The sequence below is a fragment of the Diceros bicornis genome, chromosome 8 (assembly GCF_020826845.1).
Source record: "Diceros bicornis minor isolate mBicDic1 chromosome 8, mDicBic1.mat.cur, whole genome shotgun sequence".
NCBI lineage: Eukaryota > Metazoa > Chordata > Mammalia > Perissodactyla > Rhinocerotidae > Diceros > Diceros bicornis.
This window is the reverse complement of record NC_080747.1, coordinates 58230067-58359237: the sequence shown is the minus strand read 5'-3', so window position 1 is coordinate 58359237 and position 129171 is coordinate 58230067. Positions and strand designations below refer to the sequence as shown.

The 129171-nt window shown below is 37.4% G+C and overlaps 1 protein-coding gene across 1 annotated transcript; it reads right to left on the bottom strand.

Moving 5' to 3' along the window:
• Positions 1-7526: 7526 nt before the first annotated feature.
• Positions 7527-86051, bottom strand: NPFFR2 (neuropeptide FF receptor 2). The gene is made up of 4 exons (XM_058547243.1): positions 85906-86051; positions 19306-19640; positions 14234-14333; positions 7527-8862 (listed from the first exon to the last, which is right to left on the bottom strand). The coding sequence occupies exons 1-4, from the start codon at positions 86013-86015 to the stop codon at positions 8028-8030; spliced, it is 1380 nt and encodes a 459-aa protein (XP_058403226.1). The 5' UTR covers positions 86016-86051; the 3' UTR covers positions 7527-8027.
• Between the last annotated feature and the right edge of the window lie 43120 nt (positions 86052-129171).

The following is a 129171-nucleotide window of genomic DNA, read 5'->3' as shown; positions in this document are numbered from 1 at the left end:
AAATGTTATTATCAAAACTGATCTACACATGAGACAACTGAGGCTCAGAGAGGTAACCTCCCCAGAAGTGTCCATTTAATACGTGGGAATTTGAATTCTGGTCTTTTGACTCCAAAGTTTGACTCCTTTTTTGCAATAATTGTTTTAATAATTATACAAAGGTTATGAATTGAGAATAAAAACAACTAAAATGTGTAATGTCATTTGGTATTTTGGATATTATTTTAAAAATTATCTTAATATATACTTCACTTTTACTTTTACATGGTTGTATTCATTCAGCATTTTGTTATTCGGCCGCACCATTTTCATTATTTTCCTATTGTGTCTGAAGATGTAAACTTGAGAACTCTCAGTTCAAAAACTGGAGCTCTTCAGAATAAGAGACTCCATAAGTCTCACAATCCGTACTCACCATGGAAAATCTGTGGCAGAAATAGATGTAAGATTTTTCTTTCTGTAATGAAGTAAATATTCTTCTGAAAAAGGTACTACTTGGAAAAGTAGCTAGAAACATAAAAGCAATGAAGTAGAAGAGTGTCATGATGCATATTTTCACTCCTTTCTTTCAGAGAGGCCATCGTAAGGTATCTAAGGCAAGCCACACAATAGATTAAGCTGTAAACTAAGCAAGGCCCCAGTTTCTTTCTCTATGAGGGAACCACACAACTGTCTGTCACTTGTCATACTGTGGCGGCTGTCACTGTGACGCTGAAAGCTATGTCATTGGTATTTCAAATACCAGCAGGGTCACCCATGGTGGACAGGTTTCAGCAGAGCTTCCAGGCTAAGACAGACTAGGAAGAAGGAACTGGCCACCCACTTCCGAAAAAATTGGCCGTGAAAACCCCATGAACAGCAGCAGAGCATTGTCTGATACAGCACCGGAAGGTGAGAGGATGATGCAAAAAGACCAGGCAGGGTTCTGCTCTGCTGTCCACAGGAGTCAGAATCCACTAGATGGCACTAACAGCAAAATAGAATTCCTGGCAAAGTTCTTTATCTGAAATTTTACTCATTATCATAATACTTTGGATTTCACAGTAAAAACAAAAGTACCATTGTGAGTCCTTCAGTAACATATTTGTTTATAAGAAGTATTTTATAGAAAAACAAGAATTTCTATTGGAGAATGTTTCATTTATTTTATTCCAATTCGCAGTCACAGATCATAATGTTTTATCCAAGAGGTAATGAAGATGTTACAGTAACAAATTCATAAGTAAGAATGCTTGTTCTTATATTCAATTTACTTAAAATCAATTATTCTTCACCTATATGTTCAGAGCAACATGCTGAGCCTTAGAAATACAAAGATTAAAAAGCCACATGCTTACTCTATGAATACTCTAATCCTTTATTTTTTCTGAAGTATTAGCAAAAGATTGCCCAGCCATATCATTGGTTTTTTTCCACAGGGTAGACTTTCCTGATAGTGAATCTCCTAAATTTCAGCATTTTTTGCAACCCGGATATGCTAAGAACTTTCTGAATTACCAAGACCTGGTTTCTTATTTTTTTTCAACAGTTCTTCCCTCCATTTCTCTCTTTCCTCTTGAATTTTACTATGAGCAGCAAGAAGCAACCACACGTACAACACCAGGCCACACCTACAACAGTCTGCTCAGAAACCGCTCAGTGAAATGTCCAGGTTCATGTTTTATAAGTTGTACTTTCCGCATACCTGCCAGATCCAATCCTGCTAACTTTTTGCCACTATATAGCAAGAATCCATCCCCTTTCCTCCAGGTTCCAATAACATGTTACTCGTTTCCTTCTAAGCTTTCACAAGCAGTGTCTTTCACATCTGTATTTCTACCAAGTCTGTATATAACAATTAAGCATTCACTAAGGTGATCTATGTTTTTCTCTACCATGCTTCTCATTTTCTTCTGAGTCCTCACTAGCAGAGATGCTAACATCCATATTTTTGCTAACAGCCTGTTCAAGACAATCAAGGCTTTTTCTATCATGCTCCTCAAAATCTTCCAATCTCTCCCCATTGCCATATTCCAAATTCAATTCCTCATTAAGCATCTGTCACAGCATCTTCTCACTTCCAGGTACCAGGATCTGTGTTCGTTTTCTATTGTGACCATAAGAAACATAGAGTCTTAAAACAACATAAATGTAGGATCTCACAGTTCTGTAGGTTAGCAGTCTGTCACGGGTTTCACCAAGCTAAAATCAAGGCATTGGCAAGGCTATGTTCTTTTTTGGAGGTTCTAGGGAAATATCCATTTCCTTGTCTTTTCTAGCTTCTAGAGGCCGCTCACATTCCTTAATTCACCACCCCTTCCTCCATCTTCAAGGAGAGGATCCTTCTCACATTGCATTACTCTGATCTCCTCTTCTATAGTCAGATCTCCCTCTGCCTCCCCATTTTGTATCTTTCTTCTACTTATAAGGACCCTTGTGATTATGTTGGGCCCACCTGGATAATCCAGGATGATCTCTCCATCTCTAGATTCTTAACTTAATCACAACTGTAAAGTTCCTTTTGCTAAGAAGGTAATATATGCAGGTCCCAGGGATTCAGACATAGAGATCTTTGGAGGGCTATTGTTCTGCTTACCACAGAAGGCCAATACCTTGTCTAAAGACTTGAAAGTACTTTCCAACAACATAAGAAAAGACAACTTCAAAAATGGAAAAATTAGCAGGTTTGATCATGCAAAAATTAAAAATAATCTGTTCTCTCTTTTGTCCATAATAGTAGAATTTAGCCTGGGCATATGGCTGCTCAACTAAAGACTACATTTCCCAGCTTCATTTGAAGCTTGGTATGGTTATGTGAGTACACTTAGCCGATTGGACGTGAGTGGAAGTGACTTATGAACCTTCTAGGATACCCCTAATATAAAGACAAGCTGCTGCTCTGGAGCCCCTCCTTTCGCCTTTCATGTTCTGATGTATGAATGTGCCTGTTGGTCAGCTTTGACTGTGGAGAAAGGAAAACACTCTAAGGCAGCCGTTGGCAAACTTTCCAGAACTGGCCAGAAAGCAAATATTTTAGGCTTTGTGGGCTATCTGGTCTTTGATTCAACTACTCAACACTTCCATTATAGTGCACAAGTACACACAGACAATACGTAAAAAGTGAGCAGAGCTGCGTACCATAAAATTTTATTTACCAAAACAGTTGGCAGGCTGGATTTGGTAGTGGTTTGCTGACTCCTGCTCTAGGAGGGTAAAGGATCAATCAGAAAGAAGGAATATGGATTCTTAAAAGAGGTCCCTGCTAAACTGGTCCACTGACATTAGGTACAATTTTATGAGAGAGAAATTAACATCTATCTACTTTAAGCCAGTGTATTTCTGGACCCTATCATAGTAACTTAACCTCTATCCTCATATCTACACATATACATAGACACACGAAGTCGCACATCAAATAGGGTAAATGTTTGAAACCTGTCTGATAGTCAAGGATAATTATCCTGAATTAGAGAGTGGTTTTACAAATCACTGAGAAAAAAAATCAAATAATCTAAAGGAAAGTGGGCAAAGGACATGAAGAGGGAATAGACTAAGAAGGAAATGCAAATGAATACAAATAAATCAATTCGAATAAAGATTATTTTAATATTCAGCTGTATAACAATGAAATGAAATTAAACATGGGGATACAAGTTTTCTCTTATCAAACGGGCAAGAAAAATTCATTTTATGGTATATGCAATATTTGAGTGTGTGAGTGAACAAACTCTTTTATACCACTAAGGGAAGTATAGAATGTTGAAATCTGTTTAAGAAATATTTGACAATATGTATTAAAACATTAAGAAATGTACATGCATTTTGGCTACGCAATTGCATTTCTTGTAAATCTATTCTAAGATAATCATAAATATGCCCAGTATTATACAAGATGTACATAACTGCATCATTTTACAGATTTAGGAAATAACATATTTTCAGCCACAAAGAAGACCTTTAATAAATTATGGAATGGCATTAATATGAATAAAATATTTTGAAGACATAGAAATATGTTCTTGATACACTACATGAATAAAAAGTTATAAAATATATACCCTAGAATCATAACTTTTTAAAAGAAAATGTACACATGCCCCAAAATGGCAGCAAGGATGGTTATCACTAAGTGACTAGATAAGAAACATTTTACTTCATCTACTTTTTTATATTATCCAATATTTCTATTATATTCTGAATTATCTTTAATATCAGAAAATAGAATATGACTCAATCATGAATAAGTTAGAATGCAAATTAAAAACTGGAAAATATTTGCAGCCTACTAATTAATTTGTTCAACAAACATTTATTGTGTTTCCATTATGTGCCAAGCACTCTTTTAGGCAATGGAGATGCAATAATAAAGAAGACAAAAGTCCCTGCACTTATGGAGTTTACTTTCTGGTAGGGCATATGGATAGTAAACAAGTAAATAAATGAGTTCTGAGGATAATTACAGATAATGAGAATTTCTATGAAGGAAATAGACAAGTCTCTGGTGAGTTTTAGGTTGAGTCCTGAAAGATGAGAGAGAGCCAGGCTGTGAAGGGCAATGGGGAGAACATTGCTTGCAGGAAGAAAACAAGTGCAAAACTCAGAAGCAAAGGAAGAAATACAAATTAGTAGGAAACACAGAACAATGTTCAGCTACACTAGTTATCAAAGCAAATTTAAAAGAATTTTCATAATTAAAGTAGCAAAGTTGAAGAAAGAAATTTAATGTGTATTAAGGATACTGTGAGATGGGCAATGACAAAATAATCACTCTTAAATAATCACTCTTGGCAAAGACATATGTACAGGGTGCTGATCCAAGTGTTGTTTAGACTAAGTGTTTTAGCGGTTTTTTTTCTTGTAGAAGAATTATGTGTAATTTTGTATTATTCATATTTCTTGAAAACTCTACAAGTAACAGGTGGTATTTTTGTAACAACTGTTTTTATATTTATATAATATAATTTTTATCACTTTTATCATCATAAAAATGGTTATTGAAGAAGTCTAAAACAACTTCATCATAACACATAGATGATATGATGTAGAAGAAATAATAAAGTTAAAAAAAGGTTTTGGAATTATATACATATATCTGAGTCATAGTCTTCTTTTGCTACTTTCAAGCTTCATGACTTTGGACAAACCAATTTCTCTTAGACTCAGTGCCCTCATCTGCAAAGTGGGGATAATAATGCATATTTCAGAGTGCTCTTGTGAGGATTATAAATCATGTAAGATAAACATGTATTGTGAACATGTATTGTGAAATATCGTAATCACTACTAAATACTGTTACTGCTTCTACATATAATCAAAACAGCAACAACGATTTAGCTCTTACTGTGTGCCAGTCACTCTGCTTTTTACTTTACAAGCTTTTTTCCCCTATCATTTTTCACTCACAGCAAACCAAAAGAAAGAAACTGTTGTCACTCTCATCTTACAATGAGAAAATGGAGGCATAGACAATTTGTCCATAGCGCTAAGCTAGTAGGTGGCAAGTTCTGTATGATTCCAGAATCCAAATTCTTAGTGACTATCCATATTCAAGACATTTTAGCTCTCTTCATCTTTTGCCTTTGTTATTCCAATTTACAGAAAACCTGGGCAAACAGCTCTCTTTTGTATGTAGAAAAGCTCTCTTTTGTATGTAATGTGTGCTAGACTCTTTATGCAGAAATCTACTCATTCAGCACTAGACATTTCCCTAAAGTCAACTGACAGATGGCCTTTGCCTGTGATAATTAACCAGCATATACGTAGGACTATCTATTATGGTAATCTACATTGTAGGGCATCTGAAGATGAGTAAGGCCTGATTCAGCATGCCCCTGAGGGTCTCTATTCTAGCTGCAAAGACAAGAGAGAACAATTACTATACAAGTTAGGTTGTCATACAAGAGGTACACAATGCTTAGGGGAGAGAGTAAACACTTCTGCTGTAAGAATTCACAGACTTTATGAGAGGTACCTTTTTAATAGACCTTAGACAAAGAATGGAGAGGCAGACAGAGGTACAAAGCAGAGAATAAGTCATAAATGAAAAAACACAATTATCTAGTCTGACCATCTCTGTTTGACCATCTTTGTTGGAAGTTTAGAAAACAATTTGTGTCAGATATGCTATCAGGAGACAAGAGCCAGGCTGTGGTGAGCTTTGAGTGTTTCAAAGTGTTTTAATAGGCAGAGAGCTTCTGATGGTATTTTTACAAAGGAGAGCTAGTTACTCCTCTACTTCAGGAAGATGACTCGGCTGACTATAGAAAGAATTGAAAGACTGAAGACTGAAAGTCAGGATGGGATTCAGTGAGGAGAGTTTTGCAACCATTAGGGAAGAGGTAATGAGGGGTTCAAGGTGATAAAGGGTAGAGATGACAGGTAAGGGTATGGGATTTAGTTATGATGAGTTTCAGGTGGTGGTAGAATGTGGCGATGCCCACCAGAAAGTGATAGTTTCTAACAAAATAATCTTCAACGTCTAAGTACACCAACTGTAAATAGTACTTCACCAAATCAAATCAAGGCAGAGGAATACAAGATCAATTCTATACCTACACCTCCAAAAAGTTACCCTCTCTGATTACAGGAAATAACACTTGCAGGTTTAAATACCACAAAGCTGAATTCAATCAAAAAAACTCAACAATTATTTTCTCAAGGGCCTACAACATTGAAAAGCTTTTAGCTTGAACTACATAAATGACTGGAAAAACATAATAGTTCCAAGCCCTGAGATTGATTTTTATTTGCCAAACTATTTGTTATTTTATAATTCCCAATTTTCTAGGGATTTATCTCACTCTAGAATAAAAGCTAGCATTTGCAACTATTGTTATTACATAATTGTAACAGCAGAATTCAATTCTCTTTTTAACAGTAGTACTAACTGACTAACCTAGTAGGAGTGCTGGATTTAAATGTTGTGCCCAGTAGTAAATCTGGAATAACTGGTCTTGCTCTGTACAAACTTTATGGGAGTCTTATGAAAATTGCTGAACATCTCTGATTAAGCACTTCCAAAGAGAGCTGCTATTCTTCTGCCAACTGCTGTATTATTAAGTTTGCTTCTTGGGGCTGGCCCGGTGGCACAAGCGGTTAAGTGCGCGTGCTCCACTGCAGCGGCCCGGGGTTCCCTGGTTCGGACCCCGGGCACGCACCTAGGCACCGCTTGTTAAGCCATGCTGTGGCAACATCCCATATAAAGTAGAGGAAGATGGGCACAGATGTTAGCCCAGGGCCAGTCTTCCTCAGCAAAAAAGAGGAGGATTGGCATAGGATGTTAGCTCAGGGCTTGTCTTCCTCACCAAAAAAAAAAAAAAAAAAGAAGAAAGATTTGCTTCTTTTTATTAGAGATTCTATTTAAAAATGGGGGTCAAGATGGGGTCCTGAATCACCTCTGTAAGAAACATGGGTTCAGCTAAGGCATAAACTTAATTTCTTAAAATAGTAAAAAACTAACAATAACTCCTATGGAACCATGTTACAATTTTACCAACTTTAAAGGAAAAAAAACCAACCTTTAAATACAAAGAAATACAATGTTTATTTTCTATTGCAGTTCTTATTTCTAAGAAAACTAAGTACATTTTACAAGCACAGATAAATAATTCTGTAATCTAAATTTCAAATCCAAAAGCAAAGAAAGAATTGACAAAATGTACTCTCATGCAAAGAACTGCCCATTTATCACCATTCGGGGAAAATAGGTGTGTGTGTGTGTGTGTGTGTACGCATGTGTATCTATACACATAGTACGTGTGCTTGACTCATACACAAATGGCTAAGTTGGAAAAGGTCAGTCTTTGAAAACTGTTCCTAGAAAATGGATTTATTCAGGCAAATTTTTATATGAGTTACTGTACATATTTTTATATACCATAAGATTGGTTATGAACATAAGACCATTTTGTTTATTTTTTTTCCAGAAAGAGCTTTCAGTACATATTTGTTTAGAATATTCTTAGAAAGAATTGAAGCGCAAAGCCACAGAAAGCAACAGTAGTTCAATATACAACACAGTAGAGTGAAAATCATCACACTAGCTCTTGTCAAATCTCTTTGCTATTGGTAGCTTCTCCTAATTCCTCTATCATTAATTCCTGCTTGGGTTTTTCAGCACTTTTCCTGCAAAGCCAATTTTTCTCATGTGGGTTTTGAATTGTGGGTTCCTGGGCTAACTGACAAGATGTATTTATGACTACATTGTTTTTAGCTCTTAGGGCGTAGGCTTCCTTGGGTGTTGCTCTTTTTTGGCAGAGCTGGAGGTGAAAAGCATCTTGGAAACCACGGCGAAAATTCTCATTGAAAAAACCATAAACGATGGGGTTGATGCTGCTGTTGCAAAAGGCCAGCCAGTGTGCAAAAGGGTAGACATAGCCATGGATGACCTGCAGTTCATTTGGAGACAGGTCAGCATAGTCTGAGAGCATCATCAGAGTCCACAGGGGCAGCCAGGAGAGAATGAAAAGCAAGGCCACAATCAGGAGCATCTTAATGACCTTCTGCTTCTTCTTGGACACCAGGTGCCACTGTTCCTGGTTTTCCTTCCCTGTGTGGGGCACTGACACCTTGAAGAGTGAAATTCCAATCCTTCCATACATGATGACGATGAGAGACAGGGGAGCCAAGTAGATGTTGGCAAACAGCACAGTGGTGTAGATCTTCCTCATTTCTTGTTTTGGCCAGTCTTCTCGGCACCAGTAGACTGGGCTGGTTTTATTCTGGTAGTCGAGTTTCACTCGGAAATATTTATCTTCTTGAATATGTAACGTTATTGCAGATGGAGACATAATGGCGATGGCCAGGACCCAGATGATCACAATAATGACAAATGCAGTTTTGATAGTGAGCTTTGGTTTAAAAGGGTAAACAACACAGCGGAACCTGCAATTAAAGGCAAATATCAGTGAGGCATTGATTATGACCGAGTTGTGAATAAAATTTATTTAAGTAATTACAGTCTCCCACCCACATTCCCCTCAAAAACATAGAAAGTTACCGTTAGTAGTAGAAAGGCATACATTGCCATTTTCTGTAATTGATATTTGAGATAAATTTCAATTAAAAATATGACTAAGTGGAGTATATCAGACACTACTAATAGTAAAAGTAATAGTGGTAACTAGCATATATGGAACACGAATATTTAACATTCTGTTCCAGGCTCTTTCCCATTGGTTTGCATCAACTGTCTCTTTAACCTTCCCCATTTAAAAGATGGGAAAATGCGCTTAGAAACGGTAAAAAATCTTGCCCATTATTACACATGATTTTTACACAGGTAATTTGGCTCCAGAGCCCATATTCTTAAACTATCCTTCATGCCCTTCTGCGGTCCCCTCCACCATTATCTGGCAACTTGCTTTGGCCAATTGAACGTAAGCGGAAGCACGAGTGGTTTCAGGTACAACACAGGAGCAGGAGACCCACGCAGAGGCACCTAGCCAATCCACAGCATTGTGAGAAATATTACAGCATTATTGTTTTAAGCCAAACAGTGTTTTGGTGATTTGTTTCACAGCTGTAAGAGTCTGCGAGTTTCCACTATGAGTTCTGATTCTGTGCCTTCCCGATGTTCTACGTTCTCTGGTGAGCATGGAAATTCAACATCAGCATGTAGTGTAAGTCTGATTCATTTTACTGCTATTTTGTTATTGTGATTCTTGACGTTGTTATTATTGGTACTCATTATGTTAATCGTGAGATAATCATACGGTGTTTATAATCACGGTATAATCACAGGATAATAATGTGTTTAATCTTCTTTCATTTTGTGACGACACTATAAACCTGAAATGTTATGAAAATTAGTATGTTCCAGATCTGCAGATATGGGAAGTTAGAGTTTTTAAGTAGCCCAGCAGTAACTCCAAATTAATTTATCTGACATATCTTCATATAATGACTAGTTAGCTTGAGCTTTCACTGCTCTGTTTTCCTCCTTAGGAACTCCTTCATTACATGTGTAAGTCTTCTGTCTTAGCATCCAAGTTTTACTCTAGTCTTCTAATTAGTGAATCCTCCATTAAATTATGGGTAACTTCATAGGCACAGTGCTAGGTATTCTGCTTTTTTTATAAACCAACTATTGGGGCTTCAAATATTACTTTTTCACTTATTCATTCGACAAATACATATGTATTCAGAGAGGCAAAGATGAACAAGATAGAAAATGATCCCTGCCAGGAAATAGTCAATGGAAGTATTGTGTAATTGTGCTAAAATCATGCTAGACTTTTGGACTTCACCAGTGCCTTAGTCTGGGTTCTCCCAGGAAACAGAACCAACAGGGTGTATAAATATATAGAAAGAAATTTATTATAAGAAATTGGCTCATGTGATTACAGAGGTTGAGAAGCCTCAAGAGCTGCAGTTGGTAAAGTGAAGACCCAGGGGAGTCAATGGTGTAGTTCCAGCTCAAGTCTGAAGGCCTGAGAACCAGGAGAGCCACTGACACCAGTTCCAGTCTGAAAGCCAGCAGGCTCGAGACTCCAGAAGAGCTGATGTTTCAGTTGAAGTCTGAAGGCAGGAGAAGACTGATGTTCCAGCTCAAAAAGTCAGGCAGGAGGAGTTCTTGCCTACTTGCAGGAGGATTAGCCTTTTTTGTTCTATTTGGGCCTTCAACTGATTGGATAAGGCCCACCCACAGCAAGGAGGGCAATATGTTTTACTCAGTCTACTGATTCAAATGTCAGTCTCATCAAAAACACCCTCACAGACACACTCAGAATAAAGTTTGATCAAATATCTGGGGACCCTGTGGCTCAGTTAAGTTCACACATAAAATTAATTATCACAGCCAGTTAGAAAAAAATCTCAGTATCCTATCTGAAGCAACAAAGGATAGTGGCCTGGTTCAGGACCAGTTAGTACCCAAAACTGATGGGACTTGAAGAGTGGCTACATAGAAGTTGAAGAGAGAAGGAAGTTTCAGGCATAAATCTCAAGATTTTCATTTGAACTGGATGAGTGATCCAGCCATTCACTGATTGGGGAAAATGAGAAAATGAGCTGATTTTTTTGTTTAGTTTTTTTGGGGGAATGGTAGTGAAGACAAATTCAGTTCTGGGCATGTTGAGTTTGAGATGCTTGTTGGATGTAGAGGTGAAGTTACCCAGTAGGTATTTTGAACATAAGTATAAAATTCTGGAGAAATAGATTTTAAAGTTTTTTCTTTGTAATTTGGCTGCATCCCAGAGCTGACTCTGAGAAAAGCATTCAGTTCAAGTAGTTTAGATAGAGATAAAAGTGTGGTGGTTTTAAAATATGTCCAAATTTTTGACAGTCCTTCCAAATTCTATTCCTTTCTCCTTGAATATGGGCTGTGCTGCAGAGCCCAGGGGGAGAAACCAGACAGAGTGCCTGAGAAGCCCCAGCTCTATCTTCTAGCTGTCCAAGTCTTCCAGTCTAGGCCCAAAGAAGAGAGTGAGAGGCCCTTCCGCCCTGGCCTTGGAGCTCCCCACCTGATGCCAAGTGGAGTAGAGACAAGCTATATGCGCTGAGCCTGCTGTCATTTTAAGCCACTAAGTGGTTTGTTTTGGGAGGTGACTCATTATATAACAATAGATAACTGAAACTATAGAGAAGTGATACATGGATGGGAAGGCAGATAGTAAAGAGTATAATTTAAACCATCAGTAACAGCAGGTGACTATATTTTCATCACTTTTTAAGACATAAAACATTACAGATACAGTTGAAATTCTCTTGGTAGATCTTCTCAATCCTATTCCTCTTCCTCTTTCCCTAGAAATCCTGAGGTTGCTATGTACCCTTCCTGTCAATGTGTTTCTATAGCATGAGTCTGCATCTATAACATTTTGAATTTTATATGATGGCACCATATTCTATGTATCATTATGTAACTTCTTTTTTGAGATTATATGCTTTTGAGATTTATGTATTTTTATATATGTTGACCTACTTCATTAATTTTAACCACTCTACAGTTATCCATCAAATAAATATAGCATGACATTTATTATTCTAACCTCACTTACTGTTTAGAATGAATAGCAATGTTTCTGTATAGGAGGCATGCTAGAAACAGTGAAAAAGGAATTTAGGGATATTTAATACTAAATATAATGTGGAAGCAAACTTGATAAGCTCAGGATGCAAGTAGAAAACGCAAAGGATATTATAGTTTTTTATTCACTGTCAAGATGACATATATAATTATATAATTAAGGTATAGAATTTATTATAAACATTCACATCAAAATAACTTTAACAGTAGTAGTACTACTTACTAGTATAAAATGAGTATAAGTATTAGTATAAATAAGTAGCATGTAAAAAATAATTTAGTATAATAATAGTAACAGGATATAGTAAATTTGGAAATAATTAGCTCCCAAATTTTAATGTAAAAAGATATCTTTGGCATATAGTGGTTAGCATATGTTTAAATTCTATTCCCTTTATCTGTAAACCAGATAAACTAGATCTACATGATAGGTTCTTGGAAATAGATTAAAACATTGTAAATAATGATGCAAATAATAGATTAATATTAAAAATAGAATCTACCAAGTTGTTTTTGATGTCAGCAATTCTATTGCATTTCATGTTTTTTTAAACACACTCTCTCTCTATTATACGTGTTATTGATTGATTGTTTTGTTTTGTTTTGTTTTGTTTTTTGCTGAGGAAGATTCACCCTGAGCTAACATCTGTGCCAATCTTCCTCTATTTTGCATGTGGGTCACCATCACAGCATGCCCACCAACAAGTGATGTAGGTCCGCGCCAGGGAACTGAACCTGGAGAAGTGGAGAGCGCCCAACTTAACCACTAGGCCACAGGGTTGGCTCCTGGTTGTTTTCTTCTTTGGACCAATTTCTCCACTTAGGGAAACATCTTCCAGGTCAGTTTCCCTCTCAAATATCTCTGAAATGCCATTGCCGCTGTCTTAGTAGATGTGTGCATCCTCTCCCATCTGAGTTGTTAACAAAAGTTTTTTAGCTGCTCTCCCTTTCTCTAATCTTACACAACTCTAAACCCTTTCTACCTGTTTTTCTAAAATGGAAATGTAGTCACTTTCCCCCTGTTTAAAAGACTTCAGTAGTTCCCTATTGACTTCAGGACAAAATTTAAACTTTTTAAAATGGAAGATAGGCCCATAGAAAATCTACTTCTTGCCCCTTTCTATGGCCTAATGTCCCACTCCAGCCTCCCATGTTCCAGCTGAACTGCCTCTCTGCACATCTTTGGACAAAAGCCCTCCTATTTCAAGTGACCTATACATATCCCTGTCTTCAGAGATGTCCTTTCCCCCATTCTTCCCATGGTAAATTTCTAATCCCTCAAGATTTAGACAGATATCACCTCTTCTGGGAGCCCACCACTCCCGTCCTGACTGGTAACTTGATCACGCTCTTCTTTGCACAGCTGTTGTCTACTGGACCCACATTAGGAACGTTATCTGCAAGTATTTGTTAATGTGTCTGTCTGTCTCTACCAGACTGTGGATTTCTTGAAGAGCACTTTGTCTGATTTGTTTTAGATGCTACACAACCCAGCCCAAGATCTGGCACAACCGACAATATGTGTAAATGAATGTATTAATGAATTTTATCTTATAAGATGGATAAAATTTCAGATTATTTCAGCACATTTACATTTTTACCATTAGAAAATTCAAGATTCTAGTTTGAAAAATAGTAATATTATACTATTATGGACTGCATATTTGTGTCCCTTCAAAATTCATGTTGAAACCCTAACCCTCAATGAGATGGTATTAGGATGTGGGACCTTCGGGAGGTAATTAGATTTAGATAGGGTCAAGAGGGTGGAGTCCTCCTGATGAGATTAGTGCCCTTTTAAGAAGAGAAAGAGACTAGAGCTACTGCTGTCTACCACGTGAGGATACAACGAAAAGATGGCTTTCTACAAACCAGGAAGAGATCTCTCACCAGACACTGAATCTACCGGCCTCCTGATCTTGGACTTCAGAACTGTGAGAAATCAATTTCTGTTGTTCAAGCCACACAGTCTATGGTATCTCATTATAGCAGCCTGAATTAAGACATGTATCATCCCATATTATTTAATTTTAAGATATAGAAATTTCAGTAGCTTTATTTTCTTATTACTGAATCTTTGTTAGACATAAGCCTTGCTTTTAAAGGGGTGAATATTATGGACACAATTTTGGGCAGATATACCCAAGTTTATCACTTTTCTCTGGTTTAGTGGATTAGATGCAGACATGCCTGTTTTTCTGGACTCAGGTTTTGGTGCCGACCTACCTGTCCACTGCGATTGCAACTAAAGTAAAGACGGAAGTCGCAACCGATACTCCCTGGACGAATCCACTAATCTTGCACATTGTGCTTCCAAATGGCCATCCTGAAAAGGAAATGGAACAGTTAGTCTTTGAAAAGATCATACATGTTTTTTAATTTCACTGAAAATATGAACAGAAAGGCATGAAATCAAGACTGAAGCAACTGTTTCCCAAATGATATCCAGGGAACAATCAATGTTTCCCATTATTTTCATTAATGTCATCTCCACAGCCCGGTTTTTCAGTATACTAATAATAATGTCAAAACTTATATAGTAGTTACAACATTCTAGGCACTGTAATAAGTGCTTTGCATCTATTAATATGTCTAATCCCCACAGCAAGCTTTTGAACCCTTTATTTTTCTCCTCATGATATAGACTAGGTAACAAACCCACAAATATCACATATCTTGCCACACAGCTAGTTGGCAGCATATTAAGGATTTGAACCCTAGCAGTATGGTTCTAGAGTCCAAACCATTAACTCTTATGCAATAACGCCCTTTAAATAATAAAACAGGAAGAATATTGGTTTCTAACTTGGAAATGTACCCTATAAATTATGAGGAGTCAGGAGTTATATGCAGAATAAATAAAGTTAATACTCATTTGTATATAATGTAATGAGACAATTTACCTCAGAGATACTGTGTTATGGAGTGAATGTTTGTGTCCCTCCTCCCTAAATTCATATATTGAAGTCTTAACCCCCAATGTGATGGTATTTGGAGATGGGGCCTTTGGAAAATAATTAGGTTTAGATGAGGTCGTGAGAGTGGTGCCCAAATGATGGGATTACTGCCCTTATAAGAAGAGGAAGAGAGAGACAGAGAGATGTCTCTCTCCACACGCATGAACTGAGGAAAGGCCACATGAGCACAGAGCAAGAAGGTGGCTGTCTACAAACCAGGAAAATGACCCTCACCAAAACCTGACCCTGCTGGCACCCTGATCTCTAGCTTCTAGACTCCAGAATGGTAAGAAAATAAATGTCTGTTGTTTAAACCACCCAGTCTATGGTATTTTGTTATAGTAGCTAAGCTGACTAAAACATTCTTTGAGAATAAAGAGCACTTTGCATGAACAAAAGCAGTCTGTTTGAATTATTTCATAACTGAGCCTCAGCTACCAGGCTGTTTATAAAATGAATGAGTAAAATTATTATAGCAGTTTAATATTTTAAACACCCATCTGCTATTACAGGAAAGTAATAATATTCTTCCACTAACAAATATTCTAGTTTCCCAAAAGATAAATGCTGCATATTTCCCAGATCTTAAAAATTTATGTCTTAAAAAATATTCTACAATTTATTTTTAAAAATATTCTTATCTAGTTTAAAATATTCCCAATAACCTAAATAATCCAAGTATATCTGAATAAAACATTTTATTATCTATGCAGACCTTCTTAAAATAGGTGCTTGCCTGACTCTACGGAATAGAAATCAAAAGAGAGCATGTCTTTCCGGTCCTAAAATTTGTTTGGTTGCTATAGTATTATTTTTCCACAAAAATGCAAAAAGGAGTGTGTACAGCCATTGGTTGAAAATGGAAGAATAAGCACATGATTGATCTCATCTCTCTCACTAACCTCCACTGAAATGACAGCGCTAGGGCCAAAAGAACATAAATCCAGAGGAACTGAGGTGCTGCATACTACTGAATGTAAAGTTGGGAAAACAACACAAGCGACTGAATTCTGTATAAATGCAATCAGATGCCACTGGCTTTTCCCCAGGTAGGCAGAAGAAAGGAAGTTCCTCTCTAAGGAGGTGGAAGCACAGGGGCTCTAGACTGAGTCACCAGGTGCAGGTGGAGGAGGTGCCACAAAGACGTAGAAGGAATAAGTGAAAATACATGCTCTGCATGCAAGACCACTGGCCCAGAGACCCACTCAGCAACGTCATGCAGCAGCCAGCCTGCTATTCCTTTGGCAGTAGATCAGAGAATTTCCTTCTGGGGCAAGTGAGCCTTCCAAGAACACTGACATGCAGATTTTGACAGTTGTGGCCAATAAATGGCCCAGACTAATGAAACTGAGAGTGGGCCTACCCTCAAACCCCAGGTATGCAGAGGTTTAAAGCATCCACACAGTGCCTCACTCTGAACACAAGCAGCTATAGCAATTGACATTAGGGAAACCTCAAGCATAAAAGAAAGCAACTAAAACAAATAGGAAGAAAGAAACTTAGGAGAAAAACCAATATGAATCAGATAGATGAAAAATGAAAAACCCAAAAAAATTATTACTAATAACCTCAGAGATACAACACATTTTATCTATGAAACGTGCATGATAGTATAAGGAACATGCAGAAAATAAAAATAGCTCAAAGAATTTAAAATATGATAACAGAAACGAACAACTCAAAGTCTGGAAGAGAAAGTTGAGAAAATCTTTTAAAGTAAAACAATAAGAAGCAGTAAACAGAAGAAAAAGATAAAAAAAGAGTAACTAGAACTTCCAATATCTGGTTAATATGAGTTGAAGAAAGGAAAATGGAAAAGAACTCTACAAGGATATTCCCCAGAATTGAAGAGCATTCTATTTTTTGGTTGAAAGGACCTAATGTGTGCCTAGCGCAATAAATGAAAAATAAAAAGACTTGTCCAAGGCATCAATGCCTGAAATTCAGAACACTGGGGATAAAGAGAAGCCCTAAGAGTTCTCAGGAAGACAAACAAAATACAAATCATGAGTAAAGAGGCAAGAGTCAAACGGCATTAGACGTTTCAGCAGTAACACCAAGTTTCTCAGCAGTAACCACAGAGTAATCTCTTTAAAAATTTTGAGGGGAAAAAACGTCCAGCCTGGGATACTTTATACAGCTAACTCTAATCAAGCGTGAGGGCAGAATAAAGATATTTGCAGACATGCAAGATTTCAAACATTTTACCTCAATGCACCCTTTCTCAGGAAGCTGACAGAGGAATAAACCAAGAAAGAAGAAGAAATGGCTCAGAAAACAGCAGATTGAGCACAAAGAGAAGTGAAGAGAATTGTTAGGGTCTCAGAGCAGTAGCTGAGCTCCTGGAGGATAACAGGAGGCGTGGAGAGCAACAGGAGGATAGAGAGCTCCAGGAGTGTATCTCCAGGAAAAAGACGCAAGTTAAGGTTACCTGATATGTTTGAAGATATTAACAAGAAATTGACACTCCTGGAAGAGAACTTGAGGATACATTGCAGATAGGTACACACCAAAAACTAAACAAATCAAAATATGATGCCCTTAGCAAATCCAGGAAAACAAAAAAAAACATTTTACAAAAGCGAAATTGATATAGCTTTCTACATGGCTCAGTAGGGGTAATTTACATAAATAATAGGAATGTATACTCTGAATATTGATTTAAGCAAAAACTATAATATAATTATATTGAGATAATGAGAGGAGGTAAAGAGTGTGAAAAACACATTTGTGTTTGTATGATAGAAAAGGATTATGAGAACTAAATTGCATCTTCTACAGTTTGAACATAACACATTAAAATGAAAGCATGCTATTTAGAAATATGGTAGTAATTACCAAAAATAAAGGCAAATAATGCTGAAAGTGGCTGCTTTCTGGGAATGGGAATCAGGGTAATGCACATGGAAAAATTTTAAAGTAATTTAATTTAATTATAAATGTTTATGGGGAAATGTTGGGAGTATTTCTTATTGGTGAAATAAGTTTCTTGAGAGCAATAATAGTAATTTTTTATCAATTCTTTCACTTTCTTTTTGTCTAACACAGTATCTTAAAAATGTACATCCTGAATATATATTGTTTTCAATGATAAGCATCACAAAAACACAGAATGCAGTATATGATGATAGAATAGGCACTCTATAAATTCTCCCTCACTCCCACTCCAGAGAAAGGAAGGAAACAGATAAACTCTAAACAGAAACCTCCTGTTCTTCAGTGAACTGATGCTGAATGCTGTGAAGGGATAAGAAGTAGGATATGGCTCATGCTCCTCTAAATATTTTTGACATGATACTATTGTTTCTTTTTTTTTTCTGTGAGGAGATCAGCCCTGTGCTAACATCTGTCAATCCTCCTCTTTTTTTTTGCTGAGGAAGACTGGCCCTGGGCTAACATCCGTGCCCATCTTCCTCCACTTTATATGAGATGCTGCTACAGCATGGCTTGCCAAGCAGTGCGTGGGTGCGCACCTGGGATCCGAACCAGTGAACCCTGGGCCTCCGCAGCGGAGCGTCTGCACGTAACCACTTGCGCCACCGGGCCAGCCCCTATTGTTTCATTTTTTTATACAGATTTGGAATATGAATATCTTGAGTATTGTTCATTAATTAATACCAAAATATTTATTACACAAGTACTATGTGCCAAAACTATACTCGGAGCTGTAGATACACTGTTCCTGTACTTCTGGAGTGTATAAGGTAGTGCGAAAGAAGTAGTGGTAATGTGGGCCCAGAAGTACTTGAGGGTGGTACCCTAGCCATTATTTCTGTTGCACATGCAAATTACCACTGATGAAACTACCACTTTTTAAGAAATCATTGGGACTGCTGCTCCATGTTGGAAATCTCCCCAGATAACCACAAGAGGGCCTAAATATCTATCTATGTTAGATTGAAGACATTGCATCAATTGAAAACAGACTTACCAGTTCCTTGAACTTTACAGTCCGTAATATTCTCAGTAACATTTCTACCATATTATATATGCCCTAAACTGTGTTAAGAAAATTCAAAGTCTTCAGCAAGAAGTGCCAGATCACATTTTCTGATGACCTTCAATCAACGCTCTATAAAAATAACAGCTTCCACTCTTCATACCTGTCACTTGCTTTATTTTTCTCCATAAATCTTATTATTCTCTGACTGCTTATATATCTATTGTTTATTTTCTTTCTCCTCCTTTGGGGTGTAGACTTCATGAGGGCAGGTACCTGGAGCGGTTCTTGGAACTCCATAAATACTTGTGAATGAGTGGGTGACCCTGCCATGGCTGCAGGGATATGGGACAAACATTATCTCATATCATCTTGGCACCACTGCACGCAAGTCAACATACCTGCAATAATATTGTCCAGCAGCGTGACAGGCATACAGAATATGCCAACTAGTAAATCACTTATTGCCAGGTTCAAGATGAAGAGATTAGTGACTGTATGCATATGTTTGTTCCTAATGACAATAAAGCAAACCACTGTATTTCCCACCATGCACAGGAAGAAGATCAGAGAGTAGGAAATAATGAAGATTGCTGCCACTTGAGGCTCGTAAAGATAGTAGTTCACATAGAAAATATTAATTTCTGAGTTCAGATGGTGCTTTGTGTCATTGACACTCCAAATGTGATGCGAGTTTTCTGAAGAGTTTGAGTCCCACTTCTCCGTCATGATGAACCTGAACAAAGGACAGGCAGGAAAAAAAGCATAATTAGAAACCAGTAGAATATAAGTTCTGTGCCTGAGTTTAAGATGGACACTTTTAAAATGCTATGGAATTTTGATAGGCCTTGTATAATAATCCTTAAGTTTTGCGTGGAACTAAGTTATAAACAAGGCATTTGAATTATTAGGATTTTAATGAAGAGCATTTGAAAATTCCACATTGTGCTGTAACAATCGTTATTATATTTTATTTTCTCAGTGTACTTTATATTTCACTTCTTTATCATACTGTCTATTCATTGCAAAGTTTCGAGGGAAACTTTCCACAACTCCCCTTCATCCTGCCTCCAGATATCATAACCTGTCAAAACCTACTTGTTCTTTTAGGGCTAATTTACATGCCTCTAGCTTTCCTGATAATTGGAACAAGATGAGGTGTCTACATCGTCACAACTCCCATTGAGGTAAGCTTCTTGTATTTTCCTTATTCTGTTTTGACTCAGTTAATTGAATATTCTTTTTATACACTTCTATATGCAGACATGGCCACCAGACTGTGAATTTCTTAAAAGAAGTCTAGGCTTCTTGCCTTGGTTTCACTTAGCATAATTCCATTCACATAGCATGTAGACAATAAATATTTTTATTTAGAATCTATATATCTTAATGTAGACATTTCAATAGACTCTTGTGTGTTGTAGGTCCCCAAGAACACTCTCAGGTTTGGTGATTTACTAGAAGGGCTATAGGACTCAGCATATAGTGTATTCATAGCTAATATTTATTATAGCAAAAGGATACGAAGTAAAATCAGCAAATAAAAAGGCACATGGGGTAAAATCTGCAGGAAACCAGGCACAAGAGTCCTCTCTCAGTAGAGTCACACAGGACACACTTAATTCTTCCAGCAATGAGTTTGACAACATGTGAGAAGTGTTGTCCACCAGGGAAGCTCATTAGAGACTCAATGCCCAAGATTTTTAATTGGAGAGTGGTCATATGGCACCTTCTTCCTAGCATGTATCAAAATTCCAGACTCCTGGATAGAAAGTAGGTGTGCAGCATGAACTATATTGTTTATACAAACAGATTATGCATAGTGAGCCACTCTTGTCATTTAAGGGAATTTTATATCAGTATAGGGAACTGTTCATGATTTAAGTTCCCAGACTCTGGCCAAGGGCCAACCTTGCATGCAGGCCTTCCTAAAGATAGCAGTCCCAGGCCTGCTTGTTAACTCTTTTTTGTGTACCTTATAAATTATTTGGACAGAAGGCTATACGTACCTTTAAATGAAAATGGATTTGACAGTGGACTTATACAATTGAGCTCCCATATTCACTTTTTTGGAGTAGTTTCAAGGACTGTCAATCAGTGAGGATAAATTCAAATGGTTCTCTACAGGTAGATAATCAGATCCCAGTTTGCAGAAGATTGAGGCATTTAGTGGCCTCATTATCACTTTGCATTTTCCAGTCTTTCACCAAGTACATATTTCTATCATTTTAAGAGAGCGTGTTTATTCTTGTAAAATAAGGATTGAGATGTGTCTTATTCACTTGTGATACCACTTTGGATAGTTTTATCTTTGTATTTTAGGTACAGGGAAGAGTAAACAAGATAGGTTACTAATATAAAATAAGGTGATAAAAGAGGATTCTTTTTTCCAATAGCTCCCATTATTCTGTCATTTTATTTCTTCCCTTTCCTCTAATCTTTAAAACTCATCTTTGCTTCTCTGTATTTCATATCCCTATCCCCAAATAAAAACAAAAATGAAAAATGAAAAGCAAAGGGAGTGTGGGATGGGGTGGGGGCTTGGAGAGGAGTAGAAGAAAGGAATTTGAGTGGGACTAGATGTATTCTGCTATTCAGAGTCAAACTGAGAATGTCTCTGGGGTCCAGACCCTGGCATCGAGAATACCTGCCAGCTTGATAAAAATCATTTCAGTCAAGTCTCCGAAAGAAAAGCATTTACACATATATTGAGAGATATTTGTACCTGAGGCAAGGAAACATTATAAATACAAATGAGAACTAGGTAGCCAAAAGTTACTGATAGGAAACATCCATCCATGGATTCAGTTAGAGCTGGAAAACATATGGGTAGAATATATCATAGGACATAATGCTGTATAGTTCCATTTTCTTTTTTCTTATACCCTAGCTTAAAGCAACCACATTTCCAAAGCAGATACGCATCCATGGTGTATCTGTTGAGATAACGGTGTTAGGAAGATTGAGATGAAGCAAGGTTTCAAAACCTTCCTGTGCATTAGCTTAAAGACCCTGTCAGTTGTTTGAGAAAGAAGTGTCTCTTTTTCTCTTCTTCCTGATTAAAAAAGCTTTAAATGATGTCGACCCCTGGTTGAATATCTTTTAAGACCAGAATTATTTAAAGTGTGCTCTGTGAATCACATTAATGTTATAGATGAAATAATATAAAGACTAAGAAAATTGTCTATACTAGTTTCAGGAAGGCAAATTTACACTCTGCCCATACTGATGATTCAAAAGTTTTGGAATATTTCATTAAAAATGTGTAATGTCTTTTTAATAACAGAAAGTCTGAACTTTACGAGTTAGTACTTTACATGTTGAATAAATGAATTGTAAGCATAAACCATTTTACCACTAGTTAGTCTTATATTCTTTGCTAGGAGAATGAGCCTTGTCTATTTAGAGTTTTTAACAGGATATTCCTGTGTAAGTATTGCTTATAGTAAATAAACCCAGAATCTATGAATTTATGAGGTATGACTCCCTAGAGAATGTCATTTGAGTTGGGATATAAAATGGAGATATTTCATGGACTGAACACTCACTGTGCTGTGTTAGGTAATATCACAAAACCTTACTCAGAGACCTCATCTATTATTCTTGGCCAGAGACTGACCATCTAATGCAGGAAGAGGGGTCCTAAGGAGCCACCCTCAATGTCCCAGACCCTCTTTGAATAAGCCCCTTGATTGCCTATGTCCTTGAAATTATTAGTAGGGCATGAAAATGCCCTACTAAAATCAGAGTAAGATCTCTGATTTTAAAAAAAGTAATTCAGGGGCCGGCCCAGTGGCGCAAGCGGTTAAGTGCACGCGCTCTGCTGCGGCGGCCCGGGGTTCGCTGGTTCGGATCCTGGGCGCGCACCAACGCACTGCTTGGCAAGCCATGCTGTGGCAGCGGCCCATATAAAGTGGAGGAAGATGGGAACAGATGTTAGCCCAGGGCCAGTCTTCCTCAGCAAAAAAAGAGGAGGATTGGCAGATGTTAGCACGGTGCTGATCTTCCTCACAAAAAAAAAAAAAAAAAGTAATTCAGGTGTTAACTATAAAATACAATATGCACAGAGAATTAAATAACCTTTGATATCCTTATATCCCTACAATCTAATATTTAAGTCTATCTCCTACCAATCTTTTTACTTTATATTTTTACATAAATGTCCTGGAGAGAAAAATATTATTTTCAAGGAGGTAACACATTCTATTGGGGTGTGGACTGTTTCACTAAGGAAAATGCTTTGAGGAGGTCTCTTCATATGAGAAAGAGACTACCCCCATACAACCTTACCCTCTAGGGCATAATGACAATGAGTAGAAAAACCAAAGAGACAGATGAGTACTTTATTACCCTTAAATTCTTTATTACTTAGTACTTTATTATCTTTGAGTATTTTAATGTCTACTCTGTGCTAGGCACTATGCTAATTGCTTTATAGGTGTCAACCCAGTTAATCTTCCCCCTATGAGGTAGCTCCTAATGGTATCCCAATTTAATATTTAAGGAAAGTAAGAAGGGAAGATGTTAAGTAACCTGACCCAGGCTCTACAGCTAATAACTGGAAGAGTTGGGAAACCTATAAAAACAGTCTTCTAAGAGTGTGACAGTCGGCAACATAGTTGGAGGGGTGAGGGGTAGGGGTGGGCAACTTTAGAGTTAGAAATTGACCAGAATGAAGTGCCATGAGATGGATATGGGCAAAAAACTTCTAGAATCTGTCATGTCTAATATTTAATTATTTTAAACTAACTTCTATACTGCACAGAAAACTACTCCCTGCCTATAACCCCAAATTGTCAGCAAGAGTCTATTGAACATAACTTCCTTTGTGGGAGATATTTTTAAAATATCAAGGGAAATGTTCTAATGTTTGAGTTAGTGTAGGGCAGAGAGAAAAGAGCAGCTATAAAGGATAAGACAAGAACAGGAATGCATCATATATATCCAGAGAATTCCTGGAGATACTCTGCGTGTGGGGGGAGGAGTAGGGGGGTGAAGAGGGGAATTCTGGACTCGCCGAAGCACATGGGATGGAGACAATTTTATTTGTATATCACAGCTACATTGAAGAAACACGGCTTGTGGGATGCAATGTAAAAGCAACTAAATATGTAACCTGCTGACTTTTTAATTTTATCATTTGAGGCTAATTTCTCCCTTACCCCTGGGTGAAATTTGGAAGAAGTCTTATTACTTTTGAAATCACTTTCTGATAATAAAAAACTGCATAGTAATTAATATGTCCAGTCTAGTATAATAAACATTTTAAATTTCCACTAAGGATGTCTCCTTGTCTCCTTTTCTCTTTGCTGACTTGCTCTACAATGTCTCCACCCCATCTTGCCAATCTCAGTTCCCATCCTTGCCAGAGCTGTAGGTGGACAAGATTAGGGAGGGGGAAAGGGGCAGGAAAAGTCCTACTTTTCTTTCTAGGGTTGTCATGAGGTGTTCCTTGGGCTGGACAGAGTCTTAAAGCTGACCCTTACTTTTGGGGTACTTTCCCCTTCAGAGACACTAAACTGTTACTGTGGACTTCTCATCTACAGTCTCTCTTCGTGTGAGGAAATTCATCTCTGGCTACTGCTGGCTCTTTCCTCAGCCTCAAGAAACCCTACAGTTCACTCTGCTGTAGAGCATGAGAGTTAACCATCATCCAGGTGTGTCATCACCCCTGGCCCACAGTAAACACTCAAGTATCTTTTGTCCAGAAAGACTCTAGGAGCATAAGTTGGCCAACGCCACCAACTCTGTTGCTCTGCTATCAGAGAAACAAATCAGCCAGCCAGGTCCTGGCACTTTAGATGTGTGAGGCAGACACAAGTCACTGTGTTCTCCAAAACATTAGGTACACATGTTAAACTCTCTGTATGTCTCCTTTAGTCCCTTTGCTAAGCATGAGCTGAGGGGCAAGACCCCCGTCCTCCATCTTGCAAGTAGGTGACTCACCACACCCCAACAAACCTCTCTCTCAATCTTTTTCTAATCGCTGGGTCTTTTTATCTACTCAGCCCCAGGATAAATGTTCCTTGTTACCTTCTTTACAAATCTGCACGGTGGTCCCGTATAATTGTCCTAGGCTTTTGGCTGAAACACAAACCAGAATAGTTCATTTTAACATTCTGTTATATAATTATATAGGATAAACCCCAAAGGCATCTTTTTGTTACTTAAGGGTATACTGTAAGTATTTGCTCATATCAAACAGTACTCTTTCCAAGAATGATTTTTCATTGGTGACTGCTGATCTGTTACCAGAACATCTGTTACCAGATGTACTATAATTTATTTAATTTACCACCTGTGTTGGACAATTAGAAAATTTCCAACTTTTCTGGTATTAAAGTAATATTTTGATATTTCATCTTTCCTTCCATTTATTAGCATTTTCTAGAATACTCCTAGGACAAGAATTAGTAGATCAAAAGATATGATCATTTTTCTGCTCTTGACAGATTTTAATAATTGTCTACTAGAAAGTTGGTCTTAATTCACGTTTATTCCAGTGGTGCTTAAAAATGCTTGTTCCTTCTGTCTTGCCAATGTTAGGCACTAAAATTCCCACCACTTCTTTTTAATCTTTGCCAGTTTACTATTCTTTTAAATGAATAACTTATTTAAATGTACATTTCTTTAAATATTAATGAAGTTGAACTTTAGTTCCAGATTTTTGGAATTTGTGTTTTCTTAGATGAATTGTTTTTTTCTGATAAAAGGAAATTTTCATTCTTTTCTTGTTCATTTCTTTTCTTTTTTCATATAGAGGTTTTCATTTTTTGGTTGTTGTTAGTTTCATAATATCTTTCTTATTAGGGATTTTACCCTTTGTTACATATGTTTCATCTATTATTTCCAGCTAGCATTTGCCATTTTACAGTGTTTTTAGGTTAAAAATACTCATATGTTTATGTAGTAAAATCTATCATATTATTTCTTTATATTTCCTCTAAAATATTTCTTCTGGAAGCATGTAAGTATTCACATATAATTTATGCTATTTAAAATATTTTTAATATTTTATCATTTTAATTATATATCTCTTCTATATTATTCATTTGTAAAAGCCCTTTAAAAAGTGAAAGTGGTGTTATCTCACATCTAAGTTTTAACTAAATTTCTTTCATGTTCTGATTTAGCATTACTCAAATGCATGTGCTTCGTTGCAGCCAGCAGAAATTTGGCTGCATTTTGTTTACTTTCTGAATACCTAAATTTGCTTGTCAAAGTATATATATTATGCTGAAAATTAAGTGGAAGTTTTTCAGATATGTCAACTATACATCCCCTGAAAATAACAAATACAAATCGTACCACTTATATTGTCAGTACTACATACACTTCTAAAACCTGACAGAAAATTTGCAGTTGTACTACAGTTGTTTACAATTCTTATGCTATACATGTTTCCATAGTTGATCCTTAAAATTTGGACTACAAAAAGAGAACAGGTTTCCCAATTTCCTGTGGCACCTAACAGTACCATGTATACATGTATACATTGCATATAAAACGTTCTTTAACTTGCGTATCCCTTTGATACTATTACCACACTTCTGGTTTTATGCCTGCAACCATTTTGAAGGAAGAACTGATTTCCAGGGTCCAGATATTGATATCCATATCTTCTTGAAAGACCATATTAAGAGAAGCACAAGGAAAGCACCAAGGGGAGAAACTAGTTGGAGTCCTACCTAACATGGAACATGCCAGTTGGTCCTAGGCATCACCAACCCACTTTATTCCACTCCCAGCTATATATTCTTTGAGTGTTATGAGGTTTGAATCTTGGATGATCTTAGTGGAAAGTGAGCACAAGAATATTTAAACTAGGTAGTTTACCACTCTCCAAAAATGTATAAAAACATTTCACATTTTCAACTGGGGATTTCATCATACATCATGTTCTAAGGATTTATGAAAAAGAGATGGCCAGAATATGGTTGTCCTGGCAGCTCTAAGAAATCGAGGTCCTCCTACTTACTATGAAACAAGATTTCATGCCCAAAAGAAGATGAATAAAAGCCAAAAATAACAGATTTATCATCAAGGGGAGCTTAGGCCTGATGGGGCACCCTAAGAGCTTTTATTCTCGTGATTGCTTCTCTACTTCCTGTGAAAGAATGTTTTACCATCTGCAGAAATGGAAAGAATTAGACAGGGCTGAAGGCGCATGTGGCTATAGCAGAAATCCAGCTGGGTGGAAACATGACTGCCATTTACCTCCTCATAGTTTTTACCATTCAAAGACCACTTCATTCTACTAAGGAACCACAACTAAACTGCTCGTTAAATATTCCACCAAGAATGCTAATCCTCAAAAACGTCACCACTGTTTGAGATAACCACTAATTTTTCAAGAACAATTTCAAAACTTTGCCTGACATTTTTCTTAGCAGACAGATGATCAGATCAATATTTGCTATTTAGGGTAGCCTGTGATTGGGTCTGCTTTAATTTCTCATATAAAATGAAATATATTTCTTGATGACTTCTGATAAGACATGTCTGGAAGGTACATTTTTTTTTCTGATAAAGATAATTCAGCACAGATTATTAATGGGTAATATTTTCCATTAGTCCAGTTTAGAAATGATATGGGACTATGACTAATTTAGTGTTTCTGTATTTCCTTAAAGGCAAGGCTATTGTGTTCATAGTATTTCTCTTTGATTGCAAACAATTCTTAGATTTTAAATTAGTAATTGTGGGGGCCAATGAAATGAGCTCTTAATATTCAAGAAATAGTCAAGGAGAAAGGACCCTAAATAGTTTCTATGACTCAGATCTAAAACTGGCTCTCAAAGCAATGCAACTTCGCCTTGAGCTAACATCTGTTGCCAATCTTGCTCTTTTTGCTTGAGGAAGATTTGCCCTGAGCTAACATCTGTTGCCAATCTTCCTCTATTTTGTATGTGGGTCACTGCCATAGCATGGCTGCTGATGAGCAGTGTAGGTCCATGCCCGGGTAGGGAACTTGGGCCACTGAAGCGGAGCATGCCGAACTCAACCAATAGGCCACCGGGCCAGCCCCACAATGTAATTTTCTTAATAAATCATTTGTGTTGGCATCTTCTAAGCTGGTCTCAGTCTATAATCTCTCCTCATTCATCCATTCTGTATATTAAATTGCTATAGTAATTTCCTAAAATATTGTATTTTTCATGTTTCCCCGTTTAGCATTTTTCAAAGCCTTCTCACTCCTACCAAGTGAAATTCAAACTCACTGATCTGACGTTCAAATTCCTCCACAAACTCAATCCAATGGATCTCATCAGCTTCGTCTCCTTCAACTCTCAACACTCAGGCTTTTCCACGAAAGGACTCAAAAGGCTAAGGAGAATGAACCCATACTCACAAATTTTGAGGGAGTACTGAAACTCCTAAAATGACTTATAAGATTCCATTTCATAAATATCTGAGTTTTTAAAAACACAAATCTTTTTGTGACAACACGGATGGACATTGAGGGTACTATGCAAAGTGAAATAAGTCAGAGGGAGAAGGTCAAATACGGTATGATCTCACTCATGAAGTAGTAAATAATAACAACAAACAAACACATAGAGACAGAGATTGGATTGGTGGTTACCAGAGGGGAAGGGGGGAGGGAGGAGGGTGAAAGGGATAATTAGGCACATGTGTGTGGTGATGGATTGTAATTAGTAATTGGGTGGTGCACATGAGAACATGATGTAATCCATGCAGAAATAGAAGTATAATGATGTACACCTGAAATTTATACAAAGTTATAAACCAATGTTACCACAATAAACAAACAAAAAACAAAAATCTTTTTTTCAATTAATTATTCTTGTATAAATGCAATATTTCAGGCAACTATGTTACATATCCTGTGGCTTTGTGGAACTCCTGGCTAACAATTTTACTCATGAATATTCTCATATTCATGCAATATAGAATATATTGCAGCTCTTCTCAAGAAGAACAATTCACTCCAGTTCTTTTTTTTTTTCCACACATTGTTCCTTGAGGATGACGTAGTTTTCCACTTTGCGTTTGTTCACATTTTTACCCCTTCCTTCATCTTTACCCAGCAACATTTCCTTTTTTCCTCTCAGACTTCTCTAAACTCCCAACATAAACCTTATCTCATCCAGGAAATTTTCATTGACTAACCTAGTGTGAAATATGTATTCTTCCCCAAAATTCCTAAATCACTTTTATTTTATGCCATGTTTTTGATTGTCATTGACTATCTTTTAATATCTCTTCTATTATATGTAATATTATGTTTTACTATTTTATTTAAATATCTTATTTATATATTTATGTCCAATTCCTCTAATTTGAATTTTAATGCCCTGAGGGAAAAAAATATATTGTAAGTATTTGTCTGTCCCTGAGCACCAGTCTATTCTACTCTAGTCCTTTTTATAGATTTGTTTATTTTATTTTATTTTTTACAAAATATGTTTATTTTGATTTTATCTTTGGAATCTTAGGTTGCATGGGCTGAGGTATATCTTGTATAAGAAGTAATGTGCAGAAATCAGTGAAATGCATGGCATGTGAATTATCTCAATACATTTGTCAAAACAAAATGAAGTAATGTACAGAACAAAGACAGATTTTTGCGACCAAGTATTTGTTTTATTTTTCTTAATGAAACTTTATTATTTAATGTTTAAGTGGAAATAGCGTAGATGTTTCTTTTTGCTCTAAAGTGAAATCTAGTTCTTGAAAATTGTTTTCAAGTATTTATATTTTAGCAACTGGATACTATCATTGACAAGAAAATAGAACCATTTCTCTCAATATAAAGCTATGAGAATGAAAAATGCATAGAAAGATACTTTCCACACGTCTGAGTTCTGCCTAGATGATTTAAAATGATAATAGCCCTGAAATAAGCCAATCCTCTTGCCAACAGTTTTCTAACAAAAATTAGGAAATTTCTGACGTCTACATCACTTTCAATTATCTGCTTTTTCATGTATTCGATTGTAACATAATCATCTCTGTGTTAGGATGACATTTTATTATACTGGTCAAACAAATTCAAGAAATTATATTAATAGGAAAACTATTTGACAAAATTCAATCTCCTAAGAATGGTCTGCAAAGGAAAAAAATCCAAGTAAATCTGCTTATACTATCTTAATTTCAAGATGATTTGCTAAGTCTTCAAATTGAAAAAAAAATGATAATATTAATATTAATTATTGTAGCATTCCTCCTTCTCCTCCTCCTTTTCTTCTTCTTATAATCGTTATCATCATTATTATTAGAGACAGGAATTTGCTACTACTAACTAGAATTTTATTGCACCACATATTAGCTGCTTTATATTTATTATTTCATTTAATCATCACAGCAACTCTGAAATCTATGTATTATTATCCCTATTTTAAAAATGAAAAGACTGAAAGTTAAGAAGATTAACTGTCACACAGAAATTAAGCAAAAGAGCAAAAATTTGAATTCAAGTGTCTTTGAATTCAAAGCCGATACAATTTTCTTTACAATTCTTAAGTTATTGACTCAATTCTTGAGTTACTGACTCATCTTAGTCAGTAATAAGCAGTTTCTTCATTTGTAAAATATGGAAATCAAATCCTATGTGCTTTTATTCTACAATGTTTTCCTCGTACTTCTTACAGTTATATTTGGAATGAAAAATTATTAATTTTTTGAAGCACAGCATGTTGAATGTTGAAAATACATTATCTGCAGTAGAAAATTATTAAATATTGTTAGACATCAAATTTATATATTAATATGAAGTTAGAATTTAAGCATAACTGAGGTAAAATTACTTTTAGGGATCAAAATATTTAATATTTCTGAAGGTAAAAATTCAGACATTAGGTCTGTGCTAAGATTGGTAACATTTATTTGTGTGTGTAGGCATGTGTCAATTGTATGTTTCTGTGTGTGTGTCTCATATATACACAGCACACATGTCTGTTCTGTAGGAATAGTAGCATAAAGAGTTATTCCAATAAACCTTAGTAAAGTAATGAAGTGTTGAGTTTTTTAAAAAAGGAATGCTTCTATTGGTGTTTCCTAAAAGGTGAAATAATGGAAAGGTAAACTCCACCCTATATCTCTCAGTTAAATCAATTTTTAACAGATACATCGTGCTGGTGTCAACAGCCACTGATAGAACATTTACAAACAGCAATTTATCAGAAAGTGAATGGAATAAGAGCTCAGCAGTGCTAAGACGCATGCAACTGTTATGACATGTTTTCATGCCGGGAGAGAGCTTTTTGTATTTGTAATTTCATGAAGAAAACATTTTGGAGGGTAGTGATAAGGATAAAATTGAAGAACTTACAAGTGAACTGTACTTTTTTAAATTGCCTGTACAAATTGACTTAATACTTATTATACTTGACAATACTGTATGTTAATAACTACATTTTTGTTTTCCTCCAAGGCAGACAGGAAGACATTTCTGAGCTTCCTGCATCTAGACAGAGTAATAAGACGAGTTTTGGCCAAATGAACATGACAAGATAAGTCAAATGTCTCCCCCAAACCATGTCCTGAAAAGGGTGTTTGTAATATTCCATGCTTTCTCTCTCCCTCTTTCACCCACTAGTGTGGGCAAGGACACTGAGTTGGCTGAAACACGAGGTGGAGGAAGCCCAGATCCCTGGGTCATGGTTTGCAGAAGAGTCACCCAGTAAAGCTACCAGACCAACATCAGACTTGGATGAATGAGAAACAAAATTCTATTGCATTAAGTCACTGAGATTTGAGGATTTACTTGTTACCAGAGCACATCCTACTATCAGAATTAATAAAGTAGCACAGTTATTTGTTTACCATCGTAACTCTTTTTTAAATATAGTTAGCTTCTTGACAGTAACGTCTACATCTTACTCATCTTTGTATGCCCTTCAGCACAAAACACAGTGCCTTACATGTTATTTGTTTAAATTAATTCCATAGAATTCCCAAAACCTCATGTAATTTCCATAATTGTTAAAGGGAATACTCATCTATTTAATACACATTCATTGAGCTTCTACTCTATGTTAATTAATGCTGTGCTTGGCATAGAGATTCATAGATACACAAATTACTCTATTTCATCAGGAAATTTACAATCTAAAAAGCAAGATACATATGTAAACAAATATATGCAACATAAGTCTTAGAGATAAATTCAAGGTGCAGGGTAATGGAAGAAATTGTCAGGTCTATCTAAAAGATGAGAAACAGCTTCCAAGAAGATAAGTTGTTTGAGCCTAATCTTAAGGCTATACTGGAGTTCATTAAATGACATCAAAGATCAAAAATGTGGTGGATTTCAAAAAACATTACCCACTTGGAGATTGTATATTATTCACAATTCTCTAAAGCTCAAAGTCCAATAGATGTATCTCAGGGGTGTTTTGGTCTTCTTCAGACCTAAGCTATCACCTTGTGCTTGGATATGGTTTATATATGTGATTTTTCTTCTAGATACGACAGTGCTGTTTCAATGTAAAATGTCAAGGAAAAATTTCAATTCAAGAAACCAGAAGCAGGACGAAAAAGAAGAAAAGTCCCTAACAGTTAAAAAGGCTACAGTAAAGCCTTTATTATAAAATCCATGTTTTAAGCCACTACTTAGAGACTAAATTAGAAGATTCATTATATTAATTAGGTTGGTTACGTTATGAGCTGATCCCCAATGGATCAGAAGCAGGAGGAATTTAGCTGATGAAGACAGAATCACTACAGAAGTGGAAAGGGCCACATGAAAGAGTAAAGGAAGAGAGAGAAAAAATATGAACATTGATGTATTTATAAAGCACAGAAGGTTGGGAAAATTCAATAATATGCAGTTCTCAAAACTGTACATTAATTCAACAATATTTATTGATCTTTTATCTACTAAACACTATGCTTGATGATGAATGTACATTATGAATAGGGTATGCACCATTGTTGCCCTAACAGAACTAAAGGCTTGTCCACTCTGTGAACACTAAATAGGAAAGCAGTAGGAGCATTACAACGTTAGCTTTAGGTTTGAAAAGGACGAATACAGATACTCTGGCCTAAGCCAAAACCAGAACATATGCATATCACAAACTTACAAATCATCTCTCTTAAAATTACTAATACTTAGTTGGCACCTTTCGTTTTATCAAGGCTTCTCCATTTGATATTTAATATTTCAATTAGCTGTTTTAAAAGTAGATTATTATCAGAAGTAATGCTAAACCATCCACAGTATCAACACAATTTGAAAAAAATCTTATATTTGCATAAGTATCAAGTTGGAACTTCTGCTTCTAGCCAAGATGGAATAACAGGGGCTGGATTTACTCTCCCACCTGAAACAATGAAAAGTGGACAAAATATGTTGAAACAGTCGCTTCAAAGACACTGGACGTCAGGCAATACGGACAGTCATCACTGAGAGATGGGGAAAATGAGGGGAGCCCTATGATTGCCTGCCCCAGCTTACTGCGTTGAGAGAGTTTTGAGGCTGCAGAGCAAGGAATGGAAACCCAGGCAGAACCCTATGGACTCCCTGAGTTAAGGAGATGTAGTTGGAAATCCAGACAGACCAAGGTGTCTAGAATCTTCAGGATAAACTACTGGAAGGAGAACTCTCTCTCCTCATCCTCTCCAAAGGCTGAGTTTCCTGGGGCTTACATAGGGTCTGTGACAGCGCTTCTTCCCACCAACAGGAAAATCTCAATAGGCTTTAGCAATTCCTATAGTTTCACTTCCATTTCTTTTCCTTCAAAAATTTAAGAATAATTTTAAATTGAATACATTTTATTTTAAAATATTATATATACCATGATGTAATTTTTGTCTGCTTCTGTATGGAAATGTCTGTCTTTCCATATCTGTTCATACGACATATTAGTGGTGTGAGTGTTTGTGAGTGTTTAATAACTGCCTTTCAAAACACCAAAACACAACAAAAGCTCTGGTATGTAGCCTCTATCCATGGTGTAAATACTCCCACCGTGGTTGATTTCAATCTACCAAGGTAACATCCCTGAATGCAGAGCTGGGAAGAGATGTGCAGAGGTAGTTCTCACAGGCCAGTACAAGGCAGATCCAGATACATGGGCTGTATCTAAGTTATGTCCACCAAATGTTAACAGTGGCTGCTTCTCAGTGTTGGGATTTGGGATTTATTTTCTTCTTAGTACCTTTTTGAAAATTGATTTTACGGTTAACATGGTTTCATTTATTTGTTTTCATTATTTATGTAGTAAAAGACAAAAAGAAAAAGAAAGACATGCCTCTAGAAGAAGAAAGATGTAGAAATATAATCTTTAACAATTATAATTGTTTTATTTATTTTGGCATACAAGATAAGAAGCAGATGAATAAAAGAGTAGATAAATATATATCTTCGAATATAGACGAACACACACACATATATAAGTGTATGTCTCCTCAAATTTCCTTAAAATTCATCTTCCCTTAAATATCAAAATGAAATATGAAATATGAAAATGAAATATAGTTTTCATTAATATGTTAGAAACACTCAGATAAGAAAATAAAAATAGGATGTCATAGACATAAAGAGTTAAGTAAATATGCAATTCAGTTCATAAATTAGGCAGGCAGCCCAAGAATTTCACCACCAACTACCTGACTGACTAATAATTGCTCCCCCAAAAAAGCGTGCTTTATTTCCACCTGTACTTCTGAGATAAGCCTTTACGTGAATGTCTATTTTAAATGGCTAGAGCCCTGGCCTGTGGACTGTGAAAAATGCAGGTCCCTCTCTTGAGGGATGTTAAAAAACAAGAAAACAGGCCCCAAATGGAGTCATTTATGCTAAGCCCCACGTCACCAAACCAAGATTTAACCTGATTACAGTTTCCACTCTCCCAGGAATGGAATCTTATACCAGTCAATCAGGAATCGCCTGATCAGCGCTGGTTAGGAATCTGCGTGATAGACCCCTGCCATCCCCTAAAGAAAAGTAACCTTGCAATAATCGGTCCGCTTTTTGCCCAGTGTAACTTCCTTGTTCCTGCTGCCTTCTGCCTGTAATATCTCTTGCCTTCTATAGCTCTTCGGAGCTCCTTTCTTTCTGCCAGATTGGATGCTGCCTGATTCATGAATCATTGAGTAAAGCCAACAAGATCTTTAAAATTTACTCTGTTGAATTTTGTTTTTTAACAGAGGGTGAAATGGTGTATGGGGCATCTGGTTCCTTCTTATCCTAGATTCCGGCTCTCACTAAATTCTCCATTCCTTTTGCCTTCTTGGCCTCTCCCCTCTCATTTTTCCAAGTACATTTATGTCAGGCTATTTGATCAGGGATGATGCCAGGAAACTGCAGCAGAGCCAGAAATGGAAACAACCCTAAATTGAACTTTAGACAGTGTTTTTCTTAAAGTCTCTCAGCCATGCCTACCCCTTTTCCTCAGGGGAAAATTTCTTCTCTTTAGCTTCAACTGGTAGGAACTGCTCTTACTTTCCCCATTCAGTCTCTTCAATTTTCTCTCTTCTACCAATCCTAGCCACAGGCTTCCAGAAAGCAAGCAAATTCCCCTTTTATCCTCAGCCTAGAGAAAATTCTCAAATTCCTGCTAATCTGTTATTCAGAAAGTTAGCTTCTTTCTCTGAATCTTCTCCTTCTAGATCCTTTAGAGGGCCTTCACTCGTCACAAACTAAAAATGTTTATGCAAACAAAAAAATCATTTATTAATGCTTAAATTCTACCAACCCAAATAACCAGAAACATTTCAAGTTTTGGTTTAACTTTTCCTAGATTATATTTTTATCCAAGTCTGTCTGCCCCTGCAACAATTTCTGTAAGTAGAAAGCAGTAGAAAATCGTATTATCCGTCTTCCCAGGGGAAACACTAGGGGTCATGGAAATTTCTTTTTGCGTGTTATTTTGTTTTGATATTCTTCCCAGTGCATTAGCAACAGTGGCGAACAACAAGGCTTTTAGTAAAGCAATTCACAGAATCTCTAGTGGGTCTTACACCATATTTATAGCAAGCTGCTGTGTGGACCATAACTCAGATCTTTCAGTGCTCAGAGTTGAGTGTTAAAAATTGAACTCCTACAAGCTGTCAAGTACCTTCAGGGCACAATCCGCACATCAGAATACTCATGTACATCGCTGAAATAACGTTAGCACGAGAAAGCCTCTCAACTCCCGTAGGTATTTCTGATGGAATTTAACACTCTTCTAATACTAAATTAATTTTTTTTAATTTTGTTTCCTTTTTCTCTCCCAATTTTTTGAAGAATGTTTATGAGGAAATTACAGACTTCTAAAAATATTTACTAATTTTCTTGTCATTCAATCTCCATTTCAAAGTTTATCAACAGTTCAGTCATCTAAAAGATGTATTTTTGCGTTCCCACAGGATGTATAACTCTTTCTCAAGCCCTTTGTCATCTTACACTGTTTATCATCAACTCAATCTCTACCAACAATCATTTTGCTGTTTGTTCTGCATTAGCAATAAACTATTAACACTCTTCCAAAATATCTTTTTTTTAAGAGGATCCATTATTGAAGAATAGCACACAACATGAGTAATGTGATTTTAAAGTATTCTGAATACTAAATAGAACTAATGCAATCTATCAATTTCAAATTTTTTCTCTAACCAATTTAAAATGTTCAAGTAAATAGACATCAGGTTATTTCCTTATAATCAGTAAGAAAATCAGAAAAAAACATGTACATTACTTCTCTGTATCTGAATTTCCAGAATGTCCTTACTTAATTAAGACCTAATTTTTAATGATCAGTTTATCAACTTATGTGCTAAGAGGCCTAAATAGAACATTACAGGTGGCAAGAATAGCTTAAGATAATGTAGCCTTCCTACAGTTAGACAGAAATACAGAGTTGTTAATGACGTCATATTCTGGACCATCAGAGCACTACTTACTTAGAAGCGTGTGAGGGCTTCAAAAAGATGAAACATTTTCCATATTGTAAAAAAAAAAAGGGAGGAGGATCTAAATATTTGTATCCTAGCTAAGCTATTCATGGACTATTTTGAAAATTACTTCTAGCCTTCAACAGAGAGCAATGACTGACACTTTGATCACCAAACGAGAAACAAGAGATACCAAGGAAAAGACATTTGTTTTATACTTACTATGTGCTTGGTACTTGATGATCTTATATGCATTATCTCAGATAAAGAATGCTCACAATGCCCCTGTGAGGGCACACTGATAACCAGCAGTCACTCTTGAACATCTTCTTAGTATGTATCACGCAAGTCAGACACAGCCCCTGCTCTCTTCCAGTTTATAAGATGAGGAAATCCACCTTTCTACTCCATTGTTTCCTCTCTTAGATTTTGACTTGCTGTGGCAACAAGCATGTATGTCTAAACTGGTACTCTTAGGAATTACCAAAATGTCCTTTGATTTTTACCCATTAATTCCAGCTCAAAATTTTAGTTTTCTCTACTGAGCAATCATGTGCTGCAGAGTAGAGGGGAAGGGTAATCAGAGGCTTTTGTTTTTAACTAGATAACAACACTTCTTGACATCTCAGTTGTCTCATATACTTAATTTCTTGGACCTGACATAATTCAGTTGCTCTCCTTAATCAGTAATTATGTCAATAAAAAATGAAAAATGTAAAAGTAGAATATCATTTGCCCAGGCAATTGTGCAGAAACAGCAACTCTAAAATGAAAAGCAATGCTTTATGCTATGATAATCTCAACATGGCATATATCTAGTTGCACAAAAGAAAAAGATAGATTAAAGCATGTAAGGGAAAGGGAGGAGAGTGAAAAACAAAAAGGCTGAAAAACAAAACCTGTGGCTGAATCTTGAAATGCAAAATATAAAAAAGCAAAAATCCAAGTTATAAACCGTTTGTCCCAATAGACTTCCTTTTCTCTTATTTCATAGCTGAGAATTATGTGGATTTCATAGAAGTTTGAGATAGCAATGATAAACGAAATAATGCTGGGTGCAAATAATAATGATAACTCTATGTTTAGCTGAGAGCCACTTCATGACAGTTGTAATAATTAGGAAAAAACTCATATGGCTGCAGAATGTGGAAAATAGTCTTAACATTGTTGGTGTTTCTTTTTTATCCTGTGGATTTCTAATTATACTCTTAGAAGACGTACCACTATTATATGAAATGTCTTTTTAATGACATTTCTTAGCACATTGCACAATGTTCTCAATTAATAATAATGAGAAATAAAGGAATAAAGGAGTGAATGATTGTCATTCTTGGATTTCACCTAAAGCAGACCTAACATAATTTTAGGAAGTAAGAGTGAATGAGAAGGGTGAATGAGAAAGTGAAAGAGGAAAAACCAACAAAGATAAGTTATTGAGCCAGTTACCGCTGTGGCCAAAGGAGGACTTTCTGAGTTAGTGTATTGAAAGAATTACGGGTGGCCAGGGCATTTATCTACTGACTCTAGATTCTTGTTACTTGAGTGTTGCCTTTAAGGCGTTAAATATCCCATTTTCCAGGCTGAGAGACCTGCTGCTTCCAGAGAAGCACTGAAGCAGGGAATCCTGAGAGTGGGTTGAAGACTTTGGAGATGGAAAGTTGGTCTTGTGCTCGGGAACCGTCTACTGCAGCTGCTACTGAAATCAGTGGAGGGCTGACAGAACGAGTGAGTCACTTAAAACATCTACAGTACTACAAAAATGAATCTGAACCATTATTTAAAATATCATTATTTAAGATAAGAAAAGTTAGTTTAGTTCCAGTCAGTTGGTCTCAAAAACGCTCATGCAATTTTTGATCTAGCCATTGTATTGCTCAAATTCTTCAAAGAATATCTGAAATTCTAAGCTCCTAAGTCCTTCTCAATTTGATCCTTTGTGTATTTACACTGTCATCACTTTCCAAACTTCCACATACTTTATCCTCAACCATATTGAATTATTTGTAGTTTTCCAGCTGCAACATGCTGTTTCTTGTTATTTTGTGGAATTGAGATGAGAGGACAAAGACAAAAATCAGGTAAATCCTTATAAGCCATAGTAAAAAGAATGAATTTTATTCTAGTAGAAAATGTTTTAAGCTAGGGAGGAAATAAACTGATTGACAGTTTAAAAATGTTTCTCTGGTTGTTATATGTAAAATGGATTGGGCAGAGGAGCGGGGGCAAAAGGAGAAGCAGGAAAGTCAGTTAGGAAGTGATGCTGATAGCTTTGATTTAGGTGAAAGCAGTGCATAGAGAGAGAGAAGGGTGGATTGGTGGTCTGTGTTGGTGGTAGTACTGACCAACGGATTGGGTATGAGTTGGGTAGAAAGGAAGAGAGTATACAGACAGACTCTGGGTTTGGCCTGAGAATCAAATGGGATGTAGCAACGTTTATTTAAATTAGAAAGCCCGTATTGTTTCTGGACCTATTATATATAAGACGCCTTTTAGAAGCCCAAGTGGAGATATAAAATACTTAGCTGTATGAGAGACTCAGAGGAGAGACAAGGACGGATGAGATCAATTTGGGAATTCTTAGCATATTGATGGTATTTTGAGTTACGGAATTGGATGAAGTCACATATGTAAAAAGGGTAGATAGGAATAAAAGAGGTCCAGAGCCAAGCTCAGCGTCCTCCAATATTTAGAGTTTACGCAGAGGAGGTCAAACCAGCAAAGGAGATCGGGAAGGGGCGGTTAGCAAGGGAATGAAAAACCAAGAGACCGTGATGTTACTGAAGCCAAGAGAGGAAAGTATTTCAAAAAGGAGAGAGTAGTCAATTATGTCAAATAGACAAATGTTGCTAAAAAATTGAATGAGATGAGAACAAAAGAGTGGTCATCAGATTTGACAAAATAGATATTCTGGATGAACTAGACAAGATTATCTTTGGGGCTGGCCCAGTAGCGTAGCGATTAAGTTTGCACGCTCCGCTTTGGTGGCCTGGGGTTCATGGGCCCAGATCCCGGGCATGGACCTACACATACCTCATCAAGCCATGGTGGCATCCCACATACAAAATAGAGGAAGACTGGCACAGGTGTTAGCTCAGGGCGAATCTTCCTCACAAAAAAAAAAAAAAAAAGTTTATCTTTGCTAGAGTGAATAAGAAGAAAGCCTGATTGGGATGACAAGAAGTGATTCAGAGAGGAGATACTCTCCCTCCTCGGCTTCTTCATTGGATGGAATACTTCCAATCTTTTTGCTGAGCTCCTCCTATTCCTTGAAGGAAGCTGTCTTGGAAGGAGTTATTTCTAAACTAATCTGATGCTAAAGTCTCTACATCAATTTCTATATCTCTTCTCTGGGAAACATGCATCCTTACTGAAGTTGTATTTGGAGTACAATTACTTTCCAAACACAATCATTTATTTGCTACCGTAGGCAGAGTCAGCCAGTCTCTTACCCATTAGGTCTGAGTCAGTTACAAGTCTTTAGTCTCAAACTTTTGGTGGTCTTCTTAAATTCACTTGCACCTCCATCCCACTTCCAGGCTAGGCTTGATGTTAGTAGGAATATCCCTTTCTCCTGCTTATGAAGCATGTGTGTATGTAGTAGTGGGATGCGGAAACAGTGGGCAAGGGAAAATGCTACAGCCCTTCACCTATTGTCTCCAACAAAATTGCTTCTCCAATTGTTCACTGCACTCTGGGTCTCTCTAAATTTTTCAAAGGTGAGAAGAGGGAAGTCAACTAAGAGTTACTAAATCAATTATTAGCCACCTCCTTTATATGTGCTGGTTAGGTGGTATATCAGTAAGGGTTCAATCAGGAAGCAAGAACCATATGGGATATAGGATTTATTATAGGAATTATACTTTACACCAGAAGTCAACAAACTTTTTCTGTAAAGAGCCAGATAGTACATATCTTTGGCTTTGTAAGCCAAAAGGTCTCTGTCACAATTATTCAACTCTGCTGTACAGCACAAAAGAGCCACAGACAATAAATAAACAAATAGGTGTAGTTGTGTTCCAATAAACTTTATTTAAAAAAAAACAAAACACGACAGGCCATGGGACTGTACATAGTTTGCTCCTTCCTGCTTTACACAGAGAGGGAGTTGCTGGGGAAATGAATTCCTAGAGCAGAGTGTTGGAGGATCATAGAAAAAGTCACTAAACAGTCATCCTGAAACACTGGTGCAGAGGGCATCTTGGGTGACATCTGGGAAGCCAAGCAAGTTCAGCTTCTTTGCAAGGACTGTATAAAGGGAATTGTAGAGAGGTCTATGGCAAGCTCTTATCTCAGTGTGGCTACTACCTCTGTTGGTCCTCAGGATCAGCAGTTGGGAAGAAGAGCTTGATGTGGAGCAGAGGAGAGTGAGGAAAAGCTGAGCACCTCTTTATCTGTCACTCCTCCTTACCCTTAGGTCCTTCCAAGAGTAATGGCTACTTTAACCTCCCCAATTTCATGAGATTTCTCTCTTATCCAAATCTAAGCTGGAAGTGTACAGGTTAAAAAGATTCTGGGAAACCTAATTCTCAGTCTAATAAAGTTGGCACTAGAACAAATTGTTATGTTTTATCTCTGGACTGCAGATGGAATTGAGGCAGAAAGAGTCTCATTTTAGCGTAACATAAGTGTGGGAAAGTAAATCTTCCCTGGATTTCTCAGTGTCCCCTGAAACATAGACATGTATATAACATAAATATAGAGAAAGTTTGATTTTACTTCCCCTAGAAACATTTAGATTAGATCTGTAGTCATTTGTTTCCCTGATGATGAAGTTAATTGCTCCCATCCAAAAGGCTAATAAACCTCCCTAAGAGCCAAATGGTTACATCCGGGGACAGGCATTGAGGTTAACTCCAAAAGTGACTGATACCTCAGAGATTTCCCAGAAGACTAGTTTTATCTTTCTAGGTGTTTATATTTCAAAATAGATGAATCCCAGACCCTTGGAGACATCTCTAGTTTGTGAAAGCTGGACACACTGGACTTATTTGGCTCCTAAAGAGATTTATTATATATACCAAAGAGCTCGACTACAGATTCTTCCCAGTACATCTCCAGGAGAGTCTCTCAGAAGGTGAAAGGGGAAATTTGGTTTCTTTTTTCTTTATAAACACACAAAAAATCTTTTTTTTTTTGTTTTCCCCACCTACCAAGTGAAGTCTGCAAATCATGTAGGGCATTTCTCCATCTGGTTCTCATCACACCAATCTGCAGGGTTAGTGGGCATAAAGGACCTATGCTCCAATGTTAATCTGGCTGTTGTCTTTCTGCGAGTATAAATAAAGCCCTTTTCCCTGACCTAGTTGCCTCATGTTTTGAATTATCTATCTACCTATCTACAAATATGTATTTGCACAAGTGGGGTAACATCTCAGATCCTTTACAGTTTCTGACATTGCAGTAATACATTAGGTTTCATCAAATCTAAGACATCATAAATTATAAGATGCAACTTTATTTTATATACTGACAAGAAAGAAAAAATGTAGACAGTTAAACACTCAATACTTTTTATCTCTCATAATTTCACTTTGAACTTATTAATAGTACACTTTTAGATTTATTTAGACAAAGAAATGACAATAGCATGAATAGCTAAGACTGTTTGTCCAGAATAACCAATGACAACTGTATCATGGCTGTCACCTTGCTGACAGGGATTGTTAGGCACCACCAATTCTAAGACATGCTCCTTTACAGATATTCTTAGATATTTGTGGTTATTCTTAGAATGGATAAAATACAGTATGGACGAAATAAAGTCATCAGTTGAGAACAAAATAGGGGAAAAAGAGTTTACTAGAGATTTAAAAAGGGAAGAGAAGTTATGAAATTATCTGAAAAAGAGAAAAATAGAACTTATCAGAGAAATGTAGATGAAAGGCAGGGATTGAGTCTACCTGTGGAATCTGGGTTAATGAAATTAAAGGATCAGTTATTTAATTGTGTGATTTTTCTCCAATAAAATCAAGCTATTCTGTATAGGCACAGGTTAAGAAGACATTTGGTTTTATTTATTTATTTATTTATTTATTTATTTATTTATTTATTTATTTATTTATTTTGTGTGTGAGGAAGATCAGCCCTGAGCTAACATCCATGCTAATCCTCCTCTTTTTGCTGTGGAAGACCAGGTCTGAGCTAACACCTATTGCCAATCCTCCTTTTTTTCCCCAAAGCTCCAGTAGATAGTTGTATGTCATAGTTGCACATCCTTCTAGTTGCTGTATGTGGGATGCGGCCTCAGCATGGCCGGAGAAGCGGTGGGTTGGTGTGCGCCTGGGATCCGAACCTGGCCCGCCAGTAGCCGAGTGCGCGCACTTAACCGCTAAGCCACGGGGCTGGCCCAGACATTTGGTTTTAACTATATTCAGAGTTTTCCCCAACAGAATAAACTAGGAGAAAACTTTTGCATCTGGTTAGACAGAGTACACATCTTTCCCCTATTTTTCCCACCAAGTTGAACTAAAAATCCTGGACATTACATAAAACAAATATAAGAAGATTCTGAATAGTGGAGAGAAGGCAGGCCAACTAGAGATATTGAGACTCAAAGAACGACACGGTGGGGAGTTACCTGGGTTTTCTTTTTGCTTCATATATTTCAGACTGGAAGCTAAAGAAGCAGGCAATCCGGAAATGTCAATAGGTGTTCAAAAGTCTGCTCTCTCTAGCCAGAGGATCAGAAATGGGGCAGAATAGTAAGACAGCAAACTTTTAAACAATAACCAGTCTACTGCAGATAAACATCATACAAAAACGGTGGCCCCATCTATACTCACACCAATAAAGGCCAAGAGAGTAGAAATTTCTACTTCTATTTCTTCTATCAACTTCTACTCTCCTTATTCTCCAGTAAGGCATCTTAACCCCTTGCCATGGTAATATCGGAGGAAACCAAGTAGAGAGCTGGGACTTTCATCACTGCCAGGTGGTAACAAACCCTCCCCCTCCAGTGTCTGTGGTGGCCACTGAGAAGCAGTAATGAGGCAAACCTAGCCCTCACAGTCAGGGAGGTATCGATAGAATGCTATTGGGGAGCCAGGACTCCCATCCCCACCTAGCAATAATCTTCACCCATTCACCCCTGGATATAAACAGAAGCTGAGTAGGAAACCTGGACTTTTATGCCCACCTGGAAGTAAAGAAGGGGAATGTTTAAACAAACTGGTACATCTATATCATGGAATACTACTTATCAATAAAAAGAAATGAATTACTGATAGACACAACAACCTGAATAAATCTCCAGGGTATTATGCTGCATGAAAAAAAGCCAATCCCAAAAGGTTGCACTCTATATGGTTCCATTATTATAACATTCTTGAAATGGCATCGTTATAGAATGGATGGGGGCCACGGGATGGGGGCAGGGAATGCAGGTAAGAGGGAAGTGGATGTGGTTATAAAAGTGCAATATGAGGGCTCTTTATGGCTGGAAATGTTCTGTATCTTGACTCTATCAATGTCAATATCCTGGTTGTAGTATTGTACTAAATAATTTTGCAAGATGTTACCATTGGAGAGAAACTGTGTGAAGAGTGTATGGGATCTCTTTGTGGAGAGATCTTAAAAATACATGTGAATCTACAATTATCCCAAAACTAAAAGTGTAATTTTAGAAAATATGAGGGAGAGTAAACGAATTAAGAGTACTTAAAGGAACTGATGATAATGAATGACATGAAATCAAGTCTAGAAAATAGAACCTGATAAGTATACGAATAATGAAAAAAGTGGTAAGGTCATTGGATTAGAAGTAAGGTTTTCTTTTTCATTTTTTATTGAAAATAATTTACATAGTAAAATTTATCTTTTTTAGTGTATAGTTCTGTGAGTTTTGACAAATGTACAGTCATGTGACCACCATCACAATTAAGATATAGAACAGTTCTATTAGCTCACAACATTCTTCCATGTACTGCTTTGTAGTCAATTCCTCCTCCCCACCTCCAGCTGCTGGCAACCACGGATCTGTTTTCTCTGTCTATAGTTTTCCATTTGCGAAAATATCATATAAACGGGATCATACAATACATAGCATTTTAAGGCTGGTTTCTCCCAATTAGAGTAATGAATTTGAGATTTATCCATATTATTGTGTGTATCAATAAATCATTCGTTTTTATTGTTGACTGGTATTCCATTTTGTGGATGTACCACGGTTTTTTTATCCATTCTCCATTTGGATTTTGTCCAGTTTGAAGCAATTACTAATAAAGCTATACTTTGTACTATAAACATTCCTGTACAGTTTTTGTCTGAAGAGAGTTTTTCATTTCACCTGGATAAATGCCTTGATGTGGGATTGCTAGTATGTGGGTCATAGTAAGCGTATGTGTAACTGTAAGGACAGCTAAACTGTTTTCCAACGCTGCTGTACCATTTTGTTTTCTCACCCACAATATATGAAAGTTTCAGTTGCTTTGCATCTTTACCAGCATCCTTTTTTAAAAAAATTTAGTCATTTTAATAGATACGTAAAGATACATCATTGTGGTTTTAATTTGCATTTCCCTAATGATAATGGTGGTGAACATATTTGCTATGTATATAGCTTCAGTGAAGTGTTTGCTTAAATATTTTGCCAAACTCGCACTGGATTGTTTGTTTACGTAATATTGAATTTTGAGAGATTTTTGTATTTCCTGGATACAAGTTATTTATTATATGTGTAGTTTGCAAATATTTTCTCCCAGTCTGTGTTTTGCCTTTTCATTCTCTTAACACTGGCTTTTGAAGAGTTGAAGTTCTTAATTTTTATGAAGTCCAATTCATAAATTTTATCTTTTTCTAACCAAGATCACAAATATTTCCTCCTATTTTCTTCTAGATGTTTTATTGTTTGAAGTTTTACATTTGAGCCTCTGATCCATTTCGAGTTAATTTTTGTATCAGGTATGAGGTATAGATTGAGTTTTTTTATATGGATATCCATTGTTCCAGCACTATCTGTCGAGTAGATTGAAATAGAGATTTAAAACAGTTGAAGAACTGCTGGAGTGATGTGCCAAAGTAAATTAACTGGGTGGAAAAAAGTGTTTACTGAAATAAAACTTTCAAGATGGTGCGGTAAAACTAAAACATAAAAATAATGTGGTACCATGTAGGAAAATATCATTTCAGGAAAAGAGGTCAAGAATCTGAGAAGCCACAATGAGCCCTCTGCATTGTGTTGATGACAGCAAGAAAAAGATTGAGAGGAAGAGAGTGAACCGGGTGTTAAAGATGTCAATGAATAAGGGAGAGCAGATGATAGCAACTTGCCTTATGGCATGAACTTCAAAAAATCTGGGGCTTTTAACAGAGGACAGACGATTCCTCAAATTGATCTATATGTTTATTGCAATTTCTATCAAAATCCACACAAGGGTTTTTTGTGAATGTAGACAAGTTTATTCTAAACTTTATATGGAGAGGCATAGGACCTAGAATAGCTAAAAAACTTGAAAAAGAATAAAGTGGAAGGAATCACTGTACCTGATGCTAAGGCTTTCTATATGGCTACATTCATAAGGGCAATGTGGTATCAGCGAAGGGACAGACACAAAGATCAATGGAACAGAATAGAGAACTCAGAAATAGACCCACACAAACATGCCCAACTGATTTTTGACAAAGGTGCAAAAGCAATAGAGTTATGCTGAGTGAAAAAGATCAACCTTAAAATTTTCCACACTGTATGATTCCATTTGTATAACATTCTTGAAATGACAAAATTCTACAGTTGGAGTATAGATTACTGGTGGCCAGGGTTTAGGAAAGTTGTTCCTTCCTAAAGGGAGGTGGCTGTTGCTATAGAAGAGTAGCATGAGGGGTCCTTCTGAGGGAACTGTTCTGTGTCTTGACTGTCTTCGTGGTCAAACAGATCTACATATCATAAAATTCCATAGAACTAAACACATACACACACACACAAAAGTATATAAAAGTGGTAAAATCTGAGTAAGGTCAATGGATTGTATCAATGTCAATTCCTGGTTGTGGTATTGTACTCTAGTTACGCAAAGATGTTACCGTTTGGGGAAACTTGGTGAATGGTACACGAGATCTCTCTGTATTATTCCTCACAACTGCATGCGAATCTACAGTTATCTCAAAATATAATGCTTAAAAAAAGAGGATGAAAGAGAAATTATTTGGTCTTACTTATCTTTGTTTCTTTAGTTCCTAGGGAAAAAAATATATTGTATGCTTTCAAATACTCCTGTTTGGATGATAGCCTTATGAAAATTTTAGTGGTATTATACATGCAAATCCTCACTCTAAATAAACCATACAGCCAGTTAGTCAACATAATCAACTTTTGTTACAAATCAGCAGCTGCAATGAAGAAATAAAAACATGATTTTTTAATTTATGTTTTAGTGATGGATGAGACAGCCTAATATTGAAGAACTCCAAAAAACTAAAGCATGATAATTTATGCCTGGTAGCCCACGACATGTTTTACGGAACAAACATTAAGAGATAACACATGAATTATAAATTATAAGGGATCAGATATCATTATTTTCCTAATTCATATGTACTTTTTATTTTTAATTTAAGTATAGTTCTATTAAAGAAAAGAGGAAATGTCACCACCATACCACCCCAACACACATACACACAACATAAATGACCTTTAAAATCTCTATAGGAAGATTGAAAACTAAACCTAATTTTCATTCACTCTATCTGAGAAATGTATCTCCTGAGGTATATCTATTTTTTGCAAGAACGTCCGTTAATCCTGGTTCCCTAAGATCTCAAGTGTAAGAACTGCCACAGCAAAATAGACAAATGGAAACAAGGGAAGATTAAAGCCCTGTGGAAAGTTTGCCTTAAAAATCAGGACACGTCCACACTAAGAGGTTTGATGGTTCCTGATAAGCTCTTATCTGAGCAGCAAGCCCCTTCAAGCGAAAGTTTTAAGGGGTGCCTGGGGTGCCTGTCACGATCTGTAGCATTTCCAGTTTCAGTGTTAAAGACTGGCAAAATGAACAACCTTTTAGGAATGCTAATTAATAATCAACTTCCTTTTCAAAGAACTTCATTTACCCCAGGTCTAAAATCATGGATGAAATATAAGTTTTGTAGTCCCCTCATTGAAGTTCATCTGGAAAGAGAAACAAGAGACCTCCCTTATGTGCGTGTGGTGAGTGGGAAAGTGGTTGAATGTTCCTTCTCTTTATATTTAATTCTACCTTTTATTAGACTTAGCAGTTAATTTTCCATTTGCACTGGCCCACCCCAGCCCCTGGAGAAGGTGGTGGGGTGCTTTAAGTATCCCCATAATATGTTATATAGGGACAAAATTTTCTTCTAATAAGTTTACGCCAGCAAACAGAAAAACATAATTTATTCAGTGTCATCTCAATGGGTTACACTCATGAAAGCTTGGGAAGAGGGAACTCAGGAAAGGGGTGTTTTTTTTAAATCAATATTTAATGTAGAAAGCCCACAAGCTTTATTTTAGAAAGCCCTCAAGCTTAATATACATATTTTGTTATTTTGTTATCTATAGATCTTTTTTTTTCTTATTGATATCATAATAGTTTATAACACTGTGAAATTTCGGTTGTACGTTATTATTTGTCAGTCACCGTATAAATGTGCCCCTTCACCTCTTATGCCCACCTGGAAAGGGGTATTTTTAAATAGGCTGAATATGAGGACAAATGAAGGGTAGACAGTGGAAACCTAGGGATATATACAAAAGATATTTTAAAAAGCATTTTATCCTACATACCTGGGCAAGTCATTACTAGATAAGTGTGTGGGGGGGTTCATTTTCTAAGTTTGAAGAAAATATGATAAGATTACATTTAGATAGTTTGGTACTTTGCAATTAAAAGGGCAATATTTTACTCTTTCTTAGAAATGCAGATTGCTCTATGCAGCAACATTGAATAAGCATTTTAAATATTATGTTTGGCTGACAGTGCATAGTGCTTCTTCAACTACCTTTTATGATTACATTACAGATCTACTGTTCAAAAGTGCAGCTAAAAGTGAGTGACGAGTGATCATTCCCTCTGGATGACTATTGCATGGACACTCCCTCTCTCATGGCTCGGCTACATTAGGTTGTATTTGTGCTAAATGATTTGGTCACTCTCAAGCCTGCCTCCTTTTTTAGCACTCACTCATCATTTTTCCTGAAGAGGAATAATGCTTTATCTTTAGTCCATTCTTCAGTACAGCAATTTGGCTCCTGCCTCCACTTTCCACTGAATCTGTACGTGCTAAAGCCACTTCCCAATGGGCAAAGCCAATGCTTTCTTTTCTTCTGAATCTTGACCTCTTGTCTGCTCTAACACAATTGACACTTAATATTCATTTTGGGGGTACATGCCTGTTAGGGGAGTAGTTTGCATGTGTTTTCTTAAAAAGAGAAATAAATGAATGCATAAAATCAATTTTATTATAACAATTTAGTTCTAAAAAGATAAAATAATGACCTTTTCCCAAACATCAAAAATACAAAATATATTATCTTACCCAGCTCTCTTTCCTCTTGCAATCCATATTTTCAGAGTATTTTTTTCCAAGACATAGATCAAATTAGGTCGTTTCATTCTTTAATACAAAAATGGATTAGTGATAAACTGTAAGAAAAAGCCTCCAGTGGGCCGGCCCTGTGGTGTGGTGGTTGAGTTTGTGCGCTCCGCTTTGGCAGCCTGGGGTTCGCGGGTTCAGATCCTGGGTGAGGACATGCGCACCGCTTATCAAGCCAGGCTGTGGCAGGCATCCCACATATAAAGTGGAGGAAGATGGGCACAGCTGTTAGCTCAGGGCCAATTCTTCCTCAGCAAAAACTTTCAGAGGAGGATTGGCAGCAGAGGTTAGCTCTGGGCTAATCTTCCTCACCAAAAAAAAAGAAAGAAAGAAAAAGGCTCCACAGGGTAGCATTCGATGATTTTCTACATTAGGCATTTACCTATCTTTCTAGACTTATTGTCCCCCCACCTACGCCCTCCAGCCTCAGTGGACATTTTGCTGTTTCCCAAATGTACAGAGTGCTTCATTCATTCCTTCCTGCCTTGCTGTGCTATCTGCTCTTTTTAGGCCACACTATCTTCCTCACAACCACGAAATCCTACTCAGTCTTCAGAAATCAATAAGCCCTTTCTACCTTTTTTTTTTTTTAAAGATTTTATTTATTTATTTATTTTCCCCCCAAAGCCCCAGTAGATAGTTGTATGTCATAGCTGCACATGCTTCTAGTTGCTGTATGTGGGACACGGCCTCAGCATGGCCGGAGAAGCGGTGCGTCGGTGCGCGCCTGGGATCCGAACCCGGGCCGCCAGCAGCAGAGGGTGCACACTTAACCGCCAAGCCACAGGGCCGGCCCTAGCCCTTTTTTCCTTTGCTTCCTTTCCTTTCCTTTCTTTACAAGATCTTCAAAAGTTGTGAACTGTGGTAGATGGCAGTATTCTAAACCAGAAAATACATCAAGTTAGAGGATAAGAAATTTGTCTTCTCAACTTGACTCTCTCTAAGGTATATAATTTAATATTTGTACATTTTAGTTTGATAATCTATAAAAATAGGAAAACCAAAATTATATCTAATATATCTAATGTTCTTTCTAGCTCTAAAACTTCACATTAACTCCAATAAAACTCATGATTACTGGTTGCTAGTGGGAAAATACTGGAAAGAGAGATAAGGGAAGAAAATTTTGGCCATATTACTGAAGTATTGTAAAGAAAATCTCAATACTCATATGTCTTGGCACCAATTGCTTCATTTACAAACATAACTTTCTCATACAAGAGATTATCCCCACGCAGTTGTAAATCATTAATACAAATATATTCTTTATCTAGTCTCAAGAAATTTGTTCATTTTCTCCATCAGGTACTTCTTTCATTCTCTCACCTGAGATCTACAATTTTACATGGATATAGATACACTGCAGGTTGGCTCAACCACACTTGTGAGAAAATAAGCAAAGAAAAATTACTGTTGCAACTTATGTTTTAAGAATTATTTTTTTCAGAGTAAAAATAGTGCGTGATTATTAGAAAATACAGAAAATATAAACAGAAAACTAAAAACCCAAATTACTCTCAGATAAATCTCCTGGGTCTTCACCCACTCCTCCTCCGATAAGAATCAGGGGGTTTGGGAGAAAAAACTAAACTTCAGCATCTCTGGCCTTTTCATTACTTTTTTTGGAACTTGCTGTCTATAAGGAGCACATGCTCTGTGTTCATAAAAATTTTATGAACTGAGTTGTCTCCCTGTGATTAAGAAATTAAGTGGGGGGTGGCCGCCTGGGTGGCGTAGTGGTTAAGTGCACACACTCTGCTGTGCCGGCCTGGAATTCGCAGGTGCAGAACCCCGGGCACGCATAGATGCACGGCTTGTCAAGCCATGCTGTGACGGCATCCCATATAAAGTAGAGGAAGGTGGGCATGGATGTTAGCCCAGGGCCAATCTTCCTTGGCAAAAAAGAGGAGGATTGGGAACAGATGTTAGCTCAGGGCTGATCTTCCTCACAAAAAAATTTAAAAAAAAAGAAATTAAGTGGGAAACTCTGTCTAACTAGGAATAACTTTTATAGCAAATCCCCTTGCCCACAACTCGCAGTCTCATTCTCAAATTGCAGTTTCATCAGCAATAAAGCAGATATTTTGATGTCTCTATTCCTGACTCTTGCAAATATCTCTCAATAGCTCCAAACTCAAGTAGGTAGAAAGGAGGCTATTATTCATTGTAAAACCTTATAGAACCCAACCATTAACATGCTAGCATATTTTCCTATGATTATCATTCATTCATTCATACATTAATCTGTGCATTCATTTAGCATTTTCTGCTAGTAACTAAAAACAATACTCAGACTTACCAGCCTGCATCAAGCTAACAGTCCTGCATAAAAGACAAACACTAGTCAAGTAACTACAAGGATGATGAGCTGTATGACTGGGGAATCTGAGTACTAGGGCAAAGTCTATCAGGGAGGTCTAACCTGGACTGGACAGGCCTCCTGTGGGAAAAGACTAAATCAAGACTTGAAGGATGAGTCATATTTAGTCAGGGGATAGGCAGGTGGGAGGGGAGGTCAGTGAGAATTGCAGAAATCAGTACTTACCAAGACCAGAAGGAAACAGAGACCCTGGCAGAAGTTCATGGTGGCTGGAGCCTAGCGTTGGCGAGGTAGGCTCGTGCAAGGAAAGCTGTCATGTAGGTATGAGCCAAATCAAAAAGCACCTTTCAGGCCATAACAAGAACTTAGATGCTACCCTTAGGGCAACGGATGTTAAACATGTATTGACATGACCAAACATTACTGTTTAAGGAGTTTTTTGTTCAGCATTTTTCACTTACTAGCAATGAAATAAATATGTTAATTTATATTAAAACTGTATGTAAAATTTTTTCCTGATGACTGAATGCTATTTTATTTTATTTTTACACCAAATTATTTTGAGATTATCTGAAAATTTACAATGTCACACCAGCAACATACACACACCAGCAAACACTGCCTGTTTCACTAACATTACCATCTTGAAAAAATTTGTTTATATGAGGGATCAACACAATTGTATATTTTTGCTCCAAAGAACATTCTTTTGATTATTGGAGAAATGGCAGAATCTTTATATGTATTTTAAGCCATTTGTGTTTTCTCTTTTGTAGATGCTTATTTATGAAACGTGCTCATTAATACATGAGTTCTTAGTGTTTTCCTTAGTAATTTACATGAGATCTTTATTAAACAGTGTTTTAATCCTTTTTACTTTTTTTTTTTTTTTTTTGGTGAGGGAGATTGTCCCTGAGCCGATGTCTGTGCTCATATTCCTCTATTTTGTATGTGAGATGCTGCCACAGCGTGGCTTGATGAGCGGTGTGTATGTCCATACCTGGAATCTGAACCTGCGAACCCTGGGCTGCCGAAGCAGAGCGCACAAAACTCAACCATTACCCACTGCTCTGGCCCCCCCTTTTTACATGTTTATAAAACTTTTCCCACATTTTTTGTTTGACTTCTCATCTCTTAATTTTTTTTGCTTTAAATTTTTACTGTATTTTTATCTTTTTAAAAAATTTTTTGAAAAATTTTAAACATAAGGGTTATAATATTATGGGTAAGATTTTATTGACAAGTATTGACATTTGCCTTATTTGTTGTAAGACTGTTATTTTTATGAATGAAACACAATATGACAACGTACAGCCTCCCAATGCTTTGCACTTTTGGTTGCAGGCAATCATTATGATGCAGTTATTACGTATGATTCCATTCCATTCTTTACATTCTCCCTGCAAATACCTGCAAGCATTAAAATGTATTGATTTGTAAGATTTGGTTTACCACTGATTTGAGTTATTATAGTGCATATTTAATTCTGCAATCTTTTTCTTTTGAACTCAATAGAGCGTTTTCAAGATTCCTCCATGTGCATACAGATAGATCTAGTTCATTCTTTTTACTCTCCAAATAATAATAATAAAAATTAACGTTTAATGAGTTCTCTCTTTTTTATTTATTTTATTTATTTACTTTTTTTGTGAGGACAATCAGCCCTGAGCTAACATCTATTGCCAATCCTCCTCCTTTTTTTTTTTCCCCCCAAAGCCCCCGTAGATAGTTGCATGTCATAGTTGCACATCCTTCTAGTTGCTCTATGTAGGACGTGGCCTCAGCATGGCAGGAGAAGCGGTGCGTCAGGTGTGCGCGCCCGGATTGGAACTGGGCCACCAGTAGCAGAGTGCGCGCACTTAACTGCTAAGCCACCAGGCCGGCCCTAATAAGTTCTCTCTTTATCAACCATTGTTCTAAATACTTTACATGGATTAACTTGTTCTATACTTACTCTTGAGGTCGGTATTATTATCTGTGTTTTACAGAGTTGCAACAGAAAAAGGATAAATAACTATCTAAAGTTATGACAGAGCAGGACTCAGATCCATCCAGAGTCTCTCTGTTTAACCAAGCAAGGCACGACAGCTACCCTTTAGCTTAGCTGTAATATGCATCATGTGAATATTTACCCATTTTCTAATGCCCTAAGTTGTTTCCATTGTTTTATTACAAACAATACTGTAATTAACACTATATAACAATGAGACTTATATATGTCTCCTTGTGCACATATATCAAGCATGTACATTTTTAATTTTATAAAATCTGATAGCTTTCCAAAGTGAACAAACTAAGTAAGAGTCTCCATTGCTCCATATCTTCATCAATATTTGGCTTTGATAGACTTTCTAAAATTTTTGCATCTGATGGTTGTGAAAAGTCATCTTGTTTTATATTTTTTTGCTAGTTTTATTTAAAATTTTTAAAATTTTATTAGTCACCTAAATTCTACCTTCACTTAACACAGGTTCAGATGACACATAAACATGGCATTGGGTCTCCCTGACTACTCAAGAACAAAGACATTTTTCCTTTAAAATTTAAAATAATGCTTTAAAGAAATATAGACCAAAGAGCTCAAGAGGAAATCAGCTATGTAATATTCCATATAGTTAACTCCCTCTTTAAGGCTGAATTGAAATGTCTCTATATTGATTTTATTTTTTTTTCCAGCTTTATTGAGACCTAATTAACATAACATTGTGCAAGTTTGGGGTGTACAACTTGATGATTTGATACACAAAATATATTGCAAAATGATTTACCACAGTCAGTTTAGTTAACACTTCCATCACCTCACATAATTACCATTTTTTGTCTGTGTGGTGAGAACACTTAAGATTTTCTCTCAACAACTTTTAAGTATATAATACAATATTGCTAACTATAGTCATCACGCTGTACACTAGAGCCCCAGAACTTATTAATCTTATAAATGAAAGTTTGTACCCTTTGATCAACATCTCCCCATTTCTCCGACCCCCCAGTCACTGGAAACTACCATTCTACTCTCTATTTGTATGAATACTGCTGTTTCAGATTCCACAAATAAGCGAGATCACAGAGATCACATAGTTTTTGTCCGTCTTTGTCTGATATATTTCACTAAGCATAAAGCCCTCGAGGTCCATTCACGTTGTTGCAAATGGCAGGATTTGCCTCTTTCTCGTGGCTGAATAATATTCCAGTGTGTGTGTATATATATACACACACACACCACATCTTCTTGATCCATTCAAGTGTAGATGGACACAAGTTGTTTTAACATATTGGCAATTATGAATAATGCCGCAGTGAGCATGGGGGTGCAGATATCTCTTTGAGATAATGATTTTGTTTCCTTCAGAATACCCAGAAGTGGATTGCTGGATCATACGGTAGTTCTATTTTTAATTTTTTGAAGAATCTCCATACTGTTTTCCACAGTGGCTGCATTGATTTACATTCCTACCAACAGTGCAGAGTTCCCTTTTCCCCACATCCTCACCAGCATTTATCTCTTGTCTTTTTAATAATAGCCCTTCTAACAGGTGAGATGATATCTCATAGGCTTTCTTCACTTTTCTCATTCTTTTTCTTTATTCTCTTCTGACTGAATAATTTCAACGGTCCTGTCCTCTACTTCAGTTTTTCTCTTCTGCTTGATCCATTCTGTTGTCGACACTCTATTGCATGTTTCATTTATGTATTGTATTCTTCAGCTCCAGAATTTCTGTTTGCTTTTTTCTTATGGTTTCTACCTCTTTGTTAAACATCTCATTTTATTCATGTATTGTTTTCCTGACTTCATTGGATTTTCTTTTTCTGTTTTCTTGTAGCTTATTGAACTTCCTTAAAATGGCTATTTTGAATTCGTTATTGGGTAAATCACAAATCTCTGTGTCTTTGGGGTCAGTTACTAGAAAATTCTTGTATTCCTTGGGTGGTGTCTTGTTTCCTTAATTTTTCATGTTCATTAAAGTCTTGTGTTGCTGTCTTCACATTTGAAGTAGAATTTACCTCCTTCAGTGTTTGTTAACTGACTTCAGGACAGAAACCTTCCATCAGCCCTGCTAGGGATTCTGAGGCTTTTGCATACCTTCTATGGAGGCAGCTGCTCCACGCTTCTTGCTCCCTTTTGTGGCAGAATTCTTAAGCTAATATGCCTTTTCTTGATACTGCCAAGCCACGCTGAGTGCTTACAGCCTGCCTTTTGTTTATGCAAGGACAGTGCTAAATGCTCAGGCACACATATTTGGGCTGTTTTATTGCACCTGCCCACTAACTGTCTGCAAAAGCTCACTCTCTCCACCCTCTGAAGATCACACTGGGAGCTGGCCATGGGCCGAGTAGGGGTGTGGGGATGAGGCATGCAGAATGCTGGGGGTGCCACTGGGCCAGTTCCACAGGGAGGCATACCCAGCGGCTGATAGGCGGGAGTCTGTGACACAGCGAGTAGGATCTGCTTCTACTCCGGGCCCTGGCTGCTGTTCTCCCAGCCACTCAGCACTGACCAATCATGTAGCACATGACTCAGTACTGTAAATGGGCAAGAGATAAATGGGCCTTTTTGCCAGTGTCCCAGGTAGCTGGGGAAGTTGGGTGCTCATTCACATGTTCTCACTTTACCCAGCAGAAGAAATCAGAAGCCAAGAAGGGTTCTACTGCGATTTAACTGTGCCTCCTTAGGGCAAGGGTGGTGCAGGTAAAGCCAACCTGTACCTCTTATTCTCCGTAATGTGTCTAATCCCTGATTTTTTCCCAATGTTGTGCTGGAACTTCTCCAGTGGACTCCTGGACTTTGATTAAGGCTCTCTCATCCATTGGTGATTGTCTAAATCAGTGTTCTCCAGGGGCTCCTGGACCAGGGCAGAGAGGGTCTGGAGCCAGTTCACAGGCCACTTCAGGGTCCAGAAACAGGACTGAGGTCTACATGCATATCACCAGATGCATGAGTGGGTGAAATCCCTCCCAGGGCCCTTGGCGTATGGTGTCATTGACAGAACCAATGACAAATAGGGCTGTAGCCAAATCTTCAGGGGGTATGGAGCTGTTTCTGGGTCTGCAGTTGGACCGTGGTTGATGAGTCAGCTGCTTGGGTGCAAGCCTGTCTTTTCAAAACAGCTCTCCTCCTTCTTGGACTGCACTGGGGTTTCACAATCTCCTACCTGGATCCCATAGTTACTACAAAGACACTTTTTCCATGGATGGATGCCAAATTGTTGTTGTTCAGGGGAATACGAGCATACTTTGTCTTATTATGCTTCACTTTTTTGTTTTGCAGATACTGCATTTTTTACAAATTGAAGGTTTGTAGCAACCCTATGTCAAGCAAGTCTACTGGCACCATTTTTCCTGTAGGATTTGCTCACTTTGTGTCTCTGTGGGTCACATTTAGCTAATTCTCATAATATTTCAAACTTGTTCATTATTATTATATTTGTTATGGTGATCTGTGATCAATGATCTTTGATGTTACTATTGTAATTGCTTGGGGGCGCCACAAACCACAACCATATAAGATGGTGAATTTAACTGATACATTCATTTGTGTGTGCTCTGACTGCTCCACTGACTGACTGTTCCCCCATCTCTTCCCCTCTCCTCAGGCCTCCCTATTCCCTGAGACACAACAATACTGAAATTAGGCCAATTAATAACCCTACAATGGCTTCTAAGTGTTCGAGTGAAAGGAAGAGTTGCACGTCTGTCACTTTAAATCAGGCTAGAAATGATTAAGCTTAGTGAGGAAGGCATGTCAAAAACTGAGATAGGCCAAAAGCTAGGCCTCTTGGGCCAAACAGCCAAGTTGTGAATCCAAAGCATTCACAGGCTGACTCTCTTGTTAGGGGCTAACATACCTGGTGACTTTGAAGCTAATGTTCATTGACCATTCCAAAAATCCTAGGGCCATTAAGGATTATGCTAAATATACTCTGCCTGTGCTCTATAAATGGAACAACAAAGCCTAGATGACAGCACATCTGTTTACAATATGGCTTACTGAATATTTTAAGCCCATTGTTAAGACCTACTGCTCAGAAAAAAAGATTCATTTCAAAATATTGCTGCTCCTTAACAATGCACCTGGTCACTCAAGAGCTCTGATGGAGATGTACAATGAGATGAATGTTGTTTTCAGGTCTGCTAACACCACATCCATTCTGCAGCCCATGGATCAAGGAGTAATTTCAACTTTCAAGTCTTATTATTTAAGAAATACATTTCAGGGCCAGCCCAGTGGCGTAGTGGTTAAGTTCGCGTGCTCCACTTCGGTGGCCCAGGGTTCACAGGTTTGGATCCCGGGCAGGGACATATGCACTACTCATTAAGCCGTGCTGTGGCAGCATCCCATATACAAAAAAATAGAGGAAGATGGGCACAGATGTTAGCTCAGGGCTAATCTTCCTCAGCAAAAAGAGGAAGATTGGCAACGGATGTTAGTTCAGGGCCGATCTTCCTCACCAAATAAATAAATAAACAAATAAAAATAAAGTTCTAAAAAAAAAGGAAATACATTTCATAAGGCTATAGCTGCCACAGACAGTGTTTCCTCTGATAGATCTGGGCAAAGTAAATTAAAAATCTTCTGCAAATTCAGCATTCTAGATGCCGTTGAGAACATTCATGATTCATGGGAAGAGGTCAAAATATCAACATTAACAGGAGATTGGAAGAAGTTGATTTCAACCTTCATGGATGACTTTGAGGGGTTCAAAACTTTATTTGAGGAAGTAACTGCGGATGTGGTGGAAATTGCAAAGAGAACTAGAATTAGAAGTGGAGCCTGAAGATGTGACTGAATTGCTGCAATCTCATGATAGAACTTTAACAGATGAGGAGTTGCTTCTTATGGATGAGGAAAGAAAGTGGTTTCTTGAGATGGAATCTACTCCTGGTTAAGATTCTGTGAAGACTGTTGAAACGACAACAAAGGGTTTAGAGAATTACATAAATTTAGTTGATATAGCAGCGGCAGGGTTTGAGAGGACTGACTCCAATTTTGAAAGAAATTCTGCTGTGGGTGAAATGCTATCAAACAGCATCACATGCTACAGAGAAATCATTCATGAAAGGAAGAGTCAACTGATGCGGCAAACTTCACTATCTTATTTTAAGAAATTGCCACGGCCACCCCAGCCTTCAGCAACCACCACCCTCATCAGTCAGCAGCCATCAGCATCAAGGCAAGATCTTCCACCAGCAAAAAGATTACGACTCGCTGAAGGTTCAGATGATGGTTAGCAATTTTTAGCAGTAAAGTATTTTTTAATTAAGGTATGTACATTTTTTTTTAGACATAATGATATTGCACACTTAAAAGACTACGGTATAGTGTAAACATAACTTTTATATGCACTGGGAAAGCAAAAAATTCGTGTGACTCATTTTACTGCGATATTCACTTTATTGTGGTGGTCTGGAATTGAACATGCAATATCTCTGAGGTGTGTCTGCATATGTGCAAGGGACATCTTATTCGGCCACCTTGCTGATGTCACTCTATCTTGTTTTAATTTGAGTGCTCCGATTACTAGTGAGTTTGAGCATCTCTTTTTCACACGTTTACATGTCATTCACCTATTCATTTTCCTTGTTTATTGTTTAGCGCGGTTGTGGTCCATGTATTGATTTTAGAAGTTATCCATGTATATACTTGGCATATTCTGTGGCTGTAATATAATTATATTGAAGTTAGAAATAAATAATTAAAGAGTGAACAACAAATCCTAACCATTTAGAAGCTAAGAAAAATACTTCTAGATAAACCACGGATCAAATAAGACATAAAATGGAAAAAAAAAATGAAACTTCAGAAAGCAATGAAAATCAGTTTTTAAAACAATATTATAGCCTTAACGTTACTAGTAGAAATGACAAAAATAAAGGAACTTAACATTTATCTGAAATTAGAAAAATTATCAATAAAATATAGGGAAAATAATTAAGGAGACAGAATTAATAAAGATAATACTTTATCGAACAGAAGAAAAACAGAAAAAATACATTTTAAAAAGATAGATCTTTGTAAACACCAACAAAATTAGACAAACTTCTCTTGAGCCTTATTAAAGACAAAGGCAAAAGAACAAAATAACAAGATAAAAAATAAGAATGGAGACTATGATATATTACACTACAGTAAAATAATTTATAAAAGAATATTATTTGTACCTATGGCAGGAATTGCAAATATCTAGATGGATAATTTCTTAACAGTTTAATTTAACCAAAGTTTTCCCAAAGAGAAATAATAAACTTACCTAGACTAGCAGAAGTAAAAGTAAAAATAATTAAATGGCAAGAAAACAAGACGGTTCAGAGAAGAATTCTATTGTAACCTTTAAAAAGCAGACAATTCCAAAATTATTTAAAATATTCTAGACCATAGAAAAATACAGAAAATTCCTCAAATTACTTTTAAAGTAAATATAAATATAATATAAAAACTTGAGAATAGTAATATGAATATATCATCCATCTCATTTAAACAGATTCAGAGAATACAGAGGCAGATTTTTAAAAAATTATCAAACAGAATACAGCAATATACTAAAAGACTCTTCTAGACACTTCTAACAAGCATATTTCTAGATAAACCTCAGATTAAATAAAATATAGAAAGAAGGATTGAGAAGAACCTATTCTAGGAATACAAGGATGATTAAATGTCAGGAAATCCAACAGCATAATCAATTACACCAACAAATTAAGAAATATAAATGATCTGATTATACTAATAGATAATAAAAAAATTTAGCATTACTAATAAAAAATACATACAAAAGGAGAAGAAAAATAAGAAGTGCTAAAAAAAGATTATATACCCTAAACCAAACTATTCTAAAGTACAATATTCTACAGGCTCTTTCATTTTAACTCAAAATTTGATAGTCATGCCTGATAGCATTATTATTTTTGATCATTATTCAACTTTGTCTCAGGGATTATAATAAGTATAGAATGAAAAGAATATTGTATATTTTGTAGGAACATTGAAAAAAAGATGAAACCATCTTCTTGTTGCTGATAATATGATTTCATTCCAAGAAAACCAATAAGTTCTTGTAAATAGCTACCATAATTAACAGAAGAAATTGGTTAACTGATGGCTCAAAACAGGTTATGTTGGAAAAAAAAGCGGTCTTTCTTAATAGTAGCAATAAGCACTTGGAAATTAAAATGAAAAAAATATACATTTTACAGTAGTGACCAAAATATAGAGTACATAGAAATAAATTTAACAGGAAAGGTAGAATATAAAAAATAAATGACATAAAATACAAAATCTCACTAAAAGATTTTTAAAATTCTGAAAAATTGAATAACATACCATATTTTTTGAAGGGAAATTTTAATCATTTAAAGGTCAAGTCTCCCCAAATTAAGATACAAATTTAACATAATTGCATTTAAAACATGGATAGACAAAAGTTCATTTGCAGAAAATATTTGCTAAGCAAATGACAGGATTTGTTTTGGAACACGATAAAAAGTTCAGAGGGAAGAACAAATGCCCAAGAAGAGCCAAGAAAATTATGAGGAAGAAGACTAGTGAGGAGACATTTTTTTTAAAATATGAGAAAAATACTCCACGGCAAACATAAAACAATTTGGAGTGGTCATAGAAATGGAAAAATAGAGCAGAAAAAACAGAATCAGGAATATAGAAATATATCCCATTATATACGAAATTTTCATATATGACAAAAATGGTATTTCAATTCAGTGGGGAAGAACGAAATATTTAATAATCCATTTGGAAGAAATGAAAGTTGGCCCACTATCTTACAGCATATTGGGTTTTTAAGTGAATGTTTAAAAATTCCCTTGAATTAAGTGCAAATGTTAAAAACTTAAAAAATGAGAATATTTCAATAAAGTCTAGAAGACTACAGGCCCAATCTAGGAGTAGGGAAAATCATATTACTCAACACCAAAACGTTAGAATTTACATAATAAAAATTAAATATACTGATTATAAAAAATTAATTTGAATGTGCATAGTAAAAGTTATTGTGAACAAAGACAGTAGACAATATGGAAAATATTTACTATATGAGTTAATACTGACAATATTCAAAGAGCACATAAATTCATCAGAAAAAGACAAATAACCCAGTAGAAAAATGAATAAGGATATTGATTAACAATTTACCTAAGAGAAAATCTAAATATCTGAAAAGCATAAAAAGATATTCACAACTTCACAAGTTGTTACGAGATTCAAATTAATGTAATAATTAGAAATTAAAGTTATAAAATATATGGCTGTGGGAACACAAGTAAAAACTAGTTTCATAATTTTCTGGTAAAAATATGAATATCTGTAACATGTTAAAAGCAATGTGGCAACAAACATTAAAATTTGAAAATATTTTTATCCCTTGAACTTAGAAATAAAAGAATTTATAAATTATTTTTATTATAACCTTGTTTTGTGATAAAATTGAACAAAATAAAAATCTTTGGAAACAAAGTAAATGTTTATAAAGTAGGAATTGATTGGATTTATTTTTTCTTATTATCCATATCATGGGATATTATACAGACATTTAAAATGCTAATGTTATCTATAATTGTTGACATGGAGCGCTCTACACGAGGTATTGATGAGTAAGAAAAGCAAGATGCACGTTTTTGAAATATAGTGACAAAAAGATTGATGTGCGTGTGTGTATACACAGCATGTTTTCATTCATATGTACGTGAACGGGTTACAAAAGCATAGAAAAACCTAGAATAATAGAACTCAGCTGCTAACATGGGTTACCTGGGATGTGGAAGGAGAGGAGAAAAAGGAGTGGGCAGAGCAATTAAGAAAGGAAATTGAAGAATTAAGGATTCAAAAGCTACCAGCATTATGATACAATCTGGGAATTTATGTAAAATTATAAATATACATATTTTTTAAATAAAATATTTTTAAAGTTGAAAAATTATCATGCCAATGAAAGTAATAGAATGAGTGGATTTAGCTTTACCAAAAAGTGAAGGTTGTTTCATTTTCTATTTTAGTCTTTGCTAGCGCTCAGATCCACATTATTCTTAAAAATCGACATACAGAGATACTATGGAACCGGAATGTAAATTAAAATAGTGCAGTCAATGGTAAATAAATAGCTTTTTCTAAATTTTTTCTCCCACATGAAAAGAAAAAATATATACAGACTGGTCTTTTAATTAAAGGAGGATCAGTGGAAGGAGAAAAAAAAATAGCACGCAGGAAGAATGGAACCAGCCTAAGGCTGAAGTTTTCACAACTTGACTGCACCTGCAAAAGATGCAGGAGAATCCTATAAGGAAATGAAAAAGAAATTTTCACCAGGCAACTATTTGCTGAGTATCTACTATGTGCCAGCCTGTTCCAGCCACTGAGGCCAGCAGTAAATATGAAAGCATAGAGTCCATAGTGTGGAGGCTTAGATTATCCTTCTGGAGCAGAAGATCAAAACCAAGTTAACACATAAATGCAGGTAGTCTCAGGGCTGGCCCGCTGGCATAGTGGTTAAGTTCCAGTGTTTCTCTTCTGCAGCCTGGGGTTAATTGGTTAGGATCCTGGGTGCAGACCCACTCACCGCTCATCAAGCCATGCTGAGGCAGCATCCCGCATAGAAGAACTAGAAGGACCTACAACTAGGATATACAACTATGTACTGGGGCTTTGGGAGAAAAAAGAAAAAAAAAGAAGATTGACAACATGTGTTAGCTCAGGGCCAATCTTCCTAAAAAAAAAAAAAAAAGGAGGTAGTCTCATGTAGCAAGGGGGCTCAGGCACAAATCAGATGATAGTGTGATGACAAGTGGTGTGAGGAGGCACACCAGACCAGAGGCTGCAAGGGCAAAAAGAATCCTTCCTTGTGCACCTCTGGGAGGCTCAACTCCCAGGCTGGGAGAGCAGAAAGCGCAAAAGCTGTGAGTAGGACTGAGCTCTGTGTGTTCAAGGCTGGAGGGTACCAAGTGAGGTCAGGAGGGGTGACAGATGAGGAAGGGGTCAGAGAGAACTTGTAAGGTTCTGCATACTGTAGAACCCTCAAGGCCCTGCTTCTCTAGGAAAACATGAATGAGAAGTTACCCAAACCTGGATAATCAAAATATCAAGAAAAGCAAGCTCGGGATAAGGGTACTTGGGCAGCTCAGGTTGGTCTTCAGTGAGCCCCCAAGGCCGCTAGTTTTGGAAGATGCATAAACTGCACTGCAGGTCTGAAATCATTTGAGGTAGCTTTTCCTACTGAATTAGGTGGGGACAAAGGGAACCTTCTCAAAGATGCAGGATTCTAGCCAACAACTTTCAAGCCTGAAGTAGCACCATGATATAAATGATATAAATGGACACGCAAGGACAAAAAAAATCTTGCAAACCTGTTGAGGATGAGGAATTCCAAGAGAAGACCAGGAGGTTCTGAGTCAGGACCAAGGGGAACGCAAGGCTATAAACTGCTGAGAGAGCGCCTGCCTGATACAAATGTAGAACACTGCTTATAGGAAGGCCTGGAGGCTGTGTTCCTACAAAGCCCACATTCACCTTCATACTAGAGTGCAAGAATGCAGGCACAGGAAGTAAAATGGAAAGGAAATTTTAGAAACTTTATATAGGTACTTTAAATGTGAAGACTTGAAATGAGATCCTCTACCCTTTTTAAGGGAAAGTAGGGAAACATCAGAGAAATCCTGGGTACTACAGGTGACACCTCTTTAAATGTCCGCATTTTGCCAGGAGGCAGGGGTGTTAGAGATGACACTCTCTGAATGAGGAAGCAGTTTGTATAAGTGACAGATCCCTGTTGCCCTCCCTAGAGCAAGCTCTTGATTTGAAATTTTTCTTTACTGAGTTTTTTGTTCACGGGTGGTCGACTCGAATATAGACAATTATTTAACTGGCGTTCTGGTGAGGCTGAATTCCAGAAATGTTTAGCCTCTTGTTACATTTCTCTAAATAACCCCTTTCCCAGAAAATACTTGCTTCTCCTATGGCTGCAAATAGCAATATGGGTTAGGACCAATTTTTTTCACTGTGAGAAATCATGAGGATTATTTTCACTGAAAATCTGAAAATGCATATACCCAGACCCGACTCCAGACCAACTGGTTTCCAGTGGTGGGACCCAGGTGTGGGCATTTGAAAAAGCTTCACAAGTGACTGATGCTTCCTACTTCTGCTTATAAGAACCATTGTCAAAACTGTAATATTTATTTCTTCCTAAGTATGCAGTTTTTGCTTGGAAAAGCTTGGCATATGCAGAAATCAGTAACTTTGAAAATAAGCTGCTATTACTATATGCCTGGGGGCCCTGCAATATAGAATATAACTATGGTATATGAGCCTGTGGACTTGAAGGATACATGAGTTCATTATCCTGATTCCTCAGCCTAATAAACATGTCTACTTTGGGGAAATTATTTCCAAGCCTCAATGTCCTTATCAACAAAACAGGGATTGTGGTTGTACTGAATTCCTAAAATCATGAGAAGTAAATGAGATAATGATATGAAGTTACACCTCACTAAAGGTTAGCTATTATTATCTTATCTGGCTGTGAGATATTGTTTTCTAAATTTTGTGGGAATGCAACCAGAGCTATAACATTCTAATGTGCTTGGTTGACTCTTCAGAGTTTTGAAAACATAGGTCAACTGAGATTTCTGTGAGGGACTAGAAAAAGGTACATTCTACTACATTCTAGTAGAAGACACTTTAGTCTGCAATGGCCACATGGGACCCAGACTCCATAAAGGCACCTAAATGAGGCCCTTTCAACAGCCCCAGAAGAAAATAAAATAAGAAATATACTTTGGTAACATTTGGAAATGTTAAATTTTCAGTGGCAACAAAGTTACAGGAGAACCAATTTCTTGGCATTTCAGGGGTTATTTTGCTTGTGGTTTTTTTCTTTTTTTTTCTTTAAAGCACTGGCGTGGTGTGATTTCGGTTGTGCTGCTATTCTGATGCCCCTTATGTAATGTGTCTAGTGTGCTTAGCTGGAACAGAGTTGAACCTAGTTTGACAAGGGAACTGGGGGAGGGCTTGTCTTCTCAGTCTTGTATGGCATTGAGATAAATTTAATTTTTGTGCTGCCCTGACTCACGTTGACTTTTTTTTTTTTGAGGGGGTAGGGTTGCGGAGATATCAAAGGGACATTCATAACACGCTTGAGGCTCAGACCCACCCATCTCCTGGCCCCTGCACACTATACGAGCTATCCTGGTAATGGCCACCTGTATATGCAAGAGGGTGTTCTCTGCACTTTGCACATCTTCTCCCCTGCCAGAGCCAGAAAAATCTTTAGATGTGTCAGAAATGAGTGCCTTAAAAAAACCACTGTGTCTCTCCTATGTGCCAGATACTGCATCCAGCACAGTCATATGTACCATCCCAGTCATTCCTTCCAATAGCCCCTTTTACACAGAAAACATTCCTGTCATAGAATTTTCAGGGCCTTGCCTATGGGTAGCGGCTCTCAGGTGGCAGAACAAGGATATCTGAGCCTTCTCACCATGGATCCTCTGCCCTCTTACCATAGAAACAGGGAAACCCAGAGGGGTGAAAAGATTTTAGAAAGCATATTCTAACTCATCCTTTTACATTCGAGAAATCTTAGAGAAGTTAAATGATTTGCCTCAAGTACAGAGCCAGTTAGAAGTCTGACTGGGAAGAGAACCTGATCTCTTCAATTTTAGAAGTCTTGTATCGCCAAATCCCATGAGGCATGTGAAGGACATGAGATCCATTCGAAACAGCCATCTGCTGTGGTGACCATCATAACTCATCCTAGGCCAGTATATTTATGTCTGCCTTTGGTTCAATAGAGTAAGGGACTCTCTGAACCTTTAATGTTCAGTTTCAAGGCAACTGGAAAATTCATTTAAGAGCTAGTTTATCCCACAGAGCTAGAACTTAAAACTAAAAGAAAATAGAAAGAAAATTCAGCTGTCAACATTGGGCTAATGGCAAGCATTAAATTCACGTGTTTAAGAGAATAATTTGATAAAATTATTAAAAGACTATATAGATATATTTTAGAAATATAGATATATTTTAGATACATTTATCTCACTTGCTTTTAATACGTATGACAGTTTTAAAGCATTCACCTAAAATCAATTCCCCTCTCCACAATAAGGAGGGTATTATTTTACAAAATGATTATTTTTAAGTATACGAAGCTTTGAGGAACAAAATTCTCCTTATTTTGAGTCCCCATTACAGCTGGAAATCCATTTAGTGTAAAACAGTGAAAAAGTTCATGAATATTTATCAGAGGCGCATTTGCACGGAATTCTCATCAAAAATCACACATAGAAAAGTCAAGAACAATAAATGAACTAATTTTCCGGGAGCAAATGATTCACTGTGTAACAAAATTTATATCTATACTTCCTACAGCTTTTGACACCTGTAAAAGAGAATAATGGTGAATAGTGTGATTAACAAAAGCTATGAGGTAAAATAATCATAAAAATAAACAAGAAATTTGTAATATATACTTTTAAACACTTTGTAATGTATTCACAAAATGCTCAAGAATGAAAATGCCAGATAAACTAGATAGATGATAGATGAAGAAAAAAATAAGCTTGAGATTCAAACTCTCCTGAAGATGCCTATAGACATCAAGAAAAAACGGCTGGTAGAAAGATCTTGTTGGATTATGTGGGTTTTAGAAAAACACATATGCTGATAAAAAGCATAGGATAATGATAAATGAGTAACACATGTGTCATTATCAAGTAATAATGAAAGCATGTTTTACATTATTACAATATCTACTCTTTAATAATATGTCCCTTTAAAGATAGTGCAGTACATAGTGAAGCTGTTTTCTTAAACGACTAACCTACACCAGCTTTGAACAGATGAAAGACTCAAACTGAACTCTGCATGCAATTGCCGCTCAACTTTCTGTTCATGATAATAGTTCTATCTTTGAGCATTTCATAGCAATTTTGCAAATTCAACCATAACTTAAAATGTCACTATTAAGATAATTTTACACAAGCTATTTTGGTTTAATTAGAGTTCTGCCGAAAACAGAAATATGTCCACAGTTTACAAACCACAATTTGCCCATCTTCCCCCTGGTTAGTTGTCATCAATTAAAAATGATTTGGATGTATAATGGAAAGAGAAGTTTGGACACATGGTTAAAATAAGTTTCAATACTTTGTTCAGAAAAAAAGGCCCGCATCTTCTTACAGTTTATGTCGTCTTATATTTACGATTCTCTAACATGAATAGATCTTTGAAACATCTACAGTCTAGGTGAGGGGAAATGGGGGATAAACGAATGTATCTTTGTTTCTTAGTTTATAGTCCGTCTTCAACGAAAACAACAGCGCAGAGCAGATAATTTTCCCCTCCTCCCACACTAGACCCTAACTTGGACTGAGGGCAGCACTGTCGTTGGAAAATGCCTGGTAATTTAGCAGAAGAGAGGCTAAACTGGCATTGTCTGGAAACCCTATCTCACTTCCAGAAAGAGCTAAAAATCTCTCCAAGAGCTGTCACTGAGGGCTCTGCGGTGTCCCGGACCCGGGTGAGAAACCGCATTCTAGCCTTTTTGGAAAGTGGAAACGCACACGATGCAGCCTCGGGTACACCAAGATCATTGCTCAGACTCGCCACGGATCAAGAGAACAGCTTAGAGATCTCTCGCTAGCATCCGGCTCGCGCTCCAAGGAGATTCAACAAAGTTATAACAATACGGGCCTGGGGAGGGTTTTTGGAGAACTTTATGGTTAAGAAGGCGCCCCCTCGCCCCTCGCCCTGGTCCCAGCTCTGCGAGCCTGGGAACAGGCATCTGTGGTCCGGACAGCCCGGGTAGGGAAGGCCCCCGTAAGTCGGGCTGATGACCAAAGCGACACTCTCCTGGACTGTGACTCCACAGAGGGTACCTACGGAATCAGGAGGAGATTTGGGAAAAGTCGAAAGAGTAAAGTCCAACAGTCCTCAGTCGCTAACACGAGTTATCCAAGCCAGCTGCGGGCGCTGGGGACCCCAGCCCAGCCTGAGCCGCACGCTTACCTGCCCTCGGTGCAAGGACAGAGCCCCGGCGGCGCCGGGAAGCGGAAGCACCCTCGCCCCGGGCTTCAGCAACAGGTTCCGCCCTGCCCGGCTCCGGCCGCCTGCCGTGGACCGGCGGCTCAGCCCCAGGCGGCGCCTGTCAGGGGGCTGGGCGCTCGGCGACCTGGGCTGCGCAGACGGGTGACTGGCACCTCCGTGCTCTGCGCTCGCTGCCTCCTTGTCCCCTTCGGATGAACCGTCACTCTCCAGGAGGCACCAGCCAGCTGCTGGATTCCGAAGAAGCTCTTCACATCCCGCTAAGGGGCATCGGGATACTGTCCTGCGAAATTCAAAATCCCTGTGCAGCAAGGAAAAGGAAGCATCGCTCTGACTAGCGTCGCCTCATTGGTTGCCTGGCTCCATACCTTGGGCGAGTGATTTAGCCTCTTTGTGTCTCAGTTTTCTCGTTTGTAAAACAGAGATGACGATGATAATAGTAACTGAGTAGTCTGAGAGTTAAATGAGTGTGTATATGCAAAGTGCCTGGAATGGTGCCTGAGACTTAAGCATTCATAAACGTTAGCTATCGTTGTAAGGATCTTAGGAATGAGGAGTTAGTTCATCGCAGACTGCAGACTGGGACAACTCCTCCCCTTCCCTGAAATGGACTGTGATCTCTGGGTCCTTGAAAAGGCCTTTTAGCTTTCAAGAAAACCTCTGGAATTCTGGAAATGTGAATTCACATCATAATTGGAAGGGGAAGGGAGAGAGCCAGGAGGAAACGCTCAGTGATTCTAAGAATATCTGCTTAGTTGGAAGTCGCTAATAGATCATGCCTAAAATTTAATGCATTAACTTGGAGGTTTATACAATCACTGAGAAAGGGGTAAGTAAAGGTGCTTTGAGAGAGGAACACGGATAGGGTCAACTGTGGGTAGATCCTGTGAAGAGCCTTTGCACCTGTTATCAGGTCTGATCCTCATGAAAGTATCACACTTTTGTTAAATGGTTGTGCACAATTATTCCCAATCAACGCAGAGGCACCCAGGTTCAGTGGCTTGTCCAAGATGACAGAGGGAGTTTTCAAATGACAAAGCAGATTCCCAAAGCCAAACTCAGTTCTCTCACCATTACATTTCTCTACCTAAGTCACTGGTAAATGTGGGATACAGGAAAAAGCGGTTTAGAGAGACCTTTTAAAATAAGATTCCTTGGTCTTGGATTAAGGTTGTGGATTCAGACACATGTGTGTTTAAACCTAGATTATGACTGTGTTGAGGATCCAGAAAGCGGTATCTCTCCCAAGACTTTACCAAATTCAAAGTGGAGATACTGGGACCACTTCTCTGAAGTTGATCAGGATACCCACGGCATAGAAAAAAAAGGACATTAAACAGACAAAGAGATAACGAATAGGAGGTAGGGCTTAGAAGAATAAGTTAGATAAGAGAAATAAAGCTAAGAAGAGAAAGACATTCTGTATTTAACCAGAGATTCTCAAATCAAAGTGCAAAAAAAAATTGTGGACCATGACCCCATATAATCCCCTTTACCACTGGAAAAATAGGTCATCGAAATGAATAGGAGTAATAGCAATGCTTTTGATGAGACAGTGAGGTAATGTCTAGCTTGCAATAATTCTATCACAAATTAAATGAAACACAAAACTTGTCATGTAATACTAAATTATGAGTCACTTCCTGTTTCTTATAAAACAACACACTGTGAGAACTACTGTCCTGAATCTCCTCCCCACGCCCAGTCTCCACTGGAAATGTTAGACCATGTCCATAAGCAGGAGAAAATTACACAAAACCAGAGAAGGACCTGAAATGTACCCCTGCTTTCATTTATCCCGCTTTGCCTTACCTGGTTCCAATAGAAGAGCTTGTCTTATTCCTAGCTAATGCCCATCCCAATGACTGTAAGATTTGCTCCCCACTCTCTCCCATATTTTCAGAATTCTCACACTATCTCTCTTATATATGCCTCCTCTCCCTGCCAAATGGAATTATCCCCACTGGCTTTTAACTATGATCCATCTGTACCCTTAAAAAAAACCCTAAAATGTCTTAAGTACACATACATACAGCATTCCTTCCCAGGCATAGCCATACTGTAAACTGCAGTCCAATTCTGTCATTTGCATTTCCTCGCTTCTCACTCACTCATCAACCCACTCCAATCAAGCTTCTGACTGTCTCATCCAAGAACCTTGCAAAGATCATCAGTATCCTCCATGTTGACGAATACATTGGAATATTTTACCTGGCCTTTGAGTGCCTGGCTTTTTCTAGAACAGTTTCTTCTCTTGGCATCTATTTTACAATACCCACCTATTTTTGTTTGCCCTTAATCTCTGGCAGCAACATTTTTTGTATCCTGTATGGGCTCCTTGTTTCCTACGCAGCCATTTAACACACGTGTTACCTTGAGGCTCAGTGCTAGGCTCACTCCTCTTCTTATTCTGGACTAAATTTCTAAGCGTTCTCATTCATACCAGTGGCCTCAATTACCATACATGTGCAGGAGATGCCAACATTTACATTCCCAGTCTAGACCTCTCCTCAGAGTTCCAGAGTCTTACTTGACATTTCCAATTGCTGGCCCAATGTCAACCTAAAATTTGATATGTCTAAAACTAGAGTCATGGTCTTCTTCCCAAAACATTCTTCTCTAGCTCAATTAATGGCATGTCCATCTGTCCTTCTCTCTGCTAACTTAAATATGGTGGAACCCAAGACACCATCTTGCACCATGAGGCGGAACTCACATGCTGAGGATGCAGAGAAGCAAGACAAAAGGAGTGTGAGTCCTTGACAGCCCTGGAAAGCTTCCTTTCCAGTTTTTACTGGCCTACCTCTGATATCTTGTACATGTGAGAGAAATAGAAGTTCATCTTAAAAAAAGATTTACATCTTAATGTATCATTATATACTACTTAATATATTCCTCACACAAGTGTAAAATCAGTGTAACTTGATGTAAATAGAAGATACATATTAACACACATTAAATAAAAAATAAGAATTAAATTTTAGAATAGTTTGTCTACATGCTATTTAAAATTGTCATGCATTCCACCAAGCATATTCCACCGTGTATCCCACCTTTGGAAACATCGCCTTATGCAATATGAGAATAAACTGATATGTTGTGGTACAGAAAGAAGGATCAAAGATGGATAACCATATGGCGGCTTTGGGAGAACCGGTCCAAGAAGGCACAACCAGAAAGAAAAAGAGAACCTGGTTCCCCAAAAGGAATAGAAATGAACCAAGTGACTACTGGGAATATAAGGGGAAGGGGTAGAAAAGAACATTATCTTAACTGCGGTCATTTCTGATCCAAAAGTTTCTGACCTAGTAATTTTTTGATGGGGAAAAAAACAGATTGATAAAAACTATTTGCATCAAAGATGATAAAGGGTTATATTTGTGTTAAGCAAAACCTAAAGACAAAGGATGTGAATAACAAATTCGCACAATTAGTAGAATTACAAAGAGTAAAGAAATGAGCATTGCTAATAATCAGAAAAATGCATGTTAAAGCAACTTCAAGTACCGTTTTCCCATTTAAATAGCAACAATATGCTTGTCAGATTATGAAAGTAGCATAATTCATTAACATAATCCTTTTGAAAAACAATTTGACAGTATGTATAAAAGCCAATAAAAATGTTCATAGACTTTGACTTAGTAAACTAATTCATGGAAATACACCTATTAGAAATAAGTTAAAAGAAACAAATGCTACAAGCAGAAAGTTATTCATTCATATTAACTAAATGGTGGAAAACCAGAGGTAATCTAGCATATAAACTCAATACAATTTACATGACCTTGAAAAGTCTTAATTATGATGACTATGTACTGACATAGAGAAAAGAGTAGAGAATAATATTAAGTGAAATAAATTAAATATGATATTTTAGGTAAATTAAGATTTTATCTATGCAAAAATATGAATTCTTATGGATAATGTCTGAATGAGCATCTAAACAATAAAACAGTCTATATATCATGGTGGTATGACTATGGAGTGAATATACTTTTTAATAATTTTCATTAATTATTCTATAATTGTGTTTGTAAAATTAAAAAATAAAATGTTCTTTAATTAGATAAAACACCAGAATGAAAATCAGGAGTCCCAGAATCTGGCTTAGTTTTGTCCTTTTAGTTCCTCATGAGTTTCAGTTTTTTATGTAGAGTATGAAGGGCAGCAACTAGTGTTTTTCAAGTTGTAAGAGCCTATGATTCTAACTCCCAGTTAAAATCTAGTTCCCTATTTCTTCTAGTTACTCCAGCAATGCAAAACATCTACATTGCTTTCCAAATTAGCCTGTCTCCTTGTCTTTCTAAAAGTCTGTTTCATTCACTTAATAATATACGTTGACTCCCTACCATTGCATAAAGTCTGTGCTAGTGCTTCGGAGGGGTGGGGGACATGGGTAGGACTTAGACAAATAAATAAAACACTGCTCCTGAACTCAGGAAATTTCCATTTTTGCCTGTTATGGAGGGGCAAGACACAAGGTCAACGTGATTAGGAAAGAAGTTTGGAGTCAAAGAGGAAAGATTATCGCAGACGGAAACATCAAGGTCATGAAGTTTGAGGCAGGCTTAAAGAATAAGTACCATATAGATCTGTTGAGATGGAGATTGGGATGGATTAGGTTCTTTTTATTTATTTATTTTTTTTGGTGGGGAAGATCAGCCCTGAGCTAATATCCATGCCAATCCTCCTCTTTTTGCTGAGGAAGACTGGCTCTGAGCTAGCATCTATTGCCAATCCTCCTCCTTTTTTTCCCTTTTTCTCCCCAAAGCCCCAGTAGATAGTTGTATGTCATAGTTGCACATCCTTCTAGTTGCTGTATGTGGGATGCCACCTCAGCATGGCCGGAGAAGCAGCACATCCCTGCGCACCTGGGATCTGAACCCAGGCCGCCAGTAGCGGAGTGTGCGCACTTAACCGCTAAGCCACGGGCTGGCCCCTGATCGTCTGCATTTCTAACAAGCTCCTAGGTGAGGCAGACGCTGCTGGTCCACAGACCACACTTTAACTAGCAAAGTCTCACAAAAGTTAGTAATTACCCAAAGTCACACAGCTAGTAAGTGATAGGAACAGTGTTGGACCCCAAATCTGTCTGAGCCCCAAGTCTTTGTGATTATCCATTATGTCGTGCTAATTCTACATAAGAAAAATTGAAATTCATTCACACAGTTAGAACGCCAGGAGGGGGGGCGCGTTTGATGAATAGTGTGGAAGCTAATCATGGCCTGGCCTGATCAAGAATACCTGGGTGTGCTAAGACTTGGAACATGTCAAAGCAACGGGAGGTTAAGCACCTCGAACAAATTGGTGCTTAAACACTCTAGTTTCTTTTATTTTACAAAGAAAATGGTAGGGTCAGAGTCAATCAAGGTAATTTCTAAATAAAACATATTTGATGACTTTTTTTAATGTCTCCCCACAATGTGATGAATGCTGTGCTGAATTCTATGGAATGATGTTAATAAATAAAGATATCATTCATTATGTCACTGGCACCAGTCAGATCAGCGCGGTGGGGTCCCGGGTTCTTGGTCCACAGACACAAAAGATTTTGAGAGCAAACACACAGCACAAGTTTTAACAGAGGAGGATGTATTAGGAAAGTGAAAGTACACCCCCAAGGCGAGGGCTGGGCAGGCTCCAGGGGGAGCAACTCTATCAAAGTTGTGCTGGTTGGTGGTTTTGGAATGTCAAGTCTGGGGGCAGGTGAGGGTCTTGGAAGGTGCAGCAGTCGGGGCATTGTCTCCACCCCCACATGACAGGGGGAGATTTTTCCTTACATAGGCATCTCCAGAACCGTCATGTCCGTGATCCCCCGCAAGGGGGCTCAAAACCGCAATGCAAATCTGGGTATAATGAGGATTGGGGCTACTCTCCGTCAGGGTCAGGGGGAGTGCTGCACGTCAGAAAACCTGCTGCCAGGTGATTAGGACACTGCACCTGGTGGAGTGACCTTGCTCCCAGCTCATACCTATCTTCCTGGCTATCTCAATTAGACTTCTTTCCTGCTTAATCTCTGTTTTATGATGGCCTGAACCTTAGAAAGGAATTATGAAGTAACTTCTAGTTGCATGCTTGGTTTCTGTTTCAGCAGTTCATTCTACATTTAAGCTACTGCCATAAAAAACATATTGGGGGGCCGGCCCGGTGGCACAAGCGGTTAAGTGCGCGCGCTCCGCTGCGGCGGCCCGGGGTTCGCTGGTTCGGATCCCGGGCGCGCACCGACGCACTGCTTGGTAAGCCATGCTGTGGCGGCGTCCCATATAAAGTGGAGGAAGATAGGCACAGATGTTAGCCCAGAGCCGTCTTCCTCAGCAAAAAAAAAAAAAGAGGAGGATTGGCGGATGTTAGCTCAGGGCTGATCTCCTCACAAAAAAAAAAAAAAAAAAAAAAAACATATTGGTTCACCAAAATTCCGGTAATGGTTATATGACAGATGAAGTTAAATTCACTGCTTCTGGAAAAATATGTCATCATGTGATGGTAAATGTTTAGGAAATAAAAATCTTACAGTTCTGGGAAAGATGATACTCAGAATTACAAAAAAGTATCAGAGTGAGAAGCATTTCCTCATTCAATACATTTTATTAACTCTAAAATATCTATGTTGCTAGATTTTTCTGAAGTACTCATAACTTTTGAGAATTTAGCTTAATCCATTGCATGTAAGAAAGGATTTATGGTGTCAAATTAGACCATAAAATGCTCTAATCATCTAAAATGACTAAATCCATTTATCAGCCCTCTGTCAGAAGGAAAGGTTTCCTTTAGTGTAAAGGGCAAAACTTGTCATTATCAAAAGTTTTTGAGTTGTTACTTAGCATGACTACTTATATAAAGTCTAGAACTAAAAGCTGTCCAAAGACGATTTAAATGCTATTGAACTCAGAAATGATGATGACCAAGGACCTAGGAAGGCAAATGTGAGATTCTAATAGTTAGCAATATAATAAATCTTACTCTAAAAAATTTGCATAATGTTTTTTCCAAATGGCGGATCACCTGAAGAGCTTTTAAAATTGGGATCTCTGGGGATGGAGGCCTTGGAAATTCCCCCAGGTGATTTGAATGATTGGCCAGGTTTGGGAACCTTTGAAGATCTTTTTACATCTGTCTAATCAGAGCCTCCCAATAACCCTGGGAAGTCATCAGGACAGGCATTATTTCCATATTATACAAATGTGAAAGAATGGGACCTCAGAGACATGCAGAGAGTTGACCAAGTTCACACAGCTGGCCACGATTTGGAAAGGAAACTAGAAGACGTCTTCTGATTCCAGATCTAATGTTTTCCCCTTAATATTTTAAACTACCTAAACTAAGCTATTCCTTTGACAAATGTCCTAATGGAAAAAAGAATATAATCAATGGCATTACTAGTAATCAATATATTGTCACTTGTAAGTACTTGATTTTATTACAATTGATTTATTTGAGATACATTTCTTGAAGCCCTGGAATGAGTAGGGAAAAAGTTAACTTCTATAAAAGGACCATATCTTGAATACCTTATTCATCACTCCTTGCATCTTGACAGTGTGTTATATACATTGGGTTATCTGTAACTTGGGATGATTTGTGCCATCTTTCCTCCTGTGGTTTGAGGACTATGGCTGGGGACCTGAGGTCGGGAGTGGGCTAACTGATCATGTATGGATCCCTATGGCCAAGGCTAGCTGAGGAGAAGAAACCTTTCCTAAACTTTTAGTACACCAAACCCTAGAGAAAGAACAAAGTGGAGAGTAGCAGTAAACAGGATCAATTAAGTGTGAAAGAAGGTGTGGGCAAGGGATTTTCTGTAGTTTTGGCATTAAAGAAGAGGCAGTGAAAATGGAGAAGAGGTAGGATACTTGATGTAGGTACACGATATAGGAACTGGCGATTGAGGCCAAGGTGACTCCAGGACTAGATATGGAGTTTCAGTAACTGGAGAACATTAATACCATTAACACCAACAAGAAAGTCCAGAGAAAGATGTACACCCTGGAGACAATGATGATTCAGTTTTACACATGTTGAATTTAAGGTGAATTCAGGAGAGCCAGATGGTGATACCGAGGAAGCGCTGAAATATGGAATTGGAGTGGGCCAGAGAGATTACATTTCCAATTTGGATTTGGGGAGTCATCCACATAGAGGTGATAGTTGAAGTTTTAGGAATGAGTCAACTCAGCAAGGGAAAAACTAGAAAGAGAACGAGCTTATGTAAAGAGCTTTGAGGAATGCCTAGAAGGTGGGAAAAAGAAGACAGTCCTGGAAAATAAATGAGGATAAATTAGAGAAGTGTGAAAAGAATGTGTCCAATTTTATTGAAATCCAAGCGGGAGAGAGTTTCAAAAAGGACGTACTAACATCAGGTGCCTAGAGAATTCTAAGGGAAAGAACACCCCCAGGTGAGAAGGGGTGGGGGCAGGGACAGGGAGTTGAGGGTCAGAGCTGGATGAACTTAGGCAAACATAGACTAGGGAGAATCGTAAAGAGATCTAAGTGAGCAAATAGTCCAGTTTTCTCTTTTTCTAGGTGAGAAGAGTAAGGGAGAAAGAGGTTAAGTGTTTTACTCAAAATCAATATCCTCGGACCAAGGCCTAAGAACCTTACCTGTATACCTTACGCATGCACCTGTACAACTATACCTGAGCTCCGATTCCAACCTCTGGATGCATGCGTATTCTTACTCTTATCAAATATTTCCAGTTTCAGAAATTATCTGCTGAGTTTGGGCCCACCTGATAGACAAAGCCATGCAAAAGCTCTTTACTGTGTTATCTCAGGAAACTCAGTCTCTGTTTCAGTAATACCATATGTACTTCAAGCAAATGTACATGTGAATAAAGAACGGTGACTGTCCAGGGGTTTGCAGATTAATAGATTTTAAAAAGATTAATAAATCAGTTCTTAACTGGATGGCTTGTTACTTTAATCAATAATTATGGCATTATTTGAGGGACTGGGGTTATCAGCATATTAAATCTTGGCTTTAAACTTCAATAATATGAACTAAATATTTGCTCTAAGGTTGTTGCTTTTATCCCTGGCACCTAGCAGAGTACAACAGCACAGCATCTCAATGAATATTTAATAAATGAATGAGTAAAGGTGCAAAGACATCTGATTTTGGTAGTCTTAAAATTATCTTGAGAAGTTAGCAGAGATTGGTAAGGTGATAACAGTCAAGCCAATAGCTCGAGCTAGTCAATATCATTCATTCAATATTTATTAAGCATTTACTATTTTTCCAGAGTACAGCAAGCACATAGAGTGTCCCTCCTTCAGGGCTCAGAAGCAGGTAAATCTGTATTATAGCTACTATAACAGAGGCACTGTAGGAGGATTCAATTAAATTCTCTTAATCCTCCTTCAGGAGTCCAGGCAAGATCCATTGGGAGAGGCAACATTTCGGCTACTGTTTGTAATTGGATTGCTTAGCACATCAAATAATATTGAAGTCTGAGTAAGAAACTGTTAGGCAAACTGTTGGGTAGAAAGAGGGTATTCCAAGCAGCTGGAACAGCATATTTGCAGGTACAGAGGAGCAAAAAAAAAAAAAATATATATATATATATATGACACAAAGTTAATATTTACTACATGCTAAATAAATACCAGAAATTTTGCGAAGTGCTTGTTTCATTTGCTTCTCACAAAAATTCTCTATATTCCTTCTTTTATAGCTGAGAATATACAGTGTCAGAGAAGTTAAATAGCTTTCTCAAAACCACACAGCTAACAACTGAACTGCCAGGATTTGAAATCAAGTCAGATTGAGCGCTAGACCACGTGATTAACCACTCAACTCTTCTACATCTTCACTAGAATAACTGTAAGTAGTTCAGCATAGCTGATTCCAGCTTGTGTGGGTTAGGTAGTACAGAAGAAGAGACTGGAAAGACAGATTAGGCCAGAAGGTAGAGAGCTGAGTGTGCTAGGAATTTGGAGATTTTTTCCTGAGGGTAATAGTGAGCCATTGATGATTTAAGCAGGGTGATGGCATGATTGATTGGTATGTCAGAATGATTGTTTCCTATAGTACATATAATGCATTGGAGGGAGAGCAAGAATAGGGGATTGCCTCAAGGGATGCTGAAAAGCAAAATAAAAAGAACTGAACTCAAGAGGTAACAGCCTAGATTGAGAGAGGAATGAAAAACTGAGTATTCAGCATGTAGAATTACTAGAACGTGGAGACTTATTACTTGTAAAATATGAGAAAACAAGAGGCTTTGAAGATGCCTCATATATTTCTGTCCTCGTCAGTTGGGTAGCTTGGGGTGCTATTAACCAAAATGAGAACCATGACAGAGTGATTACGTTTTACCAGAAGAAAATGAATTCTGTTTTAAACATGATGTTTTCAAAGTGAAAAATATCAGATAGACAATTAGACCCAATGTGCTTTCTGATTTATCCCCTGCCTCCTTTCCACTCTCATCTCTCAGCAGTCTGCCTTTGACTTTCTGCTCCAGCCGTTCTGAGCTCCGCAGTGGTGTTTCTCTATAGAAGCCCTGCTCTTTCAGTGCTGGGTACCCACATATGCTGCTCTATCGTCTTGGCCTTCCCCTAAAGAAGGTGCGCCTTCCTTGTGCTCTTTTAGTACTTCATGCATCCATCTACTAGAATTCATCACATCTCACTGTTACTATGTATTTACTTGTCTGCCTCCTTCATTAAACATAAGCCCCAAGTAAATGGGTCCTGATTTAGTCACTTTTGAATACCTAGCACTTAGAATTGTTATTGGCATAAAACAGGTGCTGAGCATATTTGTTGAACTAATAAATGCTTTAGAAACCAGGACTAGAGAGATGGATGTGGAGTCATCAGAAGCCAGTTGCTTTGATAGAAGTAAGATTTGTTATAAAAGCAATGAAACATCATGGTTAAGGGCATCATTCTGGGGCAAGACTACCTGGATTTGAATCTTAGTTCCATAACTATTAGCTTTGTGATATTGGACATGTAACTTAACTTCTCTATTTGGTTCCTTATCTGTAAAATGGGGATAATAGTATTATCTAATCATAAGGTGACAATTAAATCATTTAGTATATATAATGTGTAACAGTGTCTGGTAGATTAAAGAACTCAAATATTAGCTATAAATTTCCTGATTGATCATGGTAGTGATATGTTAGAAATCAGTCACAAGTTTCCCTTTCTTTCTCTCTCTCTCTTCCAAGATTACATCTCTCTTTTTATAGAACCTAACAGAAAAAAAATGTTATACACTTAACAATGAATAATGCTCTTCACCATCCAGCTCTGAAGGGAATAGAATTTAGGTTACTTTCATTTAGATGAAATGGTTGTCATTCCAGTGTAAATAGTATCCCATCAGTCTTCACAGCAGTCCACCAGATAGCCGGCTGACAAATAGAGCCCCACTTTCCTCTTGTAAAATGTATTGAAGCAAGAGAAATTTGAGTCAATTACATAAAAAATTACAGTGCAAGAGAGGTAACAGATCTGGGTTTATTTCAAAATGTTTTATTTCTGAACTATTGCTTTCTTAAAGTATTTTCTTACTAATCGCCAGAGATCAATTTTCTTAGCAGACATGAGTAACGTCATTTTTAAAAAGATATTGCTTACATGTGCTATGTTACAATTTGATTCTTTGCAATTAAAGGAGATACAAGGATTTCTGTTTAGCATTGCTTGTTAGCCTCACGAAAAGTTCCCAGTAATATGCAAATAAAGAAATCTGGACATTTTAATGATTTTAAAAAAACAATTAGCTAATATTTCTTTTTTTGCATGTTTCCAACAATGGGCTCTAAGAATAGAAAGTTAAGAATTTTTAATGCAATTATAATCAGATTGTTTTAACTTATTCTTTAGAGAAGTGATTTATTCATAACCAACTTACAAATAATTCTGTAGAGGGTGCCCCTACAACAAATTCATTAAGTAATATCCTTCTGCCTAATCTAATAATAAATCAAGATATTCTACTAAAATACTAGCCCCACTTCAATTATCTATGAATATCTTTTAAATAAAAAATCTTGTATTCTGTATCTAAATTTGAAGGATTTATCACTTACTAGAGGTATTCATTATTTTGACATTTAAAAACTGAAATATAAGAACTAAAATTATTGAAAAATAACATTTTAGTCCATTTTGACTACACAGACTGGGAAAATAGAAGATTAGTTGATTGATCTATTTATATTCTAAGTCTTTTATTCTCAGCAACAAATCAAATCTCAAAAGTTCTAAAGAATTATATAAATGTAAATATTTTCAATTTAGAGAGGAAACAAAGTTAGTTTAAATATTTCTGTCTAAAAAAAGAGATCCATCGAGCATGTCCCAAAGTACTAGACTTTCAGATGGATGTTTCTACTATTAGATGATTATATTAGCATTAAAAAAAAGCAGACAGTTGTATAGTCTTTAAGGCCTATCTTTTATGAAAAAAATATAATATCATTTTCTTTGGGGGACAATAAAAGAGTCTGCTAGATCAGACAATAAACTAGATGTTAATATTAAATTTCAATGCACTATTATACCAATAGTCACTTAAATCATCTATTGATCAATTTATATATAGACACAGAAATTCATAGTGATTATGAAATTGTCATCACCAGACCATTTGCCTTGTTAATTTATCTGCTATAATGTTTAAAATTTGGAAAGCTATTTCAAAAGAGACTTCATTCAGATAAAAGTGTTTCTTTTCTCTCGAGAAAAGAATAACCTCAGAATAATTTAATGGCCTTAAGTTTCTGATGGGAAGAAACATAAATTGCTGACTTTCCAATGAGCTGTTACTACCCAACAATCAAGGTGTCAAACGGCCACAAAGAGAAGTGTCGTTTATTTGAGCAGGAAAAAATATAATTGGTATAAAGAACAAAAAATCTACTTTGAGGGTTGATTCTAGAAATATACGAAAGTAATTTAGATAAAATAATGACGTTGGAGAAAATGAAACGTATGAGAGCTAGAAAAAAAGGCTGGCAATAACCTCTTTGACCCAGCTTCCTAATGGATGCACCAGGGATTTCAAATTCCTATGAAGGCTTTACCGTATTATTGTATTCTGAGAAAGCATTTGTTTGCTTTTAAGCAAGAGTTAGAAAATTAGTGAGAGTCAACACTCAATGAAATTAGAAAAGAGTATGATTTAAAGTGATGATGCATGCCTTGTCCTCTTCATAATCTTCAAGAAGTAAAAGAGGAAAATCAGAAGAGAAAAGCATACGTGAGTTTCCATTGTGTGGAGTTTTGAGAATTGGATATTATAAAATACCCTCCCCCTTAAAAAGATTATTAATGACAGGGAAAATATAATAACCATGATTTGAAATGCCTATATGAAGGCCGGCCCCATGGTTTAGCAGTTAAGTGAGCGTGCTCTGCTGCTGGCGGCCCGGGTTTGGATCCCTGGCGCACACCCACACACCTCTTCTCTGGCCATGCTGAGGTCGCGTCCCACATATAGCAACTAGAAGGATGTGCAGCTATGACATACAACTATCTACTGGGGCTTTGGGGGAAGAAAATAAAATAAATAAAATTTAAAAAAAAATTAAATTAAAAAAAAAAAAAAGAAATGCCTATATGAGAGTACAAGAGAATAGGGAAATTCCTGGGATCAAAAATGAAGAAAAAGATGGTAGAAAAGAATAGCTGAAGCCACAGGTCTCCTGAGAGACTTTGCCAACTCTAATCCTTGTATTTTGATGACCACAAAGGAACAAAAGACAAGGATACAAAATCACGTACACAAAGCAGAACTGAAATACCATTGAAGCCAGGATCCTTGAAAAGTTATACATTTAATATAAAGAGTGAGGGGAGAGTCAAGGAAAAAGTGGCAGTGACAGAAGACAGGGAAAGGTCACTATCTAAGTCTGTGCTCTGGGGAGGAAAATGATTCCCTTGAGAAATTAAAACCATAGTCCCACCTTTGGACAGGTTTAGTATTTGAACTTTTACTCCCTGGTAGGTTCTATTCACATAAACTAATGAGTTAGTTGATAAGGTCTCAGATTAATAGCACTCTTGAGTTTACGGAAGAAGTAAAAACAAATGTCTCTTTATAGAACCAGGCCTTGCAACATTCCCTTATATTAAGTTTGGCCAAACAAAAGCTCACAGTCTAAAATTATAGAAAACATAAGGATGGAGTTATCAAATGAGACTCAGAAGAAACAACTTTCAGGCAATTAGAGCCTCAAGTACTAACATTAGAACTATTGGAAACTCAATGTAAAATATGTGTTAGAAATATTTAAGGAGATAAAGCAGGGCACCCAAAATATGAGCAAAACAAATAAGAAGACATGAATGATTGTACAGGGGAAATAAGAGTCTTGCACATAGCAGAGGCAGTGGGAATAGAGAGACAAGGACCCAGATTAAAGAGCTTTCTAGGGGATTGAATTTAATACTTATCAGAGATGAGGCATATAGAGGAGTTAACATGAACGTGATATCTCCTTACGGAAAATGTTCTGCATTCTCAATGGAATCCTTCCTTCCATTGCTCTGGACTTTACAAGATTATGTAGATGTGATTGTCCTACCTTCAAAATCTAATCCCTTGAATGGTTTCTGAATGCTTCTGTCCTTTTCTCATCTCTGAGATTACACTTTTTGATTTTAGAGTTAAAAGATATGCCCAGAATAATAGCAAGGAAGAGTTCTAAGCAGATTGTTAGAATAACTGAAGGAGTATAGCTCTGTCTCAGCTATATTCCATTCGTAATGACAACTACAAAGCCATTTTATATTGTCCTCTAGACCAGTGCTACCCAAGAGTGGTCCATGGACAGGCAAATCTGTGAAATGTTGTTACTTGTCAGGGACAAAATGAGGAGCATAGACCAGAAAGTAAGTCAAATATGTCACTAAGCACCCTGTGTAGTTAAGCTGACATTTCTTTTTAGCAAGACTTTCTTGATGAAGGTAATTGTGCCCTGGTTTATATCCTGGCGTAAGCCCCTTCTCTCATTGAGGACGGGCACCTAGATCAGCACTGTCCTGGATGCCGCAGCACTTAGATGTGCCTGGCACATTACACCTGGTCAGTAGGTATTTGTGGAATGAGAACGTTGACTCAAGCAATGCCCAGTGTTGTAACATGCAAAATTTAACAGGAGGTATTTTTACTTTACATCTGCATTTCACTGCTATATTACTACCTAATGCATCTGGCAACTAAGATCGTGAGAATCTTTTGAGAGGAACAGTTTTTACATACACTCAAAAGGAATATTGCATTCAAAATATTAGAAATAATTTCTCTGATTGAAAGCTGTTTATTCTCCAAACTAATGACAGCATGCTCACTGTGGCAGAATTGTGCTATGCTTGCTTTAACTGACAGTCTTACTAAAAGCTAAGAAGCTAAAGACCATCCACCACTTTCCCTAAATATAGAAGACTAAATAGTGCAATCTTAGGCTGAAGTTCTACTATTTTTTTTACAGGGAAATGGCTGAGAATGTGGTCTTTACTGCTAATTGCATGATCAATGGATCTGACACAGCTGTTTCATCTTAGCTTTTTATACGTGTGCTATTGAAGCTTTTTATCACCTTTGCATGTGAGGATAATGAGACAATTCTACCATATGAATACCTAGTTGTTCTTCCAGCTCTCTTCTAGGGAACAGAAATCTTTGAGGTTTTAAACATTGCATGGCTCTGATATCCCACTCTGACCTGCAGAGTACAATGACTATTTCTAATTTGTAGGAAGAGGATAAGAGAGCTTTGGCTGATTTTGAATTTTTTATTTGAATTAGAGAAAGCAATAACTCCTTTTAGTGCACGGGTCTTGTGGCATAAATGACTGCAGTTCACTTACATTAAGTGAGAGAAATAGCTCACAGCCCAGATGGGCACGAATAATTCTCTAGAGTAGACTGAGGCCAGCCATCCTACTGCATGATTATGTAGCATTATCTTTAATTCTGTAGAATCACAAGATATAGGCTTTAAAATCAATAGAGTGGCCACATTCCTTCAGTGTGAGTAGCATGTAGTGACTTCCTTCCCAGGAGTACAGTATGAAAAGGGGAGGGGAGGAGAGCAACTTTACAATGGAGAAAACTGAGAAACACTTCCTGAGCCAAGTGACCAAGGCCAACATCAATAGTGATCAATCACGTTGACAGTATGTACCCTTGATATGAGACGATGAAAACGGCATTTTACCTTCATAGTCTTCCTCCCCAAAACTCACTCTAATCATGAGAAAAACATCAGATAAATCCCAATAGAGGGACATTCTATAAAATACCTGACGAGTACTTCTCAAAACTGTCAAGGTTATCCAAAACAAGCAAAATTTAAGAAGCTGTCACAGCCAAGAGGAGTTTCAGAAGACAACTGAATGTAATATAGTATCCTGGATGGGATTCTGGAACAGAAAATGATATCTAGTAAAAACAAAGGGAATTTGTTTCCTTTTGACTAAAAGTTCCTATTTGACTAAAGTACAGACTTTAGTCAATAATAATACATTATATACATAATATAATAATAATAATGCATTAATATTGGTTCATTAATAGTTAAAACTGTACCATACTAATGTAAGATGTTAAAAATAAGGGAAATTGGGTGCACAGTATATGTAAATGCATAACTGTTCTAAAAGAAAAAATTTGTTTTAAAAATCAGTAGAGAGAGATCACTTACTATATGAATCAGGATAACTGAACCTACTTGAGATATTTCTATCAGGAAGACCTTATCAAGAATTGGTTACACAGGTAGAAGTCAAGATGGCGGCGTAAGCAGACTTGGAACTCACCTCCTCCCGTGGACACAGCCAATTTACAACTACTCGTGGAAAAATTACCCCTGAGACAGAACTGAAAACTGGATAAAAGGAACTCCTGCAACAACGGGCAATCCTAACTGAGGTAGAAGAGGCAGAGACTCCCTTCTGGAGAGAAAGAACACCGCCTTCACAAGCTGCCAACTTCACGGCCTCCGGGAGCAGCCCGCAGGTCCGCAGCCCTCCCTGGAGGAGCGGGGCCCTGAGCCGGGGAGCGCCCCCGCTGTGGGCATTTTGTGGACCCAGCACAATCGAGACGAGTGGCATAATATCTGACTTTGCCTGCTACTAAAACATTGGGGAGCACCCCCAGAAAACCTGGTTCACAAAGAAACTAAAACCGGCTCCTAAAGGGCCCGTGCGCAAACTCACCCGTTTCAGAAAGCATCCTAAAATCACCAGAAAAAAAGGTGCAGAGTGCTGTTGTGAAAAGAGACTCACCTAATAGGTCCTGAGTGCATCTCGGTGAGGGGTGAGACATCTCCAGGGACTGGGATATTGGCGGCGGCCATTGTTGTGGCCTGGTGTGGGCGTGCTGACACAGACGCCATTGGAGTTCTCCCTGAGGCCTACTAGCCCAGGTCGGCCCCACCCGCTAGAGCACCAATTTAATCCAGCTCAGCCAGGGCAGGCAGCCCACCCTAGAGACTGGCCCCACGCAACAACAAGCCCTCAGGCAACTTGTGGGCATGCATAGATTGGTGACTGGATTCTCTGCAGCCTGCCAACTGAGCCGACTTCAGTGGGGCAGGGCGTGCACAAGGAGAGGGTGGAGAGTGTGGGGCTCCCGCCGTGGAGAGACTGGGTCTGCTTCGGGAGGTCGGGGCGCGCACACGGGGCAGGACTGTGTTGACTGTGTGTGTGGACCTGTGGGCGGCAGGGCTTGTTAGCTGCAGAAGACTTGTGCTTCTCAAAGACCCACATAGGGGGTTTGCCCCACCTTCCAAAGCCTGAAACAATTGGGTGCTCCTGTGCCTGAGGCCAGCCCCACCCAGCTGCAATCCTCAGAGAACTGACAAGAGACCTAATAGGCTAGAGGCTTACAGCAATTGTAAGGCCCTGAGCCTAACAACCAGCCATGCTGGGGGCCTACTCACTTAAAAGAAATACTGCAACACAAATGTGGTATTAGAACTTGCAGCCAACTGTGCTGGGGCTCCCCACACCTGATAAAGAGACTGAAGGGCCCGCAACAACTACAAGCAGCTGAGCATTACAACAGCTGGCCAGGAGCATAACTCAGCCTCCCTGGGTGCCTACAGGGAGAGCAAACAGGCCACAACAGAAGGACACACGTAGCCCACATAGGGGTCACCCCGGAACATTGAGAACTGAGGGAAGCACACTGCAGGCCTCCTAAGCCGTCACTTACATAAGGTCACCTATCCAAGAGCAGGAGACGTAGCTGACCTACCTAATATGTAGACACAAGCACAGGGAAAGAGGCAAAATGAGGAGGCAAAAGAATACATTCCAAGTAAGGGAACAGGACAAAACCCGAGAAAAGGAACTAAGTGAAACAGAAATGAGCAACCTACCTGACAGAGAGTTCAAACTAAGAGTGTTAAGGATGCTCACTGATCTGGGGAGAAGAATAGATGAACTCAGTGAGAATGTCAACAAAGAAATGGAAGATATAAAAAAGAACCAATCAGAAATGAAGAATACAATACTGGAAATGAAAAATTCATTAGAGGGACTCAAAAGCAGAGTAGAGGATACAGAAGAACGGATCTGTGAGCTGGACGAAAGACTAGAAGAAATTACCCAAGCTGAACAGGTAAAAGAGAAAAGAATTAAAAAGAGTGAGGACAGTCTAAGGGACCTCTGGGACAACATCAAGCTCACTAACATCCATGTTATAGGTGTCCCGGAAGGAGTAGAGCGAGACAAGGGGGCAGAGAATCTATTTCAAGAAATAATAGCTGAAAACTTCCCTAACCTAAGGAAGGAAACAGACATCCAGGTACAGGAAGCACAGAGAGCCCCAAATAAGATAAACCCAAAGAGGCCCACACCAAGACACATCATAATCAAAATGTCCAGAATTAAAGATAGAGAACCCTAAAAGCTGCAAGAGAATGTCAAGTTACATACAAAGGAAACCCCATAATGCTATCAGCTGACTTCTCAGCAGAAACCTTACAGGCTAGAAGAGAATGGCACGATATGTTTAAAGTGCTAAAAGGAAAAAACTTACAACCAAGAATACTCTACCCAGCAAGGTTATTATTCAAAATGGAAGGAGAGAACAAAAATTTCCCAGACAAGCAAAAATTAAAAGAGTTTTTCACCAAGAAACTAGTGCTACAAGAAATATTCAAGGCACTGATTTAAGGGGAAAAGAGAAGACCACAAATAGGAAAAATTATCTATTTCCATGATAAGAATGTAAGGGATACAAATGCACAAAAAAGAGGTTAGATATGATATCAAAAAACATAAAAGGAGGGAAGAGGGAAGTTAAAGAGTACAGCTTTCAGACAGAGGTCAAACTAAAGTGACCATCAATTCTGTATAGAAGAAGAAAGGAACAGAGAAGGACTACTAAAACACTGAGAAAAAAAAAAAGTTAAAAAATGGCAGTAAGTACATACTTATCAATAGCTACTTTAAACGTCAATGGACTAAATGCTCCAATTAAAAGGCATAGGGTGGCTGACTGGATAAAAAAACAAGACCCATATATATGCTGCATACAAGAGACACACTTCAGACCTAAAGACACTCACAAACTGAAAGTGAAGGGATGGAAAAAGATACTCCACGCAAATGGCAATGAAAAGAAAGCTGGGGTAGCAGTACTCATATCAGACAAAATAGACTTTAAAACAAAAACTGTGAAAAGAGACAAAGAAGGTCATTACATAATGATCAAGGGAACAATCCACAAGAGGATATAACACTTGTAAATATCTACGCACCCAATGTAGGTGCACCTAAATATATAAAGCAAATATTAACAGACATAAAAAGAGAAATAGACAGTAACACAATAATAGTAGGGGACTTTACCACTCCACTCACACCAACGGATAGATCATCCAAACAGAAGATCAATAAGGAAACATTGGCCTTAAATGACACACTAGAACAGATGGACCTAGTAGATATATACAGAGCATTCCATCCAAAAACCGAAGAATACACGTTCTTTTCAAATGCATATGGAACATTCTCCAGGATTGATCACATATTAGGCCACAAAACAAGTCTCCATAAATTTAAGAAGATTGAAATAATACCAAGCATCTTTTCTGACCACAACGGTATGAAACTAGAAATCAACTATAGGAAGAAAATCAGAAAAGCCACAAATACGTGGAGATTAAACAAAATGCTACTGAACAACGACTGGGTTAATGAAGAAATCAAAGAAGAAATCAAAAAATACCTGGAGACAAATGAAAATGAAAATACGACATGCCAGAATTTATGGGATACAGCAAAAGCGGTTCTAAGAGGGAAGTTTATAGCGATACAGGCCTATCTCAACAAACAAGACAAATCTCAAATAAACAATCTAACAATGCACCTAAAGCAACTGGAAAAAGAAGAACAAACAAAGCCCAAAATCAGTAGAAGAAGGGAAATAATAAAAATCAGAGTAGAAATAAATGAAATAGAGACAAAAAAAAATAGAAAAAATTAATAAAACCAAGAGCTGGGTCTTTGAAAAGATAAACAAAAGTGACAAACCTTTAGCTAGACTCACCAAGAAAAAAAGAGAGAAGGCACAAACAAGTAAAATCAGAAATGAAAGAGGAGAGGTTACAACAGACACCTCAGAAATACAAAAGATTATAAGAGAATACTACGAAAAGCTATATGCCAACCAACTCGACAATCTGGAAGAAATGGATAAATTCTTAGAATCACACAACCTTCCAAAACTGGATCAAGAAGTAGAGAATTTGAATAGACCAATCACCAGTAAGGAGATCGAAACAGTAATCACAAACCTCCCCAAAATTAAAAGTCCAGGACCAGATGGCTTCCCTGGTGAATTCTACCAAACATTCAAAGAAGACTTAATACCTATCCTTCTCAAATTATTCCAAAAAATTGAGGAGGGGGGGAAGCTCCCTAACTCATTCTACGAAGCTGACATTACCCTGATACCAAAAGCAGACAAGGACAACACAAAAAAAGAAAATTACAGGCCAATATCACTGATGAACATCGATGCAAAAATCCTCAACAAAATACTAGCAAAGCGCATACAACAATAAGTTAAAAAGATTATACACCATGATCAAGTGGGATTTATTCCAGGTATGCAGGGATGGTTTAACATTCGCAAATCAATCAACGTGATACACCACATTAATAAAATGAAGAATAAAAATCACATGATCATCTCAATAGATGCAGAGAAAGCATTTGACAAGATACAGCATCCATTTGTGATAAAAACTCTGAATAAAATGGCTATAGAAGGAAAGTACCTCAACATAACAAAGGCCATATATGACAAACCCACAGCTAATATCATCCTCAATGGTGACAAACTGAAAGCTATCCCTCTAAGAACAGGAACCAGACAAGGATGCCCACTGTCACCAGTCCTATTTAACATAGTACTGGAAGTCCTAGCCAGAGCAATCAGGCAAGAGAAAGAAATAAAAGGGATCCAAATTGGAAAGGAAGAAGTGAAACTCTCACTATTTGCAGATGACATGATTTTATATATAGAAAACCCTAAAGAATCCACCAGCAAACTTTTAGAAGTAATAAACGAATATGGTAAAGTTGCAGGATACAAAATCAACATACAAAAATCAGTTGCATTTCTGTACACTAACAACAAAGTAGCAGAAAGAGAAATTAAGAATACCATCCCATTTACAATTGCAACAAAAAGAATAAAATACCTAGGAATAAACTTAACCAAAGAGGTGAAAGATCTGTACACCGAAAACTACAAAACATTTTTGAAAGTAATTGAAGAAGACACAAAGAAATGGAAAGATATTCCGTGCTCTTGGATTGGAAGAATTAACATAGTTAAGATGTCCATCTTAACTATGGCTTCCTAAAGCCATCTATAGATTCAATGCAATCCCTATCAAAGTTGCAACAACATTTTTCACAGAAATAGAACAAAGAATCCTAAAATTTATATGGAACAACAAAAGATCCCGAATAGCTAAACGAATCCTGAGAAAAAAGAACAAAGCTGGAGGTATCACACTCCCTGATTTCAAAATATACTACAAAGCTATAGTAACCAAAACAGCATGGTACTGGCACAAAAACAGACACACAGATCAATGGAATAGAATCGAAAGCCCAGGAATAAACCCACACATCTATGGACAGCTAATCTTTGACAAAGGAGCCAAGAACATACAATGGAGAAAAGAAAGTCTCTTCAACAAATGGTGTTGGGAAAACTGGATAGCCACATGCAAAAAAATGAAAGTAGACCCTTACCTTACACCATACACAAAAATTAACTCCAAATGGATTAAAGACTTGAATGTAAGACCTGAAACCGTGAAACTTCAAGAAGAAAACATAGGCAGTACGCTCTTCGACATCGGTCTTAGCAACATCTTTTCAAACACCATGTCTGACCGGGCAAGAGAAACAATAGAAAAAATAAACAAATGGGACTACATCAAACTAAAAATCTTCTGCGCAGCAAAGGAAACCATCAACAAAACGAAAAGACAACCTAACAATTGGGAGAAGATATTTGCAAATCATACATCTGATAAGGGCTTAATCTCCAAAATATATAAAGAACTCATGCATCTCAACAACAAAAAAACTACCAACCCAATTAAAAAATGGGCAAAAGACCTGAACAGACTTTTCTCCAAAGAAGATATACAGATGGCCAACAGACACATGAAAAGATGTTCAAAATCATTAACTATCAGGGAAATGCAAATCAAAACTACAATGAGATATCACCTCACGCCGGTCAGAATGGCTATAATTAACAAGACAGGAAACAACATGTGTTGGAGAGGATGTGGAGAGAAGGGAACTCTCATACACTGCTGGTGGGAGTGCAAACTGGTGCAGCCACTATGGAAAACAGTACGGAGATTCCTCAAAAAATCAAGGATAGAACTACCATATGATCCAGCTATTCCACTGTTGGGTATTTATCCAAAGAACTTGAAAACACCAATTTATAAAGGTACATGCACTCCTGTGTTCATTGCAGCGTTATTCACAATAGCCAAGACTTGGAAGCAACCTGAGTACCCATCAAGGGACAAATGGATAAAGAAGATCTGGTATATATACACAGTGGAATACTACTCAGCCGTAAGAAACAATGAAATCCAGCCATTTGTGACAACATGGATGGACATTGAGGGTGTTATGCAAAGTGAAATATGTCAGAGGGAGAAGGTCAAATACCATATGATTTCCTTCATTAAGTAGTAGATGATAACAACAATAAACAAACACATAGAGACAGAGATTGGATTGGTGGTTACCAGAGGGGAAGGGAGGAGGGAGGAGGGTGAAAGGGATAATTCAGTGCATGTGTGTGGTGATGAGTTGTAATTAGTATTTGGGTGGTGACCATGATGTAATCTATGCAGAAATAGAAGTATAATGATGTACACCTGAAATTTTTACAATGTTATAAACCAATGTTACTGCAATAAACAAAAAATTAAAAAAAAAAAAAAAAGAATTGGTTACACAGGAGCTGGCCCAGTGGCATAGTGGTTAAGTTCATGCATTCCGCTTTGGCGGCCTCGGGTTCGCTGGTTCGGATCTTGGGCACAGACCTACTCACTGCTCATCAAGCCATGCTGAGACAGCGTCCCACATAAAAGAGCTACAACTCTACAACGATGATACACAACTATGTACTGGGGCTTTGGGGAGAAAAAGAAAAAAGAAAAAGAGGAAAGACTGGCAACAGATGTTAGTACAGGGCCAATCTTCCTCAAAAAAATAATTAAAAAAAAAAAAAAGAATTGGTTACACAAGTGATGGAAGAACTAAGAAACCAAACAGAAAAGAGCTGGAAGCCACTACCACTCCAAGTGCTGAAGGGTCAAGAGGAGGAGCTGGCCACTCAGAAGTAGCTGGAACAATAGTGAGTCTGTCTGGGGGGAGCTGGGACCACAGAGGGAGGGACAATCTGGCGGGAAATGGGAGCTCTGAAGGAGATGCAGATGGTACCGGAAATGCCACCAGTGGCAGAAAGACAAGAGAAGAAATATTCTGGCTTCTTCTTTCCTTCCCCTTTCTCATCTTCAACCAGTGTCTCCCATTGACCAGACCAACTAGAAGCCAGGGGGGCATGGAGGCCTAAGGAATGTAATTATTTGAGATAGAGAACAGAGGGGAAGGGCAAGAACGGATATGAGAGCAAAGAGGCATGTAACAAGTACTCCAATCTTTCCTTTAATCAAATCTTCATATGTCATACTGAAAATGAGAAGACTGACTATTTAAAAAATCTATAAACTTTGTGTTTTCTGCCCTACATGGGAAGATGACGATATTTACTTACTTCTAGGGATCTTTAATTAGTGTGTAGTAATCCCTTTCATTTTTACTTCCTTCCTTCTCACTTCTTGCTTTCATCTTTTTAAATGTAATGTTTTCCCTTTTTTATTATTTACAATTAGCGCTTTTCTTCATAAGCAGCTTTACCTCACATGCTTTACCTTCTCAAATCAACTGTGAGACTTTCTTGAATTATTTTTACTCAGACGAGCTCCATCACCTCATTGTGAAAGACAAATGTCAAAAGATTTGCTAGCTTACTATGAACATCCTGAAACAAAAGTTTTGAAAAAACTTTGCTCTTTTGCTATTTCTTTGAAATAGGGAAAAGCAGAGGAACCCTTAGTGATCAGAGACCAGATGAATATTGCGAATTTTCCAGTATGGCCGAACGTACTGAGTGTCTGGGATTAAGCAGCATTTTTGAAAGGGAAAGAGTATGTCAGTGATCTCAATGGACGGGGCACTTCAGGAAGAACAAGAAGCAAGATGCATAAAGGCTTGTGTAAGTTAAAGTCACCAGATGTTCCAGATTTGCCAATTTTTTAACTTTTATTAAGATTGAGGAAATATTACTACCATTTATGCATTCTCTAGCTCAAGCTTTCGACTGAGAGACTAAGCGAGTTATGCTGTGAGCCACCATATCTATACCAAGACATGGCACTAGAGAAAGAACTTCCTTCCTGCAGTGTTTGATGACATCATTACCTTTCCAGAATTCTTGTTGGAAGCCCTTAATTGAAGTTCTCACAACAGTAGGAATCCTTATGCCCAAGAAAATAGAAGATAAAGTAATCCTAGGGAACCATAGTTAAAACAAAATCACCACTAATCCCAAATTAAAGATTTAAAATATACAAAAATAAGCAGTCTTTCAATCCAACAAGGAGTTGAATGGTACCGTGCATGTTATACATATTATAATTCAAATATAATATATAGGAATATATTCCAAGATTGTTGTGTTAGGCATCCATGAGCTGAAACACAAATTTTTAGGGTATGTTTTCTTTCCCAGGAGGCTATAATTATGGCAGTTTTTTTTAATTTTGTTTTTTTAAAATCTACACTCCTCGGAACTTGAAGGTATTGTAGACTGATTATAATTGGGCTCTCTTTGATTACTTAGGATGCCCAGGGGTTTCAGGACTGTGATTATGAGGTTCAATTTCAAGTATATAAATGTACTAATGTTTAATAGATGAAGTACCATTGTGCTTTGTAAACAAGAGTACTACACAAATATAAGAAATAAATATCACTTATACAGATATAGGAGAGTATTTTATTAAGAAATATCCAGTGTGTACCAATAATTCAAACTTAATTTCTTAAGAATTGTTTAAAAAGTAAAAACAAAAAAATGGAATACGTAAAGAAAAAGTATTAATTTACAAAGTTCTGTTTTGTTCAGTTATTAATTGAAGACCGGTGTGATATAAGCAGTGTTCTAAAACTTACAGTTGATATTATTTAGAGCCCTGGTTTGCAAACTGTGTCTCACTGAAGCAGAGGTGTTTCCAGAGATTCTGAAACCACGTAGTAGTCCCTCTCAAATAACAACATTTAAATTGCCTGAAGAAAAAGATTAACATTGAAATTCTTAGAAAAATTTCAGTTGAAAATATTATACTGCAATAAGGATGTGGCAATGCAGTTTCAGCGAATGTAACAAATGTACTCCTCTGGTGCAAGATGTTGACCATGGGGGAGGCTGTGTGCGTGGGGGCATAGGGAGAATATCCCAACTCTGTACTTTCCATTCAGTATGGCTGTGAACCTAAAACTGCTCGAAAATAAAGTAAGCAAGCAAATAAATAAAGTTATATTGCCTACTAAAATAGTTCGAAACTATTATGAATATTTTGTTTGCTTTTACTTTTGCATACAAATTAATGGCTATTGTTTAGACATAAGCCTAAAAGTAGAAAGAAAATGTTTTCCTTTAAAGCAGAGTAAAAAAAAAAGTATAAAAATTGGAAAGTTTGTGAATGCAGAAATAAATCAGTCAAATTTAGAAGAACAGAAGTAATTGAAAAACTAAGTTTGGAAGAGATATATCTAGATGATATAATGTAGACAATACTTGGGCAAAAATCTTCAATTTGATCACCCTGTCAGATTTCCTGTTTTGGTCACAAATAGTTCTGTATGTATCTAAGGCACAAAAGGATGGAAAATTCCTGTATTATCTAGTGACCTAAAATTTTTACTGTTAATATTTATAATAAACATCTAAGCAATGAGCTCCAGGTTCAGTTGGACTAGAAATAGATGATATTTAAAAGAATTAAAGTATTCTAATTTTAATGCCAAATCTATTCATTAAGCAACTTAAATGGCTATGTGAATCACTGTTAACTTATCAAATCCTATTGAATCTTCGAATATACACTGGAATTTTTGGTGATATTATTTCATTCCAAATATTCTTTTTTTAATACAAGTTTTTATAATGAGTCATTTTTAATAGATGATATTAGTGCCTCATTATCTTATCATTTTAATAACAAAAAATACTATTATCCTTAAATATAAATATATATTTATATTTGTATATATGTTATAAATATACACAAATTTATATAAATATATATATCTATTTTCATTCTAGTTTCTTTGCTTTTGTAAGATTTGCCCTGAAGGTGATTCCTTTTTTGATCTTCTGTGAGGATTGATCTGAATTTGGATTGGGAGCTTCACAGTTTACACAGAGCCTAATAGTGTATATTGTTGATATTCAATGATGATCTACCATTATCTGTGTTCCTAATGACAGGTGAGGCAGGGCTTGGTTTAAAGAGAAGTTGCTCTTCAGACACACACATTTATTTTACCTCCAGCACCATAATGTGTTGTTCTGTCTATCTAGTCTATTCTCACGGCTCTTGAGGATTCTTGGTGTACCTGGCTGCTTGCCCAAATTATGTGAATTTTCATAGCAAAAAAGAAAGCATGAATTCAAATCAAAGAGCCCATGCAAAAGAAAACTACTCAAGCCTTTTTAAAATAATGATGTCTATAGAAGGATAATATCTATATAGAAAAGTCCACAAATCATAAGTGTACAGCTCAATGACAATGTGAACTCACTTACGTAACTGTCACCTATGTCAAGAAATAACCATTCAAGTTTAAAGTCATATCACAATAACCACAGTTGGGAACACACCTCAGGTTCTGGTAAGTGTTTAGAACAAGAATTTTAACAAAATGTTTACATGGTTTTAGTTTCAGGGTATATATAGATAAAAGGGTTTTAAACTTACATGTGCATTGATGAAATTCCCCATTTTTAAATGTGGAAAAGGGATAATAAAAAATACAAATTTTTGTGTTCCAACAAAATTTTTGTGATGTGAAAGCCAAAAAAATAGTCCTTATGATTTGTAGCCTATAATAATTCCAGAATTGAACTAAATTATAACTATGGTTTACAAAAATTCTAAGAATGTACCATTTTCTTCAAAAGGATGCTCTTTAAAAAATCTTTTGAGTGTTCTGCTAATTTCCTTTTTTTTTCTTTTGCAGAACTTTTGCAAAGGGACTATGTTCTTTATCTCCTTCCTTCCTTCCTTCCTTCCTTCCTTCCTTCCTTCCTTCCTTCCTTCCTTCCTTCCTCTTTCCCTTTTACTCATCTTTGAATGGCAGTAGGTTTGTCTGGCACTGCTACTTGTCTTAAAGACATTGGAGTGGATCATGGGCTGGATCCAAGTTTACTGAGTAAGGTTAAAATGCCATCCTCCGAATTTAAGCTGAAAGCCTGATTAATAATGTTTACATTATCCTTTCAGTCATCCAAATAGCCTGAAAGTGTGAAGAGAGACAGGATTTTTCAGGCATTTTTGACTTTTTCTCCACCTATGTTAGAAGTACTGCCCCAGTAATCAGCTCTCTCTCCGTTCAGCTTGTTTTCTTTGTCAAGTACATGATGTGATGCATCTTTTCATCTTTGTTTTCTGCCTGCCTTGTGGGTGAATTAAGCTCTTTCATTACCAGGTTGTACTTCAGGCGCCCTGCTTTGCAATGGAATGGAATGAAGGAATTGAATTAGAGAAATGTCCTAATACCTATGGCTTTCTGCTACAGTGGTTATCTGTGTCACACACCCATTGACTATTGGTCAATATCTGCAAATTGCATCAATCCCCATCTCTTCCTTAGGTTTGGATGGCCTCCAGACTTCTCTCTCAATATAAGGATGATTCCCTCCCATTGAAGCGAGCCTATTCCACTATTAACAGGCCTTGTTGGTGAAAAATGGAGAGTTAACATTTTCCTTTCATGACCCCAGATGATTCAGGGAAAGGGACTCGAAGTATGTGTCAATTCTCTTCACTTCCAGGATCCGCTTTTCCAAAGAACCTTGGACATTCCTACCTTAGCAAACCAATGGGCTCTTTGGCCAATTTCTGGGTAATAATTCAACCTTTTTTGTAAACATATGAACTGCTACTTAGACAGCATGAATCAGCAGCCATATTGTTCTGTTCCCTCTAGATTAATTTATGGAAGTTTTAACGAGGGCACGGAGTAAAAGCATAGCACATTCCTTGGTTTTACGGCTTACATTGTGATAATCCTTTTTCATACTTGTCATTTTGTAAGAGCTCTGTTAGGGATGGATAAAGCTAGCCACTCTATGCTAAAAATGAGAAAGGACAAGTTGAATTTGGAATATATCGTGATCGATTATCTTGTATAAAGAGGAAAGCAAGCACATTTGGGGGAAAAGCAGTGACTAAACCAGGATACTTTCAGTGGAGTAGCATCTTCTCTGCCCCTCCTACAACTGGGATGAGGGTGAGTACATTGGAGAAGGTCGCACATGTCTGCTAGAAATTCAAAATAGTGTCACCTTTAAGGAGAAACCTCGCCATAGAGAAAACAGTGCAGGTAACTACTAACTATTACTTATCAGATTGAAAATCAGGGGACTTGACTGAAAAACCATACTGATTCTTTGTTTTTTCTCACTGTTTTATTTAAAAAAAATAACTTTTGTTTTTTTGGGTGTGATGAAGAAAGGGAAATCCTCCTCCATCTTCGGTGAAAACTCCTCCTAGGTCATTCTCCCATGCCTCTGTCTTTCTCCCTCTACCTGAGAGGTTTTTCGTGAGCTTTGTCAGAACTGCCTTCACTCTCTGCAACAGCAAATTGACCTCTTGGGAAGGGGAGTGGGAGTGGGCTCCCAATGTTTTCTAATATTTCCTATAAATTGTATTCTGACAGAATTGCCTCAGAGTTTGCATTGTTGGGAATTGACCGTTTTAGCATTACTAACCCCGACCACCTTCAGGCCTAGGATTTTTCTCTGATTGTTTCCATTGTTCTCTGGGATTGGATAGATTAGGAAGGTGAAATAGTTGGGAAAGCAAGTAAATGTAGTGTCAGACGGTGATAGATGATATGAAAAAACAGCATAAGGGATTTGAAAGTGATTGGGGGAGAGACACTTTTAGATGGGTGGTAGGAAAGATTTTCTGAAGAGGAGACGTGTTAACAAAGATCTAAAGAGAAGCCAATAGTGACAAAATTAAAAAATTAGGAAACGAGTCTGAGAAGATAGAGCTAGATGTAGGCCATTATAAGGAGTTTGAATTTTAGTCTAAGTTTACTGAAGGACCATTGGAAAGTTTTCAGCAGGGAAGTGACATGATATGATTTCTATTTTTTTAAATTCACCCTAGGTACTGGGTAGAAAATGTACAGAGGAAAGGATAAAGTACTGGAAACAGAACTGTCAATTAGGAGGCATTTGCGATGGTCCAGGTTAGAGATGGACATGATTTGACCCGAGGTCGTTCACATGGAAATGAAGATAAATTATCAGGTCCTCATATATTTTAAAGAATTTACTGTTAAATTGGAAGTGGCAGGAGTTGTAGTGAAGCCCAGTGGGGAGGGGAGTGAGAGGAGAAAGCCATCGGTACAAAGAAAGAAAGGAACTAGGGAAAACTCATAGGTTTATAGCCTCAGCAAGTGAAGGAATGAACGAAAAAAATCACAGAACTATAGGCAAAATAGTCAACCATGTAGAATAGGGGCCAAACTCAAAGTAGCCCTCCCTAAATTTATATGTTTTACTCTTTCCTGGAACATTTTTTCCATTGTTACATTCTGAAATATAAAAGAAAAATGTAGAAACTGAAATTTTTGTACATATTAATTGGTATGAAACCTTAAAGAAATTGAGATAATTTAAAATAATACGGCTAAAGGGTAAAGATAGTAGACTTAAAGAATATTAAGTTATAACACATTGAAGTAGATTTTCATTTTTTAGAAATGTGGACTTATACAGCAGAAATTAGTCAGTGTAGACATTGGAGAGACTGTAAATCCATGTACTCAGATAAGTCATGGAAAAATGTTTTACAGAGAGAACTGAATATAATTACAATAATAAAAAAAGATAACAACCACAACACACAGCCTATTCAAGTACCACTTATTGAGCAATTACTACGTAACAGGAATAGTGCTAAATACTTTCTATACAATATCTCATTTAATCCTTACCAAAATCTCCCAGGTACATATTTTTCTCCAGACGTTACACTTGAAGGAATTAAAACTTAAGAGGTTAGATAATTTATTCAAGATGACACAGCTATTTATTGTCAGCGCATGGAGATCTTAAGCACCAGCTTAAGCTATGTAAGAATGGTTTAACTTGACAGCTTTGGTATGACTAGATAAATAGAAAATCTTAGAGCTGAAGGGGCTGTAGAGACAAATCCGTCCATTCAAAGAATCAGTGACATGGTCAACGCCCTCCAGCCAAACACCACCAGGGACACAACCCTTGATTTTATTGCTGTTGCAGTGAGGGAGAACCCACACCAGGGAGAACCCCAGGGTAGCTTAGTAAAACTGTGAGTCAGACAGAGACTTATTTTAGGATCTGGGCTTTGTGTTAGTGATTTGAGGGAGGAGTGAAAAAAGCAGGACTTTGCTCAGGTTTGGATGCTGTCAGGAAGTGGAGAATAATCCTATGATTGGGTATCTTAATAAATCTTACCTGGAGGGTAGGAAGAAGGAAATGAAGCTGAAACCTTAATTGATGAAGCAGCAGTCACTCACATTAACTGGCATGTGGGGATGTTGGATCATTTTTGTGGTTTGGACAATATTTAGGTTTTTGTCTGTGTTCAGACACGATTACACAGTGATCTTGCTTTTGCCTTGCCTTGATGTCAGTGCTCTGGGAAATGGTGCATGTCCAACAGGAGAACACCCAGATGTAGCTATGAGCGCCAGGCCAGCGACTGGGTGTCAGGAGCAGTTTTTCTTTCCAGCATTGACAAAATCAGTGATTTCTCCATGTGCCTATGTTTTCTATCCAATCTTTGCATAGATGCCTTTTATTTCTTCATTTTAGGTAACAGTGAGGGACTCAATGTATTTCCCATAGTGTTATATTGCCAATAATACATCTTTTCCTACAAAAAAGGCAAGTTTTATTTTAAATATAGTGCTACTCAAGCAACATTTTTGTTTTTGGCATTCATCTTATTTTTCATCTTTAAAATACTGTTTTGAAATAAAAGATTGGCAATTCCGTGTGAAAATTAATTTTCAGAAAATCTATTATAACATAGCAACTGGAAGACTGAAAATTATTCCCTTTCCAGTTCATTTTTTAGAATCTACTGAAATAACATTTAAAAAGTAAAAATATAGAACATATACAAAGGTATGATTCCTGTGTTTGAAATTTAGTATGTATGATCTTTTATAAAAGTATGATTATTTTAAGAAATCCAAACTACTTACAAAAAATTACAATTTAGAAAATGAAAACCCCCTTACTCCCATCCCTCAGAGAAAATTATTATTAACAAACATTTTAATGTGCAAATGTGTATATTTATATCTACAAATGTAAAAAAGAATCACTCTATTGATAAAGAAACGAAAAGCAATAGGATATATTGGAGTACGTGAGGAAGCCATTTGGTTTAAAACTAATTTAGCTTGACCTTGTTTTTCCAAAAGGGCCTAATGTGGCCTGTTGAGCATACATTGTACATCTGCTTTAAACATTTACTCTGTCCCAAGGACAAGAGTCATGCTCTTAAAGATAGGGATGTAGCTTCCCCCATATTGGCATTTCTTTTAGGATAAGCATTTCTCCCTAAACTAAAGATTAATTACTGACCTGCTGTGCTCACCTTGTGACACTCACCTTGTGATCACTGACCTGCTGTGTTCACCAATCCGCTGTGTCAGTAAAGCAATCTCGTGACTATTGTAAAAGGGACATTCCTATCATATGTGATGTATGCTGATTGTTCCAAGACATATATCACTCTGTGCACCCCATTTCTTTTGCGCCCTTCCTTCCTTGGAGAAGGAAGGCCCTGGGCTAGTCTTCAGATCTGGCTCATAATAAACTCATCCCAATTTTAACTTATGAATTGATTATGGATTATTTGCGTAGACACTATCCATACTGTTATGTATCATTTTACACATAAACGTACCACATGCAATGAAACTCTATTTTATTGATATAGCATAGATTACTGACCCAATTCCTTATTGTTTAGATTTAATAGGTCTTTTGGCCAATTTTCACTAACACCAATAGTGTTTTAATGATTACATATACATCTTTGAATATTTTTCTAATTATTTTCTTAGAAGTTGAATAGCTGGATCAAAGAATTTCCATGATTTAGATTTTGGAAATCATTGTCAGATTTGTCCCCAGAAAGGTCCTAGAATGTATAGTCAAACATGTAAGGGAGTGCCTATATATTCATTGAATATATTTGTGAGTATTCACTAATTTATGTGAATATTTGTATGCAGATGAAGCCAAATGGTCCATCATCTTGCATCCCCATCTGCTGGTTCTGCTTTCATAGGGAAAAACTTGCTGAGACAGGATCAATAGCAGGTGTAGGCCTGCCCCTCCTCCGTCCACCTTGGCCTCATTGCCTCATCGCAATATGGGGCAGCGAACCACAATGTGGCAAGAAGAACATCAACTCAGTCAGAGACATCCGGACCCGAGAACTATGTGGCTTTTAAGTCCATGATTAGGGGAAGCATCAACCCCTCCTCTGGTGGTATCAGGGGTTGGGCTAAAGTATCAACATGATGTGTCAGAACCTCAGCTCCAGCCCCATCCTGCCTCTTCCCCATGCACTCATGTGTCTGGGGTCGAAGCCTTACATTATAGGTAGCTATTAGAGCAAGCTGGTAGCAGGATTTGCCACACCAGCCTCCATGGCTGTGCAAGTACCAGCCCATTCCCTGGTATGTAGGGCTGGGGTCCAGTTCCTGGGGTTGATCAGGACTGATTGCCTTAAGCACTGGACCATACTCATTTTTCCATGGAGCTTTGCAGGGACAGGTGGGAGTCTACTCTTTCTGGAAGGCCAGGATGCAGGGAACAGCCTAGGATAAATTAACCCTTACCTTAAATATTATCAATGGTAAATAATCTCATTATTAAAATTTCCATTTCTTTGATTTGTAATTGGTTAGTCATATTTAAATAATTGTCTGTTTGCATTTCTTCCTTTGTAAATTCTCCGTTTATGTGCTGCATTTGATGTAACTGATCCTTTCTTTTTTCTTGAACTTTTTCAAACTTGGCTTTTGGAAAACAACAAATTCCTGGTTTACCTGCTACCTCACTGGGCGCTCTTTGCCAGTCTCCCTCAGTTTTTTCTTCTACTCTTTCTAAAGACTTGATTTGTAGTCATCTCCTCTCCAACTATACACTCTTACTACTGATCTCATTTGGTAACATGGTATAAAATACCATCTATGTTCTGATGATTTCCCAAAATTTATCTTCACCACATCTCCTCTGAGCTCTACAGAAGGTCTTACATTATGTCTCTACTTAGACATTTAATAGGAATCCTATCCTGTCCACGTCCTAAACAAAACTCATGATTCCCTCTTCGCATGCCTCCCTCCCCTGCTCCCAAATTGGCTTTTCCCTCAGTCTTTCTTCCTCAAAGCAGTAAATGAAACCACTCATCTCACATCTGCACAGGGGGAAGATCCAAGAGTCACTCCTGATTCCTATCTTCTCCTGACACCTACATAAAACTTGCAAAGCCAGCAGTGTAACCACAGGACCATTTTAAACTGACATCATCTTATCAACAACAGAATGTTAAAAGCTGTCTAGAAGGGGCAGTGAGCCAAAACTGAAAGCCATGTAACCAAAGCATGTGCAGAGGAGAAAATTTTGACCTGAAATATCTCCCAGCAGCAAAGACTCTCCCCCCATGGAACCAAAAGACCAGGATACAACCAGAACTCAAAAGCCAGACTCTCTTCAGAAGTGAGGGGTCTGTTGTTTAGGAAGATCAAGTATTAAAGCCCTTTTCCACACTTTACCATAAATGTTTAAAGCCCTCCAATTGAAATCTGCCATACCAGTATTTCCACATACCATCCTGTCCTCTTTATCCTCTTAAAGTTTGCCCCAAACCCTGGATCAGGGAGATAATGAGAGCCTGGCCTCCTGTCCCCTTGCTAGTCAACCTCACAATGAAGCCTTTTCTTTTGTCAAAAACTGGTGCCATAGTATTGGCTTTTTAGGTACATTGGGTATTGGGCACTCTTGCTTGGTAACAGCAGTTTCTAACCTCAAAATGTATTGGATTTCTTTTCACCATGTTCACATTCACTCTCATAGCCTGTAATCCAAGCCTCTATCCTGCAATAACCTCCTAACCAGCCACCCTGCTTTCATGCCAATAGCTCCACCAGCACCTCCAGTTCCACAGAGTAGCCTGAGAGATCTCTTTGCCCACTGCTCCTCACAGTTTCTCTACCTCAACACTACTGCCATTCTGGACTGGATAATTCTTTCCTGTTGAGGGCTGTCCTGTGTGTTGTAGGACATTTGGCAGCATCCCTGGCTCCTACCTTCTAATGCCAATAGCAAGCCCCCAGTTGTGATAACCAAAAATTTCTCCAAACATTGCTAAATGCCCCCTGGGGGCAAAATTGCCCCTGGCTGAGAACCACTGCTAAGGATTTTCCTTCACACTCTGATAAAATCCCAGTTCTTTATTAACCTGCCCTGATCACAGATCCCTCTATTCTGCCCTCTTTCATTTTGCTTTAGCACCCCTGCCTTCTTGCTTTTCTGTGAACACATCAATCCCTCGTTTTTCAAGGTCTTTGTGCTTGCTCTTCTATCCACCTTAATGCTCTTCCCTCAAATCAATTCATGGTTCACTTTCTCACTTCATTGGTCTCTGCTAAAATGTCATTAGCAGAGAAGTCTTCCCTGATCACTCCATATAACATGTCCTCTCATTTGCAATGATTTTCATTTTATTTTTTTAATATAATTTTCCTGATTTGCTATTTTATTATATAAATATCTGTTTATCATTTGCCTCCTTCAAGAAAATGTAAGCTCCATAGGAAATGTCTTCTTCATGCCTATTCAACTATAAGCCAGCACCTGGTAGCTATTGGGTAAGTAATTGTGGAATAAATGAATGAATGAAATAATTAAATCTTTCAAAATATTTTCTTCACTGTGTAAACACAAGTGAGGAGGATATATAAAGTCATTTTTATATCTGCCTCAAGGTAGATAGGCAATGAATTTTTTTTTTATATTATCAACACCAGAAGGAAGAACCGAGAAAAAAATATTATTTTTAAACCATGACTCAGAGTAGTTCATAATAATAAAATCAGCTCTCCTTACTCCTAAGCTAATCCTAATGCCAAATACTCCTGCCAGTCTTTCTTCTTTGATCATAGAATTGCATTCCAATAGAGTGCTTTATTTAGTTACATCTGCTTATATTTCTGGCATGTGCAGTAAGAGCAGGGAAGAGATAGTTTGCAAATAGAAGTAGATAATAGCATTTCATTTTGTTAGACTATTACTGACAGTAAGTTTCCATGACAACTTATCAAAACCTCCAGAATATTATATTGCTTTAAAATCCAGCTATGATTATTCATTAAAAGCTTTTAGCATAGTCATTTCCTCCTGGTTATCAAGTAATTAGGATAATTGGTGATTTAGGCTCATTTAAAATTGTGATACATGAAACTCTATAAAAATTAGTTTTATGGAACTAACTATAAATGATAAGCACACTGTCCTATTCATGCTAATAAGCAGATTAATTGGTAATTTTACTTTATCATTAAAAATGTAATTTTACAATCAAATTTATCTTATGTATATGTATTTCTTTTTTTTTCATTGAAAGTCACCTTTCCATGCTCTTCAGGATAATGACTTATACATTAAAAAGAAATATATAATTGGTTTAATGTAGCAAATCTATAATAGCTAATATTCAGATTAAAAATTCAAATTAGCTCTAAATTTATATGCTTTTCAATGGAATAGAGAAACCCAACAATATATTCTATATTCATCATTCTTATAAAAATTCCTTTATTTGCTATGATTAAACAATACAAAATAAATAAATGGAAATTCATAAATTATACTTTATTCCACTTAAGCACAATCAAACTTAGCATCACAAGCATATGACAATCTGACATTTACACCTCCTGATGTGATGCAATAAGAAATATATGTCACTAATGTAGTATTATTGCCAAAAATGTCAAGGCAATCTCTAACCATGAGGGGTTATAAAACCAACCCAGATTATGGCAGATTTTAAAGCCTGGATCCTTTAAAATCTCAATACCATGAAAAACAAAACAAAACAAAAACAAAAGCTGATTGGGGCTTTTCTACTGTTATATATTAAAAGAGACTAAAGGGACATCAGCATCATGGTGGAGTGAGTTGTTCCCTTTGTCTCTCCCCTCTACGTGACAACTAAATGGACATTTGTTTACCAACAGAGGATTCTCTACTCAGGACAATAGGATGTCTGAGAGATCCATGCAGCCATACATCTGAAGATGGGTGGACTGGATCCCCAGAAAGCAATGGAGCTAAGTGAGTGCAGCCCTCCATCTCCCCAGTTGCATCAAGCCAGGTCACAAATACTTACACAGCAGCCAGCCCAGTGTGACTGTAAGTGGAGGCGGGAACAGCCTGGCAAGTGCAGGAATGCTTTCAAAGTGGTAGTCCAGCCCATTGGAACAATCCTCACCAAGTTGTGGTGGCTCAGTCTCCACATAGACATGCTGCCCACCAAGCTCAGCAGCTCAGCCAAACCACCCACAATCACAGCACCAGCCTGCAAGCCTGTGCAAAAGAAAGCTTCCCTCCCACCCAGCACAGGAGCTCAGTCGGTCCTCTGCTGAGAGTAGCGGCCCCACCCTCATGACAGTGACACACCTGCCGAGCTCAGAGGCCCTGCCTGCATTGCATGACCCACCAGCCTAGCACAGAGGCTCTGCCTACGTGAATGTAACCTGCAAAGCAGCTGTGGCCAGCCTGCACAAACACAGAGTGGCCCTGCTGGCACAACTACCAGCAGACAGGGCAGGATCTGAAAACACAGCTCCTGCCCCCTGCCACTGGTGGCAGGTGGAATCTGTGACCTGATACTACTACAAATGTGCTGGAAAAGGATCAATTCATCAAACACCATGAAGAACTACAGTAACACTTCAGAGCAGAAGGAAAATGACAAGCCTCCAGAAACCAATCCTGAAGTCACAGAAGTTTGGAATCTCAATGACAGAGAATTCAAAATATTTGTCATAAAGAAACTCAATGAACCACAAGAAAACTCAGAAAAACAGTTCAATGAGCTCAGGAATAAAATTAATGAGCAGAAGGAGTTCTTCATCAAAGAGATTGAAGCTCTAAAAAAAACCAAACAAACAGAAATTCTAGATATGAAAAACACAACTAATGAGACAAAAAATCATCTATAAAGCATAAGAAACAGAGCTGACATTATGGAGGACAGAATTAGTGATTTAAAGGATAGAAATATAGAACTGCTTCAGGTGAAGGAGAGAGAATTAAGATTTTTTAAAAATGAAGAAATTCTTTGAAAAATATTCGACGCTATTAGGAAAAGCAATATAAGTATTATAGGTATTCCAGAGGGAAAAGAGAGGAAGGAGCAGAGAGGTTGGTCAAAGAAATAATGGCTGAGAACTTCCCAAACCTGGCGAAGGAACTGGACTTACGAGTGCATGAAACCAATAGAACTCCTTATCATATCAATGCAAAAAGACTTTCTCTAAGGCATATAATATTAAAACTGGCAAAAGTGAATGACAAAGAAAAAATATTAAGGGCAGCAAGGCAGAATAAATTAACCTACAAAGGAACTCCTATTGGGCTTTGAGTGGATTTCTCAGCAGAAACCTTACAGGCTAGGAGAGAATGGAATGATATATTCAAAATACTGGAAGACAAAATCTTTCAGCCAAGAATACTCTATCCAGTGAAACTATCCTTCAGATACAATGGAAAAATAAAAGTTTTCCCAGATAAACAAAAGCTGAGGGAGTTCACTGCCACTAGACCTGCATTACAAAAAATAATGAGGAAGCCACCCTACCTGAAACAAAAAGTCAAAGGTTTACAAAGCTTTGAGCAAGGAGATAAATAGACAAAATCAGAAAACTGTAGCTTTCTATCATAACAGATTAGAAAACACTTAATTATAACATAAAAGATAAAGGGAAGGAAAGCATGAAAATAACTATAAACACTTCAATTCAGTCACAAAATCACAACACGGAAAAGAACAATTCGTGACAACAATAACTAAGAAGGGAAAGAGGAAGGGGATGGAACCTGTTTAAGTTAATGGAGATAAGAGGCTATCAGAAAATGGACTATCTCATCTATGAGATCACTTATACAAACTTTATGGTAACCACTAAACAAAAAATCAGAGCAGAGACACAAATCATAAATAAAGAGAAAATGGAAAAAACCATCACAGAAAACCACCAAACTGAAATGGCAGTCAGAAATACAAGGAAAAATAAACAATGGAAATATAGAACAACCAGAAAACAAGTGATAAAATGGCAATATTAAGCCCTCATGTATCAATAATGACTCTAATTGTAAATGGATTCAATTTTCTAATCAAAAGACACAGAGTGCCTGGATGGATTAAAAAACCAGACCCACCAATATGTTGCCTCTAGGAAACACATCTCAGCTCTAAAGACAAACATAGGCTCAGCATGAAGGGATGGAAGATGATACTCCAAGAAAATGGAAAACAAAGGAAAGCAGGTATTGCCATACTTATATCAGACAAAGCAGAATTCAAGATAAAAAGACAATGAGAGACAAAGAGGGACAGTACACAATGATAAAAGGGACTTTCCACCAAGAGGACATAACACTTATAAATATATATGCACCTAACACAGCAGCACCAAATTATATAAAGCAACTACCAATAGACCAAAAGGGAGAAATTGACAGCAACACAATAATAGTAGGGGACTTCAACACCCCACTTACATCAATGGATAGATCATCCAGACAAAAAGTCAATAAGTAAACAGTGGGCTTAAATGAAACACTAGACCAGATGGACTTAATAGATATATATAGAACATTCCATACAAAAACAGCAGAATACACATTCTTCTCTAGCGCGCATGGAACATTCTCAAAGATAGACCGTATGTTGGGAAACAAGGCAAGCCTCAATAAATTTAAGAAGACTGAAATCACATCAAGCATCTTTTCTGACCATAATGCTATGAAACTAGAAATCAATTACAAGAAAAAAGCCAAGAAAGCCATGAATATTTGGAGACTAAACAACATACTATTGAACAACCATTGGATCAATGAGGAAATCAAAAAATACCTGGAAACAAACAAAGATGAAAACACAGCATACCAATTCTCATGAGGTGCTGCAAAAGCAATTCTAAGAGTGAAATTTATAGCAATACAGGCCCACTTCAACAAACAAGAAAAATCTCAAATAATAATCTTAAACTACACCTAACAGAACTAGAAAAAAAAGAATAAACAGAGCCCAAAGTCAGCAGAAGGAGAGAAACAATAAAAATTAGAGATTAAAAAAACAATAGAAAGGATCAATGAAACTAAGAGCTGGTTCTTTGAGAAGATAAACAAAATTTACAAATCCTTAGGCAGACTCACTGAGAAGAAAGAAGGTGCAAATAAACAAAATTAGAAATGAAAGAGATGAAATTACAACAGATACCACAGAAATACACAGGATTATAAGAGAATACTATGAAAAACTATACGCTCACAAATTGGATGACCTAGAAGAAATGGATAAATTCTTACACTCATACAATCTCTCAAACCTGAATCAAGAAGAAATCGAGAATCTGACGTGACCAATTACAAGTAGAGACAGAAACAGTAATCAAAACCTCCCAAAAAACAAAAGTCCAAGACCAGATGGCGTCTCTGAAGAATTCTACCAAACATTCAAAGGAGAGTTAATACCTGTCCTTCTCAAATTATTCTGAAAAATTGAAGATGGAACACTGTAACTCATTCTATGAGGCCAACCTTAATCTGATAGCAAAGCCAGGCAAAGACAACACAAAGAAGGAAAATTACAGGCCAGTATCGCCAAGGAACATAGATGCAAAAATCTTCAACAAAATATTGGCAAACCAAATACAGCAATACATTAAAGGGATCATACACCATGATCAAGTGGGATTCATACCAGGGACACAGGGATGGTCCAACATCTACAAATCAATCAATGTGATACACCATATTAACAAAATGAGGAATAGAATCACAGGATCATCTCAATAGATGCACAGAAGGCATTTGACAAGATCCTACATCCATTTACAATAAAAACTCTCAATAAAATGGGTATAGAAAGAAAGCACCTCAACATTTTAAAGGCCACATATGACAAACCGACAGCCAACATCATACTAAATAGTGAAAAACTGAAAGCCATCCTTCTGAGAACAGGAACAAGATAAGGGTGCCAACTCTCACCACTTCTACTCAACATAGTACTGGAGGTGTCAGCCAGAGCAATCAGGCAATAAAAAGAAATAAAAGGTATCCAAATTGCAAAGGAAGAAGTAACACTCTCACTGTTTGCAGATGACATGATTCTATTTGTAGAAAACCCTAGAGAATCCACCAGAAAACCATTAGAAATAATCAACAACCACAGCAGAATTGCAGGGTACAAAATCAACCTACAAAAATCGGTTGCATTTCTATACACTAATAACGAACTAGCAGAAAGGGAAGTCAAGAATACAATCCTATTTACAACTGCAACAAAAAGAATAAAATATCTAGGAGTAAATTTAACCAAGGAGGTGAAAGACCTATGCACTGAAAACTATAAGATACTATTGACAGAAATCGAAGACATACAGAAATCAAAAGATATTCCATGCTCATGCATTGGAAGAATAAACATAGTCAAATTTCCATATTACCTGAAGCAATCTACAGATTCAATATAATTCCAATCAGAATCCCAATGGCGTTCTTCACAGAAATAGAACAAAGAATCCTAAAATTTATATGGAACAACAAAAGACCCCGAATAGCTAAAGCAATCCTGAGAAAAAAGAACAAAGCTGGAGGCATCACAATTCCTGACTTCAAAATATACTACAAAGCTATAGTAATCAAAACAGCATGGCACCGGCACAAAAACAGACACACAGATCAACGGAACAGAATTGAAAGCCCAGAAATAAAACCACAGCTAATTTTTGACAAAGGAGCCAAGAACGTGCAATAGAGAAAGGAAAGTTTCTTCAATAAATGGTGTTGGGAAAACTGGACAGCCACATTCAAAAGAATGAAAGTAGATCATTATCTTACACCACATACAAAAATTAAGTCAAAGTGGATTAAAGACTTGAATGTAAGACCTGAAACCAGAAAACTCCTAGAAGAAAACATAGGCAGTACATTCTTTGACATCAGTTTTAGCAGCATCTTTTCGAATACCACATCTACTCAGGCAAGGGAAACAAAAGAAAAAATAAACAAATGGGACTATATCAGACTAAAAACTTCTGCAGGGCAAAGGAAACCATGAACAAAATGAAAAGACAACCAACCAACTGGGAGAAAATATTTGCAAATCATATATCTGACAAGGGGTTAATTTCCAAATTATATCAAGAACTCATACAACTCAAGAACAAAAATACAAACCACCTAATCAAAAATGGGCATAGGATATGAACAGACATTTTTCCAAGGAAGATATACAGATGGCCAACAGGCACATGAAACGATGTTCAACATCACTAATTATTAGGGAAATGCAAACCAAAACTACAATGAGATATCACCTTACACCTGCCAGAATGGCTATAATTAATGAGAGAAAAAATAACGTGTTGGAGAGGATGTGGAGAAAAGGGAACCCTCATACACTGCTGGTGAGAATGCAAACTGGTGCAGCCACCATGGAAAACAGTATGGAGATTTCTCAAAAATTAAAAATAGAAATACCTTATGATCCAGCTATCCCACTACTGAATATTTATCCAAAAAACTTGAAATCAACAATTCAAAGAGATTTATGCACTCCTACATTCATTGCAGCATTGTTCACAATAGCCAAGACATGGAAACAGCCCAAGTGCCCATCAACTGATGAATGGATAAAGAAGATGTGGTATACATATACAACAGAATACTACTTGGCCATAAAAACAACAAAATCTTCCCACTGGAACAATGTGGATGGACCCCGAGGGTATGATGTTAAGCAAAATAAGCCAGACAAAGAAAAACACCATATGATTTCACTCATATGTGGAAGATAAACACATGAATGAGGAGAACAGATTAGTGGTTACTAGAGGGCAAGGGAGTGTGGGGGTGAGCAAAAGCAGTAAAGGGGCACATATTTATGGTGACAGATACAAACTGGACTATTGGTGATGAGTACGATGTAGTCTATACAGAAACTTTAATATAATAATGTACACCTGCAATTACACAGTGTTATAAATCAATATGACCTCAATAAAATAATTTTTTAAACAAAGAGGCTAAAGACATATAATACCCAAAGGCTGTGCAAGAATTTTGGTTAAAGCTTATTAATCTTATGACCTAAAACAAAATGAATAAACAAAGGAATGAATGAATGAATGAATGAAATAATAAATGGTTAAATAACTATTAAAATATATGTCTTGTGCAATTGGGGAAATTTAAATATATTTTTGTATTAGTGATAATTTTCTTAGGTTAATTTACAAGAGCGTAGATGATTTCTGAAGATGAAGTGTCATGGTGTCTTTGACAGGGAAAAATAAACTATTGGAAATTCCATTGTTAGTTCTGATCTTAAAGGCATGACTCAATTCTTTCCCAAATAGCTCACATTTAACTCGAAAACGTTACTTAATACTTACATTACTGACACTTTGGAAGTATAGTTAACTTTTTTTTTTTTTTTTTTTTTTTTTGTGAGGAGATCAGCCCTGAGCTAACATTCGCCAATCCTCCTCTTTTTTTGCTGAGGAAGACGGCCCTGGGCCAACATCCGTGCCCATCTTCCTCCACTTTATATGGGACGCCGCCACAGCATGGCTTACCAAGCAGTGCGTCGGTGCGCGCCCGGGATCCGAACCAGCGAACCCCGGGCCGCCGCAGCGGAGCGCGCGCACCTAACCGCTTGCGCCACCGGGCCGGCCCCGGAAGTATAGTTAACTTTTGCTTATACACAATATATAGGAATATGATATGTGTTGTAGTAAGTTAACAAAAAGATAATCAAAATAGTTAAAACCTTTTCACTTATTTAAAAACACTTCTTGATCATTTACTTTGTAAAGGTATCATGTAGGCTATCATGGCAGTTTTAGAGATAAATATGATTTGGTTCTTGCCCTCATGGAATTTTCAGGCAAGCTGGAAAACTAAGAGACATGCTTGCTTTCAGGATAGTAAATTGGAAGTGGCCTAACAGAGGCGTGGATATATGCTCTGAGAAGTTCAAGGTCAAAAACTTTCTTACTCCTGAAGGAAATATGGGAAATTCATTTTGGAAGATGTAATATGTGATCTTAACCTTAAAGGATATGCATGATTTTTAAGCAGAGAAATTTTTCTGGGGTCCAGCTAGAAAGCAGAAGATTGAGAAGCAGAAGAAATATTCCTCTAGCCTACTTAAATCACAGAGGCATAGCTTATTTAAAAATTCAACAATTAATAAGCAGCTATATTATTATCTGTAATTCAACAATCACATTTCACAAATTGAATTAGTTGGGCCTAATTCTTTTTTCAGACATAGGTTAAAAACACAGTATAGAATTCTTCATTGAGTCATAATGGAAAAACAGACTAATAAATTATGTTTCCATTAAAAATAAGTAGAAAATTACACAAAATATGTATAAAAAAAAAGATTGTTTTCAGACTTTGAACAACAGGCAGTACAGGACTATGATCCCTGAGAGAAGAAAAAGTACAAATGAGATGAGTCCTGTGATTTCCCTAGCTTTCTACCTAAATATACTTTCTGGATCACAGTTCAAAGAAGGGCACTCCAAGCAGAGCATTGCATTTCTGTTGAGATGAAGAGAGAGATGATGTTCAAGGAGGCCAAAGCAACTGGAATTTGCATTAATATAATGAGGAAGAAGTAGAACATATCTAAATGACCCCAATGCAATTGAAAGAGTCAAAAATGTACAACATCCAAAGTGAAAAATTTCCTAGATGGTATTAACATATACCAGATACTGCAGAAGAAAAGATTAGTGAACATGAACACACAACAATACAAATTCTCAACACTGAAGAACAAAGAGGAAGATGACTGAAAAATAGTGAGAAGTGCCTCACTAACACGTGGAAAATGTTAAGAGGTCACACATACATGGAATTGGAGTCATAAAAGAGGAAGGACCAGAAATAATATTCGAAGAAATAATGACCAAAAGCAGTATGACTTCAAAGAAAGCTATAAACCCACAGATCCAGGCAACTCGACAAACCCCCATCAGCATGAACACAAATAAAACCACAGCAAGGCACATTACTATCAATTACTAAAAACCAGTGACAAAGAGACAAATCTTTAAAAGCAGAGATATAGGGAAAATATTAAGGATGATCATAGACTTCTTGTGAGAAAAAATACAATTCAGAAGACAATGCAATGGCATCTTTAGCATGCTGAAAGGGAAAAAAAATACTGTCAGCGTAGAATTATTTATCAAAAAATGGAAGAAAATGACCATGTTTTCAAACAAAAATATGAGAAAATTTCTTAATAGAACTGCATTACAAGAAATGCTAAAGGAAGTTAACAAAATGCTGGCCCATAAAACAAGCCTCAATACACTTCAAATAATTGAAATCATACAGAGTGTATTCTCTGGCTAGAACTGAATTATATTAAAAATTAATAGCTGAACAATATTCAAAATATATCCCCAAAATATTTGGTAATTAACACGTTAGTAAAAGAAGAAATCACAAGGGGAATTAGAAAATATTTGTAAATAAATGATGAGAAAAACACAGCATAATTATAGTTTTAGGATACAGTTGTAAACGTATACTTAGAGTTAAAAATATAGCTCTAGGTGTCTATACTGGAAAGCTTAAAATCAATTATCTAAGTTTCCACCGAAAGAATGTAGAAAAAGAAAAGCAAAATATACCTCAAGAAGTAGAAGGAAAGAAATAATAAAGACTAGAAATCAATAAAATAGAAAGTGGACAAAAAATAGAGAATTCAATTAAATCAGGTATTAATTTCCTACTGCTGCCATATTCCTTGGTCCCCTTCCTCCATCTTCAAAGCCAGCAATAGAGTGTCGACTCCTTCTCACACTGCCTCTTTTTGACCTTCTTACATAGTCACATCTCTCTCTGACTCAACTGCAAAGGTTTTCTACTTTTAAAGATTTATATGATTACTTTAGGTCTACTCAAAGAATCCGGGATAATCTCATATCTCAAGATCCTTAACCCTAATCACATCTGCAAAGTCCTTTTTGCTATATAAATAACATGTTCATAGTCCCCCAGGATTAAGATGTGAGCATCTTTGGGTTCCATTACTCTGCCTCCCACAAACCAAAAGCTGTTCCTTTGAAAAGCTCAATCAAATTAGCAAACCTTTAGCTAGACTGATCATGAAAAAAAGACAGAAGACACTGACCAGAGATTTTCACATATTGAGGTATATCATGTCACTATTCGAGTTCAAAACTGATTCAGCTTGAAATAAAGAAGCCTGATTTATGGCCTTTCAAACATACATTGTACATCTGTTTTAACCATTAAAGTAAAGAATGTACTCTCTTAAGATAAGAATGAATACTTCTCTTCTTATGCCCCTATTGGTAATGTCTTATCAGTAACACTCATATTAGTCCCTTTCCTGACATCAGGGTCACGTTGACCTGCTAATTTGCAACTGAATACCTCTTTGAAACTTTGATGAATATGTATACTGGGTGTGTTTACTGTATGTGCTTTATTCTAAAAAGATATAAGACGGTATCTAAAACCATGCTTCTCCGGAAGGCTTTCTTCCTTTCTGGAAAAGGCCTTCCCCAGTTATATCCTCACTCTAGCTCACATAAAACTCATCTACCTCTCTTATCCATAGAGTGGTTATTGGTTATTTTGCATCAACAGTACAAATTTCCAATATTAGGAATGAAAAGAGGATACCACCAAAGATCTTACAGGCATTACAAGTAAAATCTGGGGATGTTATAGACATTCTTATGCTAATAAATTTGGCAAGAACAAAATGGATATATCCATTGAAAGAAATACATTAACAATCTGATCTAAGAATAACTAGAAATCTTACAACTCATAAAGACATTGAATTTATAACTTAAAACATACAGAAAAGCCTGGAAAAGAAAAATATAATCCAAAAATCATTATTCTATAATCAGATGACCACAGTTAACATTTTAATATTTTATTTGGACATTTTTATATAAATATGTAGAGATAGACAATTAAATTGGAGTTATATGTATTTTTTAAAATCCTATCCTTGTCATTTCACAGTACATGACAAACATTTCTGCATGTTGTTAACATTATTAAAAATTTTAACTCATAGTGCCGGCCCAGTGGCTTAGCGGTTAAGTGCGCGTACTCCGCTGCTGGCGGCCCGGGTTTGGATCCCGGGCGCGCACCGACACACCGCTTCACCAGCCATGCTGAGGCTGCGTCCCACATACAGCAACTAGAAGGATGTGCAACTACGACATACAACTATCTACTGGGGCTTTGGGGGAAAAAAGGAGGAGGATTGGCAATAGATGTTAGCTCAGAACCGGTCATCCTCAGCAAAAAGAGGAGGATTAGCACGGATGTTAGCTCAGCGCTGATCTTCCTCACCAAAAAAAAAAAAAAAAAAAAAAAAATTTTAACTCATAATTTTCCAGGTACAGATGCATTACAATCCTTTTAGGTGTTATTCTCTTTTTGGACATTTAGAATGTTTAAAAAATTTCCACCACCATAAATAATGATGTGGCATACTTCATTAATCATCAGTGTTTGATTATATCTTTGAATTTTCCCCCTACAATAGATTTCAAGAGGTGAAATTGTAGTTTGTGTTATATACATATTGCGAGAGGTGAAATTTAAACTTCTGTCATGTAAAATGGATGCTGTTGGTTGTCCAGACCTCCTTTACCAAGCAGATGCACCCATCATCCATCTGCTAACTGCTTACAGCTGCCTTCTTCTCTCAAGAATTACCCTCTCCTGAAATTAAGAGGTTATGTCATGTCCCCCAGGGGCAGCCAGTAGCCAGTGACTGGCTGATATGGGGTACAAATGTCAGCCTCCATGCCTCAAGGTGGGATCAACTCCATGTGACAGTTTAAACTCCAGACTTCCCTATGGGACGAGGCCAAAACTAGTTTCAGCCTAGACTGTAATCCTGCTTAGTTTTCTCTCCCTGCCATATCATGTCACCTTGCTTCTCTTTTCCTGAATGTCTTCCCTCAATAAATCACATTCATAGGAACCCCTTTTCTCAGGTTCTGATTCTAGTTAACCTGACTGTCACGGAGTGAATTGTGTCTCTCCAAAATTTGTATTGAAGCCCTGAACTCCAATGTGACTGTATTTAGAGACAGAGCCTTTAAAGAAGAAATTAGGTTAAATGAAGTCATGAGGGTGGGGTCCCAATCCAATAGGACTGGTGTCCCTATAAGAAGAGGAAGAGACACGAGAGTGTGCCATGTGAGGACACAGCAAGAAGGCGAACTTCTGCAAGCCAAGGAGAGAGGTTTCACCAGAAAACAACCCCACTGCCACCTTGATCTTGGACTTCCAGGCTCCAGAACTGCAAGAAAATTAATTTTTGTCGTTTAAACCACCTAGTCTGTGGTGTTCCCTTATGGTAGCCCTAGCCTGATCTAAGACAGTTTGTACCAGGAGTGGTGCCAGCAAGCTCACTCTAAAAATGGGATTTTGAGGTAGATCACTCTCCAAAACTCCATCGCTGGTGGGAGGAGTTTTTACAACCTGGTGTGCTCTAGCAGTATTATAGTATAATAGCAAAGACGTTCACCTGGGACAACCTGAGATCAGATATAGGTGGAGGGGAATGAACTATTGGGTTCAATGTCCACAGCATTCGAGAAATATGGGGAAAACATTAACTATAACGACTATGGATTTGGATAGCTGTTGTTAAGTGTCATTATTTATTGAAGACAGAAAATGACAAGCTCAGATCTATTAATCAGAAAAACAAAGAAAAGTGTGATACTAAGATGGCCATCTTGGAAGCATGTAAAGAGACATTCAACTCCTGTAGCTAGAGGGTAGACACAGCTGAAGAGCACAAGACCAAATTGTAATGGTGGCGGAACTTCAAAGAACGCTGAATTCACAGTCCAGGCAAGACTCCTATGCCAAAGTCAGGGCCCTGATACAGAAGGAATAGGATGCAGAGATTCAGAATGGGAGTGTCAGGGTAGATACACTTAAGAACTATATATCCTCAGATTTCTCTAAACCTTCAAGTCCTGCAGACACGGTCCATTCCCCTGTTGAGAAGCAGAGCTCCCTCCTCCTTTACTTCTGTTGAAAAAATAGGCAGACGCCTCAGATGAAGCAGGTGCCTTGCAAGTCAACGTTTGCCATTCTGAGGATCTGTTCTTATCTCTGCCTCTGGTTATCAGACTTGCAATTAAGGTCAAATCTCTATGTAACTCAAATTGGGATATTGTTGTGCCTGCTAATGTAGAAGAGAGATTGGACACCAAAGCAGCTACTGAACATGGCTAATTTATGCCAGCAGGAAGTGGGAGAGTGTCTGCAAGTGAATCCTGAGGGTCTTGGATTGAGAGGAATGGAATATAAATATGAATAAGGGAGAGTTTATCGATATCGTATAAAACCAAATTTAGTACCTGGCAAGAGCCCCAGGCACAGATCTAATACACTGATAGGGGGACCCTTAGAATCTTGGAAAAGTAGAGATACAAGAACTACTGTCACAGACTGTAGTAGAAGGGATCAAAAGTCGCCGAGAAGTGGGCCTATGTTGGAGGAGGTAATTGAGAGGACGTGACTGCTGGTTGACCAGGCAATCAGAGGCTCCTCACTCTCTCCCCTCTCTTTAGAATGTCTGTTCTGCTCACTGTTCCCATAGTGGGAGCCATTTTCAAGGACACAGCTTTGAGAGAGCAATGTGTTGTTGAAACCATCTGGATGGTATACGAGACTGAACCCAGTTAAGGCCTCTATATAAAATTGTAAGATTCTGATGAGCTGGTGTGGAGATCTACTCATCTTGTGGCCACTCAAAACTAGCCTCATCTTTAAGTTTCCTTGCTTATTAAACCTGCCACCTACCAATCTGGAGTGGTCTGCCTCTCTTTGGTCTCTCCTTGCCCTCTGTGTATGGGGGCCAGTTTCAGATCTCACCGGAAAGCTCTGAATTTTGCAAACCAAGGGCATACTAGAATGCATCTACTCTGTAAGACCAGAAAACTCACCAGCTTACTAAGTTCCTTAGGGGGATGACCTCGTTTATCAAGACAATAAGGAATGCAGTGTTTAGAGGCACTGGCATCACTGCAAAGCTCAGAGGCGGTGATCCTCTGTAGTTCAAGGTTAACGATTTGTAATACTTTTTCAAAATCAGGCTCCTGAGGTTTCAAAACCTAGGATCTTGTCAGAAGCAAAACAGACATATTGAGCAACAAGATTGGAATGGCAGTTGGGATGCTGACATGTCGGACCTGTGGAGATAGTTAATAGAGAAAGGTGTTCACAGCAGCAAGGTAGATGGGCATCCAATAAGGATATTGCTTAATAAATATGTGTAGAAGACAGGTCAGCTGTCCCACGGAAAGCCTTTTGCCTACTTTCCAGATCTGAACCCATTCTGAGAGGAGATCTGAAGACTGAAGGAAAGGCCAGGTTACCATGAGAAAGACCCTGAAAAAACTACTGTTGATGAAAGTAATAAGAATAATGAGAAGTTTTCACATATTGAGGGATATGGGGAAGCCACTCTGGTTTAAATCTGATTTGGCCTAAAACTCGTTTTTCCCAGATCAGCCTGACCTACGGCCCACCAAACATGCATTGCACATTTGCTTCAAACATCTTCCTAAAGCAAAGAATGCACTCTTTAAAGATAGAGATGAATGTCTCCTCTCTGATGCCGATACTAGTACTTCTTTGAAGATAAGCTTTTCTTCCCAGAGAACCAAGGTCAAGTTGACCTGCTGTGTAAGTGCTAAACTGTGGCAAAGCATCTCCTTGTGACTTTGGGAAAAAAATTATATTCTTGTCATGCTTGATGTATGTTCTTTGTTCTGAAAGGGTATATAACCATGTGTAAACCACGCTTCTCTGGAGTGCTTTCTTCCCTGGGGAAGGGAGTGCTTCTGGATTAGTCCTTGGCTCAATTAAATATCACTCTCTTTCTTATCAATAGATTGGTTATTGATTATTTGCATCAACACTATCATATATACAGTACTGATACCCACAGTCCCTTCCTGTAACTACAAGACTGTTGGACACAGTGCTCATGATTGCTCATGATGTTGATACCCAGGGATGTAAAACACATCATGAGGATATGGGATCAGGTAACAAGTGAAATTCTCACCCAGGTCGCTCTCAAAGTGGGTGCCTTATGTCCATGAACCCACCCAGGGGTCCGTTCTCAAAAGTGTAATTAAATGGACAGAGTTAACATTTGCCAGAACCCTCACATTTGTTGCTTACTTTGTAAAGTAAGAGATATTTTACCTTACTGGCCCCTGTTTAAAAAAAAAAAAAAAATGGATAGATCATGGCAATGACAATGGACTATTGCAAACTTAATCAAGTGGTACCTCAAATTGTAGCTGCTAGGGGGGAAGTAGTGCAATTATTAGAGTTTATTTACACACCCTCAGGGACATAGTATTCAATTATTGATCTGATCAATGCATTCTTTTCTAAACTCATCAAAAAGGAGGCTCAAAGATAGTTTTCATTAACATTATTGAACAAATGTATATATATTCATGGGCTGGTCCCAGGGCTATGTTAATGCTACAGTTCTCTATCACAGTATAGTCCTAAGGGGACCAGACCATCAGGGCAATCTGCAGAACATGATATTATCCCACTATATTATTGATATTATGTTAATCAGAACAAAATTTCAGTAATTTACAAAGTCAAGTGACTGGATAGAAGTTCATTAATTGACTAAAAAAGAACATTTAAGCAGGTACTAAAAATTGCTACTTTTTTGCTCTTAGAATGAGAATCAGTTGCTCTTAATCTCTATAAAAGATACGTTATGTAGAAAAATACAGTAAATGTCATTGCCAAACTGGAATTTCTCACCTACACTAATTCCTGGATTAACCAGTCTACTTTTTCCCCAAATAATAGTGTCAATTGGAAATCACTGTCAAAGGTATTTATTTCTTTCTTTATTTTTTAATATATTTATTTTGTGAGGAAGATCAGCCCTGAGCTAACATCCGTGCTAATCCTCCTCTTTTTTTGCTGAGGAAGACTGGCTCTGGGCTAACATCTATTGCCAACCCTCCTCCTTTTTTTTTCCTTCCCCAAAGCCCCAGTAGATAGTTGTATGTCTTAGTTGCACATCCTTCTAGTGGCTGTATGTGGGATGCGGCCTCAGCATGGCCAGAGAGGCAGTGCGTCGGTGCGCGCCCGGGAACTGAACCCAGGCCGCCAGTAGCGGAGTTCACGCACCCAACTGCTAAGCCACAGGGCCGGCCCACAAAGGTATTAATTTAACTGGAGATCCCAACCCCACGCATGACAAATGCTTTGAAATCGCTGTATTTGCCCTTGAGCAGACAACTGTATTTTTCTCTTTTCCTTCCCCAAAAAAGAAATAGTGAGGAAGGGAATTAAAATGTAAAAATGTTTCAAGGAAGGAGGAAGAACCAAAAACTCTTCTCAGATGCCCACACTTTTTAACTAACAGAGCATTTACAATTCTTATGTGGGATGAGCTGGATCCAAAAGCTCTCCAAACGTTATCCTCTCACTTCTCACTTTCAAGCCTATAACCCAACTTTCTGAACCTAACCTAAATGGGAGATGGTACTAAAACCAGACTTACAAGTGTAATCACTATCAGGGTGGATTTAAGATTATATTATCATGGCTGCTGAAAGCTAACAAGTATGTGACTTTGTGTTAATACCTCATTGGTTTTGGAATGAGCAAAATTTTTTTCCTTTCCTATCTAGTTATTTTCTATCGCTGTTTAAATTATTTCTCTTATTCATTCATTCATTTACTTATTAATTCAAGAAACATTTGTCTAACACTTACCATATGTCCAGCACAGCGATTAGCCCTGAGGACAAAGGAAATCAGATTCCCAAAGGACTCACTATATTGGCATTCAAGAGAACATTCTGGAAACCAGCAATATTGTTTTTATAGATCACAGAGTATAAACCTTCAGGAAGGAAAATGTACTCATCTACTGAATGATGAAATGCTCACCTATTGATGCTGAAGGAATGTTTATCAGGGAGGGCAGATGACTATCCAGCCAGGCCCAACATTACCTTGGTGAATTTACCAGTCTAGGTTATGGCTCTCAACTTCACAGGCTGATAAAGACAATATTATCAGTGCCCTAAACTTAACCAATTTCAAGGAACCTGACTCGTGCGGACAGTACTCAAGGAAGCAGGTATATGTACTGAAATGTAAACTTATTCCATCACAGTGAGAAATTGAATTTTCAGGCAGATGGAACAGTTGTGACAGCTGACACATTGTATGTGGGAAGCCACATGATCACAAGGTGAGTTGATAAGCAGCTTACACGCCCTCCTTCTGAATCACTGTTAAGTGTTGTTTTCCATGTTCCTCCATTTTCTAATGTTTCATCACTGGCCAAACTTTCTTCTCATTTTCAGTCTTTCATCTGGATATGATGACACTGTCAAGTGAGGTTACACCCCAGTCCTAACTGGCCAGGTAATCATTTGAGATATTATGTATTTCACTAACTCTGAAAGCTATCTAATTCTTTTTGTTTCTAAGTCTTTCTTTTCAGCTTATTGTCTATCAAAAGTACCCAATAATCACTATTTTAGAAACATTCAGGGGAAAATAGAAGAGAAGAAATATATATATATCATGAGCATCCACTTGAATTATGTTTGATTTAAATAAGCCATAAAAAGCTCTAGTTATTTAATTAATTTAATGTATGTAGTAAACGCCATGCCTATTTTTCCTCTTAACTCTCCAAATTCATTTAAAATAAATCTCTGTATAAAAAGGAGGAAGATCTTTAAAGGTATTTTCTCTCTGGAAGTTGCCTTTTAGTTCTTGATACAAGAAATATCCTCTCATCCATTTCTTCTTTTTCTGTGGGGTAGTTTGGGAGAAAAATATCTGTCAGCTACAGAAATCTTAAAAATTCTGCTTGCAGGAGTGAAACTGTTAATTTCAGCAGCCACGTAACATTATACTACTTCCGGGGAAATTAAGCACAGTGGAAAACCTAAGCGTATTTCAGGCCCAAGCACAAAAAATCCTTTTCTAAAAACTGCATCTAGCCAACTTTTTTACTTGGGTAAAAATGCTCAAGTTTTTGGCCTCCAAAAAACCCTAAACCATTTATAGAAATTGAATTACTGTAAGTACAAAGACTTCACGAAAAAAATAATGAACTCTCTATTAATTTTTCCATTGCCTTTATAATGTGAAGGTAAATGGGTCATTTCTGACAAAATAATTAATGTGCTTAAACTAGCCACAGTGAAATGAAGAGTATATTCATTATGTTTTAAATCAGAAGAGTTGGGCTTAAATGTCTGGTGCACGACACTGACACGCACTGACTCAGATTTCTTCACACAGGTATGTTGAATTTTTTGTATTTTCAGGCTGTGATATGAGTAACGTGCCTGGATTTGGAACTCAGTAATAACTTCACAGCAACAGTGGTTTTGATGGCGGAAGCAGGACCTATATCAGTAGAAATTAGCAAATATTCTGGCTATCAATGCAGAACATTTTAAACTAATATTACTAATGATAATAGCCAAAAGTATAATATTGGAATTTTTGCTTTTACTTTTTTAATAAAAGAATAAATTTCTTTAGCAAATAATTGCTAAATATTACTGTTATTTTAAAATATTTATCTTTGGGGAGAAGAATAGGTAGAAGGAGATGATCATTCATGATTCTTTTTACCTCAAAAGGTGGTATGTCATCAAATCAGTTTATAATTTTTTTGTGTGTGTGTGAGGAAGATCAGCCCTGTGCTAACATCTGCCAATCCTCCTCTTTTTTTGTGTTGCTGAGGAAGACTTGCCCTCTGCTAACATCCGTGCCCATCTTCCTCCACTTTATATGGGATGCTGCCACAGCATGGCTTGCCAAGCAGTGCGTTGGTGTGCGCCTGGGATCTGAACCCGGAACCCCAGGCAGCCGCAGTGGAGCGCGTGCACTTAACTGCTTGTGCCACCGGGCCGGCCCCTATAATTTTGTTTTGATATTAATCGTATTTAGTTATTCCTGGCTCTTAGGCTTCTGACAATACTTACAGAAATTTCAATTTAGTCAACCTTGAAGTCGTTTATTAATCACATCGCTCATTTGTGTGTGTGTGGTGTGTATGTGTGTGTGTTCAGGTTTGTGGTTGGATGCACCAAAATGCCTCATAATCAAAATTATACAACTTGGATTTCCTGGAACCTCATTTTTTAACAGATACACATTGCTGCTATAATAAATCTCACTCTATATACCAATGAAGTTTGATGTCCAAATGAAATAATAAAATGTATATTTATACATGTTTTACATAGCCTACATAAGTGAAGTTTTCTTTTTTTTTTTCTTTTGTGAGGAAGATCAGCCCTGAGCTAACATCCAATGCAAATCCTTCTCTTTTTGCTGAGGAAGATTGGCCCTGGGCAAACATCCACGCACTTCTTCCTCTACTTTATATGGGACACCGCCACAGCATGGCTTGACAAGCAGTGCATAGGTCTGCACCTGGGATCCAAACCTGCAAACCCCAGGCCTCCGAAGTGGGGTGCACAAACTTAACCACTATGCCACCAGGCCAACCCCGTGAAGTTTTCTTTTTTTATCATATTATTTTTTAAAACACTGCAAATAATTCTTACTCTTTCTGACTTTGAGGTTACCCTTTTCATGATAGCAACACTGCCTAATGCAGGAAGGAAAGGAGAAAACTACAGATTTTGTATTTCTTAATTTGGGAGGAACACTAAGCTAAACATTTCTTACATTCTCTCCAACTCCCCCTGGAAGTGGAGGAGGAAACTGTTGTTGGATTGCCTCTTTGTCATTTCTCCTCCTATATAATACATCAAGTCATAGAAAATTTGGTCCTGAGTTTGCTCTTGATAGTAACAGGAAGACAGCAATAAGGCTATGAATTATAATGAGAATATGACCAAAAATAAAATTTATTTTTGACAATAATTTTTAGTTTTAGTTTCTATTAAATTTTATGTAAAACAATTACAGATTTCATACTGTAAACTATTTTAACATATGCTAAATATTTCCTTTATAAAATTTCTTAGAATTAATGTTAAAAAATTACAACTCTAATACTAAACTCAACTAACTAGGTCTAATAATGGGAGGGATATTAACTGGAAATATATACTGGTGCCTATTTTCTTTTGACTAAAAGACTGGAGGTTTTTTTTGTGTGTGTGTGATGAAGATTAGCCCTGAGCTAACATCTGTTGCCAACCCTCCTCTTTTTGCTGAGGAAGATTGGCCCTGGGCTAACATCCATCCATGCCCATCTTCCTCTGCTTTATATGGGATGCCGCCACAGCCCATGCGTCGTGTGCGTCTAGGATCCAAACCTGCGAACCCCACGCTGCCAAAGCGGAGCATGCACAATTAACGTTTACGCTACCAGGCCAGCCCCAAAGACTTTGAAGGTTTTAAATAAAGTTTTTCCCTCTCTGCTTAACCGTAACCTGGATGTTGGTAAGTTCTTCTCATTATATAGAAATGCTCTAGTCTTTTCCTGTGCTTAAAAATTATTTGCAATGCAATATTGAAAAAGAACAAAGTTAGACAACTGACACTACCCAACTTCAAAATTTACTACAAAGCTACAATAATCAAAACAGTGCAGTATTGGTGAAAAAATAGACAAATACATCAGTGGAACAGAATCGAGAGCCCAGAAATAGATCCACATAAATACAGTCCACTCATCTTTGACAAAGGAGCAAAAGCAAAAAATGGACAAAAGATAGCCTGTTCAATAAATGATGCTGGAACAACTGGACATCTACATAAAAAAAAAAAAGATACTAGACACAGACCTTACAGCCTTCACAAAAATTAACTCAAAATGGATCGTAGACCTAAATGCAAATGCAAAACTATAAAGCTTCTCGAAGATAACCTGAGAGAAAATCTAGAAATGCTTAGGTATGGTGATGACTTTTTAGACATAATATCAAAGGCACAATCCATGAAAGAAATAATTGATAAGCTGGATTTCATTAGAATTAAAAACATCTGGGCCGGCTCCAGTGGCCTAGTGGTTAAGTTTGGCACACTCCACTTTGGTGGCCCAGGTTCGGTTCCCAGACGCGGACCTACACCACTTGTCTGTCAGTGGCCCAGGCTATGGGCCTTACTAAATAGAGAAAGATTGGCAACAGATGTTAGCTCAAGATGAATCTTCCTCAGCAAAAAAGAGGAAGATTGGGAACAGATGTTAGCTCAGGGCAAATCTTTCTCAGCAAAAAAAAATAAATAAATAAAAACATTTGCTCTGTGAAAGACCTCAAGAGAAGGGAAGACAAGCTGTAGGCTGGGAGGAAATATTTGCAAAAGACCTATCTGATAAAGAAGTGTTATCCAAAATATACAAAGAACTCTTAAAACTCAACGCAAGAAAACAACCAATTTAAAGACGGGCAAAAAGACTTGAACACACATCTCACCGAAGGAGACATAGAGATGGCAAATAAGCATATGAAAAGATGTTCCACATCGTATATCATTAGGGAATTGCAAATTAAAACAACAATGAGATACCACTACACACCTATTAGAATGGCCAAAATCCAAAACACTGACACCAAATACTGGTGAGGATGTGGAACAACAGGAACTCTTATTCATTGCTGGTGGGAAAGGCAAAATAGTCCAGTCATGTTGGGAGAGAGCTTGGCACTTTCTTACAAAAGTAAACGTATTCTTACTATATTATCCAGCAATTATGCTTCTTGGTATTTACCCAAAGCAGTTGAAAACTTATGTCCACACAAAAACCTGTACATGGATGTTTATAGCAGCTTTATTCATAATTGCCAAAACTTGGTAGCAACTAAGATGTCCTTCAGTAGGTGAATGGATAAATAAATGGTAGAACATCCAGACAATGGAATATTATTCAGTGTTAAAAAGAAGTGAGCTATCAAGCCATGAAAAGACATGAAAGAACTTTAAATGCATATTCCTAAGTGAAAGAAGCCAATCTGAAAAGGCTACATACTGTGTGATTCCAACTATATGACATTCTGGAAAAGGCAAACCTAAAGAGACAATAATAAGATCCGTGGTTGCAAGAGGTTGCGAGGAGAGGGGATGAATAGGCAGAGCATGGAGGATTTTTACGGCAGTGAAATTATTCTGTATGTTGCTATAATGATGAATACATTTCATTATACATTTGTCCCAACCAATAGAATGTACAACACTCAGATAGAGCCCTAATATGAACTATAGACTTTGGGTGATAATAATGTGTCAGTGTAGTTTCATCAATTATAAAAAATGTATCACTCTAGTGTGGGATGTTAACAGTGTGGGATGTTGATAGTGGGGGCAGTGCATACATGGGAGCAGAAGGTATCTGGGAACTCTCTGCACTTCCCACTCAATTTTGCTGTGAACCTAAAACTACTCTAAAAAATAAAGCGTAAAATAATTAAATAAATAAAAATTTTTAAAAATCAATTTGACTGTAAAGTTGAAAACTTTTTCACATAACTTTCAATTGATTGATTGATCTGCATTGTAATAATATGCTAAAGGCAAATATCAAGAGAAGAAGCTAATAGAATTCTTAAATGCTTCCTTCCAAACAATGAATATTTTCAATTAAAGTTATATGAGATGATTATTTGATAATATCTATCTGCGTGAAAAGACATTTTCAAAGACGAAACGGAAAATCTCATTACAGATCAGCACTAATAGATGAATATTTGCAATTGACTTTGATGATAGAGAATACTAATTTTGAATCTCAATTAAGCAAAAATGTCATCCCTCCAAAAAGAATTCTACTCTTCTTATTAGTAGACCTGTATTTTAAAAATTGTACTCGATTATTACTATTATTTGAATTTCGTCAATAAAAAAATTTACAGAAATTAAGAAAAAAAGCCTCTTCCTGGTCACAACATTCCTCTTTTTGTCTTGTGTCATCACTTCTTAAGGAAAAGTCTTTATTCTCCGCTCTAGTCACTCTCAGCCTCCTCCCTCTGTCCTCCATCGCTTCATCGGCACAACATAAACGTGGTCCTGAGGATTCTCCCACCCAGTCAGTACAGCCAGGGATATTGCCAGCCTTGTTTCATTTGATGTATAAAAAACATTCTACTCCTTGAAAGACCCTCTTCCCTTGGCACCCTCCATACCCTTGACTTTCATGCCACCTCTTAGGTTCCTTATTGGGCTTCTTTTTCTTTGCCTGCCTCTTTCATTTACGGTTCCCCAGAGATCTCTTTTCTGCCCTCTTCTTAATATACACAGCCTCCTGACTGATTTCATAATTCCAAAAGCTTCAATTTCCATCTTAATTGTAATAAATCTCAAGGATATATTGTCAGGATATATTACATTTTCTCTTAATATATCATATTATTGTTATATCTAGCAGCCTTATGGAGCATCTCCCTTTGGGTGTCCTATAGAATCCCAAGCTTGGTATGTCCAAATTTGAGCTTATTATTCTCACCCAGGAAAGTGAATTCTTCCGTTTTCTGAGTGAAGGTTATTGCCATCTCCTGCTGTATAAGCCAGGAACCTGCAGGAAACCTCTACTTCTTTCTCTCTCTTTCCACCAACATCCAGTCTGATCCTGTTGATTCTTCCTCCTAGACATGACACACCTGCTAGTTCCTCTTTTCTACAGTCCCAGGATGTGGGGAAATTAGCATCATCTTTTATCTAGATCATGGAAATAGCCTCTTAACTGGTCTCTCTGCCTCTAGCACATTCTCCATGCTACATTTAGAGTAGTCATTCTAAAATTTGAATCTTGTACAGGCCATGTTATTTCAAGGGGGCACTATAGGAAAGGAAGATTTATTTCTTACTTCTCTGGTTACCATGTAGAAAAATTTTTCAAATATATCCTTGAGCTCTTGAGCTATGCTATGGTACTCATTTCTCCCAAAATAGATAGAGTTTGTTTCATTGGTGACTTTGGAAAAATAACTGCTCATGGTGGCTTAGATGTTTCCCTTTTCATCCTCTTGGGAGTCAGGTTCTTACCAAAAGCATCCCTGGGGATCTGCTCCTCCACTCCTGCCCCTCTAGGAAGACTGTGATTTTCTAGCACTGCCTTAGGTCTGTACATCCAATTCTGGGATTCAGAACAAGGAAGCATATCATGTCTATCTGCACACCTATGCACCGCATGCCAATATGGCCATTTAGTAATAAAGGAGATATTTCATTTTTGATCTCTCTTACTCCATGTCCTATTTCTCAATTAGTTCAGAATTCATGTAGGATAAGTTTTCTATTTATCGGATACCCTCAAGTCCCAATACCTGCTG

Coding starts and splice junctions, on each gene's coding strand:
- NPFFR2 (XM_058547243.1), bottom strand. CDS start 86,015: ATGGCGTCTGTGTCAGCACGCCCACACCAGGCCACAACAATGGCCGCC. Junction 19,641..85,905: donor ATGCACTCAGGACCTATTAG/GTGAGTCTCTTT, acceptor TCCTTTGTTCAG/GTTCATCATGACGGAGAAGT. Junction 14,334..19,305: donor GCTGGACAATATTATTGCAG/GTATGTTGACTT, acceptor TTTCCTTTTCAG/GATGGCCATTTGGAAGCACA.